At 46.7% G+C, this 144,179-nt stretch overlaps 1 protein-coding gene across 1 annotated transcript in view; it reads right to left on the bottom strand.

The window, feature by feature from the left end:
* Positions 1-143,682: 143,682 nt before the first annotated feature.
* Positions 143,683-144,179, bottom strand: part of LOC123170386 (cilia- and flagella-associated protein 251-like) — a gene marked incomplete at both ends in the record, with an annotated part of 597 nt that continues 100 nt past the window's right edge. Inside the window, one exon of the mRNA XM_044588248.1 lies at positions 143,683-144,179. This exon is cut by the window's right edge and continues 100 nt beyond it. Within this exon, the coding sequence (XP_044444183.1) occupies positions 143,683-144,179 (497 nt within the window).

Consider the following 144,179-nt stretch of genomic DNA (forward strand, 5'->3'; position numbering starts at 1 on the left):
GCCTGGTAATTTTCTGAATCCTAATATGCTAGGTATTCAAGACTAGTAAAAACTTTCTTATGAGTGTGTTGAATACTAAGAGAAGTTTGATGCTTGATGATTGTTTTGAGATATGGAAGTAGTGATATTAAAGTTGTGCTAGTTGAGTAGTTGTGAATTTGAGAAATACTTGTGTTGAAGTTTGCAAGTCCCGTAGCATGCACGTATGGTAAACGTTATGTAACAAATTTGAAACATGAGGTGTTCTTTGAGTGTCTTCCTTATGAGTGGCGGTCGGGGACGAGCGATGGTCTTTTCCTACCAATCTATCCCCCTAGGAGCATGCGCGTAGTGCTTGGTTTTTGATGACTTGTAGATTTTTGCAATAAGTATGTGAGTTCTTTATGACTAATGTTTAGTCCATGGATTATACGCACTCTCACCTTTCCATCATTGCTAGCCTCTTCGGTACCGTGCATTGCCCTTTCTCACATTGAGAGTTGGTGCAAACTTCGCCGGTGCATCCAAACCCCGTGATATGATACGCTCTTTCACACATAAACCTCCTTATATCTTCCTCAAAACAGCCACCATACCTACCTATTATGGCATTTCCATAGCCATTCCGAGATATATTGCCATGCAACTTTCCACCGTTCCGTTTATCATGACACGTTCATCATTGTCATGTTGCTTTGCATGATCATGTAGTTGACATAGTATTTGTGGCAAAGCCACCATTCATAATTCTTTCATACATGTCACTCTTGGTTCATTGCATATCCCGGTACACCGCCGGAGGCATTCATATAGAGTCATACTTTGTTCTAGTATCGAGTTGTAAGCATTGAGTTGTAAATAAATAGAAGTGTGATGATCATCATTTTCTAGAGCATTGTCCCAAGTGAGGAATAAAAAAATAAAAAAAGGGAGAAAGGCCATAAAAAAAGAAGAAGGCCCAAAAAAATGAGATAAAAAGAGAGAAGGGACAATGTTACTATCCTTTTTACCACACTTGTGCTTCAAGGTAGCACCATAATCTTCATGTTAGAGAGTCTATTGTTTTGTCACTTTCATACACTAGTGGGAATTTTTCATTATAGAACTTGGCTTGTATATTCCAACAATGGGCTTCCTCAAATGCCCTAGGTCTTCATGAGCAAGCAAGTTGGATGCACACCCACTTAGTTTCTTTTGTTGAGCTTTCATATATTTATAGCTCTGCATCCGTTGCATGGCAATCCCTACTCCTTGCATTAACATCAATCAATGGGCATCTCCATAGCTCATTGATTAGCCTCGTTGATGTGAGACTTTCTCCTTTTTTGTCTTCTTTACATAACCCCCATCATCATATTCTATTCCACCCATAGTGCTATATCCATGGCTCACGCTCATGTATTGCATGAAGGTTGAAAAAGTTTGAGATTACTAAAGTATGAAACAATTGCTTGGCTTGTCATCGGGGTTGTGCATGATGAGAGCATTCTTGTGTGACGAAAATGGAGCATGAGTAAACTATATGATTTTGTAGGGATGAACTTTCTTTGGCCATGTTATTTTGAAAGGACATAATTGCTTAGTTAGTATGCTTTCGGATCTGAATATGAGGACCTGAACTAAGTGGGTGTGCATCCAACTTGCTTGCTCATGAAGACCTCGGGCATTTGAGGAAGCCCATCATCGGAATATACAAGCCAAGTTCTATAATGAAAATTCCCACTAGTATATAAAAGTGATAACTCAAGAGACTCTCTATATGAAGAACATGGTGCTACTTTGAAGCACAAGTGTGCTAAAAGGATAGTAACATTGCCCCTTTTTCTTTTTTTTGGGCATCTCTTTTTTTGGCCTTTCTCTTTTTTTTTCTTCGTCCGGAGTCTCATCCCGACTTGTGGGGGAATCATAGTCTCCATCATCCTTTCCTCACTGGGACAATGCTCTAATAATGATGATCATCACACTTTTATTTACTTACAACTCGATGCTAGAACAAAGGTATGACTCTATATGAATGCCTCCGGCGGTGTACCGGGATGTGCAATGATCTAGCGTAGCAATGACACATCATGCTAGCTATCTTACGATCATGCAAAGCAATATGACAATAAATGCTCAAGTCATGTATATGATGATGATGGAAGTTGCATGGCAATATATCTCGAAATGGCTATGGAAATGCCGTGATAGGTAGGTATGGTGGCTGTTTTGAGGAAGATATAATGAGGATTATGTGTGATAGAGCGTATCGTATCACGGGGTTTGGATGTACCGGCGAAGTTTGCACCAACTCTTGAGGTGAGAAAGGGCAATGCACGGTACCGAAGAGGCTAGCAATGATGGAAGGGTGAGAGTGCGTATAATCCATGGACTCACATTAGTCCTAAAGAACTCATATACTTATTGCAAAAGTTTATTAGCCCTCGAAGCAAAGTACTACTACGCATGCCCCTAGGGGATAGATTGGTAGGAAAAGACCATCGCTCGTCCCCGACCGCCACTCATAAGGAAGACAATCAATAAATACCTCATGCTCCAACTTCGTTACATAACGGTTCACCATACGTGCATGCTACGGGAATCACAAACCTCAATACAAGTATTTCTACTAATCCACAACTACCCACTAGCATGACTCTAATATCACCATCTTTATATCGCAAAACTATTGCAAGGAATCAAACATATCATATTCAGTGATCTACAAGTTTTATGTAGGATTTTATGAATAACCATGTGAATAACCAGTTCCTGTCATCTCTCTAAATAGATATAAGTGAAGCAAGAGAGTTTAATTCTTTCTACAAAAGATATGCCCACGCTCTAACAAATATAAGTGAAGCAAAAGAGCATTCTACAAATGGCGGTTTTCTATGTGGAGAGAAACAGGCAATCCAAACTTCAAATGATATAAGTGAAGCACATGAAGCATTCTATAAAGCCATACTCAAAAGATATAAGTGAAGTGCAAAGAGCATTCTATAAATCAACCAAGGACTATCTCATACCAGCATGGTGCATAAAATAAAAATGAAAACTAAATGCAAAAGACGCTCCAAGATTTGCACATATCGCATGAACGAAACGAATCCGAAAACATACCGATACTTGTTGAAGAAAGAGGGGATGCCTTCTGGGGCATCCCCAAGCTTAGATGCTGGAGTCTCCTTGAATATTTACTTGGGGTGCCTTGGGCATCCCCAAGCTTGAGATCTTGCCTCTCCTTCTTCTCCTCACATCCAGACCTTCTCGATCATCGAACACTTCATCCACACAAAACTTCAACAGAAAACTCGGTAAGATCCGTTATTATAATAAAGCAAATCACTGCTCTAAGTATTGTTGCAAACCAATTCATATTTTGTTTTTGCATTTTATCTACTGTAATATAACTTTTCCATGGCTTAATCCACTGATATAAATCGATAGTTTCATCAAAACAAGCAAACTATGCATCAAAAACAGAATCTATCTAAAACAGAACAGTCTGTAATAATCTGAACATTCACCATACTTCTGATACTTGAAAAATTCTACCAAAATTAGGAAAAATAAAAAATTTATACAAAGACAGTGCAAAAAGAATCAGAACCGTTTGACGTTCCAGTAAAAAATTAAAAATTGCACACTACAGCCAAAGTTTCTGTCCTGCACCGCACAAACCAACAAGCATTGTAAACATCTTAAAGGCAAACCTTGGCACATTATTTTTATTATACAATGGAATTGTACAAGGGGATAATTATTTTTGTTGAAAAGTTTCTGTAATCAAGATCCACAAAGTTTCCGTGAGCATGAACAAAGTTCAAGGCTAGCTCCCACTTCAACAATGCTTGTCTCTCTCACTTTCACTTTCCTTTTTGAAAAAGTTTTAGGTTCCCCTCTTTATTTTTTTGTTTTTAAACTATATGAAATCACACAACAGAAATAAATGACTCTCTAAAACTTCCGGATTGTCTCCCTGGCAGCGCTTTCTTTAAAGCCATTAAGCTAGGCATATAGTGCTCAAGTAGTGAATCCACCCGGATCCCAAGGTATATCAAAGCCAATTTTAATTAGCAATGATTTGGCATTTAGTAGTGTGCACAAGGCAACATATATCAAGCAATGACGAAGTCTAACTCTCTTCCTATGCATCGGCATGTCATAAAAGAACAATTCATGTACACACAGTAAAGGCCAATGCATAGTATAAATAGTTTCTTGCAATTTTACCATGTTGGAAACATAGAGAGGTGGAGATATAGTTCCTCTCTCATAATAATTGCAAGTAGGAGCAACAAGCACATGCATATTATACTCATCAAAATCATCATGTGTAGTAGTAAAAGGCAACCCATCAATATAATCCTTAATAAGCACAAACTTCTCCAATATAGTGTAGTCGGGAGAATTCAAAAAGATAATAGGACTATCATGTGTGGGTGCAATAGCAACAATTTCATGTTTAACATAAGGAACTATAGCAAGTTCATCTCCATAATCATAATTCATATTGGCATCTTGGCCACAAGCATAGCAAGCATCATCAAAAAGGGGTATTTCAAGAGAATCAATGGGATCATAACAATCATCATAGCAATCATCCTTCAGTAAGCACGAAGGGAAATTAAACAATGTATGAGTTGAAGAGTTGCTGTCATTAGAAGGTGGGCATGGGTAGCTAATCTGCTCTTCCTCCTTTTGTTCTTCGCTCTCCTCATCATCTTTTTCATCCAATGAGCTCACAGTTTCATCAATTTCTTCTTCCATAGACTCCTGCAAAATATTAGTCTCTTCTTGGACAGCAGAGGAGTCCTCAATATATGGTTTAACATAGGCAGTAGGAGCATAATTCTCATAACAATATTTAAGTATGGCAAGGTTTTCAGATTTGTAAAGAGTAGCATCATACTTTTCAATCAAAGAAGCAATTTATAAGCACCCTTAAAAGCAACAAATTCTTCAATTTGTTGAACATCATAATAATTATAAACACCCTTAGCATACGAAGATACGATTCCATTATCACTAAACAAACATTGGTAGGGAAGGTGTTTCTTAGGGTCTTCAGAACAACAAGTAAAATCATATATTTCGCATAAATTCCAAGCATAGCATTGCAAACGATGAATTTGATCTAGTAAACGTTTCCCTTTTCAGATATGCGGTGTCGCACATAACAAGAATGCTCATCTAAAGATTTGCCCTCAACTAAGCTAGTTGGGGTTTCAGCACGAGCACATAGGGATCGAAGATTATCCAAGTAAAAAGCTTCAGGAGTGTGATACATTTTGAGTGGTTATTCAACCATTGGTTCAGTAGGTACAACTAATGTTTTTGGTATTTTGCATTTCCTACCCATAACTAGAGATAGAAAACAACTAAGAGCAGCAAATAAAAATTACTTAGTGATAAAGCAAACAAGCACACACGAGAATATTCACCCCATGCTAAGACTCCCCGGCAACGGCGCCAGAAAAAGGTCTTGATAACCCACAAGTATAGGGGATCAATTGTAGCCTCTTTTGATAAGTAAGAGTGTCGAACCCAACGAGGAGCTAAAGGTAGAACAAATATTCCCTCAAGTTCTATCGACCACCGATACAACTCTACGCACGCTTGTCGTTCGCTTTACCTAAAACAAGTATGAAACTAGAAGTACTTTGTAGGTGTTTTTGGATAGGGTTGCAGGATAGTAAAGAGCACGTAAATAAAAAGTAGGGGTTGTTTACATAAAGACACAATAAAGTTAGTATAGCGAGTGTGGAAAAGTGGTGGTAGGAGTTGCGAAATTGTCCCTAAGCAATTGACTACTTTACTAGACCGATAGCAAGTTTTATGTGGGAGACACTACTGGAATCAGCTAATTTGCCATCTGCCAGCTCTTTGCCGTCTGCTAGCTGACGGCAAAGAAGCTCTTTGCCATCAGCTACCCAAAAGCAGACGACAAAGAAATGGCAGACGGCAAAGAAGCTCTTTGCCATCCGCGAGCTCTTTGCCGTCTGCCAGCAGACGGCAAAGAATCTTTGTCGTCCGCTGGCAGACGGCAAAGAGAGAGGTGGCCCCCACCCCCGCCCATTTGGAAAAAACTTAACGGCCCACCTCTTTGCCGTCTGCCAGCAGACGACAAAGAGGCAAAAGGGCGGACGGCAAAGAGAGGCGGACGACAAAGAGAGGCGACGGCAAAGAGGAGATTACCTAACGGCCCGTACCCCCCCCCCCCCCCCCCGCCCGTTACTCTCTGTTCTCTCCTCGCCGACGCGCCCCGCCACCACTTCCCACCCCACCGCCGCCGCCGCCGCCGCCGCCCCCACCACTCGCCGCCGCCCGGTCGCCCCACCACCCCGCCGCCCCACCGGCCCCCCGCCCCGTCGCCACTGCCGCCCGGCGCCGTCGCCCCCGCCGCCCCGCCGCCCCTGCCGCCCTGTCGCCCCACCGCCCTGGCCCCCCGCCGTCCCACCGCCCCGTCGCCCCCCCCCCCCGCCCCGGCCCCCCGGCGCCCCGGCCTCCCCGCGCCCCAGCCCCCCGCTGCCCCGCACCCCATCGCCCGGGCCCGGCCCCCCGCCGCCCAGGCCGCCCCCGCGCCCTGGCCACCTCCTCCACCGCCCCGCCCCCCTCCTCCACCGGCCACCTCCTCCACCGGCCCTGCCCCAGGTGAGCCCCCCTCCTTTTTTCTGTTTTTTCCTTTTAGTTTTAGTTTTAGATTTAGTTTTAGTTTTCGGTTTAGGTTTAGTTTTAGTTTAGTTTTAGGTTTAGATTTAGTTTTTTCCTTTTTTCTGTTTTATTAGTTTTAGGTTTATGTTTAGTTTAGATTTAGTTTTAGTTTTAGTTTTAGTTTTAGTTTTAGATTTAGGTTTAGTTTTAGGTTTAGTTTTAGGTTTAGTTTAGTTTGAGGAAAGAAGAAGAAGAGAAAAAGAGGAGAGGAGGAGAAGAAGAAGAGGAAAAAGGAAAGGAAGAAGAAGAGGAGGAGGAGGAGGAGAAGAAAAAAGAAGAAGAAGAAGAAGAAGAAGAAGAAGAAGAAGAAAAAAGAGGAGAGGAGGAGAAGAAGAAGAGGAAAAAGGAAAGGAGGAAGAAGAAGAAGAAGAGGGAAAAAAAGGAAGAAAAGGAAGAAAAGGAAGAATAGGAAGAAGAAGAAGAAGAAGAAGAAGAAAAGGAAAAAAGAGGGAAAAAACCCGACCCGACACGGCACCCCGACCCCGACACGACACCCCGACCCCTAGACCCCGACCCCGACACCCCGACCCCGACACCCCGACACCGACACGGCACCCCGACCCCGACCCGGCACCCCGACCCGACACCCCGACCCCGAGACCCCGACCCCGACACCGACACGACACCCCGACACCGACACCCTGACACCACACCCACCCTTACCCCGACACCGACACGGCACCCTGACCCCGACCCGACACCCCGACACCGAGACCCCGACCCCGAGCCTGACCCGACACCCCGACCCCGACACGACACGGCACCCCAGACCCCGACCCGGCACCCCGACCCGACACCCGACCCCGACCCCGACCCCGACACCCCGACCCCGAGCCTGACCCGACACCCCGACCCCGACACCGACACGGCACCCCGACCCCGACCCGGCACCCCGACCCGACACCCCGACCCCGAGACCCGACCCCGACCCCGACACGGCACCCCGACACCGACACGACACCCCGACCCCCGACACCTCCCGAAAAGGTGTTCTTTGGCCTTCCAGAAGCCGACGGGGTCATATATTTGTGAATTATTAGTTAGGTCATATATTTTTCGATTTTGTTATGAAAAACATCATATATAATTGTGTTGATCGGGTAGTTTTAAATGTGCAGTTGTTTCATCGCTGCGAGGTTTGGTGTTCGACGACCTCGCCGTGCGTTTGACGAGCTCTGCCCCTTCGTTCGTGGGTGAGCACAAATGACATGTCCTCCTCCCCCATTAATTATTTGATCTATTCCGATGAAACTTGATAGCTAGCTATATATGTGTCTTGAATCATCAGTATGCGTAACCAATATGTGTCTCCCGTTCGAAAGCGTCATAGTTATAAATATGCATGCATTTGCATATTTATAACCTTGATTCTTTCGAATTGTCCAACGCTATCCATGGACAGCCCGAGTATGTTTAGATTGGGTTCGTTTTCCCATATGCTTTGCTCCGGATCCGACGCATAAATTTCGTCAGTGCCTCCCCTGTTGTTCTCCGGGTACACATCCTCTCTGTTTATTGCAGAGACGTGTATCAGGAGAACAGCGGGGAGGTGCTGCCGAAATTTTGCGTAGGATCCGGAGCATAGCATGGGAAAATGAACCCAATCTAAACATACTCGGGTGGGATTAGGACCTATCATTACCTATTAGAGTGTAGGTTGCATGGACGTAATAAAATTGACAAAGTAGATCAACTGATGAATATATACATGGTGAATTATATATATATATATATTTGTTGTGTGTCTAGTAGCTCTGAAAGTCAAGATGAGTGATCGTGCGTGGATGTACACCGGTCACACTGGTCAGAACAAATGGAGCACTGAATGGTTCACAAAAACCAAGGGGTTTGTGCGAGCCGCATTTGCAAATGGCCAGAGGAAAACCTGGTGCCCCTGTTTACGGTGCGGCAATTGGGAAAAGAGGACAGAGGCTGAAATGGGCAAACACCTGCAGAAGAGTGGTTTTACGCCCGATTATACGGTGTGGACATTTCATGGTGAGTCTGCCCAACGTGACCGAGCTGAGGTGGATCGTCGTCGCACCGACGAGCATGGTACCGGGATGGAAAACATGGTGCAAGACTTCGATGATGCTCGGGATTCGGACGAGGAGATGGAGGAATCTGCAAAGGCCTTCAATGAAATGTTGGAGTCTTCAAAACGTCCGCTCCATGAGCACACTGAGCTTTGTCAGTTGGATGCCATCTCACAAGTAATGGCTCTGAAGGCTCAGTTCAACTTGGGCAGAGAATGCTACGATGCAATGATGACAGTATTTGGACGCTTTCTACCCAAAGGCCATGTAATGCCTGCAAACCTGTACCAGTCGGACAAAATCCTCCGTGCACTGAAGATGCCCTATGATAAGATACATGCCTGTGAGAAAGGATGTGTCTTGTTTAGGCTTGACTATGCGGACTTGAACTATTGTCCCATTTGCAAGTCTTCCAGGTATGTTGTGGTAGACAACGGTATGGGTGAGAAGACACAGACCAAAATCCCCGTTAGTGTTCTTCGGTATATGCCAATCGTACCAAGACTTCAACGTCTTTTCATGGTCGAAGAGACGGCCAGACAGATGACATGGCACAAAACGGGCAAAAGAACCGAACTAGATGCAGATGGGAATCTGATGATTGTACACACATCGGATGGTGTTGCGTGGAAAAAGTTTGATGAATTACATGGTGACAAAGCGGCAGATCCGAGGCATCCTCGAGTCGGCATCAGCACGGATGGGTTCAGTGTGTTTGGTATGACGGCAGCCCAATACAGTTGTTGGCCCGTATTTGTCTTTCCACTCAATCTCCCCCCCCGGACAGATTATGCAAAGAAAGAACATTTTCCTGACGTTGATAATTCCAGGGCCCAACTATCCGGGGAAAAATATGAATGTGTACATGCAACCGCTTAAGGACGAATTGCAAGAAGCCTGGGATAATGGGTTCAAGACATACGACGCCTATAGCAAACGGAACTTCATAATGCGTGTCTGGTACATGTACTCGACGCATGACTTGCCGGCGTATGCGCTATTCGTTGGCTGGTGTGTGCATGGAAGGTTCCCGTGCCCCACATGCAAGGGAGCTCTTGAGTTTCGTTGGCTTCAGGCCGGTCGCAAGTTTTCTTGCTTCGACATGCATAGACAGTTCCTGAATCCTCGCCATAAGTTCAGGAAAGACAAGAAGAACTTCATCAGAGGTAGAGTTGTCAAAAACTCTGCACCACCTGCATTGACAGGCCAACAGACCCTGGATCAGTTAAACGCTCTCGAGCCAGATCCAGAGCGTCCAGGGTACTTCAAGGGGTATAATTCTAAGCACGCCTGGACTCACAAAACATGCTTATGGGATCTGCCTTACTTCAAAGACCTCCTTTGCCCACACAACATCGACGTGATGCACACTGAGAAGAATATCGCCGAGGCACTTTTTGGTACATTGTTCGGCATAGATGGGAAGTCAAAGGATAATACTAAGGCTAGAGTCGATCTGGAGGCGCTATGTGATAGGCCGTTACAAAACATGAAAGAACCGAAAGGAAAGCAGAACTGGACGAAGCCAAAGGCATGGTTCAATCTTGGAAGGCCAGCTATGAGGGAAATTATCTTGTGGGTGAAAATGCAGTTGATGTTCCCCGATGGGTATGCAGCGAATCTACAGAGGGGAGCCAGTCTTGATAAATTGAAGATATTTGGTCTCAAGAGTCATGATTGGCACATATGGATTGAGCGGGTAATGCCGGTGATGTTGCGTGGCTTCATCCCTGAGGATGAATGGCTAGTACTGGCAGAACTCAGCTATTTCTTCCGTGTTCTTTGTGCGAAAGAACTATCGCCTGGCGTGCTAGAAGAAATGGAAGAGTTGGCGCCGGAGTTGATCTGCAAGTTAGAGAAGATCTTTCCACCGGGCTTCTTTAATCCAATGCAACATTTGATTTTGCATCTCCCGACCGAGGCAAGATTGGGGGGGCCCGTGCAAAATCGTTGGTGCTACCCAACTGAGAGGATGCAGAAGACGCTTCGACAAAAATGTAAAAATAAACGTAGAATTGAAGCATCGATGGCTGAGGCATTCATCACTGAGGAGGCGGCAAACTTCGTGACAGCACACTACGAAGCCAAAAATCGTCATTTGCATAATCCGAAGCCTCGGTACAATGCTGACGACCCTAAAAAGGGTGGATCCAACCTCAGCCTATTCAAAGGGAATCTCGCACCAGCCAGTGTTTCAAATCCAGTATCTTTGGATAACGAACAATGGCGGACCATTTCGTTGTATATCTTCAACAACCTGATAGAAGTGCGGCCGTACATCGAGTAAGTTCTCGGTACATAGTTTCGCAACTTCTATTTCCTTTGAACTGCTCTTATTCCTGGATATTTCATACAGTCGATACGTCGCCTTATTCTCGTATGGAGCGGTGATCCAAAAGGATTCTGTCGAAGAGTATGAGCTTCTCGCAAAGCAAGGAGGCGGCTATCCCGGTTTCATCTCTTGGTTCAAACAAACGGTAATTTCTATTAGACTTGTAGGCTAATTTGTAGGCGGCTATCCCGGTTTCATTCGCTAATTTGTGCGTAATGCAACAATCCTTTCATATTAAACTTGTAGGCTAATTCAGAGTCTATGGACGCCGAATTGAGACAAGTCGCTAATGGTTTTGACTATAAGGTCCGTTCATTTGACAAATACGACATCAACGGGTATCGCTTTCGTACCTATGGCAAAGAGCTATCTATGGCCGACCGAAAGTCTACAAATTGTTGTGTATCTGCTATCGGCGAAGGAGGTACCGAGTATTATGGGAGAGTTGAAGCAATTTATGAACTTCTATTCTATGGTGAAAACCCACCGAATGTCGTAGTCTTCAAATGTTATTGGTTTCAGCCGAAGGAGACTAGAAGGACTCATGAACATATAGGGCTAGTTGAAATCAACCAAAGCACCCATTTAGATGTTCCTGATGTCTATATTACGGCTCAACAGGCGACCCAAGTATTCTATCTACCGTGGGCCTGCCAAACTAATCCAAATCTGAAAGGTTGGGATGTCGTTTATGAAGTGCCGCCACGTGCTAGACTATCTCCCCCAAAGGAAGAGGATTATGAACCTCACATTAACCCAGACACATATGAAGGAGAATTCTTCCAAGAGACACGTCTTTCCAAAAAGCGTTTCAAGAACCGCTATACTTCACCCCAAAACATTGAAGTAGACAGCGACAGTGAATCCGACATCACCCCAGAGGAGGAACAAGAAGAGCCGGAACAAGAAGAGGTTACTGCTGCGGATGACCTGTCATTGCTTGACCGATTACGTCAAGGTGGCCTTCCACATGTTGATGCCACTGAACCCTATGAGCCCGTCATTGATTATAGTGATGATGATGATTATGCATTTATTGATGATACTGATCGAGATTATTAGTAGTGTCAGGTATTAAATTTTTTATGTTGTACTTGATGATGATACACTTAAGTGATACACATATTATTATTCATGTCGGTCTTTTTTTTATGTTGTACTAATTTCGTTTACTGTTTGTCATGGCAGGTGTTGAAAGATGGTGGGCGCTGGTCGGGAGCGCGCCAAGGCCCCTTCTTCGTCGGCGCGTGGTCTGAGGTCTTCCATTCCAGACGCACCTCTCCGCCGAGCGTTGCTGGACAGTATGGCCACACCGCCGGGCCCTTCTTCGTCGACCGCGGTGCCCAGCAGGGGACGAGGTAGGAAGAGAGGAGGTGGGGCACGTGGTCGCGGGAGAGGAGGTAGGGTGACTGCTACGGCGCCTTCCTCGCCGCCACCCCCAGCTGTTTCACCCGAGCACGTGACTGCTAGGGTGGACTCGTCCGAGGAGGAGGCTACACGGACTCCGGTCCACGAGCCTCCGGTCCACGGGTCTTGGGCCCACGAGCCTCGGGTCGACTGGCCTTCGGCCCACGAGAGTTCGGCCCACGAGACCCCGGAGGAGCACACGTCCGGATGGGGTACCTGGCCGGATCAGCCCGAGGAGCCGAGTGGCCATGCTGATGATGGCGGGGAGCCGACTGATCTTGAGGAGGAGGGGGGCACCGTCTACCAGCGTGGTGCTACACGGCTCCCGTCCGTGCCGGCGACCCGCGAGCAGAGGTGGTTGATTTTCCCTGATGGGGAGAGGTACGTAAGTGCATTTAATATTTTTGTACCTTGTGCATTCACGTTTCTTCAAATAACTAATGCGTTGGCCTTGTCATGCTGCAGGGGTTGGGACCACCATCATAGTGTCCGCCGGCCCAACTCCGTCCTTGGAGTTCTTTGCCGGCAAAACTTCCCGGGGTTTGTCACGTTGCCTGGTGAGGGTCGGCTTCCAGAGCTTGGATTGAGCTGGGAGCACTACGTGGCTGCCCCGGCCCCGCCGGATGAGATTATCGACGGTGTCGTGTGCGACACGAGGGCAGACATGGTGATCAGAAAGTTCTGGGTAATTTCTCCTTTACACATTTAAAAATCTTCAACTAGCTAGTTATTAATTGTACTAATCAATATTGTCTCATTTGATTGCAGACATTCTACAGGTGTGAGGAGGGATACGAGGAGGACGCGGCACATGTTATCGAGAACGTCTGCAAGCGCCTACTCCAGAACTTACGGCACGAGGCTCGGGTGCAGGCTGTTCGAGACTACTACGCCTTGCGTGGTATCAAGAAGACCAAGCCGGCGTGCCGCGATAAGTTCCTGAGTAAGGAGCAGTACATGAAGGTAATTCTTAAGGCCTTCTACTTAAGTTCCTTCATTTAGTAATTCTTAGCCGTAGCGCTCAAGTTTCTATTTGCTAACTTAGGCGCCTCCGAGATGGTGTGCGGATCGGATGGATTGTTGGGAGGTGTTGGTCGATGAGTGGTGCTCAAAAGAATGGCTAGCCCTCCACAACGAGGCCAAGGACAAACGTGCCCAAATGGAAGGTGTGCCACACCATCAAGGCAGCTCCAACTTATATCAGTTCGGGCGCAACTGGGTATGTGGTTTGCTTCATGATTCATGCAATTCATTCATCATGCTAGCTTGAGCCCTTTAATTACTAATTTTCATTGTTTCTCTCTTTCAGGCACGCCACAATAAGGTGGATAAGGTGCCAGAGGTGTACGACCTGTATGCCATGGCCCACACTGCCTCTTTCAAGAAAGTCAAGGCTTTCTCTCAGTCTGACCTCGATGATGCAAACAACTTCACCAACATCTCCTCCCACAACAAGCTCGTGAGATATAGAGATGAGGGGAAGGCGAGGAAAGGGGAGGACTTTAACCCGAGCCAGGGTCCCATTGATCCAGAGCTGGTGATGATATCTGGTGGCGGGAGGTCCCATGGCTCCATAGCCATTGGAGATGGACTTATCCGTTGTCCTAGCACTCTCCCGGAGATCAAGGCGCGCCAGTCGAGCTCCGCTCCTGAGATAAGGCCTCGTGAACGGCCAGTGCAACTCGCCATCAAGGTTAGTGATACGTACTCAGTTATCTTTCTCCATTACATTGTGTGCGCTTCCATCAATGATTACAAATGGTCATGTGAGTGGTGTTGCAGGCTGCTATACAGAGTGAGAGAGATAGAACGGAGAAACTTCTGGCGGAGGCGGCGGAGAGGCAGCGGGAGTTGGAGGAGAGGACGACAAAGATGATGGAGGAGGAGAGGGCACGGAATGACATGCAGGCAAGGGCCATGTACGAGCTCCTTGTGGTAAGTTTCTTCTGCAGATTAGCCAAAACATTCATGTAGTGTTTGTCTCATTACTAACTAGTATGACTGAGTCGTCAAAACCAAATGTGCAGTCTGTGTGCGAGAAGACAGGTCAGACCGCTCCGCCGATGCCAGTGATTGCTCCTGGGACCACGGTGAGTTTTATTTGAATGGACATTACTTGCTAGTCTTAACATTTGAGTGTCATCATGCTAACAAGACATTGGAAATGATCTTTGGTGCAGCGTAACTCCAGACAAGCATCGCACGATCCTTCTCCAGCTACCGACACGAGCCACCCCGCTCCTACACCTCCTGGATCTTGGTAAGTTTATCTAGTGTTTTGCTTAACACATGCATAAAGACCTAGACTTAGCTTTATTTCCTCCAATGCTTACCATAATGACCTAGACTTAGCTTCTTCTCCTCCAAAATGACTTAATAAGCTTACTGACCTCCAAAACCATCCATTTTACCTAAGTTAGCTCTAAAACGATCTGTACTTAGCTTACTTATGTCAAAAATTGCATAATTAGCTTAGTTAGCTCATAGACGATCCATTTTACTTAAGTTAGCTCTAAAATGACCCATTTTACCTAGGTTAGCTTATAAATGATCCAGTTCATCCAAGTTAGCTCAAAAATGACCCATTTTACCTAGATTAGCTCCTAAATGATCCATTTTACCTACGTTAGCTTTAAAATGACCCATTTCAACTAGGTTAACTCCAAAATGACCCATCTTACCTAGGTTATCTCATAAACGATCCATTTCAACTAATTTAGCTCATAAACGATCCATTTCACCAAGTTAGATAAAAAACGATCCATTTCACCTAAATTAGCTCTTAAATGATCCATTTCACCTAAGTTAGCTCAAAAAGATCCATTTCAACTAAATTAGCTCATAAATGATCCATTTCACCTAAGTTAGCTCAAAAACGATCCATTTCAACTAAGTTAGCTCATAAATGATCCATTTCACCTAAGTTAGCTAAAAAACGATCCATTTCACCTTAGTTACCTCAAAAACGATCCATTTGACCTTAGTTAGCTCATAAACGACCCATTTCAACTAAGTTAGCTCATAAATGATCCATTTCACCTTAGCTAGCTCATAAATGACCCATTTCAATAGTTAGCTCATATATGATCCATTTCACGTAAGTTAGCTCATAAATGACATACTCTTCTTGTTCTAGTCTTCTTCTTGTTCTACTCTTCTTGTTCTAGTCTTCTTCTTGTTCTACTCTTCTTGTTCTAGTCTTCTTATTCTAGTCACCTATTTCTAACTTTCTTATTTTTCATTCTGCAGATTTCATTCACTTGACGAAAGCTTGCATAGATGGAGTGCTCCTTATCCCTTTCTCTGTTTCTTTTGTATCGTTGAACTATGCATGTATCGTTGGATGAAACTATTGTAATATATATGGTTGGATGCCTCTATGTTGAACTTGCTATGTATGATGGAACTATGCATGGAACTTGGTAGTTGGATGGAACTATGCATGGAACTTGGTAGTTGGATGGAACATATGTGATGAAGTTATGTGATGGAACTATGTATGATGGAACTATGCATGTTGGATATCTTATATGTTTGCTCTGTAATTGCCTTGTGAAATATACCTATATATGTCATATATATTTTCTGTGAAAATTGTTGGATTTAATAAAAAACAGAAAAAGACCCAATATGCAGGCTCTTTGCCGTCTGCCACCGACGGCAACGGGCTCTTTGCCGTCTGCCGCGGACGGCAAAGAAGCCACGTGGCATCCAGCTGTGCTTCCTAGGAGCTGACCCATTTGGTCAGTTTGCCTACAGTGGCAGACGGCAAAGAGTAAACGAGTTTGCCGTCAGCGGCGGACGGCAAAGGCCTGCCATGTAGTGACGTGTAGATGACATCATACGGCGGACGGCAAAGACAGTAGAAAGTTTGCCGTCCGCTGGCAGACGGAAAAGGCACTAGAAAGTTTGCCGTCCGTGGCGGACGGCAAAGGCCTGCCGTTAGCCACTTAACGGACTGAGAGCACAATTATTGCCGTCCGCCCTCTTTGCCGTCCGCGGCAGACGGCAAAGGGCCTTTGCCGTCAGCCGCCAGGAAGCAGACGGCAAAGTAGCTGTTTACCGTAGCCTACTTTGCCGAAGCCTTTTGTCGTCCGCGGCTGACGGCAAAGGCCTTTGCCGTCCGCCGTTCATGCCTTTGCCGTCCGCCATGGCAGACGGCAAAATAGCCGATTCCTGTAGTGAGAGGCCACTGCTAGCATGTCATCCGTGACTTGGAATTCTATGCACTTATGATTGGAACTATTAGCAAGCATCCGCAACTACTAACGTTCATTAAGGTAAAACTCAACCATAGCATTAAGATATATTGGTCCCCCTTCAATCCTGTATGCATCAATTTCTATGCTAGGTTGAAGCTTCTGTCTCTCTTGCCCTCCAATACATAGTCCTATCAACATACAACTAACCCTATGGTGTGATCCACGCGCACGCTCATATGATGGGCACCATAGGACAACAACATAACCACAAGCAAATTAAATCAATCATAGCAATTCATCAACCACCGATAGGACAACGAAAATCTACTCAGACATCATAGGATAGCAACACATCATTGGATAATAATATGAGGCATAAAGGACCATGTTCAAGTACAGGGTACAGCGGGTTGCGGGAGAGTGGACCGCTGTAGATAGAGGAGGAAGGTGATGGAGATGTTGGTGAAGATGGCGGAGGTGTTGGTGAAGATCGCGGTGATGATGATGGTGGCCACGGCAGCGTTCCGGCGCCACCGGAAGAGAAGGGGAGAGGGGCCCCCTTCTTCTTCTTCTTCCTTGACCTCCTCCCTAGATGGGAGAAGGGTTTCCCCTCAGGTACTTGGCCTCCATGGCATGGGAGGGGCGAGATCCCCTCCGAGATTGGATCTGTCTCTCTGTCTCTCTCTGTTTCTGCGTTCTAGTATTCTACCCTTTCACCGTTTTTATATATCCGAAGATCCGTAACTCCGATTGGATTGAAACCTTTGCCCAGATTTTTCTCTGAAAATTAGCTTTATTGCGGCCAAAGGAGAGCAGCAACCGCCTTATGGGGGGCCCACGAGGGTCAGGGGCGCGCCCAGGGGGGCAGGTGCGCCCCCTACCTCGTGGCCACCTCGGGAACCGTCTCGCGTTGATTCTTCTTCCCATATTCTCCAAATATTCCAAAAATATTCTCCGTCCGTTTTTATCCCGTTTGGACTCTGTTTGATATGGGGTTTCTGCGAAACAAAAATCATGCAATAAACAGGAACTGGCACTGGGCACTGGATCAATATGTTAGTCCCAAAAATAGTATAAAAAGTTGCCAAAAGTGTATGAAAGTTGAATAATATTGGCATGGAACAATAAAAAATTATAGATACGACGGAGACGTATCAGCTAGCCGGATACAACTTGTCTGTTCTAGCAACTATGACCCCTACGCCTGGTTTCCACGCATACCCCGGTCTATCTTGTCGCTCAGGTATTCGGAAACACTCCACACCTTCGGGTACAGAGGTTGAAGCGAAAAGGTCTGCCATGACGATCGTTTTACAATCCGACTAGGGACAAATATGTCAAGGAAAGTACATAGTCACTGCGACTCAAAAATTTCCTCCTCTATGCCATCTAACAGGTTGTCTAACTTACAATCCTGTTGGGAATATTTTGCGGCTACTTTTACCTGGTCATATACCAAACTAACGGGAATTTCCTTTCCGTCCAACCCTAGAGGTCCAACCCGGGCCATATGGTTTGGATCAAGCTTGGTGTACCGTGTCTTCACCATGGCTCAGGCCTCTCGCACACCTTCTTGGCAGGCTGATATCTTCCATAATTGAATACGCTGCCGGGCTCCTTTGAAAAGCTCCACGATCTCCGCCATACTTCCTGGAGGGGAGGCGGATGGCCATAAAGCCTTGGCAACACTCCGCATTGCTTGCCGAACTCGCTCGTGCCTTTGGGAAAGCTCTTGTAGCAGGTCGCCTTGAGATCCGGACATTTCCTCTTCGGGACGGCCATTCAGCATACCTGCAGACATAAATCTGTCAGTTCTGGCCCTCGCCGAATTACAGGGAGACAAGTTCGAAAAGCATACTAAATATGCCGCCTCGTAGCTTTTTATACTCCTTCACGGAGTCGGCTAGCTGGGCTCGCACATCTTTTAGTTCTTCGCCCAGCAGAGTGTTGGAATCCTGCAGCTTATTTTTCTCATCCCTGACCCGTGTCAGCACACGATCGCCCACGGCCAGTTGCCTTTTGGCTTCTTGCGCGACTTGCAGGGCCTCCTTCAGTTGATCTGACGATCCTGCCAGGGCAGATACAAAAAGTATTAATATTGCTGGTACATGATTATATTTTCTCGATGGATGGGAACATTACCAGGCGATGCCTCCTTGGATTTCTCCAGTTCGGCGGTAGCAGCAGCCAGCTGGGTCCGAGATTTTTCCAGCTCTTGAGAGAACAGGTTGTTCTTCTCCGTGAGCACCTGGGTATACAATGATCCTTAAAACAGTTGTATCAACTGCTTCAAGTCTCGGGGGCTACTGGTATATAATTATCAGATTCGTACAAATGTGTACTTACCCGCATATCTTTCAAATGCTGGTATGTGGCTCTAGTAAGCCTGTCTCGAGCAGCTCGGATGTATGCATCAGCCGAGCTGAAGGCGTTGAATGCCTCCTTTGTAAAGCCGGGGTCGCGAAGAGTGTCCCGCCGGCGCCGATGATTCATGGCGCTTTCCACTTCAGAGTTTGTGACGAATACACCATCCGACTCCTCTGCCGAAGGACAATCCGGCATCACTCCCGTATCAGCCCTTGCCTTTAAATTAGGTTCAGGAACCTGACTTGTGGAGGCGCGGCCGGCAAGATCCCCGGACATAGTCCCGCGAACGTTTTTCCTGATAAGACACAGCGGATAATGTCATAGTTTGATGTGAATGCTAGGGGGCATGATCAAAAACCATACCTATTTGTTGAAGGCTCTGCCGTGTTGTCGTTCGTTTTCCTCTGCAAAGATTTGCTTGGCGCGGGCGCTGCTCTCTTAGGAGATGCCTCTGGCGCACGTTGAGGCATCGGGCGCCTCCCCTTTGGAGCACAAAATTGTGCTGTGAGTGGGCGTAATGAGGAAGCTCTCTCAAAGAAGGTGTCTCTTGATCACTTACATGCGAGGCAGGGAGGAGACCAGGATAGTTGGCGGTGATGGCCACTTCCGTGCCGTCATAGCTCGCCTGGTAGAACACCCCATCCTCGAGCTCCACGAATATGTCCGGGTCCTCTTCGAATCCGGGGTCAAGGTCCCGGTTGTGATCCTCTGGATGTGGGGCGGGGCTATGGATCCCTTTGGTAACCTTCCGCCATCCCTCTTACAAATGGATGGGTTAATGTCCATTAAAAGTGACTTAGGGAGAGGATTGAGTAAGTGGTGGGATTAGAACTCACCCAACTAGGAGGATTGTACATGGAAAATCCATCTCGACGTTTAATACGAGTGAACTCCTCTTTCTCCCCTTTGTACAGTTCGGCCAATATTTTGGCCAAAGCGGTGGGGGTATCCGGACCCTTCCAACCACAGCGGGAGGCGTCATCTTCCCCATTATAGTGCCACATGGGAAGCCCCCGTATTGGAGTGGCTGAACCCCTGCACTATGGAAGTCGCCATTACCTCGACTATTGATAATCCGGACTGGGCAAGCGTCTTTATCTTGCCCATCAATTGACAGACTTCCACGCTATCTTCCTCCTCGAGGCTCCGAGGGCGCCAGCTGTGGCGTTTCTTTAACGGAGCGCTTGAAAATTTGGGAAGACCCATTCGGACTGGGTCGGGAAGGGCGACATCCTCAATATAGAACCACTTGGAAGACCACTCTTTGGACGCCTTCTTCGGCCTGCCGGACAGGTATCCGGTCCCGGCGATGCGCCATACCTCGGCTACACCCACTTCGAATATTGATCCCTCTTGGTTACGAGGGACGAGGCAGAATAGTTTCCTCCATAATTCAAAATGGGCCTCACAGCCCAGGAATAGCTCACAAAGAGCAACGTAACCCGCAATGTGCAGGATGGAGGCAGGAGTGAAATTGTGCAGTTGGAGGCCATAATACTCCAGAAGTCCTCGGAGGAATGGGTGGATTGGAAATCCGACGCCCCTTAGCAAGTAGGGAATGAAGCACACTCGTTCCCCTTGGATGGATTGGGGAAATTCTCCGCCTGAGCCCCGTCGTTGAAGGAAGTCAATCCTGCTCGAACGGGGACTAGATCCGTGGGGGGAAGAAATCCCTATGTTTGCAGCTTCACTAGCTGACCGTGGGATATGGAACATCTCTCCCAATCGCCTTTTTTGGAGCCGTGGGGACGGGAGGAAGAACTGGGGAGCGCTAGCCATGTTGGACTGGTTCCTCCTAGCAAGCTCTGAGGATTTTCCGCGTGGTGTGGAACGGATCTGAGATCGAATCTCTTTAAATAGACACTTTTCTTACATGGCCGGGGTGTTGTGTGCAAAAAATACCCTGACCTCTCATATTCGCTCGACATGTGGAAGCTGAAGCCATGGATGCACAGAAGCCGATGGGTATGACATTAAATGGAAGGCCGAATACAACTCTTTGAAGTCATTAGAGGAGGAACCCGCCTTGTAATGTCGAAGACAATCTGTGCGCCGGACACATCGTTATTGAAAGCCTAGTTCGAGGACTACTGAGGGAATCCTGGATTAAGGGGTCCTCGGACGTCCGGCCTGTTGGACATGGGTCGGACTGATGGGCTGTGAAGATACAAGACCGAAGACTCTCACCCGTTGTCCGGATGAGACTCTCCTTGGCGTGGAGGCAAGCTTAGCATTCGGATATGAAGATTCCTTTCTCTGTAACCGACTTTGTACAACCATAGTCCCCTCCGGTGTCTATATAAACCGGAGGGTTTAGTCCATAGGGACAATCATAATCATACAGGCTAGACTTCTAGGGTTTTAGCCATTACGATCTCGTGGTAGATCAACTCTTGTAATACTCATATTCATCAAGATCAATCAAGCAGGAAGTAGGGTATTGCCTCCATAGAGAGGGCCTGAACCTGGTTAAACATCGTGTCCCGTGTCTCCTATTACCATCGACCTTAGACGCACAGTTTGGGACCCCCTACCCGAGATCCGCCGGTTTTGACACCGACACCCCACATAACTAACTAGGCCATGGACGTCGTGAGAGATGTCTACAGGCACCATCGCCATCTTGTCAACCTTGGAGAACCTAACAGAGTAGTATTTCCACTCATAAACATGACGATGAAGACAGTCCGCATTAGATTTGTCGGGAAGCTTTACAAGAACCACACCCTTCGTAATCGAAGGAACAGCTAGGGAATTGTTGTGGTGAAGTACACCCTCGAGAACACGGCTGACAACAATGTTACATGAAAACACTTGTTCACGACACATGGCGACAAGGACACAATAGATGGATAGTTTAGTAGTAGAACTCATCCTCAGGTCTTCCAGTTCACATGGCATGACTTTGAGAACTTCATCTCCACCGCAGACCTAGATCTAAATCAAACAGAAACCAAATATTTTATTACCACCTCCGTTCAGAAATATAAGATGATTTTCGATATTTTAATCCATATAAGACTACATATACGCACATAAATGAGTGAACAAAGACACTAGAACATGTCTTCAAAGGCATGAGAGTAGAGGGATTACTTGCAATATCCATAACACACGTTACTGAGGCTACTATACTCTCTTCAAAGGTATGAGAGCTAAAATCTTGCATTGATGTTCATAAAGTAGTTGAAAGTAATCTATAAGAAATCAGTGCTATGTGCAAAAATCGTATTTTGGTCAAAAGAGCAATTTAGAACCATCATTTGGCACACAAAAATCACATGCAAGATCACCCAGAAAGTTGTACTACTAGTACTAGTACTGCATGTTAGATGAAAAGGCACGATTAAGATTGCCAAAAAGATCGTCAAGAAGAGATATTACCTGGACTGGCTTAACGAGGGATCCTGGAGAGGTGGGCTTGGATAGGGAGATGGCATTGAGGTTGTTTTCGATAGTCTCAGTGGGGTGCTTGCGCTTCTTCGTACCATGAGCCTCGACGATTTTGCCCACAACCATAGACATCACTTCGGCTGGTGCTCCAGGGTCCATCAAGAAACTATCAAATAGAAATAAAAGGAAAGAAACCATAATCACAAACCCAAAATAAGAACTGAGAGGGAGTTATAGGATCAATTGTGGGGTTGCAAGACCGGGCCTTGCCCAGAATCAACACCATTGATGCGCTCACCTTTCCTTCTTTGGGAGAGAAGAACAATGGCAAAAGCGTGTCGGGGTTTTCTTGAAGAAATGAGGAACAAGATGAGGGAGAAGCGAGCTGGGGTTTTCTTCAAAAGAGGAAGCTGAGGGAGAAGAGTGAAATGATGGTTGCTTCGTCCGTCCAACTTACTGCTGGAAAGGTGGGGGTTTTGTGATTTGACGGCTCATTGGGCATTACTACGGCGCTTTGGCCGGGGTAGTCTACCGTGTAGTTGTGCACTCTAGTACTGAGTAATTTAATGCATGGCAAGTGGACCCCGATGCTGGCTGTCCCACATGTCAGCGAAAGTGAGTAGCAAGGTTCCCGACGACCGTCGAGGAGGATCCGCACGGTAGAGTGTGTCCATTGTTTCTGAAAAACAAAAATGATTACAGCGAGCATTTCCACTCTTACGACGGAGGAGTGCAAAACACGGCAGCCACTTGAACACACAGTACTCCTACTACTAGGCATGTGCAGTGGTTCCCAACGACCTTAGACACACAGTACCATAATATTGTTGCTAGTGTAGTAAGATATGACGATAAAAATGATGTTGTGCGCATGTCAACTATGAACAGTAATGTAACATGCCCCTTTTTTGACTATCCGGTCGAGAATGAACGGTGAGATAAAAGTTAACAGAACTAGGTCTAACAACACACAGAGAGTATGGTGCTACAGTACTCCACAAAACATGAACCATATGAAGCACGGATCAGTGTTACGTAGGGTGTATGAAGGGCACATGGGAGCAAAAGTTCCCTTCTCAACCCACTTTTGGGTGTTCGGCAGAGTGCATGAGTCCACACTAGGTTAACACAAATACACTAGGAGCATGTAGAGCATGCATGAAGAGGGGTGCTGAGATGAGCATGTTGTCGGATTCAGGGCTCCGCAGACCCAAGAAAGGTTCGAACTCTAGGGCATGTGCGAAGAACTCAACCTATCCAGCCTACTAGCCCGTCGCCCCACGGCCTAGCTCGATTCACATGAACAAGGAAGAAGATGAACACGGCAGTTTACCCAGGTTCGGGCCACCTTGCGGTGTAAGACCCTACTCCTGCTTCGTGGTGGATTGGCCTCACGAGGGGATGAGGATGAACTAGTCCAAGGGATAAACAACCTCACGAGGTTCGGGGGTGAAGGATTCAGTCGACCCCTTCTACGGTGGTGGCTAATCTATACTTATAGTGGCCTCGGTCCTCTTCCCCCAAAACTTAGGCGAGAAGGGATCCCACAGTGGCCAATTTGAAAGGGGACTGATACGTCTCCAACGTATCTATAATTTATGAAGTATTCATGCCATGTTTACAATAGTTTTATATGATTTTGGTATGATTTGATTAGAACTAACCCGGACTGACGCTGTTTTTAGCAGAACTACCGTGGTGTTGTTTTTGTGTAGAAATAAAAGTTATCGGAATGCAATGAAAATCAACGGAGAATTTTTCTGGAAAATATAAAAAATACTGGAACGAAGAGTTACCGGAGGGGAGGCCCGTGGGCCCCACGAGGGTGGAGGGCGCGCCCCTGTGCCTTGTGGACTTCCCGTGGGGGCCCCTGACTTGTTCTCGATATCAACCTCTCCTATAAATACCCAAACCTCCAGAAAATAACCTAGATCGGAAGTTCCACCGCTGCAAGCCTCTGTAGCCACGAGAAATCAATCTAGGCCCTCTCTGGCACCTTGCCGGAGGGGGCCATCATCACCAGAGGCCATGGAGGAGGATCCCGGAGGGGCCATCATCGCCATGAAGGCCAAGGACCAGAGGGAGAACCTCTCCCCATCCAGGGGGGAGGCCATGAAGGAGGAAGCACAAGGGGGAGAAGCTCTCCTCCTCTCTCTCGGTGGCACCGGAGTGCCATCGGGAGGGGAATGATCACCGCGGTGATCGTCTTCATCAACATCACCATCATCATCACCATCCTCATCTATTTTACGTGGTCCACTCCCCCGCACCCCGTTGTAATCCCTACTTGAACATGGTGCTTTATGCCACATATTATGATCCAATGATGTGTTGCCATCCTATGATGTTTTGAGTAGATATCCTTTGTATTTGGGTTGATTGATGACCTAGATTGGTATGAGTTGTATGTTTTATTTTGGTGCTGTCCTGTTGTGCCCTCTGTGTCGCGAAAGCGTGAGGGATTCCCGCTGTAGGGTGTTGCAATACGTTCATGATTCGCTTATAGTGGGTTGCTTGAGTGACAGAAGCATAAACCCGAGTAAGGGGGTTGTTGCGTATGGGATAAAGGGGACATGATGCTTTAATGCTATGGTTGGGTTTTACCTTAACGATCTTTAGTAGTTGCGGATGCTTGCTAGAGTTCCAATCATAAGTCCATATGATCCAAGAAGAGAAAGTATGTTAGCTTATGCCTGTCCCTCATATGAAATTGCAGTGACGACTGCCAGTCTTGTTAACGATTGCCTAGGATAATTCACGACACCGACCCATCATTATTCCACACTCGCTATTTATAATATTTAGTAATATATTCTAACTTTATGATAACAACACCTACTTTTATATTTCAGCTCTCTGATACCATGCAAAGTTATCCTCTTCATACGCACAACGTAGTTTTATTTCTCGTTTCTAGTTGGAAGCAAACGTTCAGTGTACGTAGAGTCGTATCAGTGGCAGATAGGACTTGAGAGAATATTGATCTTACCTTTAGCTCCTTGTGGGTTCGACACTCCATACTTATCACTTCCACCATTGGGAATTGCTACGATGATTCCCTGCACTTGGGGATTATCAAGCTCTTTTCTGGCGCCGTTGCCGGGGAGCAATAGCGTGGGCTTGATATTCTCGCGTGTGCTTGTTTGCTTTCTTCACTAAGTAGATTTTGTTTTTCCTTTTTGTTTCTGTTTAGTTGTGGGTGAAAAATACAAAAAAAATTAAAAGAATGAAAATACAAAAAATTTGACTTGCCTCTCATGCCTAAAAAGTTTTTCAATAAGAGAAGTGATTGGAAGGTTATGCATTGAAGAAGTGAGGGTCGACCTTGAGCACTTGTGTTCATGCTCATGGAAACAATGCAAAAAAATTCATGGAAGCTTCTCTGAAAATAATTATCCCCTTGTATATATCCATTGTATTATAAAAATAATGTGCGAAGCTTCGCTTTTAGGATGATTAGTTTGCTTGTTTACTTTGTGCTGTACAAAAACAGAAATTTTGGCTGTAGCGCGTGAATTTACATTTTTTTTACTAGAAATTCAAATGGTTCTGAAACTTTTTGCACATTACTTCTATACAATTTTTTTACATTTTCATATTTTTTTTAGAATTTTTGGAGTTGCAGAAGTATACTAAACTTCCAGATTACTACGGACTGTCCTATTTTTGCCAGATTCTATTTTCTATGTGTTGTTCGCTTATTTTGATGAATCTATGGGTACTATCGGGGGGTACGAACCATGGTGAAGTTGGAATACAGTAGATATAGTTCTAATATGAAATTGTAATAAGTTTGCAACAGTACCTAAAGGTAGTGATTTGCTTTATTATACTAACGGATCTCACAAACTTTTTGTTAAAGTTTTCTGTGGATGAAGTGTTCGAAGATCGAGGAGCTATCAATATGAGAAGAATAAAGAGAGGCAAGAGTTCAAGCTTGGGGATTCCCAAGGCACCCCAAGTAAATATTTCAAGGATACGCAAGCATCTAAGCTTGGGGATGCCCCGGTTGGCATCCCATCTTTCTTCTTCAACAATTATCGATATACCTCGGTTTTTGTTTTGTTCACATGATTTGTGTCCTTTGTGTTTTTGTTTTTCCTTTAAGAACCATGCTAGTATGAGATAGACCTTCATTGATTTATAGAATACTTCATGTGCTTCACTTATATCTTTTAAGTATGATCTTATGGAATTGCTCTTTGTGCTTCACTTAAATCTTTTGAGTATGGTTTTATAGAATGCTTCGTGTGCTTCACTTATATATTTTGAGCTTGGATATTGGTTAATCTATATTAATTGTAGAATGCTCCATGAACTTCACTTATATCTTATGGAGTATGAATAATACTATAATCTAAAGTGGGGTTGGAAGAGTGTCAACTTTAGGAATTAGTGATCCCACTATTTTGGAGGGTGTTGAATCTTAGTGTGATATTTATGAAAGTAGATTTGCAAGAGTGTCAACTTTAGTTAGTAATGATTCCACTATTTTGGAAGAGGTTCCAATTGATTATGAGAACAAAGCTGCTATCTATGATGATTATTGTGGTGACATGTATGCTATAAAGAATAATGTTAACCATGAAACTTGTCATCATGATTTTAATTGGATTATGCCTCACATGACCATTATTCTGTTGAGTTTGCTCCCATTATTCCGAATGAGAAGAATTTTGCTTATGTGGAGAGTAGAAAAATTTCTATGCTTGTAGATCATGAAAAGAATGCTTTATGTGATGATTATATTGTTGAATTCATTCATGATGCTACTGAAAATTATTATGAGGGAGGAATATATGCTTGTAAGAGATGCAATAATATCAAGTTTCCTCTCTATGTGCTTAAAGTTTTGAAGTTATACTTGTTTTGCCTTCCTATGCTAGTTGATTCTTATTCCTATAAATTGTGTGCTCACAAAATCCCTAGGCATAGAAAGTGGGTTAGATTTAAATGTGCTAGTCATATTCTTCATGATGCTCTCTTTATATTTCAATTCTTATCTTCTATGTGAGCATCATTGAAATCATCATGACTAGCTAAAAGGCATTAAAGAAACGCGCTTGTTGGGAGACAACCCAATATTTAACCTTACTGTTTTTGTGTGTTTACATGATTAAGCTACTGTAGTAATCATGTTTTATAGCTTTTGTTTCAATAAAGTGCCAAGTAATACCTTTGGGAAGACTTGGGTGAAAGTTAATGTAATCTTGGTGTAAAAAATAGAAACTTTGCGCTCACGAGATTAGCTGACATTTTTTACAGAAGAGTGCTTTTGAGTTGATTATTTTTGCAGAATATTAATAGCCAAATTCCTCGCGTCCACCAATTTATTTCATATTTTTTTGAGTAGCAGAAGTATGGTTGCTGTTCAGATCATTACAGACTGTTCTGTTTCTGACAGATTCTGTTTTCATTGCATAGTTTGCTTGTTTTCTAGTTTATATGGCTTATATTTCTCAATATAAATTGTAGAAATGATATGGTACAGTAGGCATTGTGTGAGAACAATTATGAACCTTGTCTTTGACAGTACCAAAGTGAATGGTTTACTCTTTATCATACTAACCTATCTCACGAAGTTCCGTTAAGTTTTGTGTGATTGAAATTTTCAAGCTTTGAGTGAGATATCGATGTGAGGAGAAGGAGTGGAAAGACCCTAAGCTTGGGGATGCCCAAGGCACCCCAAGGTAATATTCAAGGAAGACTCAAGCCCATAAGCTTGGGGATGCCTCCGAAGGCATCCCCTCTTTCGCCTTCAAAACTATCGGTATACCTTACTCGGAGCTATATTTTTATTCGTCACATGATATGTGTTTTGCTTGGAGCGTGTTTTCATTTTTACTTGATGTTTGAATAAAATCATTGGATCTGAAATCTTGAATGAAAATACTCCCATGGCTAGTTAATTATTTGACTACTCAGTGTTCTTCACTTATATCTTTGTGGTGTAGTTTGTCATTTACTCACGTGCTTCACGTATATCCTATGAGTAAATGGTAGAATGAATTGAATATCATAAATCTGAATTTATATATGTTTCATATGCTTATAACATGGGGAGTAATGACTTCACACATAATAAGTATAGGTAGTAAACTTATTGAAAGTTAGCAAACGCATAATTGGTCACTTGAACAATTCATGAAAGAATGTTGAAGGAAGAGAGATTTCACATATAAATATACTATCTTGGACATCTTTTGTAATTGTGAGCACTCATTAAAATATGACATGCTAAAAAGTTGATGTTGGACAAGGAAGACAACTTAATGGGTTATGTTTTCCTATATCCGAAACGTTATATTGTCTTGGATCATCCAACATGTTGAGCTTGCCTTTCCCTCTCATGCTAGCAAAATTCTTGAACCAAGTAGAGATACTACTTGTGCTTCCAAACATTCCTTAACCCAGTTTTGCGATGAGTGTCCACCATACCTACCTATGGATTGAGTAAGATCCTTCAAGTAAGTTGTCATCGGTGCATGCAATAAAAATTGCTCTCTAAATATGTATGATCTATTAGTGCGAAGAAAATAAGCTTTATGCGAACTTGTGACAGGGAAGAAATAAAAGCGACGGACTGCATAATAAAGGTCTTTATCACAAGCGGCAATATAAAGTGACGTTCTTTTGCATTAAGATTTTGTGCATCCAACCATAAAAGCGCATGACAACCTCTGCTTCCCTCTGCGAAGGGCCTATCTTTTACTTTTATCTTCTACCCTTATACAAGAGTCATGGTGATCATCACCTTTCCTTTTTACACTTTTTTCTTTGCAAGCACTTTGTGTTGGAGCGATCCGGATATATATATCCACTTGGATGTAGGTTTTCATAAATTATTATTGTTGGCATCACCCTTGAGGTAAAAGGCTGGGAGGCAAAACTATAAGCCCCTATCTTTCTTTGTGTCCGATTAAAACTTTGAACCCATAAATATCGCATGAGTGTTAGCAATTATGAAAAATTAAATGATAGTTGAGTACCTGGAGTTTGCTGAATCAAAGCTCTTACATAGACCCTTCCCGAAAATAAGATGAATTGCAATTGTTTGATAACTAAGAGCACGGTTTGTTAGTTTTCAAGAAAGTTTATGATCTATACTTTAACATGTGAATAGCTTGTTACTTGATCATGAGAAGTTTTATGAGTTGAGCTACTGTTATCATACATAATGATGCTAGAAAAAGTGATTGGAACTATCATTGATCAAACTTATGCACTTGCTAGCATTCACACTTCATAAATTATTTCTTTTATCATTTACCTACTCAAGGACGAGCAGGAATTAAGCTTGGGGATGCTGATACGTCTCCAACGTATCTATAATTTATGAAGTATTCATGCCATGTTTACAATAGTTTTATATGATTTTGGTATGATTTGATTAGAACTAACCCGGACTGGAGCTGTTTTCAGCAGAACTACCGTGGTGTTGTTTTTGTGCAGAAATAAAAGTTCTCGGAATGCGGTGACAATCAACGAAGAATTTTTCTGGAAAATATAAAAAATACTGGAACCAAGAGTTACCAGAGGGGAGGCCCGTGGGCCCCATGAGGGTGGAGGGCGCGCCCACCCCCCTGGGCGCGCCCCTGTGCCTCGTGGACTTCTCGTGGGGCCCCTGACTTGTTCTCGACGCCAACGTCTCCTATAAATACCCAAACCTCCAGAAAATAACCTAGATTGGAAGTTCCGCCACCGCAAGCCTCTGTAGCCACGAGAAATCAATCTAGGCCCTCTCTGGCACCCTGCCGGAGGGGGCCATCATCACCAGAGGCCATGGAGGAGGATCCCGGAGGGGCCATCATATCCATGAAGGCCAAGGACCAGAGGGAGAACCTCTCCCCATCCAGGGGGGAGGCCATGAAGGAGGAAGCACAAGGGGGAGAACCTCTCCTCCTCTCTCTCGGTGCCGCCGGAGTGCCATCTGGAGGGGAATCATCACCGCGGTGATCATCTTCATCAACATCACCATCATCACCACCATCCTCATATATTTTATGCGGTCCACTCTCCCGCACCCCGCTGTAATCCCTACTTGAACATGGTGCTTTATGCCACATATTATGATCCAATGATGTGTTGCCATCCTATGATGTTTTGAGTAGATATCCTTTGTCTTTGGGTTGATTGATGATCTAGATTGGTATGAGTTGTATGTTTTATTTTGGTGTTGTCCTATTGTGCCCTCCGTGTCGCGCAAGCGTGAGGGATTCCCGATATAGGGTGTTGCAATACGTTCATGATTCTCTTATAGTGGGCTGCTTGAGTGACAGAAGCATAAACCCGAGTAAGGGGGTTGTTGCGTATGGGATAAAGGGGACTTGATGCTTTAATGCTATGGTTGGGTTTTACCTTAATGATCTTTAGTAGTTGCGGATTCTTGCTAGAGTTCCAATCATAAGTCCATATGATCCAAGAAGAGAAAGTATGTTAGCTTATGCCTCTCCCTCATATGAAATTGCAATGACGACTACCGGTCTTGTTAACGATTGCCTAGGATAATTCCGCACACCAACCCATCATTATTACACACTCGCTATTTATAATATTTAGTAATATATTCTAAATTTATGATAACATCACCTACTTTTATATTTCAGCTCTCCGATACCATGCAAAGTTATCCTCTTCATACCCACAACGTAGTTTTATTTCTCGTTTCTAGTTGGAAGCAAACGTTCGGTGTACGTAGAGTCGTATCAGTGGCGGATAGGACTTGAGAGAATATTGATCTTACCTTTAGCTCCTTGTGGGTTCGACACTCCATACTTATCACTTCCACCATTGGGAATTGCTACGATGATTCCCTGCACTTGGGGATTATCAGGGACAAGTAGTACATCTTATCCTAACGAAAGGTTGTCTTCGCCTGCAAAGCTTCTGGTCATGACGCAGTAGTGGGCTCGGCGATGACATCCGTCCTACCGCACTGGAGGTTTTGGTCTCGTTGCATCAGAATGGAACCTTTGCCAGATTCCTCGGGAACCCATGCCTGTCCTTGCCTCCTTAGCACCAATGAGGAAACTTCCTTCACTGCGCCCGCTGGTGCCCGCCAGCCGTGGTCGTCATGGCCTGCGTCATGGTAGCCTCCTGAGGCTGGGTACCTGCATAGAAATCTCCGCTCCTCGGGAGGTCGCCTGGGGAGGCCACTCCCTCGGGAGGTCTTGGTGTCGTCCGCCTCGCGAGGCTTGGCCCCTCGCGAGGGTCTTGCCTTGGCGGTCTTGTAGATTGGCCATACCAGGCCGTCGATGGAGCCACGCCGTGGGCCGCAGGAAGACAAGTATGGGTACCCTGGTTCCAGAACACCGACTGTAGCCCCCGGGCCCAAGGCGCGCTCAGACTTGGCTTCGAGGCGAAGCCAAGGGGCAAGGGCGAAGCGCCGCGGTCCCCAATCACCTGTGGGCCAGGCTGACGCGTGGCGCTCGACGGGACGTGGGCGTCTCCACTTCCTCACACCACCTCGGCAACTGCCCAGGCTCACAAAATACTGGCGCCCGCTATCATGCCGTCATTGTCGCCCTTTCGCCTTGCTCCAGATCCCGTTTCTCCCAGCCGAGAACATCTCCAGATCCAATCGAGCTTGACCCCTCGTCCTTCTACAACTCCGACGTTAGTGACATCATCGATTGCTCCCAAGAAGCCGCAGCCCACGGTGCACGCTGCAAGCTCTTCCTCCTCTCATGCACATGCACTCAACGCGTCCTCCATCACCAAGTCGGGGCACCTTGTCCTCGTGCTCCCGTATACGGCGAGTGAGGAGAACGAGTGGAAGGAGACCATAGTCTGGGCCAGCTCCGCCAAGCAGCGGATCCCTGGCGTGGACAGTTTACCCCTTCTTCCTCCTTAGCATCTTCACGGGGCTCGTGCCCCCTCTCTCTGAGTTCTTCACCACCGTCCTCGACCATTACTAGGTTCAGTCCCTGCACTTCCAACCTCTCTCCATCCTCCTCCTATCCATCTTTGCCTTCTACTGTGAGGAGTTCATGGGCGTGAAGCCCTCCGTGCCGCTCCTCCGGCACTTCTTCTACCTGTGACTGCATGATCCGACCCATTGCTCTGGCTGTGGTCCTTTGTCGCAGTCCACAAGAGCAACGTGCTCATGAGCACCAGAAAGAAGGTGGAGAACTTCCGGTGCTGGTGGGTCTTCATGGATGCCAAGGGCCTGAACGCGTGGCTGGAACTGCCAACCCAGCTACCGGAGAAGCTCGATAGCTGGGGTCATGAGAAGTTCTCCGACCAACGGGCGGTGCCCTTCCCGAGGAAGATGACCGCAGATATGGATGCCAGGGCGCTGACGGGGGGCATGCTCATGAAGGAGTTCCTGAGGCAGCGCTTGGCTCCGCTCCTGTCGCACACGCACCCTATGTGGGAGCTCCAGGGCACGGAGGACAAAATCAAGCTGCGCCCGGGAAGCCTGACAGGCGAGGAGTTGGACAAGGCCAAGAGCATCCTACTCGAGGGTAAGCCAGGGGACCTCCTAGAGGCCTACATCCCACTGTACTACTGTGCCGACGGGGAGGCGATGGTCGCCGCCATGCCCGTCTTTAATGAACTGGGGCTCGCGTCGCCTAAGCACCCCAACGCCCCGGCGCCGGTGTCCTAAAGCGACAACATCGACAAAGAAGGCAAGGAGGACTCGGAGGCTACCAAGGATGACGTAGCGAAGATCTCTCCCCCGTCACGAGGTGAACTCCTCCATGGCTTCACTGACGACGACGACGACGTCGACGAGACACCAACCGCGAAATCCCCGCGCTCCACCGGAGTCCTCACAAGGTTGGCGGCCACCCCTCGGGCCCTCCGCAGGCCGGGACAAGCGATGCCGAAGAAGAGTGGGGCGGCACCCCCTCAGGGCAACGTCTCTGCCGTGCCAAGCGGCGGCGTCGCCCCGAGGCCGGCCGCAGAACGCCCCACTCACTCCCCGGGCGCGACGAAAGCCGCGCCCAGTAAGAGCGGGGGTGCGCCAGCCTCAGTCAGGAAGAGGGTGTACATCGACCCCGACGAGTAAGTACCTTACCTTGTTTCTGTTTAGCATACATTTGCGTCGTGCTCACGGTGCTGCCGCCCTGATGACCTGGGTGGGCGTCGTGGTGAAGAAGAGGAAGGAAGGGGACCGTAAATCTGGAGGTGCCTCCTCTCGCTGCATCCGTAGCGGCTCCGGCACAGGCGGGGGAGGTTGTCCCCCATATCCTCGCGGCAGAGCAGGCCCCTCAGGACGCGACCGTACCGCCTCGGGAGGAGCTGGTCCCTGCAGGCCAGCAGGCCGCGGAGCTGTCTGCGCCCGTTGCGCCCGAGCAAGGTTCAGAGCCCGTGGCAACCCAAGTCGACCTCGTCAGCACCTACGGAGCCGTGGAGCACCCCACTGCGCTCGCGCCGCCTTCTCCTCCAACCCTTGTGCTTGCGAACTACGATCCCTTGGTGATGGTAGCTGCAACTACGTCGGTATTTCCGCGAAGAGGGAGGGATGATGTAGCACAGCGAAGGTAGGTACTTCCCTCAGTTATGAAACCAAGGTATCAAACCAGTAGGAGAACCAAGCAACACAACGTAAACAACACATGTACACAAACAACAACACCTTGCAACCCGACGAGTTAAAGGGGTTGTCGATCCCTTCCGGGGTACGGCGCCTCTAGATAGGCAAGCGAACGTGAGGTAAATTGTAGTAGATTGATAGATCGAACACCAAATAAAGTAAATAAAGATAAAACGCAGCAAGGTGTTTTTGTATTTTGTTTGGTTTATTACATCTGAATAAAAATGCAAAGGAAAAGTAGATCACAAGGCAAATATATGAGAAAGAAGACCCGGGGGCCGTAGGTTTCACTGGTGGCTTCTCTCGAGAAAAATAGCAAACGGTGGGTAAACAAATTACTGTTGGGGAATTGATAGAACTTCAAATGATTATGACGATATCTAGGAAATGATCATTACATAGGCATCACGTCCAAGATTAGTAGATAGAATCCTGCCTGCATCTACTACTATTACTCCACACATCGACCGCTATCCGGCATGCATCTAGTGTATTAAGTTCATGAAAAAACGGAGTAATGCAATAAGAAGGATGACATGATGTAGACAAGATCCGTTTATCTATATGGCGGTAGATATAGATCTCGTCTTTTTATCCTTAGTAGCAACAATACATACGTGTCGTTTCCCTTTCTTTCACTGGGATCGAGCACCGTAAGATCGAACCTACTACCGGGCACCTCTTCCCATTGCAAGATAAATAGATCAAGTTGGCCAAACAAAACCCAAATACCGGAGAAGAAATACGAGGCTATAAGAGGTCATGCATATAAGAGATCAAAGAAACTCAAATAACTTTCATGGGTATAAAAAGATATAAGTGATCATAAACTCGAAGTTCATCAGATCCCAACAAACACACCGCAAAAGAGTTACATCATATGGATCTCCAAGAGACCATTGTAACATCCCCAGCATCACAATACAGTAATCTCCCCCTAATGAAGGTCATGTCATCATGATCATCATGCCAAAATGCCACTTGTCCAAAATCTGCTTCAAATTCAAATTCAAATTGCATGTCAAATATTTGCTTCTTCTTTCATGCAATTAAAATAGTTCATCCTATGGAAAATAATCCATAGATATTTGTCATGTTGAAGCCAACATTTTTGGAATTCCCAAATTGCCCCTGGGAATTTATTACCTGGTCCAGCAGTATTTAAGATGTCCTTTTCATTTTCTAAAAATGCTTGGACAACTCCCGATGGCCCACAAACTTTTTGTGGCAGTGAAAAATATTGCAATATATTTAAATGGCCAATCTCCGTAATTTTGCAAAGTCATTTGGTGGCTTATTTAATTACAAACAGTGGCTGTTTTAATTGTCAAAAAAGGGGAAAAGGCAAACTAGCAACTGTGCTAATGGGCACTACCTACTACAGTAAACGGCCCAGCCCACTACCAGGGCCTTTCCTTCAATCTCTGTACAGAGGGAACAGAGGCCATGGCGTGGATTCCGCACGCCCGTCCATGCCGCGGATGTCGCTGTGGCGACCATCCCGCGGTCGTGTAGTTGGATAAGAGCATCGTCGCGAGTCTCCTGGCAAACCCTAGAACACTTCCCCCTCTCCTTTCCTCCCTCGTTCGCCTCTCTCTCGATCTGGATCGGAGCCGAGCGTCGCGATCGTCGTGGCTCTGGAATCGCCGCGGCCACCCTCCTCCCCGAGCTGCGCCAAGGTGTCCAGGAGGACCGGCGCCCTCGTTCTCGTCCTTCTCGAGTACCAGGACGAGCCGGACCGCCCCGCAGCTCGCCGACATCATCGTCCTTCCCCGCACACGCTCCTCTGCTTCGCCACCTCCCTGAGTCGCTCCCGAGCCCCTGTTACTACGCCCGTCCACGACCCGAACACACCCGCACACGCCCTGCTCCCCTCAACCGCGCCCCGTCCACTGGTGCCTCCGCCCCATGCCCGCGCGCCAGCCGCCCTGCTGCAGCCGTGCCCACGCACTCCTAGCGCCGCCCGCATTTTGCTCCGGCCGTCCGGTGCCTCCCGCTGCTATACTGCTGCTGCTTTTGTTGCCCTTGGCAACTGTTCCTGTGCCGCTAGCAGCTGCTGTCGCTCCGGCCACCTGATACTGCCACTGTGTTGGTTGCTGCTGCTTGCTCTGCCCACTGCTACTCCACCCGCCACTGCCTGACCGCGCGCTCTTCGCGCCCGGGCCGCGCCCTAGGCTCTCCGGTCGCGTGCCCACCCACGCTAGCCGCCCCTGTCGCTGCCCCGCACCCCGCCGTGCGTGCCCGCCGATCCGCTGAACCGCGCTCCCGCCATAGACGCCTCCGGCCACTCCTTCTCGGCCAAGCCCGAGCCCCCACCCCACGCACGCGCACAACCGCGCCCTCCTGGCCCCTCCCGCGGCCGCGCCCGGCCCGCTTTCCTTCTCGCGTCGCTTCCCCGCTCGCCCCTCGCCTTGCCGTCGCTTCTGCTGCTACTCCTGCAACTGCTGCCGCCGCCGCTCGTAGCCGGCCGCTGGCCGCGCCCGGCCTCTGCCCCGAGCGCGCCGCCTCGCCGAGCCCCGCTGCAGCCTGGCCACCCGCGGCTGCTGCTGCCCACGCACCGCGGCCGCCGTGCGGGGTGCGCTCGCGCGTGTGCGTGCGTGCCCCCGCTTGTGTGGCCAATCAGGGTCACTGCCCTATGGGGCCGGCCCTTAAAAAAATAAAACAGAGGAAAAAAACATGAATGAAGATGATGCACTTACAGGTGGGCCCCCATGAACAGTGTTGTTGACTAATCAACCCCTTTGAGTGGGTCAACTGGGTCCCCCTGGACCCCACTGTCAGCCTCTGTGTACAATCTGTGTACACAGGGCTGGGTACCCATAGCGTTTTAATCTTATTTCCGAATTAAAATTAATTTCAGAATATCTCTAAAGTTTTAGAAAATCATATAAAATAATTCGTAACTCGGATGAAAAAGTTTTGTATATGAAAGTTGCTCAAAAAATCCAATGAATCCGAATACGCGGCCCGTTCATCTGTCACATGCCTCTAACTAGCTGAACATTGGACATTCCCCCTCCGGTCATCTGTCTGACATAGGTCCGGAACCGGGAAAACATTCCCGGTTGATTTCCCCCTTCACCTATATCGTGTAGCCATACGTTAGGCCACACCCGGCACATCATATTGTCATGTTATGCTTTGTAATGCTATGTTTGCTTTATATTTATTGTTTCTTCCCCCTCTTCTCTCCGGTAGACCTCGAGACCGATGCCGCCCGTGTGATCGACTACGTCGACGACGACACTTCTTTCTTTTCAGCAGAGCTTCCAGGCAAGCCCCCCTTTTATCATCCCGATATCGCCCATTCCATTCTCTCCTGCTTGCATTAGATTTTGCTTCTGTTATTGTTTGCTCCTATTCTGATGCATAGCCTGTTTATTGTAACCTGCTGTTGTTACCTACCTGCTTATCCTAAAACTGTTTAGTATAGGCTGGGTAGAGACCCATCAGAGACCCCCACTTTGTCCTGACTGCCCCGCTGGATTATCAGAAGACCCAATCAATGGGATCGAAGACCAGGCCCCGGCACCGCACTTCACTTTCCCCTTGGTGTTAGACACACGATTACTTTGGTTACTATGACTTTACACTAAACCATGTTACTAAAGACGGGTCGGCCCTGAGGGGTACCCACGCGAGCTTAATTGCGAGTGACGAGGAGTCGGGTTGACCTGGAGGGTGCCCGCGAGATAATTACGAGGCGTGGCTGGGCATTCTTAGCCCTTTCCGCAAGTCCTCGAGACGGGGCGACGCGGTCACATCTTTTGTGAGTCTCTGCTTATTACCGCGCGTTCCTAATCCACTACGATTTGGATATTTGATCCAAGGGGCCTCTGGCCTGATAGCATTTACCATCACGTGGGCATAGTATGGGCGTTCTGCGTCGTATACATCAGCCGAAGCTTAATAGACAGCGACTGAGCGGCGCGCGCTGGGTTGGACTGCGTAAGCACCTGCCTTTTTTAAGGAGGTAGCTAGGTCTGCTCACCGGCCGCGTTCACAACATGCAGGAGTTCCCGGGGCGATGGCCCATGACCCCTGGGGGCATAGGTTTAGTCCGGCGTGCTGACCTCTCTATTAAGCCTAGGTCGGGTTGCGGCGTATTGTTTGGCCGAGGCCGGGCATGACCCAGGAAAGTGTGTCCGACCGGAGTTAATCGAGTGTGGTGGGTAAGTTGGTGCACGCCTGCAGGGAAGAAAACATCTATCGATAGCCTGTCCTATGGTAACGGACACTTGGAGTTGTATCCCGATCGATACAACTAGAACTTGGATACTTTTGATGAGAAATGGATAGTATGGCTCTGGGATGCTTTCTCGCAGGGAGTCGAGAAAGGATCTCTGGCCAAGGTTGATAACACTACTACTACTTTACTTTATGCTACTCTTATCTCTTCTGATGTTGCAAGATGCTTGGAGCTGCTTGGGTAAAACTTGCGAAGATGCTCGATGTTCCAGGAGTTGCTCACTGGGACGGCATCTTCGGTCTCCAGGTGGACTACACCGGGCCTGGTGACTCGTATTACCCGATAAGGGCCTTCCCACTTCGGCGTCAACTTTTTGGTATTCTTGGCCAACTGAACGCGCCGAAGAACAAGGTCGCCTTCCTCAAAGATTCAGGCATGAACCTTGCGGCTATGGTAGCGGCGCAAGGCTTGCTGGTAGCGCGCTGCTCTCACAGCCGCATGAAGACGATCTTCCTCAAGGTGCGTCGCGTCATCTTGGCGCAACTGCTCTTGCTCAAGCTCATCATAAGCGAGCACTCGAGGTGACCCGTATATGAGTTCCGTGGGGAGAACTGCTTCTGCCCCGTGGACCAGGGCAAAAGGTGTTTGGCTGGTGGCTCGATTTGGCGTCGTCCTGATCGACCAAAGAATCGCCGGCAATTCATCAAACCAGCGCCTTCCGCTCTTGCGCAGCTTATCAAAAGTCTTTGTCCTTAGGCCTCGCAACACTTCAGCATTTTCCCTCTCCGCTTGGTCGTTGCTCCGTGGGTGTGCCACGGAAGCAAAATAGACCTTGCTGCCGAGGTCTTGAATGTATTGCATGAAGGTGTGGCTCGTGAACTGCGTGCCGTTGTCGGTGATGACTCTGTTTGGCACACCAAAACGGCAGACCAGCCCCTTGAAAAACTTGACAGCTGACTGAGCAGTCACCTTCCTCACTGCTTCCACCTCTGGCCACTTTGTGAACTTGTTGTTTGCAATGTACAAGTACTCAAAGCCCCCCGACAGCACGGGGGAAAGGGCCCAGTATATCGAGCCCCCAGACCGAGAATGGCCAGGAGAGAGGGATTGTTTGAAGGGCTTGGGCTGGTTTATGAAGCTTCTATGAATGGAACTGGCACGCTTCACACTTGGTTACTAGTGCCGTCGCATCCTGGAGGGCGGTGGGCCAGAAGAAACCTTGCCGGAATGCCTTCCCGGCAAGGGCCCTCGACCCTATGTGGGAGCCACATATGCCTCATGTATCTCCGCCAACAGCTCCAGTCCTTCCTCCCGGGGGATGCACTTCGGTTTCACACTGTTCGGCCTTCTTCGGTACAGGACGTCATCGACGAACTGGTACAGGGCAGACCGACCAGCTACTTTCTCCGCTTCTTCCTGCTCCTTAGGAAGCTCCCCTGTTTGGAGGAATTGGACGGTATGATGCGCCCATGCCGGAGCCTGGGGCTCGACGGCAAGGACCAAAGGCATCTCTTCCGCCCTGGGAGCAGTTGTCTCTACAGCCAGGGCTTGACGCCCTGCCGGAGCCAGTTTCTCTTGGGCAGGCTCAGCGTCCGCGGCAGCACCCTTGCCGGCAGCCCCAGGGGGCTCGGTAGGAAAGTACTTGCCGGGACCTGGTTTCCTCCGCTTGTTCTTCCCCGCTGATGGTTCAACGGATGGTTGAGTTAACCAGAGCAAAAAGGTACCTGGTACCACAGGTAGCTTGAATGCGGCACGCTTTGACAGGTAATCAGCGATGTCGTTCTCCGCTCGGGGGACATGCTCCGCCTGTATACCGTCAAAGCGTTCCTCCAGCTTCCTCACCTCATCTACGTAAGCTTCCATCAATGGGCTCTGATAGTCCTTGTTAACCTGCCTGATAACGAGTTGTGAGTCACCCCTAATGATGAGCTTCTTAACCCCGAGGTCTGCCGCGATCCTGAGACCGGCAAGCAATCCCTCGTACTCAGAAGTGTTGTTGGTGGACATCTCCCTAGGGAAGTTCATCTGGATCACGTACTTGAGGTGTTCTCCGGTGGGTGCGACGAGCAGCACACCGGCACCGGCGCCTTGCAGCAAGAAAGCCCCATCAAAGTACATGATCCAGTCGCGGTCTGGTTCCTCGCCGGGGAGAGTGGTCTCCTGGATTTCTTTGTCAGGCGTCGAGGTCCATTCTGCGATGAACTCCGCCAAGACTCTGCTCTGAATTGTCGAGGTACTTTCAAACTTTAAACCGAAGCTTGACAGCTCCAAGGCCCATTCCACAATCCTTCCGGTTGCGTCTGGGTTGTGCAGTATCCGTTGCAACGGGAGGTGGGTGACGACAGTGATCTCGTGGGCTTGGAAGTAGTGACGCAGCTTCCTCAAGGCCATAAGGAGGCTGAAGAGCAATTTTTGCACGCCGGAATACCTCGACCTAGCCCCCTGCAAGAGGGAGCTGGCAAAGTAAATCGGGTGCTGCATCATCTTCTTCTTCGGCACCACCTCACTCGACTGCGTGGGCACTGCCTTGGTGGCACCAGACTCTGCCGGGGGCCGTGCCTTGTTGGCACCAGGCCCTGCCGGGGGAATCTTTGGCTTGCCATCCGCTGGTTCTGCCGCCATTGCTGCCTCCTCGTCGACCTCCCTCTGTGCCACCAGTGCAGCGCTGACCACTTGATTCGTTGCCGCCAGATACAGCAGCAACGGCTCTTGTGGTTTAGGCGCAACCAGTATTGGCGTGGAGGAAAGGTATTTCTTCAGATCCTGCAGTGCTGCCTCGGCTTCTGGGGTCCACTCTATTGGGCCTGCCTTCTTCAAGATTTTGAAGAAGGGAAGGGCGCGCTCGGCGGACTTGGAGATGAATTAGGACTTGGAGATGAATCGGCTCATTGCGGCAATGCAGCCGGTGAGCCGACGCACATCCTTGATCCGCTTGGGTGCCTCGATCTGCTCAATAGCCTTGATCTTGTCTAGGTTTGCCTCGATCCCGCGCTGTGGCACAAAGAACCCAAGAAGCTTGCCGGACGGAACACCGAAGACACACTTCTCAGGGTTCAGCTTGAGGTTGATCTTGCGCAGGTTAGCAAATGTCTCTTCCAGATCTCGCACAAGAGTTGGCCTGTCCTTCGTTTTGACCACTATGTCATCCATGTAGGCGTCCATATTTCTATGGAGCTGAGGTTCAAAACCAATTTGGACTGCTCTTGCGAACGTCGAGCCAGCACTCTTCAACCCGAAAGGCATCCGTAAAAAGAAATACGTACCAGATCAGGTTCAGGCCGGCCCCGCCGTCAACCAACATCTTGTTCACTCTGAGGTTGCGTATCGTTGGTGAGACCAACAATGGCAAACACCCGACCGCGGTAGTGCGGTCAGGGTGGTCCTCGGCGTCAAAGATGAGGGGCATGCTGGACCACTTCAGTGGCTTCTGAGCATCGAACGACGGCTCTGCTGCTGTAATCTCACGCGCCCACTGCTTGAGCTGGCGACGAGAGGTATGCAGCAAGGCACCGCCATCAACGCACATGGCCTCCGTAGCCTTCTGGAACCCTTGCTCACCAGACTCGTCGTCCTCGTCGTGATCATCGTCTTCTTGTTTCTTGTCGCGGCCCCGGGCGGGCCTCTCTTGCTGGTTGTCCTTGCCGGGGCAGCCTCCTTGGCCGCCACGCTTCTTGCCGGACCCCTCCGCACCGTCCTGGTCCTTCTCCTTGTCCCGCCTCTCGTACTCAGCCTTTTGCTTCTCAGCAAGCAGCTCGACTTGTCGGCAGTTCTGGAGGTCATGGCCCTTGGTGCGGTGGATCTTGCAGTATTGCTTGCCGGAGCTTCCTGGCTTGTCGGTAGCCGCCAAGGCCCGGCAGGCGGCGCACCCGGCAATCACCTTCTAGGGGACGTATGCCCTGACCTTCTTGCTAGCACCGGTATCGTCAGATCCCTCAACGGCGAGCACGGCCTTGCCTTTGCGTTTCCTGTTGCGACGCCGACCCTTCTTCATCGGGGTGGCGGCGTTTTCATTGGTAGAGTCGGTTTCCGTGCCGGCATCTTCGCCGGGGTACTTCCTTCCCTCTTCAACCCGGGCACACCTATCGGCCAGAACGTAGAGCTCGGCCACATCCTTAACCTTGGTCATCGCCAACTCCTCGCGCATCTTGCGATTGCGCACGTTCTGGTGGAACGCGCTAATCACAGCGGCGGGATGAACGTCGGGGATGTTGTATTGCACCCAGCTGAATCTCTGGATGTACTTGCGCAGGGTCTCCCCTTCCTTCTGGGGTATGATATGCATATCACGGGCCTGGCCATGAGCTTGGTGGCCCCCTGTGAAGGCGCCAACGAACTCATGGCACAGATCCGACCAAGAAGAAATGGAATCCACCGGCAAGTGCATCAACCAAGACATCACATTGGGCTTGAGCGCCAGCGGGAAATAGTTGGCTAGCACCTTGTCGTCGCGAGCTCCAGCAGCCTGCATCGCAATGGTGTAGATGCTGAGGAACTTGGACGGATGGGTCTTCCCAGTGTACTTCTCGCCGATGTCGGCCTTGAACGTGCGGTGGGACGGCCACTGGAACTGCCGCAGCTCACGTGTAAAGGCTGGGCAGCCCACCTCGTAAGGTAGGCCGCCGGAGCCCCCCGGTGCTGGGTGTTCCATAGCGGGTCCCGACCGCTTGTCCGACTGGCGGTGCATTTCGCGCCGGTGCTCGATGGTGGTTCGAGCGTCTTCGTGAGCTTGCTCCCGGAGGACCTGGAGCTGGTCGCGGAGGGTCTGCGGGTTGGAAGACGCCATGGAGATGTTATCACAAGCGTCGTCGTGACGGGCCGACGCTCGCGGCGGCTGGCGAGCAGGAGGAGAGTGCACCGTGGCCGCAGCTCCCCCGGTCCTCCCAGCGCCAGCATGTGGTGGCTCGGTGGGGCACCGACCCGAGGGCCCCGCTGGTCACGGATCATCTTTGTTGGCGATGGCGACGAGGCTCCGGATGGTGGCCCTCCACTCGTCGAGCTTCTCAGCAGGAGGAGGGAAATCGAGGAGCAGCTGCGCGCGCGCCAAAGCTTTCGCTGGTGTGGGCGGCGGCGACAGCTGCGTGGATCGCGGCGCGCTTCGACTTCTAACTATGTTAGAAGGAGCTCCGTCACGACCCAGCAGCTACGTGCCATTTCCGCCAGCGCTTCGGCGAGCGTGCTGAACCCCTTCATCTTGCGGGTGATGCACAGGGCTCTTCCCACGGCGGTGCCCAGGGTCACCAACATGGTGACGCTGCTCGACGTGCACACCATGGGACGAGCGTGCGGTGGTCGCCGGTGTGGGCGTCTTGGAGGTCACTGTGCCGCCCGGAGGTGGCACAACGACACCCCTGGAGGGCCTCGTGCCGCCTGCGGGGGGCCCGGCTCAGTCTTTGGATCTGGCGGCGTGCGGCCGGTCGTCTGGCGTGCGAATGACGCTGCTCGCCTGGCTCTGACTGCCTGGGCGATGCTGGTGCTCGCGAACCGCGGCCCGGGTCCTGTCCGCGACCGGTCCACTGCTTGTCCGCACCGGCATGGGCCGTTCGGCTCCCAACGAGCCGATCGCCATGGTCGTCTTCTTCTTAGGAGCCCTGGCGACGAGGACTGCTAGGCTAACTACTAGACTAGGTTCTCACAATTGCGTCCCCTACCTGGCGCACCAAAGATGTCAGTGTGGAACGACACCTATGGGATCACAAGAATCCCTACTACGGTTGCCGGGGCGCAGGGTTGCGAGGAGAGCAGGGCCTCCTTTTATAGTTGAAAGGGGCAGCCACAGTGACACACAGGAGGTGGAAGGCGTACAGTGCCCTGAGCTTATCGCTCGTATTACAGGACAAGACGCATTTAATGCGTAGCTTAGGTGTCCTCTCGCTTTATCGGGGACGGGAGCGAGGCCCATCCCGTCCGTCGCCGCTCCTCCTTGCTTCGACACGCGCCTCTGCCAGTGATGCGTGCGGCGCCATGTAGGCAGGCAGGCAGCTGAGGTGGCGCGGTGGAGGATCCTTCACGAAGATCTGCATGGCGCCACGCAGGCGCTCGATGAGTTGGCCTGGGGAGTTGCATGTTGCCACGCAGGTGCCCGCCCAGCTGGTTGGGATGGCAGCTGCATGTGAATGGCGGTGGAAGCTTGGTTCGCGCGGGCCTGGCGGTGGCCCTGCTGGCGTTCTTGGTGAGGACCTTGCCGGGTGGCCCGGCAAGGGTCTTGCCGTGTGGCCCGGCAAGGGTCTTGCCGTGGCGCGCTATCGTCCCCGGCAAGGGCTTTGCCAAGGGTCTGGTGGCCTTCCTCGGCAAGGATCTTGCCGAGGATCGTCGTCTTCTAATCCTCATCTGATCTTGAATGTGTCTTCACAAAAATCTGCATGCCACCAGAGAGGTGCCTTCCCGAGCCCTGGCCCCACGTGGATGATGGCGTTGGGGACCGTGGGCTCAAGGGTGGCTCGCTCTATTGGTGTGGGGCGAGCTGCCCCGGCAAGGGTCTTGCCGGGGCTGCTGAGGCCCTTGCCGGGGGGAACCTACTTTGTCCCTCTGCTCTTTGAGGTCTTGGTCTTGGCGTCGCTCTGATCATCTTGGGCTTCGGTCTTACCTTGGCTCACCCACCTGTTCTGCTTAGCGTGATCGTAGGCGCGGCTCCGACTGCCCGCGCACAGGTATAGGGGTACAAAAACACACCCCTCTTTTCGTACACCGACAGGCTGGATGAATATTTCGTCGACTCCCCTAGGGTTCTGGTATTTTTGGGGTATTTATAGAGCAAAGAGGCGGTACGGGGGTACCCGAGGTGGGCACAACCACTGGCGCGCCCTGGTGGGTTGTCCCCTCCTCTGGACTCCCCCCAGGTGCAACCAAGGCCCACCTGCTTCCTTTTGGCCCATAAAAAATCATCGTGAAGTTTCGTGGCATTTGGACTCCGTTTGATACTGATTTCCTGCGATGTAAAAAAACATGGAAAAAACAGCAATTGGCACTTGGCACTATGTCAATAGGTTAGTACCAAAAAATGATATAAAATGACTATAAAGTGATTATAAAACATCCTAGATGGATAATAAAACAGCATGGAACAATCAAAAATTATAGATACGTTGGAGACGTATCACTTGGTCAGGCCCGGGGCCCTGGACGAGGCCTATGTTGCGCTTGGTCGTCTCTGGCGGACCTTCAAGATGCCGACAGATGCTTCGTGAGGGAGCGCCTGGGCTTATCTCGGGGTGGGCCCAGGCCAACTCCGCCATTGAGAAGGCCTGGACCCAGGCTGAAGCCGCCAACACCGAGAGCAGGAACGAGGCCGCCGACGCCAGGACATCTCGCAACACAGTGCAGGCTGAGGCTGCGTCCGCCGTGAAGCACTGCAGGGAGGCAGAGGAGAACTTGAAGGCCCTTCGGGAGGAGCAAGACGCGGCTACGTCGCGGCTCCGCCAATAGGAGGAGGGCCTCGAGCCCCGTGAGGCGAAGCTCGCCGACCGAGATGCCAAGCTGGCCGACCACCAACCAGGCGATGGAGCGGGACCGCCTAGCGAAACTGAAGGCGGAATTGGACGAGGCCCAGGTGTCCCATGCCCGGCATGTCTCCGAAGCAACAGCCGGCTAGAGGTCAGGGAGAAGGCCCTCGTCGCCACCGAGCAGAAGGCGGCCACGGACCGCGAGACCTTCCTTTCCCTCGAGCTCGGGTCCCGCAAGGCGTTGCGTTCCATCTGCGGGGGAGGATACGAAGAGCCGCTGGTGACCCCTAAAGACGGCCTTGCAGGGCTCCTCCCCATGGTTGCCGAAGCGCTCAAGGGTGCCGCCGCTGTGGTGCACTCCTTCCTGGAGGTGAAGTGTCGCTCGCTTTTCACCGCGGCCGCGACGCGCGTCTTCAACCATGTCTACCTCCAGGACCCAAGCTTTGACCTCGGTGCGCTGATCCACTCAGTAGCTCACGAGTCCCGCGCCGCTGCTGCGGAGGCCGTGAAGGATCACGTAGACGCCCTGCTCAAGAAGTTCCTCTGCGTCCCCGACCCCGAGGCTCCAGCAGCGGAGGTTGGGGTGGCGGTGACGACGGGCTTCCAGCGGCCAGGGGGAGCGGTGGCGACGGCCAAGGCGGTGGTGCCGCTTCCTCCAAACTTTATTCCTGCAATCATTTACTGTGCCTCGTGGAGGCGTAAACCTTCTGCTTGAATTTGTGAAACACTTCGTGTTTTGTAATAACTACTAGAACTCCGCGATTTCCTTTCCGTGCTTGGTTTCCTTCATGTTTGCCTTAGCGTTCTTCATCAGCAGGGCTTAGCCCCGTGCATACCTCGACCGCCGTTGGGCCGTCCGAATCACCAGGACGAGAACAAGGGGCGAGGGGCTATCTGACTAGTGAGGCCCCTGAGTCGCGATGCTCAGGGGTCCCCCTTGACGTACGGACAGCCTCAATGTTCTGCGTCGGCAGGGCCCTGCCCCGCGCATACCCCGTCCGACGTTGGGGCGTCCGGATCTCCAGGACGAGACCGAGGGGTGAGGGGCTACGTGACCAATGAGGCCCCTGAGTCGTGATGCTCAAGGGCCCCCCTTGACGTACTGTAGCGACCAGACCTCAAACAGTCTGTGCTGCTGTGCACCAGTGTCATCCCTGGATCAGTAATGCTGACACGCACAGTACAAATGGAGGATTTATAACAGAGTAGCAATCACACACTTATTACAACAAATATCTCAAAAGAGAATAAGTATGATAAATATGGCTTAAGGCCATCTATTAACGATAACAGCGGAAGGCTTGGAAGATAAGTGAGTCCATCAACTCCAACGGCATCACTGAGTATAGGACCACGACCTAAGGCACCTTACTCGTCGTCTGAAAAGTCTGCAACATGAAACGTTGCAGCCCGAAAACGGGTCAGCACATGGAATATGCTGGCAATGTAACACATCGAGAATAATGAACATAATAATGCTATACTACATGCATATATACCTGGTGGAAAGCTCTATGGTTACAGTTTTGCGAAAAGCCAATTTTTCCCTACTGCAAAGGAATAAATTTTATTTAACTATCATGGTGGTTGTTAAACATTGAGAATGGTTGACAGCATTCTCAATCCCAATTAAGTATCATCATTAACCCAACAAGATTAATTAAAGTAACATGATGAGATTCACATGATAATCCAAGTACTAGATACTCAAGTTGTCCATAACCGGGGACACGGCTAACCATGATTAGTTTATACACTCTGCAGAGGTTTGTGCACTTTTCCCACAAGACTCGATCGCCTCCGCTTGGTTCTCGCACTACATGATGTTTGAGAAACGGATGACCGAGACACAGTCTTTCAGAAGTGTTTGCACCTTACGATGTGATAGACCGTACCACCTACATCCCCTACATCTGCTAGTCTACCACTGTAAGAGTTCACACAACTTAATCAACTATGCTAGAGCCCATAATAGCTTGCGGCTGCACACGGAAGTTTCTAGCATGAATAATCTCATGATCCCTTTGAACCTGGGTGGCGGTCCAAAAGAAAAACAGGCAATCCTGGAATACCCAGGTACCTCAATCCACCCAGATGTGAGTTTTAGTTGCCACCTTAAGTAAACCATTAATTAACAATCTCACATCTGTCATGAATACTCTCAAACCCAATCCACGTCTACGAGCATAGCATAGCAATATAATAGCAAACGTAGAAGTAACTCCCAAGGGTTTGATAATAAAACAGGTAATAGGTACTACCTCAACTACTTCCCAATACCCACAATTTAATTAGATCCTAATCATGCAATGTTTGAGGATTGATCTAATGCAATAAAAACTGGGTATGGAAAAGGTATGATCAAAGTGTTACTTGCCTTGCTGATGATCCGCGAAACCTAGAGATTCGAAGTAACAAGCGGCGCACTCCGGGTACTCTATCGCAAACAAACAAGCAAACAATAAGTACTCATCTAATGCACAAGTAAAACTCAAATAAAAGATCCAACCAGAAAGTTCAACTTAAGAACTCCGGTTTGCAAAAAGAATCAAATCGAACGAAGCAACGAAAGTCAAACGGCGAAAGAAACAAGCTTCGTTTACTAATCTGGATCTAGGTCAAATTTTACAGTAGCAAAAACTTGTTTGAGTAGGTTAAACGGAAAGAGAATTTCGAGACGAAACTCTAGGCGCTTGAATCGCCTGATTCCGATAAACGAGCGAAAAGTTAAACGAAAACGAAGATCTGATCAGGAATCGAGATCTGGAAAAATCGCGGAAAATCGATGAAAAAGAAAACTGACGAACAGTTAAACGAACGGACGTTCGTTAACAGCGAAAATCCGACGAACACGTTCGTTAGAACGAACGGGTCAGTGAACGTTCACTAAATAATAAAACCGAAAAAAAATAAACCGATCTGGAAAAAAACGAAAACTAGGGTTTAGAGAAAAAACGAACGGTTTTTTTTAGAAAACCGGCAAGGCGGCGGCGGCTCGGCTACCTCGTCGGGACGGGCTCCGGCGGGGTCGGGCGGGGCTCCGGCGGGGCTCGGCGAGGGCGGCGGGGGCTCAGGGCGGGGCTCGGGGCGGCTCGGGGCGGCGTCGGCGGCGGCGTACGGCGTCGGGGCGGCGAGCTCCTCGGGCGGCGGCGTCGGGCTCCGGCGGCGGCGGCTTGGGGCGGGGACGGGGTGAGAGGGAGGGGCGGCGGCGGGGTATATAAGATGGGGGCTCCCTTGGAGGAGGAGGCGAGGCGGCGTCGGCGAGCGGGACTCGGGCGGCGGCGGCCGTGCTCGCCTCGGTCTCCAGGAGGGAGACGGGCGCGGGATGGGGCCGGCCTGGCTCGGCTGGGCCTCGGCCCGGTCCGGGCGCGGGTTTTTTTTTTAATATTCCGCCAAATCTAAAACAAATCACAGAAAAATAAATAAAAATCCAAAAATGATAAAACAAATTTTCCCCGTCTAATTAAAATAATTAGAACAAGGTGAACATTTTTTTGACCCAAAAATGCAGTTTTTGAAAACGTGCAATTCCTTTAATGCAAGTAAAATTGCAAATAAAATCCGAATAAAATCCAATATATGATTTTAATATTTTTCCTCCAATATTTCAATTGTTTTAGAGAAGTCATATTTTCTCCTCTCATTTATTTAATATGAACTATTTTTCGGAGAGAAAAATAATTAAAACCAAAAATCCTCGTTTTATTATTTGATAAAATCAAATATGAAAAATCGGGAAAATCCCCAACTCTCTCGGAGGGTCCTTGAGTTGCTTAGGATTTATCGAGGATTTGCCAAAATGCAATAAAATATGCTATGCAATGATGATCTAATGTATAACATTCCAAATTGGAAATTTGGGATGTTACAAACCTACCCCCTTAAGATGAATCTCGCCCTCGAGATTCGGGTTGGCTAGAAAATAGGTGAGAGTGGTCCTTCCGTAGATCTTCCTCTCGCTCCCAGGTGGCTTCATCTTCCGTATGGTGACTCCACTGGACTTTGCAAAACTTGATAACCTTAGTGCGGGTAACTCGGCTGGCATACTCAGGAATCTTAACTGGTTTCTCCTCATAGGTCAAATCACTTTCCAGCTGAATCGCTTCCAGTGGCACTGTATCTCTCAGTGGTATCTCAGCCATCTCTGCGTGGCACTTCTTCAACTGGGAAACGTGAAATACATCATGAACTCCTGACAATCCTTCAGGCAATTCCAGCTTGTAGGCAACTTCTCCCATACGTTCCAAAACTCTGTATGGTCCGATAAAACGGGGCGCTAGCTTTCCCTTAACTCCAAAGCGCTTCACTCCTCGAAGTGGTGATACTCGAAGATAAACTCTGTCTCCGACTTCGTGAACTGTCTCCTTACGTTTAGAATCCGCATAACTCTTCTGCCTGGACTGGGCTACCTTGAGCCTATCGCGAATCAACCTCACTTTCTGTTCAGACTCCTTAATCAAATCTGGTCCAAACAATTGACGGTCTCCAACTTCGTCCCATAACAATGGTGTTCTACACCTCCTTCCGTACAAAGCTTCGAAAGGGGCCATCTTCAAACTAGTTTGATAACTGTTGTTGTAAGAAAACTCTGCATATGGCAAATTGTCGTCCCAACTAGATCCATAATCTAGCGCACAAGCTCTCAACATGTCTTCCAAAATCTGATTGACTCTCTCGGTCTGTCCATCTGTCTGTGGGTGAAAGGCTGTACTGAATTCTAGCCTGGTTCCCAAAGTTTCATGTAACTGATTCCAAAACTTCGAGGTAAACTGGGTTCCTCTATCTGATACAATGGTCCTCGGAACTCCATGCAAACATACGATCCTGGTCATGTATATCTTTGCCAACTTAGCACTGGTGTAAGTGGTCTTCACTGGAATGAAATGAGCTACTTTCGTCAAACGGTCGACTACAACCCATATTGAGTCATAGCCTGAACGAGTCCTGGGCAATCCCGTGATAAAATCCATGCCTATTTTATCCCACTTCCATTCGGGTATCGGCAATGGTTGTAGCAATCCTGCTGGCTTCTGATGTTCTGCCTTCACTCTCTGACATACATCACAAACTGCTACATACTCCGCAATATCCTTCTTCATTCCGGTCCACCAGAAAGTATCCTTCAAATCCAAATACATCTTGGTATTTCCTGGGTGAATCGAATACGGTGAATCATGGGCCTCTTGCAAAATCAACTTCCTGATCTCCGGATCATTGGGCACATAAACGCGGTCCTCAAACCATAAGGTATCGTGCTCATCCTCACGAAATCCCTTGGCTTTTCCTTTGCTCATCTTTTCCTTTATCTCGTCAATTTCCTTGTCTGTCTTCTGAGCTTCTCTGATCTTTTCCATCAAGGTAGACTGAATCTCCAATGTCGCTAAATAGCCTCTTGGGAACTATCTCCAAACATAGCTCGCGAAGATCCTCGGCTAACTCCTGAGGTAACTCTCCTGTCATGAGGGTGTTGACATGGCTCTTGCGGCTCAACGCATCTGCTACTACGTTAGCCTTCCCTGGGTGATAATGCAATCTCATATCATAGTCCTTAATAAGCTCCAACCATCTCCTCTGCCTGAGATTCAACTCCTTCTGCATGAAAATGTACTTCAAACTCTTGTGATCCATGTACACCTCACAATGGTTTCCGATGAGAAAATGTCTCCATGTATTCAATGCATGCACTACGGCTGCTAATTCCAAATCATGCGTGGCATAATTCTTCTCATGGGGTTTAAGTTGTCGTGAAGCATATGACACAACTCTTCCTTCCTGCATAAGCACTGCTCCAAGTCCTCGACGAGAAGCGTCGCAATAAACTTCATAATCCTTGTGTTGATCTGGTAGAATCAACACTGGTGATGTAACCAATCGTTTCTTCAACTCTTGGAAACTAGCTTCACATTCCTCAGTCCAATTGAATTTGGTGTCCTTCTTTAATAGCTCAGTCATGGGTTTTGCAATCTTCGAGAAATTTTCGATGAATCTCCGGTAGTATCCTGCAAGTCCAAGGAAACTCCGGATCTCTCCAACTAACGTGGGTGATTCCCAACTTGTTACTGTGTCAACTTTGGCGGGGTCTACTGCTATTCCTTCTCCGGATATAACATGTCCGAGGAATCCAACTTCCTTCAGCCAAAATTCACATTTGCTGAACTTGGCGTATAACTGATGTTCTCTGAGCTTCTCAAGTACCAAACGCAAATGCTCCTTATGCTCTTCTTCATTCTTGGAATAGACTAAAATATCGTCAATGAACACCACGACGAACTTATCCAAAAACTCCATAAACACCTTGTTCATCAGGTTCATGAAATAGGCAGGTGCGTTAGTCAGACCAAATGACATAACGGTATACTCATATAGCCCATACCTGGTGGCAAAAGCCGTCTTAGGTATATCCTGCTCTCGAATCTTTAACTGATGGTATCCTGATCGTAGATCGATCTTGGAAAATACCTTAGCTCCTTGTAAGCGGTCAAACAAATCATTGATCATCGGCAGTGGGTACTTGTTTTTGATGGTCACTTCATTCAATCCACGGTAATCAACAACCATCCTCAACGATCCATCTTTCTTCTCCACTAGAAGTACGGGCGATCCCCAAGGTGACGAACTTGGGCGAATATAGCCTTTATCCAATAACTCCTTAATCTGCTTCTTAATTTCCTCCAAATCTTTTGCGGGCATCCTGTACGGTCTCTTAGATATTGGCCCTGTGCCTGGCAAAAGTTCAATCAGAAACTCAATGTCTCTATCCGGTGGCATGCCTGGCAACTCTTCTGGAAATACATCCGGGTAATCCTTCACCACTGGCACTTCCTCCTGTACAACTCCTGATAAGGAATTCACTTGAGTCCTCTTTGGCACATGCCGGGATACATACTTGATCCTTCTTCCTTCTGGGGTGGTAAGCATAATCGACTTACTGGCACAATCGATGTTCCCTCCATACTTTGATAACCAATCCATGCCTAATATCACATCCAATCCTTGCGATTCCAATATTATTAGGTCTGAGGGAAACACGTAGTTACCAATCCTTAATGGTAACCGATCACACCATAAACTAGCCATATACTCTGCTCCTGGCGAGGTTACTAACATGGGTGACCTAAGGGCTTGGGTTGGCAGTTTATACTTATCCACAAATCCCCTTGATATGTATGAATGCGATGCACCAGTATCAAAAAGAACGAGTGCAGTAAATGACTTAACCATAAACTTACCTATTACTGCATCAGGCTGTGCTTCAACCTCTTCCACGCTCACGTGGTTCACATGTCCTTTATTGAAAGGGTTCGGCTTCTTCCCAGAGCTTCCATTTCCATTACCATTCTGGGCTTCAGGACATTCATTGGCATAATGTCCAGTCTTCTGGCACTTAAAGCAAGTGACTTGGCTCAGGTCCCTCTTAGCTGGGGTTGAAGGGTTGGTACGGTTCTGTCCGTTGCTTCCTCCGTTCCCATTACCATTCTTGGAGCCATTATGGTTGTGCGAACTACCTCCTCCATGGGTATGCTGAAACTGTCCTCCCGATTTCGGGGTAAAACGTGGCTTCTGCTGAGCTCCAGAATTGTACTTCCCTTGTCCATACTTCCTCTTACGGTTTTCAATCTGCTGCTGCTTCCCTTCAATCATGAGTGCTCTATCTACCAACTCCTGGTAGTTGTTGAAGGTTGCTACCATTAGCTGCATGCTCAGCTCATCATTCAATCCTTCGAGAAACTTCTCCTGCTTGGCTGCATCCGTAGCAACGTCATCTGGTGCATAACGTGCTAACTTACTGAAATCCTCCACATACTGGCCTACGGTGCGTCCTCCTTGGCGTAGGTTGCGAAACTCACGCTTCTTCATAGCCATAGCTCCTGCTGAAACATGGGCTGTACGGAAAGCTTGCTGAAACTGGTCCCATGTGACAGTGTCAATAGGGTGTGTGGCTGTGTAATTCTCCCACCATGATGCTGCGGGTCCATCAAGCTGATGTGCGGCAAAACGCACTCTTTCCGCATCTGTGCATCCTGCAGTGGCCAACTCCCTTCCAACTTTGCGGAGCCAATCATCTGCAACAATCGGCTCGGTGCTGCTGGAAAACACCGGCGGATTTAGCCTCAGGAAACGGGCTAAGTGATCAACAGGTGGTGGTGGTGGGTTGTTTGTTGTTGTTGCCTTGGTTCTGTACTAACACTTGCATCAGGGCATTCTGTTGCTGAATCAACTGTGTGATCTCCGGTGGGAAAACAAATCCGGTGTCGCGTCTCGGAGGCATCTGATAGGTTATAGAAAAGATGAGAGTTTAGAATAGAATGAGGTCTAGTGAGAAAACACTACCCATATGCTCATGAGTCAAACACAATCAATATCACTCAATCAATTCAAACATGGCATACAATCGATCTAACTAGCGTTACAGAAGTGCTTGAACTATACTATATAAATGAGGGAAATACTACTACTGATATGGTGGTCTACTAGAAATTCTGATCAGTTGAAGACTCCATGATATCTGCTCCAGCTTCATCAACAAAGTCATCTTCACTGGGGTCCGAGTCGGTGTCGTCGATGATGATGTAGTTATCCGGGCAAGCGCATTCATCATCTTCTGCTTTTGGCACTGGATTTCCCATGAATACTCCAATCTTCTTCTCCAGGTCGTCATTCTTCCCTACTAGCGCGACGATTTCCTCCAAATAATCCTCGCGTGTAGCCTTGAGTTCTTCCTCCAGCTCCTTGATCTTCGTCAATGCCTTCTTCAGATCTATCTTGTCTGAGCACATCTGGTTCTCCTGGCGACGAATGTGTTGGTTTTGCTCCTGGATGAAAGCTGCAATTGATCCATCCTTCTTGGTGCTGATCATCTCCCATTGCTCGTCTCGGCGTCCACAAATCTGATAAATAGTATCCTTAAGCTCCCTGTGGTAGACTTCTCCAATGCGTCCCATAGCGATGTGGGCTGCCATGCTCTTCCCTAAACTCCAGGTTGGTGCTTCAAAAGACAACTTTATAGGCTCAGTGACTGGCGCAATCGTCCTTCCTGGAACTTGAACTTGAATCTTCCAGCTCTCCTCTTCAGGTAATGTGGCGTTGTAGGTTCCGGTGATGCTTGGTATTCCTATGTTCAAGTACTTAGTGACTTCCTTCAAGTGACGTCCAAAAGGCGTATCTTCATCTGGTTGCATGAACTTGCTCCTTGCATCCGCCATTCCTAAAAGAGTAGAAAGTGGAGAGGGGTCAGAAATGAGAAGAGAGAAGTGTTCTAGGGTTTAAGCTTAGTGGTCGTGTCCTATAGTCAGCGTGTGCTCTGATACCACCTTTGTAGCGACCAGACCTCAAACAGTCTGTGCTGCTGTGCACCAGTGTCATCCCTGGATCAGTAATGCTGACACGCACAGTACAAATGGAGGATTTATAACAGAGTAGCAATCACACACTTATTACATCGAATATCTCAAAAGAGAATAAGTATGATAAATATGGCTTAAGGCCATCTAAATACGATAACAGCGGAAGGCTTGGAAGATAAGTGAGTCCATCAACTCCAACGGCATCACTGAGTATAAGACCACGACCTAAGGCACCTTACTCGTCGTCTGAAAAGTCTGCAACATGAAACGTTGCAGCCCGAAAACGGGTCAGCACATGGAATATGCTGGCAATGTAACACATAGAGAATAATGAACATAATAATGCTATACTACATGCATATATGGCTGGTGGAAAGCTCTATGGTTACAGTTTTGCGAAAAGCCAATTTTTCCCTACTGCAAAGGAATAAATTTTATTTAACTATCATGGTGGTTGTTAAACATTGAGAATGGTTGACAGCATTCTCAATCCCAATTAAGTATCATCATTAACCCAACAAGATTAATTAAAGTAACATGATGAGATTCACATGATAATCCAAGTACTAGATACTCAAGTTGTCCATAACCGGGGACACGGCTAACCATGATTAGTTTATACACTCTGCAGAGGTTTGTGCACTTTTCCCACAAGACTCGATCGCCTCCGCTTGGTTCTCGCACTACATGATGTTTGAGAAACGGATGACCGAGACACAGTCTTTCAGAAGTGTTTGCACCTTACGATGTGATAGACCGTACCACCTACATCCCCTACATCTGCTAGTCTACCACTGTAAGAGTTCACACAACTTAATCAACTATGCTAGAGCCCATAATAGCTTGCGGCTGCACACGGAAGTTTCTAGCATGAATAATCTCATGATCCCTTTGAACCTGGGTGGCGGTCCAAAAGAAAAACAGGCAATCCTGGAATACCCAGGTACCTCAATCCACCCAGATGTGAGTTTTAGTTGCCACCTTAAGTAAACCATTAATTAACAATCTCACATCTGTCATGAATACTCTCAAACCCAATCCACGTCTACGGGCATAGCATGGCAATATAATAGCAAACGTAGAAGTAACTCCCAAGGGTTTGATAATAAAACAGGTAATAGGTACTACCTCAACTACTTCCCAATACCCACAATTTAATTAGATCCTAATCATGCAATGTTTGAGGATTGATCTAATGCAATAAAAACTGGGTATGGAAAAGGTATGATCAAAGTGTTACTTGCCTTGCTGATGATCCGCGAAACCTAGAGGTTCGAAGTAACAAGCGGCGCACTCCGGGTACTCTATCGCAAACAAACAAACAAACAATAAGTACTCATCTAATGCACAAGTAAAACTCAAATAAAAGATCCAACCAGAAAGTTCAACTTAAGAACTCCGGTTTGCAGAAAGAATCAAATCGAACGAAGCAACGAAAGTCAAACGGCGAAAGAAACAAGCTTCGTTTACTAATCTGAATCTAGGTCAAATTTTACAGTAGCAAAAACTTGTTTGAGTAGGTTAAACGGAAAGAGAATTTTGAGACGAAACTCTAGGCGCTTGAATCGCCTGATTCCGATAAACGAGCGAAAAGTTAAACGAAAACGAAGATCTGATCAGGAATCGAGATCTGGAAAAATCGCGGAAAATCGATGAAAAAGAAAACTGACGAACAGTTAAACGAACGGACGTTCGTTAACAGCGAAAATCCGACGAACACGTTCGTTAAAGCGAACGGGTCGGTGAACGTTCACTAAATAATAAAACCGAAAAAAATAAACCGATCTGAAAAAACGAAAACTAGGGTTTAAAATAAAAACGAACGGTTTTTTTAGAAAACCGGCAAGGCGGCAGCGGCTCGGCTACCTCGTCGGGACGGGCTCCGGCGGGCTCCGGCGGGCTCCGGCGGGGCTCGGTGAGGGCGGTGGGGCTCGGGGCGGCGAGGGGCGGCGTCAGCATCGGCGTACGGCGGCGGGGCGGCGAGCTCCTCGGGCGGCGGCGGCTTGGGGCGGGGACGGGGTGAGAGGGAGGGGCGGCGGCGGGGTATATAAGAGGGGGGGCTGCCTTGGAGGAGGGGGCGAGGCGGCGTCGGCGAGCGGGACTCGGGCGGCGGCGGCCGTGCTCGCCTCGGTCTCCAGGAGGGAGACGGGCGCGGGATGGGCCGGCCTGGGTCGGCTGGGCCTCGGCCCGGTCGGGCGCGGTTTTTTTTTAATATTCTGCCGAATCTAAAAAATCGCAGAAAAATAAATAAAAATCCAAAAATGATAAAACAAATTTTCCCCGTCTAATTAAAATAATTAGAACAAGGTGAACATTTTTTGACCCAAAAATGCAATTTTTGAAAATGTGCAATTTTTTTAATGCAAGTAAAATTGCAAATAAAATCCGAATAAAATCCAATATATGATTTTAATATTTTTCCTCCAATATTTCAATTGTTTTAGAGAAGTCATATTTTCTCCTCTCATTTATTTAATGTGAAATATTTTTCGGAGAGAAAAATAATTAAAACCAAAAATCCTCGTTTTATTATTTGATAAAATCAAATATGAAAAATCGGGAAAATCCCCAACTCTCTCGGAGGGTCCTTGAGTTGCTTAGGATTTATCGAGGATTTGCCAAAATGCAATAAAATATGCTATGCAATGATGATCTAATGTATAACATTCCAAATTGGACCCTCATGAAGGAAAAGCGAGCAGTCGTCCAAGCTAATCCGGAGTCCTCCGTACCTTTGCTCACCAGCTTTCACCTAGGGGGGAGCGCAAGAAGACCAGGTGCATGTACCTAGTAGGGTGTCGTATACCAGGCATGGCCCGAGCACAACCCCCGTTTCCAGCCCCCTCGCGCGATCCTCTCGAGGGGAAAGCTATGGGGTGTTACCAGACGAAGAGCCGAGAGGCTGCCTTAGGTCGGTGCGGCCACGAAGGCACCCTCAGTTGTTTATTCACCGGTGCGGAGCATGGTGCTTCCACTTTGGCGTGGGCATAGCCTCTCCTCGACTGTGTCATCTGCCAGCGCGGAGCATGGGGCCTCCACTAGTGCGTGGGCATAGTCGCTCCTTGACCGTGTCGTCTGCCAGCGTGGAGCATGAGGCTTCCACTGGTGCGTGGGTGGGAGTTCCCTCTGGGGGGGAGACTCCGGGGTGTGTACAGCCCCGTTCGTACGTGTGGCTAGGACGACAGAACTGGAGGAGGTGTATTTGGGCACTCGCGAGCCAGCGGGGGACTCACGAGGCCCTACCTCAAGGCAGGTTGCGCCTGATTTTTGCGGCACGGGGCACGTGTAAGACACCTATGGGGCGATGGGGGGTCCTGCGCCGAATGCCCCTCCGGAGGTTATTGCATGAGAAGACCGGACACCAATGACCCAGGAGGTGATGTGTATGGGGCCGCCCAGCCAGACAGAGCTCAGCCATTGGTTTTATTGATGCTGCAGGGATGGACCCAAGCACACACGTCGTGCCAAGTCTTCTCATGCAACGATCCCATGGAAAAACAGCCGGCGCACGGCTCCCGCTGTGGCAAAGTGCCGAGCCGTGGTTGTACGAACCAGGCCGCGTGCCCTTACTTGCCCACACACATTAGCTCATGCGAGAACAAGGCACCAAGGACCACGGGAGGTGACGTGCACGGGGGCTAGCCCGCGGGACAGAGCTCGGTCGCTAGGATTTATCAACGCTGCATGGACGAACCCGAGCACAGACGCCGTGCCAGTCCTTAATCATGAGGCGGTCACGGGCGAGTTTGCAAGGGCGCGGCAACATCGTAGTGACGAAGCACCGGACATGCAGTTGAAATACTTAGGAAATTCATGAAGGCAAGGCCAGTTCTAATACATGCGCAAAAACGATAGAGCTGCGGGGCCGGGCCCTAGCAGCCTAAGGATAATGCAGCCCGAGGGGCGCCCTCAGTCGAACAAACCAAAAAGTCACCTAGCACCATCGTCGTCGAAGGGTTGGGGTAGCTAAAGATGCGTGCTGCAGAGATCGTTCCTCATGAGCCAACCGGCTCCTGAGGCCCGGGAGGCTCTGGAGGTCCGGAGGGCTCGTGAGGGTCTGGCGCCTCCTCCGTCAGGATTGCCTGGCGCCTTGCCTCGCGGGCCACCAAGGCTCCCTGCATGAAGCGCTGGTACGAGGCGGCCACGTTCAGCAGGCCGAACAGCATGCAGACGTAGCTGCAGGGGTAGCCCCCGCTCCGGTCAACACAGGATGGCCGGAAGAGGCCCTACGAAGCAGCCCTGTTCAGACCTGGGATGTTGACGCAAACCATGTAGCTTGCCACCCATGTCAGGGGCCGCGGCTGCACCCGGTGGTGTGGGGCGACGCTCGCGACGCATGGATCGCACCTCCTGAAGCTCCTCGATTGCCTCGATGATGAACTCCTGAGCGCCTTGCGCCTTGCTCACGGGGGCGCGTGTCGAAGCACGCCTCCACGTGGTGCCTGAACGCCTCCCTCGCAACGCTGGTCAGGTTAGAGGCCCTCCAGATGAGAGCCCGCGAGCCCGTCCTGAGGGGGGCGCCAGGCGTGCCTTCCTATGCGAGAGGGAAAGGCGCCCCAGCAGAGGGCACATGGCCAGGGGCACCACCGGTAGGCGCCACAGCTTCCTGACAGCCCTTGAGGAGGAGTTGCTTCTTCAACTTGGGGACGACCTCAAGAGGTAGGACGGCACCCTCTTGATCAGAGTTCTCGACCGCCACAGCCTGATAGGCGCACTTGAGGGAGCACACCGCATCCTTTTCGTCGCAGGCAACCGTGATGATACCGCCACTCCCTAGCATCCTGAGGAAATTGTAGCCATGGTGAGTTGCTGCCATGAACTTGGTGAGGGCGGATACCCGAGGACGGCATTGTAAGGGAGGCCGATGTGGGCGACGTCGAAGTCCATGAGCTCGTTGTGCTAGTTGTCGTGCTTGCCGAAGGTGACAGTGAGGTGGATCTACCCTATGGGAACAGTGGAGCCATCGGTCACCGCTGAGAAAGACTTGGTAGGCAGAAGCTGGTCATAGGGCACTTAGAGCGTCTCAAATGTCTCGACGGAATGAACATTGAGCCCTGCTCCTCCATCGATGAGGGTTTTGGTGACGAGGACATTGCTGATGGTTGGCGTGCAGAGCATCGGGAGCGCGCCAGCGGCGGCTGAGCACTTGAGTTGGTCCATGGAGTCGAATGTGATGGCGTGCTTGGAACACCTGAGGGGACACGATGCCTCAAGCTTGGGTAGGGCCACATTCACCTCCCAAGCCAACTGCTTGAAGATGCAATGGGAGGCGGGAGCCTGAGCGCCACCTAGGATGCAGGCGATCGCATGAGGATCTTGGAAGCCCCCAGCTCCATCATCTTGGCGGTTGTCGTCGTTTCTCCATGGCAGTAGCGGCAGTGGAGGGAGGCTGGCATTGCCCTGAGGACGGTCCTCACGAGGCTGGTCTCGCTAGGGGCCATCATGAGGCTGGCCCTGCCAGCAGTCCTCACGGGGTTGGTCGCGCCAGTCCTGGCCGGGGTCGCAGTTGTCCCAGCGGCCTCCACCACAGCCTCCTCCGCGGCCGTAGCCGCGATCGCTGCGCTCGGGGCGGAAGCCGAGATGCCTGTCGTGGATTGACCTGAGCTCCTGGCAGTCGTTGGTGTTGTGGCTGTGGACATTGTGGAAGACGCAGAACGGGCGATTGCCCCTGGAGGGCTCATCGTGGTCACGGCCACGCTTCATCTCGGGCTCCGCAGCCAGCACGGCGGGGGCCTTACACTTCACTTCCTTAGCCTTGGCCTTCTTGTCTTCATGATCGACCTCTGGAAGCTCCAGGAGGGAGAGGCGACCTTCCTCTACCCTCGCGCACCTGGTTGCCATGTTGAACATCTCTAGAGCCGAACACAAGTCCTCGTGTATGGCGAGCTCCTCCTTCATCCTGACATCCTAGACGCCATCAGAGAACGCCGAGATAATGACCTCGTCCGACACCTTCGGGATCTTGAGGCGAACGTTCGTGAAGCGTTGTATGTACTTGTGCAAGGTCTCGCCTGGCTGCTGCTTACGTGTCGCAGGTCGCCTGCTGCTGGAGCGTGGTCGCGAGTGCCCTGGAAGTTAGCGATGAAGCGCTCGCGGAGCTTGTCTGAGGAGGAGATCGACCCCACCGGGAGGTTCAGGAGCCAAGAACATGCACCATCCTTGAGGGCCATGGGGAACCCGTTCGCCATGACCTTGTCGCTGCTATTCGCCGCCTCGATGCTCAGCTCATAGAGCTGTAGGAATTTCGCGGGGTCAGGAGTGCCGTCGTAGCGTGGAGGTAGATCCGACTTGAACTTGCCGGGCCAAACGACGCGGCACAGCTTCGGGGTGAAAGCACGGCAGCCTGCCGCACTCACGGGTGCCGGTCCCATTGGGGGAGCTTGATCCTGGCGCCTGCGCGCCACTGCCCCTGGTGGCACGCGGTCTTGACGTGGTGGCGCTGGAAGCGCGTGCGCTTCTCCTTGGGGCCGCTGCACCACCTGGCAGCTTTCTTCATTGCGCGCCGGCGCCCTGCGCGGCGGTTATGTTGGGGTGCCTCACGCCTGGGCTCGAGGTCCGCGCCGTGCATAGGAGGAGGAGGAGGGGCGCGCCGTGAGCCACGTCGCTCGCCAGGGACGGGGCGAACGGGACGGTGCAGGGGCTTCGCCGGTGGCGTTGATGAGCTCGGCGATCCGACCGAGCCAGTCGTCGTAGAGGTCGTTGGCCAGACGGTAACGCAGAAGCTCACGCGCCATGAGCAGCGCAGCCTGCACGTTTGCCAGCCCACGATGAGCGTGGGAAGACGACGCCGTGGCTGGAGTGGGTGATGGAGTTGCGGTACGGTCGTCACGCCGCACGGACGGTGGCAGCGACGAATCCTGCTATTCGCGAGCAGCAGGGTCAGTGGTGGCGTTAGCCACTGGGGAGGCGGAGCAGTGAGGAGCATCATTGCCCACGGGTGCTGTCTCAGCGACACAAGCGGCCTGGCGCTCGGCACGAACATGGCGAGTGTCGGCCATAGGAGCGATAAAACGGCGATGGAGCGAACGGTGGAAGAGAGGCTTCGAAACGCCCCTACCTCGCATGCCAAATGTCGGATTCAAGGCTCCGTAGGCCCAAGAAAGGTCCGAACTCTGGGGCGTGTGTGAGGAACTCAACCTATCCAGCCTACCAGCCCGTCACCCCATGACCTAGCTCCGTTCACATGAACAAGGAAGAAGATGAACACGACAGTTTACCCAGGTTCGGGCCACCTTGCGGTGTAAGACCCTACTCCTGCTTTGTGGTGGATTGGCCTCACGAGGGGCTGAGGATGAACTAGTACAAGGAATGAACAACCCCCGAGGTTCAGGGGTGAGGGATTAAGTCGACCCCTTCTACGGGGGTGGTTAATCTATACTTATAGTGGCCTCGGTCCTCTTCCCCCAAAACGTAGGCGGGAAGGGATCCCATAGTGGCCAATTTGAAAGGGGACAAGTAGTACATCTTATCCCGACGAAAGGTTGTCTTCGCCTACAAAGCTTCTGGTCGTGACGCAGTAGGGGGCTCGGCGATGACATCCGTCCGACCACGCTGGCGGTTTTGGTCTCATTGCATCGGAATGGAAACCTTTGCCAGATTCCTCGGGAACCCACTGTCGGTGTCAAAACCGGCGGATCTCGGGTAGGGGGTCCCGAACTGTGTGTCTAAGGTTGATGGTAACAGGAGACGGGGGACACGATGTTTACCCAGGTTCGGGCCCTCTCTATGGAGGTAATACCCTACTTCCTACTTGATTGATCTTGATGAATATGAGTATTACAAGAGTTGATCTACCTCGAGATCGTAACGGCTAGAACCTAGAAGTCTAGCCTGTATGACTATGATTGTGATCGTCCCCATGGACTAAGCCCTCCGGTTTATATAGACACCGGAGGGGACTAGGGTTATACAAAGGCGGTTACAGAGGAAGGAATCTTCATATCCGGATGCCAAGCTTGCCTTCTACGCCAAGGAGAGTCCCATCCGGACACATGTGAGAGTCTTCGGTCTTGTATCTTCACAGCCCATCAGTCCGGCCCAAGTCCAACAGGCCGGACGCCTGACGACCCCTTAGTTCAGGACTCCCTCAGTAGCCCCTGAACCAGGCTTTCAATGACGATGTGTCCGCCGCGCAGATTATCTTCGGCATTACAAGGCGGGTTCCTCCTCCGATGACTTCAAAGAGCTGTATTCGGCCTTTCATTTAATGTCATACCCTTCGACTTCTGTGCATCCATAGCTTCAATCTCCACGTGTTGAGCGAATACGAGAGGTCAGGGTATTTTTTTGCATATAACACCCCAGCCATGTAAGAAGGGTCTATTTAAAGGGGTTGGATCTCAGATCCGTTCCACATTACGCGAAAAATCCTCAGAGCTTGCCAGGAGAGATCACTCCAACATGGCTAGCACTCCCAGTTCTTCTTCCCGTCCCCACGGCCCTGAAAAAGGCGATTGGGAGAGATGTTCTGTTGTAGCGACCAGACCTCAAATGGTCTGTGCTGCTGTGCACCAGTGTCATCCCTGGATCAGTAATGCTGACACGCACAGTACAAATGGAGGATTTATAATAGAGTAGCAATCACACACTTATTACATCGAATATCTCCAAAGAGATTAAGTATGATAAACATGGCTTAAGGCCATCTAATAACGATAACAGCGGAAGACTTGGAAGATAAGTGAGTCCATCAACTCCAGCGGCATCACTGAGTATAAGACCACGACCTAAGGCACCTTACTCGTCGTCTGAAAAGTCTGCAACATGAAACGTTGCAGCCCGAAAACGGGTCAGCACATAGGATATGCTGGCAATGTAACACATAGAGAATAATGAACAATAACAATGCTATACTACATGCATATATGGCTGGTGGAAAGCTCTATGGTTACAGTTTTGCGAAAAGCCAATTTTATCCTACTTCAAAGGAATAAATTTTATTTAACTATCATGGTGGTTGTGAAACATTGAGATGGTTGACAGCATCTCAATCCCAATTAAATGTCATCAATAACCCAACAAAATTAATTAGAAGTAACATAGTGATGAGATTCACATGATAATCCAAGTACTAGATACTCAAGTTGTCCATAACCGGGGACACGGCTAACCATGATTAGTTTGTACACTCTGCAGAGGTTTGTGCACTTTTCCCCACAAGACTCGATCGCCTCCGCTTGATTCTCGCACTACATGATGTTTGAGAAACGGATGACCGAGACACAGTCTTTCAGAAGTGTTTGCACCTTACGTATGGGTAGACAGTTACACCTACTTTCCCCTACATCTGCTAGTCTACCACTGTAAGAGTTCACACAACTTAGTCAACTATGCTAGAGCCCATAATAGCTTGCGGCTGCACACGGAAGTTTCTAGCATGAATAATCTTATGATCCCTTTGAACCTGGGTGGCGGTCCAAAAGAAAAACAGGCAATCCTGGAATACCCAGGTACCTCAATCCACCCAGATGTGAGTTTTAGTTGCCACCTTAAGTAAACCATTAATTAACAATCTCACATCTGTCATGAAAATCTCTCAAACCCAATCCACGTCTACGAGCATAGCATGGCAATAATAATAGCAAACGTAGAAGTAACTCCCAAGGGTTTGATAATAAACAGGGCAATAGGTACTACCACATCTACTTCCCAAAACCCACAATTTAATTAGATCCTAATCATGCAAGTGTTTGAGGAAAACAGATCTAATGCAATAAAAACTGGGTATGGAAGGAATATGATCAAAGTGTTACTTGCCTTGCTGATGATCCGCAAAACCTAGCGATTCGAAGTAACAAGCGGCACACTCCGGGTACTCTATCGCAAACAAACAAGCATACAATCAGTACTCATCTAATGCACAGGTAAAACTCGAATGAAAGATCCAACCAGAAAGTTCAACTTAAGAACTCCGGTTTGCAAAAAGAATCAACTCGAAAGAAGCAACGAAAGTCAAACGGCGAAAGAAAATAGCTTCGTTTACTAATCTGGATCTAGGTCAAATTTTACTGTAGCAAAAACTTGTTTGAGTAGGTTAAACGGAAAGAGAATTTCGAGACGAAACTCTAGGCGCTTGAATCGCCTGATTCCGATAAACGAGCGAGAAGTTAAACAGAAACGAAGATTCGATCAGAAATCGAATCTGAGAAAAATAGCGGAAAATCCGACGAAAAAGAAAAACGGATGAACGGTTAAAGAACGGACGTTCGTTAACAGAGAAAAACCGACGAACGCTCGCAAAATAATAAAACCGAAAAAAAACGATCTAGGGTTTTTTTAAACGAAGGTTTTTTAACAAAAACCGGCAACGACGAACGGGGCAGCGAGGCAGTACCTCGTCGGGCGGCTCCGGCGAGTGCTCCTGGCGGGGCTCCGGGCGAGGGGCGGCGAGGGCAGCGAGGTGCGGGGCTCGGGGGGGCGCGAGGGGCGGCGAGGGGCGGCGGCTCCGGCGACGAACGCGGCGGCGGCGGCTCGGGCTTCCGGCGGCGGCGGCGAGGCGAGTGCGGGCGGCGGCGGCGACTTGATGAGAGGAGAGAGAGAGGGGGGGTATAAATAGGAAGGGGGGTAGCAGCTTGGGGGAGGGGGCAAGGTGCGGCAGTGGGGCTTCCCGTGTCCGCCATGGACACGACGACGGCGGCGTCGTGCTGGGAGAGGAGTGGGGCGCGCGTGGGCCGGCGGCCTGGGCTCGGCCCAGCGGGCGCGCACGTCCTTTTTTAAAAAATAAGTACCGTGGAAAATAATTCACAGAAAAATAAATAAAATTCAGAAAAATATAAAATAAATTTTCCCCGTCTAGTTAGAAAATCTAGAATAGGGTGAACATTTTTTTAACACAAAATAAATATTTTGAAAACATGCAATATTTTTAATGCAATAAAAATTGCAAATAAAATCCAAATAAATTCCAATAAATGATTTTAACATTTTTCCTCCAGTATTTCAATTGTTTTGGAGAAGTCATATTTTCTCCTCTCATTTATTTTGTTTAATGAAATATTTTTCCGGAGAGAAAATAATTAAAACCAAAATCCTCGTCTTATTATTTGATGAAAATCAAATATGAAAATTCGAGAAAATCCCCAACTCTCTCCGAGGGTCCTTGAGTTGCTTAGGATTTATCGAGGATTTTATCAAAATGCAATAAAATATGATATGCAATGATGATCTATGTATAACATACCAAATTGAAAATTTGGGATGTTACAAACCTACCCCCCTTAAGATGAATCTCGCCCTCGAGATTCGGGTTGGCTAGAAAACAGGTGGGAGTGGTCTTTCCGTAGATCTTCCTCTCGCTCCCAGGTGGCTTCATCCTCCGTGTGGTGACTCCACTGGACTTTGCAAAACTTGATAACCTTGCTGCGGGTAACTCGGCTGGCATACTCAAGAATCTTAACTGGCTTCTCCTCATAAGTCAAATCACTTTCCAGCTGAATCGCTTCCAGTGGCACAGTATCTCTCAGTGGTATCTCAGCCATCTCTGCGTGGCACTTCTTCAACTGCGAAACGTGAAATACATCATGAACTCCAGACAATCCTTCGGGCAATTCCAGCTTGTAGGCAACCTCTCCCATACGTTCCAAAACTCTGTATGGTCCGATAAAACGGGGTGCTAACTTTCCCTTAACTCCAAAGCGCTTCACTCCTCGAAGGGGTGATACTCGAAGATATACTCGGTCTCCGACTTCGTGAACTGTCTCTTTTCGTTTAGAATCAGCATAACTCTTCTGCCTGGACTGGGCTACCTTGAGCCTATCGCGAATCAACCTCACTTTCTGTTCAGACTCCTTAATCAAATCTGGTCCAAACAACTGACGGTCTCCAACTTCGTCCCATAACAACGGCGTTCTACACCTCCTTCCGTACAAAGCTTCGAAAGGGGCCATCTTCAAACTGGTTTGATAACTGTTGTTATAAGAAAACTCCGCATATGGCAAATTGTCGTCCCAACTAGATCCATAATCTAGTGCACATGCTCTCAACATGTCCTCCAAAATCTGGTTGACTCTCTCGGTCTGTCCATCTGTCTGTGGGTGAAATGCTGTACTAAATTCCAGCCTGGTTCCCAATGTTTCATGTAACTGCTTCCAAAACTTCGAGGTAAATTGGGTTCCTCTGTCTGATACAATGGTCCTCGGAACTCCATGCAAACATACGATCCTGGTCATGTATATCTTTGCCAACTTAGCACTGGTGTAAGTGGTCTTTACTGGAATGAAATGAGCCACTTTCGTCAATCGGTCAACTACAACCCATATTGAGTCATAGCCTGAACGAGTCCTGGGTAATCCTGTGATAAAATCCATGCCTATTTTATCCCACTTCCATTCGGGTATCGGCAATGGTTGTAGCAATCCTGCTGGCTTCTGATGCTCTGCCTTCACTCTCTGACATACATCACAAACTGCTACATACTCTGCAATATCCTTCTTCATTCCGGTCCACCAGAAAGTATTCTTCAAATCCAAATACATCTTGGTATTCCCTGGGTGAATCGAGTACGGTGAATCATGGGCTTCTTGCAAAATCAACTTCCTGATCTCCGGATCATTTGGCACATATACGCGGTCCTCGAACCATAAGGTATCGTGCTCATCCTCACGAAATCCCTTGGCTTTTCCTGTGCTCATCTTCTCCTTTATCTCTTCAATCTCCTTGTCTGTCTTCTGAGCTTCTCTGATCCTTTCCATCAAGGTAGACTGAATCTCCAATGTCGCTAAATAGCCTCTTGGGACTATCTCCAAACATAGCTCGCGAAGGTCCTCGGCTAACTCCTGAGGTAACTCTCCTGTCATGAGGGTGTTGATATGACTCTTGCGGCTCAACGCGTCTGCTACTACGTTAGCCTTTCCAGGGTGATAATGCAATCTCATATCATAATCCTTAATGAGCTCCAACCATCTCCTCTGTCTGAGATTTAACTCCTTCTGCGTGAAAATGTACTTCAAACTCTTGTGATCCGTGTACACCTCACAATGGTTTCCGATGAGAAAATGTCTCCATGTCTTCAATGCATGCACCACGGCTGCTAACTCCAAATCATGCGTAGCATAATTCTTCTCATGGGGTTTAAGTTGTCGTGAAGCATATGACACAACTCTTCCTTCCTGCATGAGCACTGCTCCAAGTCCTCGACGAGAAGCGTCGCAATAAACTTCATAATCCTTGCGTTGATCTGGCAGAATCAACACTGGTGATGTAACCAATCGTTTCTTCAACTCTTGGAAACTAGCTTCACATTCCTCAGTCCAATTGAATTTGGTATCTTTCTTCAATAGCTCAGTCATGGGCTTAGCAATCTTCGAGAAATTCTCGATGAATCTCCGGTAGTATCCTGCAAGTCCAAGAAAACTCCGGATTTCTCCAACTGTCGTGGGTGATTCCCAACTTGTCACTGTGTCAACCTTGGCAGGGTCTACTGCTATTCCTTCTCCAGAAATAACATGTCCAAGGAATCCAACTTCCTTCAGCCAAAACTCACATTTGCTGAACTTGGCGTATAATTGATGTTCTCTGAGCTTCTCAAGTACCAATCGTAAATGCTCCTCATGCTCTTCCTCATCCTTGGAAAAGATTAAAATATCATCAATGAATACCACGACGAACTTATCCAAAAACTCCATAAACACTTTGTTCATCAGGTTCATGAAATAGGCAGGTGCGTTAGTCAGACCAAATGACATAACGGTATACTCATACAATCCATATCTGGTGGTAAATGCCGTCTTGGGTATATCCTGCTCTCGAATCTTTAACTGATGGTATCCTGATCGTAGATCGATCTTGGAAAATACTTTAGCTCCTTGTAAACGGTCAAACAAATCATTGATCATCGGCAGTGGGTACTTGTTTTTGATGGTCACTTCATTCAATCCTCGGTAATCAACAACCATCCTCAGCGATCCATCTTTCTTCTCCACTAGAAGTACTGGTGATCCCCAAGGTGACGAACTTGGGCGAATATAGCCTTTATCCAGTAACTCCTTGATCTGCTTCTTAATTTCCTCCAAATCCTTTGCGGGCATCCTGTATGGTCTCTTAGATATTGGCCCTGTGCCTGGCAAAAGTTCAATCAAGAACTCAATGTCTCTATCTGGTGGCATGCCTGGCAACTCTTCTGGAAATACATCCGGATAATCCTTCACCACTGGTACTTCCTCCTGTACAACTCCTGATAAGGAATTTACTTGAGTCCTCTTCGGCATATGTCGGGATACATACTTGATCCTTTTCCCTTCCGGGGTGGTAAGCAAAATTGTCTTGCTGGCACAATCGATGTTTCCTCCATACAACGATAGCCAATCCATTCCCAAAATCACATCCAAACCTTGCGATTCCAAAACAATGAGGTCTGAGGGGAAAACATGCCTACCAATGGCCAATGGTATCTGAAAACATCCTTGGGTGGCCATATACTCTGCTCCTGGCGAGGTTACTAACATAGGGGTTCTGAGAACTTTGGTGGACATCTTAAACTTATTCACGAATCCCCTTGATATGTATGAATGCGATGCACCAGTATCGAAAAGAACGGTTGCAGTAAATGACTTAACCAAAAAATTACCTATTACTGCATCAGGCTGAGCTTCAACCTCCTCCACGCTCACGTGGTTCACATGTCCTTTGTTGAACGGGTTCGGCTCAGGTCCCTCTTGGCTGGGGTAGATGGGTTGGTGCGGTTCTGTCCGTTGCTTCCTCCATTCCCATTACCAGTTTTAGAGCCATTATGGTTGTGCGAACTACCTCCTCCATGGGTATGCTGAAACTGTCCTCCCGGCTTCGGGGTAAATCGAGGCTTCTGCTGAGCTCCTGAGTTATACTTCCATTGTCCATACTTCCTCTTACGGTTTTCAATCTGCTGTTGCTTCCCTTCAATCATGAGAGCTCTATCTACCAGCTCCTGGTAGTTGTTGAAGGTTGCTACCATCAACTGCATACTTAGCTCATCATTCAGTCCTTCCAAAAACTTCTCCTGCTTGGCTGCATCTGTAGCAACGTCATCTGGTGCATAACGTGCTAACTTACTGAATTCCTCCACATACTACCCTACAGTGCGTCCTCCTTGGCGTAGGTTGCGAAACTCACGCTTCTTCATAGCCATAGCTCCTGCTGAAACATGTGCTGTACGGAAAGCTTGCTGAAACTGGTCCCATGTGACAGTGTCAATAGGGTGTGTGGCTGTATAATTCTCCCACCATGATGTTGCGGGTCCATCAAGCTGATGTGCGGCAAAACGCACTCTTTCCGCATCTGTGCATCCTGCAGTGGTCAACTCCCTTCCAACTTTGCGGAGCCAATCATCTGCAACAATCGGCTCGGTGCTACTGGAAAACACCGGCGGGTTTAGCCTTAAGAAACGGGCTAAGTGATCAACAGGTGGTGGTGGCGGTGGGTTGTTGTTGTTGTTGTTGTTGCCTTGGTTCTGCACTAACACTTGCATCAGGGCATTCTGTTGCTGAATCAACTGGGTGATCTCTGGCGGGAAAACAAATCCGGTGTCGCGTCTCGGAGGCATCTGATAGGTTTAGAAAAGATGAGAGTTAAGAATAGAATGAGGTCTAGAGAGAAAACACTACCCATATGCTCATGAGACAAATTCAATCAATATCACTCAATCAATTCAAACAAGGCAAAACAATCGATCTAACTAGCGTTTACAAAGTGCTTGAACTATTCTATTAAATGGGGGAAAACTACTACTGATATGGTGGTCTACTAGAAATTCTGATCCGTTGAAGACTCCATGATGTCTGCTCCAGCTTCGTCAACCCAGTCATCTTCACTTGGTTCCGAGTCAGTGTCGTCGATGATGATGTAGTTATCCGGACAAGTGCATTCGTCGACTTCTGCTTTTGGCACTGGATTTCCCATGAATACTCCAATCTTCTTCTCCAGGTCGTCATTCTTCCCTACTAGTGCGTTGATTTCCTCCAAATAATCTTCGCGTGTAGCCTTGAGTTCTTCTTGGAGTTCCTTGATCTTCGTTAATGCCTTCTTCAGTTCTTCCTTGTCCGTGCACATCTGGTTCTCCTGGCGACGAATATGTTGGTTCTGCTCCTGGATGAAAGCTGCAATTGATCCATCCTTCTTGGTTCTGATCATCTCCCATTGCGCGTCTCGGCGTCCACAAATTTGGTAAATTGTATCCTTAAGCTCCTGGTGGTAGACTTCTCCAATGCGTCCCATGGCGATGTGTGCGGCCATGCTCTTCCCTAAACTCCAAGTTGGTGCTTCGAAAACCAATCTTATGGTCAGTAACTGCACAATCCTTCCTGGAATGATAACTTGAATCTTCCAGCTCTCCTCTTCGGGTAATGTGGCGTTGTAGGTTCCGGTGATGCTTGGTATTCCTATGTTCAAGTACTTGGTGACTTCCTTCAAGTGTCGACCAAACGGCGTGTCTTCATCTGGTTGCATGAACTTGCTCCTTGCATTCGCCATTCCTAAAAGAGTAGAAAGTGGAGAGGGGTCAGAAATGAGAAGAGAGAAACTTTCTAGGGCTTAAGCTTAGTGGTCGTGTCCTACAGTCAGCGTGTGCTCTGATACCAACTTTGTAGCGACCAGACCTCAAATGGTCTGTGCTGCTGTGCACCAGTGTCATCCCTGGATCAGTAATGCTGACACGCACAGTACAAATGGAGGATTTATAACAGAGTAGCAATCACACACTTATTACATCGAATATCTCCAAAGAGATTAAGTATGATAAACATGGCTTAAGGCCATCTAATAACGATAACAGCGGAAGACTTGGAAGATAAGTGAGTCCATCAACTCCAGCGGCATCACTGAGTATAAGACCACGACCTAAGGCACCTTACTCGTCGTCTGAAAAGTCTGCAACATGAAACGTTGCAGCCCGAAAACGGGTCAGCACATAGGATATGCTGGCAATGTAACACATAGAGAATAATGAACAATAACAATGCTATACTACATGCATATATGGCTGGTGGAAAGCTCTATGGTTACAGTTTTGCGAAAAGCCAATTTTATCCTACTTCAAAGGAATAAATTTTATTTAACTATCATGGTGGTTGTGAAACATTGAGATGGTTGACAGCATCTCAATCCCAATTAAATGTCATCAATAACCCAACAAAATTAATTAGAAGTAACATAGTGATGAGATTCACATGATAATCCAAGTACTAGATACTCAAGTTGTCCATAACCGGGGACACGGCTAACCATGATTAGTTTGTACACTCTGCAGAGGTTTGTGCACTTTTCCCCACAAGACTCGATCGCCTCCGCTTGATTCTCGCACTACATGATGTTTGAGAAACGGATGACCGAGACACAGTCTTTCAGAAGTGTTTGCACCTTACGTATGGGTAGACAGTTACACCTACTTTCCCCTACATCTGCTAGTCTACCACTGTAAGAGTTCACACAACTTAGTCAACTATGCTAGAGCCCATAATAGCTTGCGGCTGCACACGGAAGTTTCTAGCATGAATAATCTTATGATCCCTTTGAACCTGGGTGGCGGTCCAAAAGAAAAACAGGCAATCCTGGAATACCCAGGTACCTCAATCCACCCAGATGTGAGTTTTAGTTGCCACCTTAAGTAAACCATTAATTAACAATCTCACATCTGTCATGAAAATCTCTCAAACCCAATCCACGTCTACGAGCATAGCATGGCAATAATAATAGCAAACGTAGAAGTAACTCCCAAGGGTTTGATAATAAACAGGGCAATAGGTACTACCACATCTACTTCCCAAAACCCACAATTTAATTAGATCCTAATCATGCAAGTGTTTGAGGAAAACAGATCTAATGCAATAAAAACTGGGTATGGAAGGAATATGATCAAAGTGTTACTTGCCTTGCTGATGATCCGCAAAACCTAGCGATTCGAAGTAACAAGCGGCACACTCCGGGTACTCTATCGCAAACAAACAAGCATACAATCAGTACTCATCTAATGCACAGGTAAAACTCGAATGAAAGATCCAACCAGAAAGTTCAACTTAAGAACTCCGGTTTGCAAAAAGAATCAACTCGAAAGAAGCAACGAAAGTCAAACGGCGAAAGAAAATAGCTTCGTTTACTAATCTGGATCTAGGTCAAATTTTACTGTAGCAAAAACTTGTTTGAGTAGGTTAAACGGAAAGAGAATTTCGAGACGAAACTCTAGGCGCTTGAATCGCCTGATTCCGATAAACGAGCGAGAAGTTAAACAGAAACGAAGATTCGATCAGAAATCGAATCTGAGAAAAATAGCGGAAAATCCGACGAAAAAGAAAAACGGATGAACGGTTAAAGAACGGACGTTCGTTAACAGAGAAAAACCGACGAACGCTCGCAAAATAATAAAACCAAAAAAAAACCGATCTAGGGTTTTTTTAAATGAAGGGTTTTTTTAACAAAAACCGGCAACGACGAACGGGGCAGCGAGGCAGTACCTCGTCGGGGCGGCTCCGGCGAGGGCTCCTGGCGGGGCTCCGGGCGAGGGGCGGCGAGGGCGGCGAGGTGCCGGGCTCGGGGGGGGGGGAGGGGCGGCGGCTCCGGCGACGAACGCGGCGGCGGCGGCTCGGGCTTCCGGCGGCGGCGGCGAGGCGAGTGCGGGCGGCGGCGGCGACTTGATGAGAGGAGAGAGAGAGGGGGGGGTATAAATAGGAAGGGGGGTAGCAGCTTGGGGGAGGGGGCAAGGTGCGGCGGCGGGGCTTCCCGTGTCCGCCATGGACACGGCGACGGCGGCGTCGTGCGGGGAGAGGAGAGGGGCGCGGGTGGGCCGGCGGCCTGGGCTCGGCCCAGCGGGCGCGCGCGTCCCTTTTTTTTAAATAAGTACCGCGGAAAATAATTCACAGAAAAATAAATGAAAATCAGAAAAATATAAAATAAATTTTCCCCGTCTAGTTAGAAAATCTAGAATGGGGTAAACATTTTTTAATACAAAATAAATATTTTGAAAACATGCAATATTTTTAATGCAATAAAAATTGCAAATAAAATCCAAATAAATTCCAATAAATGATTTTAACATTTTTCCTCCAGTATTTCAATTGTTTTGGAGAAGTCATATTTTCTCCTCTCATTTATTTTGTTTAATGAAATATTTTTCCGGAGAGAAAATAATTAAAACCAAAATCCTCGTCTTATTATTTGATGAAAATCAAATATGAAAATTCGAGAAAATCCCCAACTGTCTCCGAGGGTCCTTGAGTTGCTTAGGATTTATCGAGGATTTTTATCAAAATGCAAATAAAATATGATATGCAATGATGATCTATGTATAACATACCAAATTGAAAATTTGGGATGTTACATCTGTGTCCCACGGTCAGCTAGTGAAGGTGCAAACACAGGGATTTCTTCCCCCCGCGGATCTAGTCCCCATTCGAGCAGGATTGACTTCCTTCAACGGCGGGGCTCAGGCTAAGAATTTCCCCAATCCATCGAGGGGGGAACGAGTGTGCTTTGTTCCCTACCTGCTAAGAGGTGTCGGATTTCCAATCCGTCTGTTCCTCCGAGGACTTCTGGAGTATTATGGCCTCCAACTTCACAATTTGACTCCTGCCTCCATCCTGCACATCGCGGGTTACATTGCTCTTTGTGAGCTATTCCTGGGCTGTGAGGCCCATTTTGAATTATGGAGGAAATTATTTTGCCTTGTCCCTCGTAACCAAGAGGGATCAATATTCGAAGTGGGCGGAGCCGAGGTATGGCGCATCGTCGGGACCGGATACCTGTCCGGCACGCCGAAGAAGGCGTCTGAAGAGTGGACTTCCGAGTGGTTCTATATTGAGGACGTCGCCCTTCCTGACCCAGTCCGAATGGGTCTGCCCAAATTTTCAAGTGCTCCGTTGAAGAAATGCCACAGTTGGCGCCCTCGGAGCCTCGAGAAGGAAGACAGCGCGAAAGTCCGTCAATTGATGGGCAAGATAAAGACGCTCGCCCAGTCCGGATTATCAGTAGTCGAGGTAATGGCGACTTCCATAGCGCGGGGGGTTCAGCCACTCCAATAAAGATGGCTTCCCATGTGGCACTATAATGGGTAAGATGACGCCTCCCGCTGTGGTCGGAAGGGTCCGGACACCCCCGCCGCTTTGGCCGAAATATTGGCCGAACTATTCAAAGGGGAGAAATAGGAATTCACTCGTATCAAGCGCCGGGATGGATTTTCCATGTATAATCCACCTAGCCGGGTGAGTTCCAATCCCACTACTCTACTCAATCTACTCCCTGAGTCAATTTTAATGAACGTTAATCTGTCCATTTGTAACAGGAATGGCGAAAGATCACCAAGGGGCTCCGCAGCCCCACCCCATAGCCAGAGGACCACAACCGGGACCTTGACCCCGGATTCGAAGAGGATCCGGACATATTCGTGGAGCTCGAGAATGGCGTGTTTCATACATCTCTGTCGTATCTACTTTTCCAAACACTTTTGCCCTTGTTTTGGACTCTAACTTGCATGATTTGAATGGAACTAACCCCGACTGACGCTGTTTTGAGCAGAATTGCCATGGTGTTATTTATGTGCAGAAACAAAAGTTCTCGGAATGACCTGAAACTTCACGGAGATTATTTTTGGAAATAATAAAAAATACTGGCGAAAGAATCAAGGCCGGGGGGCCACACCTTTTCCATGAGGGTGGGGGGCGCGCCCCCTGCCTCGTGGGCCCCCTGGAGCTCACCGACCTCAGCTCCAACTCCATATATTCGTGTTTGGCGAGAAAAAAATCAGAGAGAAAGATTCATCGCTTTTACGATACGGAGCCGTCGCCAAGCCCTAAACTCTCTCGGGAGGGCTGATCTGGAGTCCGTTCGGGGCTCCGGAGAGGGGAATCCGTCGCCATCGTCATCATCAACCATCCTCCATCACCAATTTCATGATGCTCACCGCCGTGCGTGAGTAATTCCATCGTAGGCTTGCTGGACGGTGATGGGTTGGATGAGATTTATCATGTAATCGAGTTAGTTTTGTTAGGGTTTGATCCCTAGTATCCACTATGTTCTGAGATTGATGTTGTTATGACTTTGCTATGCTTAATGCTTGTCACTAGGGCCCGAGTGCCATGATTTCAGATCTGAACCTATTATGTTTTCATGAATATATGTGAGTTCTTGATCCTATCTTGCAAGTCTATAGTCACCTACTATGTGTTATGATCCGGCAACCCCGAAGTGACAATAATCGGGACCACTCCCGGTGATGACCATAGTTTGAGGAGTTCATGTATTCACTATGTGTTAATGCTTTGGTCCGGTACTCTATTAAAAGGAGGCCTTAATATCCCTTAGTTTCCGCTAGGACCCCGCTGCCACGGGAGGGTAGGACAAAAGATGTCATGCAAGTTCTTTTCCATAAGCACGTATGACTATATTCGGAATACATGCCTACATTACATTGATGAATTGGAGCTAGTTCTGTGTCACCCTATGTTATGACTGTTACATGATGAACCGCATCCGGCATAATTCTCCATCACCGATCCAATGCCTACGAGCTTTTCACATATTGTTCTTCGCTTATTTACTTTTCCGTTGCTACTGTTACAATCACTACAAAACCCAAAAATATTACTTTTGCTACCGTTACCGTTACTTCCATACTACTTTGCTACTAAATACTTTGCTGCAGATACTAAGTTATCCAGGTGTGGTTGAATTGACAACTCAACTGCTAATACTTGAGAATATTCTTTGGCTCCCCTTGTGTCGAATCAATAAATTTGGGTTGAATACTCTACCCTCGAAAACTGTTGCGATCCCCTATACTTGTGGGTTATCAAGACTATTTTCTGGCGCCGTTGCCGGGGAGCATAGCTCTATTCTTTGAGTCACTTGGGATTTATATCTGCTGGTCACTATGAAGAACTTGAAAGACGCGAAAACAAAAATTTATCCCTCAACTACGAGGGGAGGTAAGGAACTGCCATCTAGCTCTGCACTTGATTCACCTTCTGTTTTGAGTAAGCTTGCGACACCTAAACCTGCTTCTGCTATTAATTCTGATATGTCGCATGTTATTGATGATGCCACTTCTGCTATGCATGATACTTATGATGAAACTACTTCTATGCTTGATACTACTGTGCCACTTGGTGAATTTCTTGATGAACAACTTGCTAGGGCTAGAGAGAATGAAATTATTGAAACTGATAATATTGATGAAAGTGATGATGAAGATTCTCCCCCTAGATATGAATTGCCTGTTGTGCCTGAGGGCTATGTTATGGATGAAGAAACTGCTAGAGACTTTCTTGCTTGCAATGATAGAAGTGATCTTAAGAAATTATTAGCTAAGCTGAAACAAAAAACTCTGAATGCTAGAATGAAATATGATCCTGCTTATGCTACTTCACCTATCTTTGTTACTGATAAGGATTATGAATTCTCTGTTGACCCTGATATAATTACTTTGGTTGAATCTGATCCTTTTATGGCTATGAATCTGAAACTGTTGTGGCACATCTTACTAAATTAAATGATATAGCCACCCTGTTCACTAATGATGAGAAAACTCGCTACTATTATATCCTTAAAATATTTCCGTTCTCATTAAAGGGTGATGCTAAGATATGGTTTAATTCTCTTGATCCTGGTTGTGCGCGTAGTCCCCAGGATATGATTTATTACTTCTCTGCTAAATATTTCCCCGCTCATAAGAAACAAGCTGCTTTAAGGGAAATATATAATTTTGTGCAAATTGAAGAAGAGAGTCTCCCACAAGCTTGGGGGAGGCTTCTCCAATTACTTAATGCTTTGCCTGATCATCCTCTAAGAAAAATGAAATACTTGATATCTTTTATAATGGACTAACCGATGCTTCCAGAGACCACCTGGATAGTTGTGCTGGTTCTGTTTTCAGGGAAAGAACACCAGATGAAGCTGAAATTCTATTGAATAATATGTTGACAAATGAAAATAATTGGACACTTCCTGAACCAACTCCGAAGAAAAGGGGTGTTCTATTTCTCAGTCCTGAAGATATGCAAGAGGCAAAGAAATCTATGAAAGAAAAAGGTATAAAAGCTGAAGATGTTAAGAATTTACCTCCTGTTGAAGAAATACATGGTCTTAATTTACCGCATGTTGAAGAAATACATGATTTTAATCCATTACCTATTGAAGAAGTACACAGTCTTGATAACCCGACACAGGTAGTAAAGGTAAATTCTTGCTATAGATTTGATGAAGGTGATATTCCTCGTTATAAGTCTGCTAGCCAATGCTTAGATGAGTTTGATAATTTTATTGTCAAACAAGAAAACTTCAATGCTTATGTTGGTAGACAATTGAAACACAATGCTTATATGCTTGAACACTTGAGTGATTATATGTCTAGAGTTAAAGGTGAACTTAAACTCATTAGTAAACATGCTTCTATGGTTACCACTCAAGTAGAACAAGTACTTAAGGCTCAGAATGATTTGCTCAATGAATTGAATAGTAAGAATAATGATTTTGCTGTTAGAGTGGCTACTAGAACTGGTAAAATGACTCAGGAATCTCTGTATCCTGAAGGCCATCCTAAGAGAATTGAGCAGGATTCTCAGAGAAATAATATTGATGCACCTAGTCCTTCTAAAAAGAAGAAAAAGAAAAATGATAGGACTTTGCATGCTTCTAGTGAACCTGTTGTAGACACACCTGAGAATCCCAATGATATTTCTATTTCTGATGCTGAAACACAATCTGGTAATGAACATGAACCTAGTGATAATGTTAATGATAATGTTCATGTTGATGCTCAACCTAGCAATGATAATGATGTAGAAATTGAACCTGCTGTTGATCTTGATAACCCACAATCAAAGAATCAACGTTATGATAAGAGAGACTTTGTTGCTAGGAAACACGGTAAGGAAAGAGAGCCATGGGTTCAGAAACCCATGCCTTTTCCTCCCAAACCATCCAAGAAAAAGGATGATGAGGATTTTGAGCGCTTTGCTGAAATGATTAGACCTATCTTCTTGCGTATGCGTTTGACTGATATGCTCAAAATGAATCCTTATGCTAAGTATATGAAAGAAATTGTTACTAATAAAAGAAAGATACCGGAAGCTGAAATTTCCACCATGCTTGCTAATTATACTTTTAAGGGTGGAATACCAAAGAAACTTAGGAGATCCAGGAGTACCCACTATACCATGCTCCATTAAAAGAAACTATGTTAAAACTGCTTTATGTGATCTTGGAGCCGGTGTTAGTGTTATGCCTCTCTCTTTATATCGTAGACTTGATTTGAATAAGTTGACACCTACTGAAATATCTTTGCAAATGGCTGATAAATCAACTGCTATACCTGTCGGTATTTGTGAGGATGTGCCTGTTGTGGTTGCAAACGTTACTATTTTAACGGACTTTGTTATTCTTGATATTCCCGAGGACGATAGTATGTCTATTATTCTTGGAAGACCCTTTTTGAATACTGCAGGGGCTGTTATTGATTGCAACAAAGGCAATGTCACTTTTCATGTTAATGGTAATGAGCATACGGTACACTTTCCGAGGAAACAACCTCAAGTTCACAGTATCAATTCTATTGGAAAAATTCCATCGATTATTTTTGGAGGTTTTGAATTTCCTCTTCCTACTGTCAAGAAGAAATATGATATTCTTATTATTGGGGATGTGCATATCCCCGTTGAGGTAACATAGTGTTATTCGAAATTTCTCCGGTTTCATGTTATTCGGAATGAGTTTGTTAACAAGACTGATCAACCTTGTTAGTGGATTCCTTTTGATGAGCATGAGATGGATGAAGTTAGAAAGCACAACCTTCTGTACCCTCCTTTTACTTTCTGTTATTTAGTTGAAATAAAGTAAAAATAGTATTTTCTGTCTGTTTTCTGAATTATCCGTGCAATAAAAAATACCCCGAAAATAAAAGTTCTCCAAATGCCCCGAAATTGAAATATGATTTTTTCTGGAATATTTGAGAATATCTGGCACTGAGAACACATCAGGGGGAGCAAGCACCTGGCCACGAGGGTCCAGGGCGCGCCCACCCCCTGGGCGCGCCCCCTGCCTCGTGGGCCCATGGTGGCTCCCCTCCACTTATTCCAGCCACCACACACTCCTTCTTCCTCCCAAAAAAATCACCAACCAGCTCAAGCACGAGTTCTAGCTCATTTTGCTGCGATTTTCGATCTCCTTGCTCAAAGCACCTCTCACAAAACTGCTTTGGGGGATTGTTCCTTGGTATGTGACTCCTCCAATGGTCCAATTAGTTTTTGTTCTAGTGCTTTACTCATTGCAAATTTGTGCTGCCTAGGTGACCATGTTCTTGAGCTTGCATGTCAAATTTGTTTGGTCCCAAGTAGTTCTAATGCATGATATAGGCTCTAGGCATTTGTGGGAGTAGTTACTATCAATTTTGTTGAGTTTGGTTCACTTTTATTTGAAGTTACTAAAATTTTCAGAAAATGATGAAGAGATTTTTGAGGGGCTCTTCGAGCCGACGCTCAAAGGATAAACAAAGTGAAGAAGAAGAGAGGCCCAAATATAATCTGCCTCGCACCGCGGAGGTTCGGCCGTGTGAATGGCCTTGCGATGATTTCTTGAGAGCAGCCGGGATTTATGATGATTTTTATGAATTGGCTGAGAATGCAGGCCTCACCGACTTCCTCCGCGACCAACGCGAACAGTATCTCTTACTCACCAATACCTTTGTGCAAAATTTTCATTTCCATTCTAGGAGGTCACCACCTACGGTGGATTTTTATTTATATGATGAGTATAAGGAGATGACCCTTCGTGAATTCTGTGAGGTTTGCAAGTTACCTTTTCCGGGTTTCATAGAGGAACCACATCGTAATGATGTGGAGGGGTTTATTGATACAATTGCTGTAGGGGAAACGAGGAAGGTTTCCGACGCACGAATCACTAGCATGCATTTTCCTGTTCTACGTACTTTGCTATATTTGCTAGTAGGTGCTTAATTGGTCGCGGAAACTGTGGAAACTTGAGTGTCCCTGATATTATTATTTTGTGCCATGCCTTGTTTCGTGATGATACATTTAGTATGGGCGCTATTGTTGCAAAGCGGTTAAATCTTAACAGTACTAAGGGCCCCATCTTGGGAGGCATCTTCGCCTCGCGCCTCGCTGCATACTATAACATACCTATTAGGCACTATGAGAAAGAACAAAAATTGATGCCTACTATTTTTCTAGACTATAAGAGTATGGTAGCGCATGATTTTGTTGTTAAGAATAGGGAAAGGGCGCTTAAATACAAACTGTTGTTTGATAAGAATCACCCTGAGACTATTACCTTGCCTGCTCCTTCCTTGTTTGATTTATCTGCAGGCCAGTATCTCGTTCCGCTGACGGCCATCCACGCCTACTGGAACCCTACAGAGCCAGAGCCGGAACCACAATTTGATCCTCCACGACAGTCTAATTACCAGTGGGATCCGGAGGCGATTGCCAACCAGTGGCAATCCGAGGCTTCTTCACAGTACGACCCCAATTATAACTATGGATATATGCCAGGCCAGCCTTGGCAATAGACCAACTTAGGCCAAAATCCTAAGCTTGGGGGAGTACGTATCTCTCACCGACATTACATTTATGTTTACACATTCATTGCTAGATGTCGGTGCTCATACTTTTTCACTGTAATATCCATGCTAGTTTATTTTCTTTTTATGCTTTCTTCTTCTGTGTTTGAAAAACCTTAAGAAAACAAAAAAATTAGTTGTAGTGTTTAGCTAGCTTACTTTCTTGCTGTAGTAGTAATAATTAAAAGAAAACCCAAAAATATTTCCCGTTCTTCTTTTGCTTGTTGGGAGCTTTCCCGTGTAAATAGTTTTATTTCTATTCTTTTCTTTGGGGGTCGATAGGAGAAGACCATAATAAAATTGTTGAAGTGGCTCTTATATGCATTCTTGTTGATTTAACCAAGAGCCCATATTGCCTTGTCTTCTCCTGTTTATTGAATGCTCGCAGATTCCAGCTTAGTCCAATGCACGTGCACTATTATTATTATTCACATCGTTCGGTCGTGCAAGTGAAAGGCAATTATGACGATATATGATGGACTGATTGAGATGAGAGAAGCTGGTATGAACTCGACCTCTCTTGTTTTTGTAAATATGATTAGTTCATCGTTCCTGATTCAGCCTATTATGAATAAACATGTTTGCAATGACAATTAGAGATTATAGTTGCTTATGCCATGCTTAATTAGCTAGGAGTTTATAATGGTTTACCTTGCGTGCCAACATGCTATTAAAATGGTTGTGATGTGGTATGATAGGGTGGTATCCTCCTTTGAATGATTCAAGTGACTTGACTTGGCACATGTTCACGCATGTAGTTGAAACAAATCAACATAGCCTTCACGATATTTATGTTCATGGTGGATTATATCCTACTCATGCTTGCACTCAATGTTTATTAATTTTAATGCATGTTCATGACTGTTGTCGCTCTCTAGTTGGTCGCTTCCCAGTCTTTTGCTAGCCTTCACTTGTACTAAGCGGGAATACTGCTTGTGCATCCAATCCCTTAAACCCCAAAGTTATGCCATATGAGTCCACTATACCTTCCTATATGCGGTATCTACCTGCCGTTCCAAGTAAATTTGTATGTGCCAAACTCTAAACCTTCAAATGAAATTCTGTTTTGTATGCTCGAATAGCTCATGTATCAACTAGGGTTGTCCGTATCTTCCATGTTAGGCGGGTTATTCTCAAGAGGAGTGGACTCCGCTCCTCACTCACGAGAAAATGGCTGGTCACCGGGATGCCCAGTCCCATGCTTTATGCAAATCAAATCAAAATAATTGCAAACAAAACTCCCCCGGGACTGTTGTTAGTTGGAGGCACTCGTTGTTTCGAGCAAGCCATGGATTGATGCTTGTTGGTGGAGGGGGAGTATAAACTTTACCATTCTGTTTGGGAACCGCCTATAATGTGTGTAGCATGGAAGATATCGCCATCTCTTGGTTGTTATGTTGACAATGAAAGTATGCCGCTCAAAATATTATTTATCTCTGCTTTAAAATCGAGCTTTGGCACCTCTACAAATCCTTGCTTCCCTTTGCGAAGGGCCTATCTATTTACTTCTATGTTGAGTCATCACCCTGTTATTAAAAAGCACCAGCTGGAGAGCACCGCTGTCATTTGCATCCATTACTATTAATTTATATTGGGTATGACTATGACTGGATCTCTTTTACCATGAATTACAATGTTTAGTCAGTCCTTGGTCTTTAAAGGTGCTCTGCATTTATGTTTTGCGGTCTCAGAAAGGGCTAGCGAGATACCATCTTGTTATATCATATCATGATTGTTTTGAGAAAGTGTTGTCATCCGAGATTTATTATTATTGCTCGCTAGTTGATTATGCCATTGATATGAGTAAACATGAGACCTAAGTGTTATTGTGAATATGGTTAGTTCATAATCTTTGCTGAAAACTTGAATGCTGGCTTTACATATTTACAACAACAAGAGCAAACAGAGTTTGTAAAAGTTTTTCTTTATCACTTTCAGTTTGTCAATTGAATTGCTTGAGGATAAACAAAGGTGTAAGCTTGGGGGAGTTGATACGTCTCCGTCGTATCTACTTTTCCAAACACTTTTGCCCTTGTTTTGGACTCTAACTTGCATGATTTGAATGGAACTAACCTGGACTGATGCTGTTTTGAGCAGAATTGCCATGGTGTTATTTATGTGCAGAAACAAAAGTTCTCGGAATGACCTGAAACTTCACGAAGATTATTTTTGGAAATAACAAAAAATACTGGCGAAAGAATCAAGGCCAGGGGGCCCACACCCTGTCCACGAGGGTGGGAGGCGCGCCTGGCCCCCTAGGGCGCGCCCCCCTGGCTCGTGGGCCCCCTGGAGCTCCACCGACCTCAACTCCAACTCCATATATTCGTGTTCGGGGAGAAAAAAATCAGAGAGAAAGATTCATCATGTTTTACGATACGGAGCCTCCGCCAAGCCCTAAACTCTCTCGGGAGGGCTGATCTAGAGTCTGTTCGGGGATCCGGAGAGGGGAATCCGTCGCCATCATCATCATCAACCATCCTCCATCACCAATTACGTGATGCTCACCGCCGTGCGTGAGTAATTCCATCGTAGGCTTGCGGGACGGTGATGGGTTGGATGAGATTTATCATGTAATCGAGTTAGTTTTGTTAGGGTTTGATCCCTAGTATCCACTATGTTCTGAGATTGATGTTGCTATGACTTTGCTATGATTAATGCTTGTCACTAGGGCCCAAGTGCCATGATTTCAGATCTGAACCTATTATGTTTTCATGAATATATGTGAGTTCTTGATCCTATCTTGCAAGTCTATAGTCACCTACTATGTGTTATGATCCGGCAACCCCGAAGTGACAATAATCGGGACCACTCCCGGTGATGACCATAGCTTGAGGAGTTCATGTATTCACTATGTGTTAATGCTTTGGTCTGGTACTCTATTAAAAGGAGGCCTTAATAACCCTTAGTTTCCGCTAGGACCCCGCTGCCACGGGTGGGTAGGACAAAAGATGTCATGCAAGTTCTTTTCCATAAGCACGTATGACTATATTCGGAATACATGCCTACATTACATTATTGAATTGGAGCTAGTTCTGTGTCACCCTATGTTATGACTGTTACATGATGAACCGCATCCGGCATAATTCTCCATCACCGATCCAATGCCTACGAGCTTTTCACATATTGTTCTTCGCTTATTTACTTTACCGTTGCTACTGTTACAATCACTACAAAACCCAAAAATATTACTTTTGCTACCGTTAGCGTTACTTCCATACTACTTTGCTACTATATACTTTGCTGCAGATACTAAGTTATCCAGGTGTGGTTGAATTTACAACTCAACTGCTAATACTTGAGAATATTCTTTGGCTCCCCTTGTGTCGAATCAATAAATTTGGGTTGAATACTCTACCCTCGAAAACTGTTGCGATCCCCTATACTTGTGGGTTATCAGTGTTCTACCAGGCGAGCTACGGCACGGACGTGGCCATCACCGCCGACTACCCCGGTCTTCTCCCTGCCTCACACATAAGTAATGAGGAGATATCTCCTCCGAAAGAGCTTCCTCATTCTACCTCACCCACCGCACTGTCTCATGCTCCAAAGGGGAGGCGTCCGGCACGCCATGCCACACTAGGGGCAACTCCAAAGAGAGCGGCGCCCACGCCGGGCAAGTCTTCGAAGAGGAAGGAAAACGAAGACACAACCGAGCCTTCATGAAAGAGGTATGGCTTTGTAAATATGCTCCTTGGCAGTCACATCCAACTATGACATTATCCGCTTGTGCCTTATCAAGAAAAGCATTCGCCGGACTATGTCTAGGGGTCCTGTCGATCACACTCCCAACCGCCAAGTTCCAGACCCTGCCGTAAAGACGGGGGCTGATACAGGAGTGACGCCGGATTGTCCTTTGGCAGAGGACTCGGATGATGTATCCGTCACAAACTCGGAAGTGGAGAGCGCCATGAATCATCGGCGCCGGAGGGCCGTTCTACGCGACCCTGGCTTTATGAAAGAGGCATTCAATGCCTTTAGCTCGGCTGATGCATACATCCGAGCTGCTCGAGACGGGCTTACCAGAGCCACAGACCAGTATTTAAAAGATATACGGGTAAGTTTACGTTGTCCAAATATTATATACCAGTAGCCCCCGAGACTTGAAACAGTTGATATAACTGATTTAAGGATCATTGTACAACCAGGTGCTTACGGAGAAGAACAACCTGTTGTCTCAAGAACTAGAAAAGTGTCGGACCGAGCTAAATGCCGCTACCGGTGAACTGGAAAAATTCAAGAAGACATCGCCTGGTAATATTCCCCTCCATCGAGAGAATATAATTATATACCAATAATGCTAATATTGTTTCATATCTCATGAGCGTTAGATAAACTGAAGGAGGCACTGGAAGTCGTGCAAGCGGGTGAACAAGAAGCCAAAAGGCAACGGGCCACGGGCGAACGTGTACTGACACGGGTCAGGGAGGAGAAAAACAAACTCCAGGATACCAATACCCAGCTGGGCGAAGAGCTAAAAGATGTGCAGGCCCAGCTGGCTGACTCCGGGAAGGAAAATAAGAGGCTGCGAGGCGGCATATTTAGTAAGTGTTCAAACTTTCCTTCGTGTAATTCAGCGAGGAAAGGAAATGACAGAGTTACGTCCATAGGTATGCTGACTGGCCGTCCCGAGGAGGAGATGTCTGGATCTTCGGGCGATCTGCTACAAGAGCTGTCGCAAATGCATGAGCGAGCTCGGCAGGCGATGCGAAGTGTTGCCAAGGCCTTATGGCCATCCGCCTCCCCTCTAGGAAGTATGGAGGAGCTGGTACAGCTATTCAAGGGAGCGCGGCGGCATTTCCGGTTATGGAAGATATCGGCCTGTCGGGAAGGTGCGTGAGAGGCCTGGGCCATGGTGAAAACACGGTATACCAAGCTTGATCCAAATCATATGGCCCGGGTCAGACCTCTAGGGTCAGATGGGAAAGAAATTCCTGTTAATTTGGTATATGACCAAGTAGAAGTAGCCGCCAAATATTCCCAACAGGATTGTAAGTTAGACAGCCTGTTAGACGGTATAGAGGAGGATATTTTTTAGTCCAAGTGACTATGTACTTTCCTTGACATATTTGTCCCTAGCCGGATTGTAAAACGATTGTCATGGCAGACCTTTTCGCTTCGACCTCTGGACCCGAAGGTGCAGAGTGTTTCCGAATACCCAAGCGGCAAAATAAACCGGGGTATGCATGGAAACCAGGCGTAGGGGTCATAGTTGCTTGAACAGACAAGTTGTATCTGGCTAGCTATGTTATATTACATTGTGATTGTAAGAAACATCTTCTAGAGAGAATAGTTCCGTTAAGGGTTCCTTTCCCTGGGTGTACATGCGTTAATGTGCATGTCCGAACTGTGATTGAAAAATCGCAGTATACGTAACATCTGGGGGTTCATAGTGGAATGAATGTAAAAACATCCTTAGTCTGCTGACCGAATATTCCCTTAAGAACGCTAGCTTTCGGCTTCACCCAGTCTGAGGTACACATCCGGATGACCCGGCAGTAACAATCGCAGAGGTGCTCCCTTTATGCCCTAGCCGAACTAACGGGAACGTAGGGCATAAGCACAGGAGCCAGCCAACCCAGCTTGGCCAAAACTTAAGTCATATCTATGCATATAATGGCGAAGAAAAGGTACATATGAGGAAAAACGCATATGTGATGAGCTTGATGCTCGGAAAATAACAATAATAAGCTTCTGTGCCAGAAGCCCCCAAGTATAATGGACGTACATATTTGAGGATGTGGACGTCATGGGTGCAAGGTTTTAGCGAAAAGAAAAAAGAAAAAGCGAAAAGAGAGGAAAAATAATGAAACAATAGGGAGAAGGAGACGAACAAAGAGTTCGACGCTAGGCATAGAATCTTCGGAGTCTGGCCGCGTTCCAGGGGTTCGGCTCTAGGCGATTGTCTGATGCATCACGCAGGTGGTACGCTCCTCCAGTGAGAACTTCGTCAATGATGAAGGGACTCTCCCACTTGGGCTTGAGTTTGTCCTTTTTCTTATCCGGTAGGCGTAGAACGAGTTTGCCAACATTATAAGTCTTGGCCCGTACTTCTCTGCTTTGATATCTGCGGGCCTGCTGTAGATAAAATGCGGAACGGGCCTTTGCAATGTCGCGCTCCTCCTCCAGGGCATCTAAGCTGTCCTGCCGATCAAGCTCGGCCTCTCTCTCTTCGTACATGCGCACTTGAGGTGAGTCATGAATAATGTCGCAGGGTAACACAGCCTCTGCGTCGTACACCATGAAGAAAGGTGTATATCCGGTAGTGCGATTGGCCGTGGTCGCAGCCCCCAGAGTACGGAGTCGAGCTCCTCCACCCAGTGCTTGTCTGATTCTTTCAAAGACCGCACTAGTCTGGGCTTAATGCCGCTCATAATAAGACCATTTGCTTGTTCGACTTGACCATTTGTTTGCGGGTGATAAACGGAGGAGTAATCGAGCTTAATACCCAGATTAGCACACGAGGTTTTCACCTCATCGGCTGTGAAATTGGAGCCGTTATCGGTGATGATGCTGTGTGGAACACCATAACGGTGCACAACACCGGATATGAAGTCTATCACTGGTCCATCTTCGGCCGTTTTAACTGGTTTGGCCTCTATCCACTTAGTGAATTTATCCACCATGACCAACAGATATTTTTTCTTATGGCTTCCTCCTTTGAGGGGTCCGACCATGTCAAGCCCCTAGACCGCGAAAGGCAAGTAATGGGGATTGTTTGTAGAGCGGTAGGTGGCATATGGCTTTGGTTGGCGAAAAGATGGCATCCGACGCAGTGTTGGACAAGGTCCTGTGCATCTGCTCGGGCCGTCGGCCAATAGAAACCTGTACGGAAGGCCTTGCTTACAAGGGCACGAGCCGCGGCATGGTGACCACCGAGACCGGAATGAATTTTAGCCAATAGCTGCCACCCCTCTTCCTCGGAGATACATCTTTGGAGTACTCCGGTAGCACTTATCTTGTAGAGTTCTCCGTTGTGAACTTTGTAGGATTTCGAGCGTCGAACAATGCGGCGAGCCTCATTTTGACCCTCAGGGAGTTCTCGCCTATTAAGGTAGGCCAAGAAGGGTTTGGTCCATGGAGCAATGACTGCCATGATAAGATGGGCCGACAGTGTTATTTTGGTGGCTGAGCCCCCGATGATATCGGTGTGTTCAGAATCTGAGGTTATGATCGGATCCGGACTGGTGTTGCCGCTCTCCCCTTGCCACGGCACGGATGGCTTGAAAAGCCTTTCCAGAAAGATATTAGGTGGGACGGGGTCGCGCTTGGCGCCGATGCGAGCAAGGACATCCGCCGCTTGATTACTTTCTCGAGCCACATGATGAAACTCGAGTCCCTTGAACCGAGCCGACATTTTGAGAACGGCGTTACAATAAGCCGCCATCTTCAGATCTTTCGCTCCGAAATCTCCATTTATTTGAGATATTGCGAGGTTTGAATCCCCGCGCACTTCCAGGCATTGTATGCCCATGGAAACAGCCATTCGAAGACCATGCAATAAGGCCTCCTATTCGGCTGCATTGTTGGAGTCTGTGTATAGTATTTGGAGTACGTACTAAACCGCATCTCCAGTGGGGGATGTTAAGGCAACGCCCGCCCCTAATCCCGCCAGCATTTTGGAACCATCGAAGTGCATAACCCAGTTGGAATATGTGCCGTACTCTTTAGGGAGTTCGACCTCTGTCCATTCGGCGACGAAGTCAGCCAGTACTTGGGACTTAATGGCTCGGCGCGGTTTGTATGTTATGTCCAATGGAAGGAGCTCAATGGCCCACTTGGCAATCCGGCCCGTGGCATCGCAGTTGTTTATTATGTCATTGAGGGGTACTTTGGAGGCCACCGTGATTGAGCACTCTTGAAAGTAGTGTCGTAGCTTCCGGGATGCCATGAAGACCGCGTATGCTATTTTTTGGTAATGAGGGTACCGGGATTTGCATGGTGTGAGGACAATGGATACGTAGTATACCGGTTTCTAGAGCGGGAACTTGTGTCCGTCCTGCTCTCGCTCGACAACGAGCACGGCACTCACCACCTGGTGTGTTGCCGATATGTATAATAACATGGGTTCGCCGAAGTTCGGCGCGTCCAGGATTGGGTTGCTCGCTAAAAGGGCCTTTATTTCTTCCAGTTCGGCCGTTGCCGCATCCGTCCACTCAAAGTGGTCAGTGCATCGGAGAAGGCGATAGAGTGGCAATGCTTTTTCTCCTAATTTGGAGATAAAGCGGCTTAAAGCTGCCACGCATCCTGCTAGTTTTTGCAGCTGTTTAAGGTCTGTTGGTGTAGCCAATTGTGACAAAGCTCGGATTTTGGCTGGATTTGCCTCAATTCCTCAATTGGAGACGATGAAGCCCAGCAGTTTTCCAGCGGGAACGCCGAAAACACACTTTTCCGGATTGAGCTTGATGTCAATCTATGAAGGTTGTCAAATGTGAGACGTAGATCGCTTATCAATGACTCAACATGCCTAGTTTTGATGACGATGCCATCTACGTATGCTTCAACTGTCTTGCTGATCTGTTTCTCCAGGCATGTTTGGATCATGTGTTGGTAGGTGGCCCCGGCGTTTTTGAGCCCGAAGGGCATAGTGTTGAAGCATAATGACCCATATGGCGTAATGAATGTCGTTGTGGCTTGGTCGGATTCCTTCATTTTGATTTGATGGTATCCGGAATATGCATCGAGGAAACACAGTGAGTCGTGTCCTGTGGTAGCATCGATAATCTAGTCGATGCGGGGAGAGGGAAGCGATCCTTAGGGCAGGCCTTATTAAGGTCTTTGAAATCGACGCACAGGCGCCAGGATTTATCCTTCTTTGGCACCATCACCAGGTTTAATAGCCAGTCCGGGTGTTTTATTTCTCTAATGAATCCGGCCTCGATTAACTTGGCTAGCTCCTCTCCCATAGCTTGTCGTTTGGGTTCAGAAAAACGCCGCAGTGTTTGCTTGACCCGTTTATATCCCTTAATATTGAGGCTGTGTTCGGCCAGCTTGCATGGGATTCCTGGCATATCAGAAGGGTGCCAAGCGAATATGTCCCAGTTCTCACGCGGGAACTCTCGTAGCGCGGCGTCGACCGTTGGGTCAAGTTGTGCCCCGATGGATGCCGTCTTCTTGGGGTCCATCGGGTGGACTTGAAATTTAACTATTTCGTCTGCTGGTTTAAAGGAGGTGGATTTGGGTCGCTTGTCCAGGATTATGTCATCCCTATCCACAGTGGAGCGCAGCGCGGTTAGCTCTTCGGCCGCGAGGGCTTCAGACAATGCCTCGAGGGCCAGGGATGTAGTTTTATTTTCGGCGTGGAGTGCTATGTCCGGATCACTGGCAAGAGTGATGATACCGCTGGGCCCTGGCATCTTGAGCTTCATGTACCCGTAATGAGGTATAGCTTGGAAGCGTGTAAATGCATCTCGCCCCAATAGGGCGTGGTATCCGCTGTTGAAAGGGGCCACTTGGAAAGTTATCTCTTCGGACCGATAATTCTTTGGCGCATATCTGGGTGGGTGGGTGGGTGAATTTAAATCCGAGCCCTGACCCAATTGGGGATCCAGAGTTTGGGAAATCTCCGAACTTAACGATTCGGGCTCCGGGATATCTGCCGATTTTTCTGGCCCATCATCCGATTCTAGGTTCGGAGGACAGGGCACAACGCTCGGCGGGCAGGTATCTAGCTCTTCGAGCTCAGAAATCCGGACATAGTTCATCGTCAATATAGAGGAAGCGTTGTCGTTCTGCTCCTCTACTACATCTATCTGATGGGTGATCGGCGGAGATTTGATTTCTCTCCGATCTGGTTTAAGCCCAATCTGCTCGTAGTCTGTAGCGACCCCCAAAGCGGCGATGCGATCTAGGAGTTCGTTCAAAGATGACAACTCCGTCGGATCCATCCATTCAGAGTATTCGGAGCTAACACGGAGGTGGTTTTCGATGACCCGAGAAGTCATCGTTTGCTTAACGGCCGTAGGGGCGGTCATGGTAAAGCCGCCTAGCCAGAGGGTTTGGCCTGAGGCCAGGGCACCTCCGGAGGTGATACTGTCCTTGATAACAAGGCGAGCCATCAATCATGTCTTTGACATCACAGCGGAACTCTCAATGAAAGCACCAATGTCGGTGTCAAAACCGGCGGATCTCGGGTAGGGGGTCCCGAACTGTGCTTCTAAGGTTGATGGTAACAGGAGACGGGGGACACGATGTTTACCCAGGTTCGGGCCCTCTCTATGGAGGTAATATCCTACTTCCTGCTTGATTGACCTTGATGAATATGAGTATTACAAGAGTTGATCTACCTCGAGATCGTAATGGCTAGAACCCTAGAAGTCTAGCCTGTATGACTATGATTATGATCGTCCCCACGGACTAAGCCCTCCGGTTTATATAGACACCGGAGGGGACTAGGGTTATACAAAGTCGGTTACAGAGGAAGGAATCTTCATATCCGGACGCCAAGCTTGCCTTCTACGCCAAGGAGAGTCCCATCCGGACACAGGTGAGAGTCTTCGGTCTTGTATCTTCACGGCACATCAGTCCGGCCCATGTCCAACAGGCCGGACGCCCGAGGACCCCTTAGTCCAGGACTCCCTCACCCACGCCTGTCCTTGCCTCCTTAGCACCAATGAGGAAACTTCCTTCTCTGCGCCCGCTGGTGCCCGCCTGCCGTGGTCGTCATGGCTTGCGTCATGGTAGCCTCCTGAGGCTGGGTACCTGCATAGAAATCTCCGCTCCTCGGGAGGCCATTGATTTAGGGGTTATATGGAGAATCTGTTATAACTTGCAATTTTGTCTTGGTGAATGCCATTGATTTAGGGGTTATATGGAGATGCTTGGTAATCATGTTTTGCCATGTTTAACCTGTACTTGAATGCCATGCTTTTGCTTGCTATGTTTTTGCACTGTAGCATCATTGTTCCATGCCTTCAATATGTCAACATGTTATTTCTGCTCACATGTATGCTCTGTTTTTCACTAAGTCTTAATTTGTGTAATAAAGTTGTTTTTTGCATTGATCATATTGGTTTAATCTTGATGCCTATGAACCTGAACTTTGATGTTATTTGAAGCATGTTACCTGTTCTTCAAGTGCATGTAATGGTTGTGTCAATCTTATTCTTGTAGCATGTTGTTTTGATGCTTGCTATATGCCTAGTCGCTGTTTTGGACATCTTGTCCTTTAAACTTGTTTCATGCATGTGTATGTGTTGAACCATGGCTCTGTTTGGAGCATGCTCCATATGAACTTGCTTGGTGTGTGTAGTTTCAGCATGTCATGTTGCATGATTGATTTGAGTATGTGTGCTTGATGTTTGAATGCATTTTGCATCAATGCCATGTTTAACTTGTTTTGCTCATATCTTCTAGGCCGTAGCTTCGAATTAAATGAACTTTATATGTAACTTGACTAGAAAGACGCGTAGATCATCATGGTGTAATTTAACTTGCTGTTTAACAACTTCAACATAATGTGCTATTCAGATCTGGACCAATTTCGAAATTTGCATATGAGGGCTTACCGGAATTGTTACATGTTGTTTCTGGCCTCATTTGAACTTGCTTTGATGTGGTGTTCTTGTATGCATCCTCTCTTGCCATGAGTAGCATCATGTAGCCTTGTCATGCATCATACTTGGTTGAGCATCATGTCATGTTTATGTGTTGTGTGTTTACCATGTTGTTTGCTTCTTTCTGGTTGTGCTTCCTCTCGATAGTTCCTGTTTCGTTGCGATCGTGAGGACTCGTTCGACTACGCTTGGTTCATCTATGTTGGTTCGTCTTCTTCATGGACTCGATCTTCTTCCTAGTGGGATTTCAGGCAAGATGACCGTCACCTTGGATCTCACTACTATCTTTGCTATGCTAGTAGTCTCGATGCTATCGCTATGTCGCGCTACCTACCACTTGTTTATCAAGCCTCCCAATATGCGATGAAACAGTCTCTAACCTTTTCCACCATCCCAACAAACTTTTGTTTGGCTATGTTACCGCTTTGCTCAGCCCCTCTTATAGCGTTGCTAGTTGCAGGTGCAGTTGCAGGTTGTTCCATGTTGGGACATGGGTTTCATGGATATCTTGGGATATCACTATATCTCTTATTTAATTAATGCACCTATATACTTGGTAATGGGTGGAAGGCTCGGCCTTTTGCCTGGTGTTTTGTTCCACTCATGCCGCCCTAGTTTCTGTCATACCGGTGTTATGTTCCTTGATTTTGCGTTCCTAACACGGTTGGGGTTTATGGGGCCCCCTTGACAGTTCGCTTTGAATAAAACTCTTCCAACAAGGCCCAACTTTGGTTTTAACATTTGCTCAACATAATAAACCTGATAATTAATTAATTGGCATAGGGGGTCGCGTCCCTGAGGATTCTTTTCAACATAATACGGGGGGCTAGTGCTGATGATGTTGGTCCCAAAACAGAGCCACTTGCGGTGCCACCCCTTCACCTAGGTTGGCGTACGTAGTGTTCATCCGGTCGTGGCCTGCGACGAGATACGCACGGCTACTATCGTGGTTTTGTCACAGCAGATGTCCTTAGTGTCAGGACTTAGTCGCGAGGCCAACGCATCTATGTGGTAGCTTGAGAGGGGTTGAGTGAGATGAGAGACGCAGGGCGGATCAACACACAAGACAAGGGTTTAGACAGCTTCGGGCCCCAGGAAACATCATCCGGTAATAGCCCTACATGCTGTTTGTGGCTAGGTCTCATTATCATCACGAGGTAGTCGCCGTAAACCGGCTCTTGTGTCTAGCCCTAGAGATTGTTTCTTTTTGCTTGTCCCTCTTTGGGGAGCCCTGCCCCTCCTTATATATGTTGAAGGGGCGGGCTATATGTGGAATCCTATTAGGATTAGGACTAGTCTATCTCTAATACAAACCGGATACAAGTCCAGGTCTTAACTCCTTGTAAAACTAATTTTCCTCACGCCTTTCCTCTTAAACCGGCCCACCATAGTATGAACCGGCCTTCATGAACCGCCCGTTGGGCCACCGGGTCTTGTCGCTCCTCTGACCCGCCTGCCTGATTACCAATGAATCGTAAACCGCCAGGTCCAAACGGGTCGCCAGTGAATCGTTAAGTCTCAGTCGGGTCTCAAGTAAACCGCCAAGTCCGGCCGGGTTATACTTCCGGCCGGTTTACGCCGCGGGGTATATCCCCGACATTAGCCCCCAGTTTAATTTGGATTTATCCATGTTAAACTGATCCTGTAAAATAAACACAAGAACAAATTGACAGATTACGCTTTGGGTTAAAAATTCTTGTAAACCGGCATCTGATGATCCTTAAGTCCTTGTCATTTCCTCCTTCTAGAAAATCCAGGTTAACAAGCCAGCTTCATACTCAGCTTCATACTCAATTTGCTGACATTGGTTTCTCATAGAGAAATATTGTGAAGAATAATCCACTTGAGTCGGCTTCCAAAGCGCCGGTTTAAGAAATATTGCTTTTGAAATACTCATCTGATATTCAACCGATTTGAAGATGTAGAAACTTGCCGGTTTATCATTGCCAACACTGCCGGGTTATAAAAACTGATAATTCCGGGTTATGATTGTTGCCAACGCCGGTTCATGATTGTTGCAGACACCGGGTCATAATGATTGGTGATGCCGGGTCAATCTGGTTTGCTCAAAACTGAAAATCGGAAGATATTTCTCCCTTATATCCATATTACTTGTAGCCCCCAAGTCTTGAACAGAAAAAAGTGATGATTTGAGACTTGTTTCCATATAATTATTGCCACTTTGAAGAAATCCATTTTGTTCATCTCTAGTAAAAACTGAATACTCCATATATGTTGTAGCCCCCAAGTACCGGGTTGTCATGCTTGCAGCAACCTGGGACTTGTAATTGCTTATAAAAACTTCAATCAGTGTAGCCCCCAAGGGCCGGGTCATTATGCAATAATGAGCAGGGACTTTGTAAATATAATCATGTAGACTTGAGCAGTGATGTGTAGCCCCCAAGGGCCAGCTCATTAAGGTAATACTGAACTGGGGCTTGATATATACTTCAATGAAAATACATCTTATAATGTAGCCTCCATCGTAGGGCTTGAATTTTTACAGGAGCAATTGGTAGCCCCCAAGGGCCGGCTCATTATGATGTGATGAGTCAGGTCTTCAATAAGGCCAATAAAAATGACTTTGCATTAGCCCCCAAGTGTCATGGTGCATGCTTGCAGCGACATGAGACTTGCATATTTGATATAATCTCAATTTAAATAATGTAGCCCCCAAGTGTCGGGTCGTAAGCCTGCAGCGACTCGGGACTATTTCCTCCATTGTAGAATAAATCATATCAATTGATAAAATAATAGCCATTGCGCTGAAGCGACTTTGAAAACCTCAATCATAATACTGTTTATTGATAACCATAATAAAAATCCAGCCATATTGCCTATTAAAGATTTGAACTTATACCCAATGATTTATGAGTGCATGATTCCAATGGCCAATCCAAATATATACTGGCGACTTATAGTCCAAAGCCAGGCCGGGTTAACAAACACCGGATAATTTCTCATCATACACTGGCGACTTATCGTCTTAAAGCCAGGCCGGGTTAATAAACACCGGTGATTTATAATTATGCTTTATTCAACCTGTTTCTGCATACAACAAGTTTAAAGTGTCCTGGCGGTTTACCGCCGGACGGGTCATAATGCCCAACATATAACCTGGGTTGATAACCAAGGCTGCACTTAAGAATAATCAAATATGAAATATATCATACCTGTGACATTAAATCACATCATTGGTTGGCCAACTATATTGTAGTAAAGGTGATAACCCCAATCTTGAGTACTGATAACTTCTTCCATATTGTGCCGGTTGATAAAACTGTGCCGGGTTGTGATAAACACCGGATTAACCATATATAATACTGGCGACTTATAGTCGAAACCAGACCGGGTTAATAAACACCGGATTATAATTGATCATGTACTGACAACTTGTAGTTGAAAGCCTAACCGGGTTGATAAACACCGGTTTGAAAACATCACCAATCTTACCAAAAGAAAGAGAAACTTAGCAAAAGGCAAATAAAACCGTTGTAGTCGAGGCTTTTCACGGGCTGCCAGGCCCTAAACTCGACAGAAAAAAATCTCCAAACAACATTGTGAGCTGTGCTCAGTGGGTGCCTATGTTTGAGCTGTTGTTTTACAACACTCTCTTTGGCCCCGGATTGATGTGGCTTTGAGCCGATCAAGAGGTGTGACTGTGGTTCGGATACGACCAAGCCCCCAAGTGATGTTGTGGCATTATGCCGATCAAGAGGTGTAGCTATGGTTCGGGTACGACCAAGCCCCCAAGTGATGCTGTGGCATTACGCCGATCAAGAGGTGTAGCTATGGTTCGGGTACGACCAAGCCCCCAAGTGATGTTGTGGCATTGCGCCGATTAAGAGGTGTAGCTATGGTTCGGATACGACCAAGCCCCCAAGTGATGCTGTGGCATTACGCCGATCAAGAGGTGTAGCTATGGTTCGGGTACGACCAAGCCCCCAAGTGATGCTGTGGCATTGCGCCGATCAAGAGGTGTAGCTATGGTTTGGATACGACCAAGCCCCCAAGTGATGCTGTGGCATTACGCCGATCAAGAGGTGTAGCTATGGTTCGGGTATGACCAAGCCCCCAAGCGATGCCGTGGCATTGCGCCGATCAAGAGGTGTAGCTATGGTTCGGATACGACCAAGCCCCAAGTGATCAATAATATGATAAGCCAATAAGGAATGATACCCATGTTTGAACCGCGCCTCATGGCAGCAGGTCCTCTTTGGCACCCTTTAACTTTTTGCAAGAGATAAATTCTTCTTGAACCGGGATTTTGAACCGGATATTGAGAGCTTCAAAGCTTTGTGGGAGATATCTTTCCCTTGAACCGGATTTTAAACCGGAATCTTCATTTTCAGCCGGAAATTTTCTGACTGCCTTTAAACTCGAACTTGCGAGAAGTTAATTCCTTTTTGAACCGGACATTGTTAAACCGGATTTGAGCGCTTCAGAGCTTTGTGGGAGAATAGATTTCCCTTGAACCGTATTGTAAACCGGATATTGAGAGCTTGAGTGAGACTGACTTCCCTTGAGCCAGATTTTAAACCGGAATCCTTTCTGATGACCTGGAACTTCTTCATTGAGCCGGGATTTTGTAACTGTCATATACTTTCTAAGCCGGAAATTTTCTGACGGTCTTTAAATTTTCATCAATATAACAGTAGCCATCGGGACCGTGTTATCTGTCCCTCCATCGTCCTGGGGTTCTTAAATTTGCTGAAACTGGCAAGATTTGCTGAATCATGTCATCATAGCCCCCGAGTCTCAAAGGTGACTCGAGGAGTTGGCTTGAGATTCTCCATATTTTGACCGTGATATAAACCGGCATAACTTATATATCATTGGTGTTGATAGCACGATGTGAATCCACAGAAGGTTGAGGTGACTGCGACGGGTTGTAAATGATCCCGTATGAGCCGTGTCAGCAACTCGGCCAATGGTTCCTTCCAACTGGTGATTCGAAGTTAACCAAACTGTAGTGGTGGCGACTTGTGCGCCTGCCCATTGAACCACCCAGTGCAGACGGCGGTTGAGAGTATATGATAATTTGCCTCCATTTTGTTGAAAGAAAACCGGGCTACCCAAGCTGTGACTTGCTCATACTCAATAAACAGCTCATGCAGACAGGTGCGACCCAGTGTGTTGAGGTAGACCAGGCCGCGAGAGACGGACGACAAAGACGACCGCGGCTTCAGAGGCGGCACAGACACATGAGTCGGCCGCGGCGTTGTAAACCGGCGAGTTAGCCACATTATATTGATGTAAACCGGTCTGCAAAATGGTGGTTTGCACATATATTCATCGATCTTGATGGCATGGTAAGATACTAGCACCTTATAATGGTGGCGCGAGTTATATATCCATGACACAACCATAGCTTCTGCAGTGAATAATTGTCCTGCATAAACAATATTGCAGACCAAGGCAAAGATAAACTAATCTTTGACAAAAAATAATATGTGCTAATAAAATATTTTTTAGATGGACATCACCTGATGTGTTTAGGCCGAAAAATAATCCGCCATGAAGTTGATGATCACTAGGTGAAACTGAAATCCCTCACGGGTGAATCGGCCGCGGGAGCAGACAGATAAATCAGCCACGACGTTTGTAAGCCGGTGCGGACGAGCAAGTTGTCCTCCGCGTTGTAAGCCGGCGCGGACGCGTGAACCGGCGGCGAAGGCAGACGGGCAAGTTGTCCGTGGCGTTTTAAGATGGTGCGGACGGGCGAGTCGGCCTGCGCGTTGATGTAAACCGGGCCGTTGGGGCGACGGCTGTATATAACAACACTATAGAGCAGAATGGTTGTTTTCAAAAAATTAATAAGTGCTGATAAAAATAAACTGGATGGATATCACCTGGACCGGAGCAAGGCGTGGACGCTCCCGCGAGTCATTTGAAATAAGTCCGCCGCAGCGGCAGGTTGGAGAGGCGCGGCCGAACCGGCGACTTAATATAACCCTAGCGGCTCAAAGCGGCAAGGGCGGCTCAACGCGGCTCCGGCGGGTTGATATAGATTAAGCTGCACGGGCGGCGACTCAACATCTGGGGTCGGCGGCTCAATGCGATGGTGACAGAGGTGAAGACGGCGACGGCGGCGGTTGTTCAGGGCAGTTCTTGGCAGAGGTAGCGTTCGAGCGGCGGTTCAACGCGACCGCAGCAGGCTCAGCGTGATGCGGCCTTGAGCGGTCGTCGGGCGAACCGACCCGGAGACGGCCGCAACAGAGGTGAGGAGAGGTGAGGGCGATGGCAGCAAGGAGAATCATGACCAGGGAATCCCGATGGTGGCTCGATGCAGCTGCTGGTGAGGAGGCCCGCGGCCGGGCGAGTCATGGTGGTGACTCGGCGAAGGTGAATCCAGAACAGAGGGCGCGCGTGGCACGGAACTTGGTGATTCCCGCTCGGAGTCGTGCAGGCGCGACCACGAGGAGAAAGAACGCAATCGACGAGGCACGGAGGCGCATGAGCTAGAGGCCGGGACAGAGACGCGCAGGCCAGAGGCCCGCGGCCGGAGGCGGCTTTGCACAGGCAGGCTTAGAAGTGCTGCGGCAGAGACGTCTGGGCCGAAACCGGCAGTCGCGGCGCAGATGCCCGATCGTGGAGCCCAAGTTCAAAGAGTACTACTAATCCCATCAAGAATATCTGCGTACATACATGCCTTACTTTTCCTTTGATTGATCCTTCACGTGAGGCCACGGTAGCAAGTACTACTCCACGGTTGAATTGTTTATTAGCAAGTACTACTCCTTCACGTGGACTGTAGCTTTTTCCTTCCTTAATCCTTGAATTAATCTTCTAGCAGATTCCTTATAGCCATTGGAGTCGACCAAATAAGACCGGTTCGGCTTCAGATAATTTTGGAACAAATCAACTTTGTCTTGATGTGATGTACGTACGCGGCGGTGGCAATTCGGCGAATCTTCGAAAATAATCACAACTCGGCGGATCGCAAAAAACGGCCGGCTGATGCATATCCTTCAAACTGATTCTTTCTTCATCCGAAAAATTTGCAAACTTCTCGAACCTTAGAAGAGATCCCTTCAAGAACTCAACACCACCGTGCGCAGGCCCCATGGTGGGCGCCAACTGTCGTGGTTTTGTCACGGCAGATGTCCTTAGTGTCAGGACTTAGTCGCGAGGCCAACGCATCTATGTGGTAGCTTGAGAGGGTTGAGTGACACGAGAGATGCAGGGCGGATGAACACACAAGACAAGGGTTTAGACAGCTTCGGGCCCCGAGAAACATCATCCGGTAATAGCCCTACATGCTGTTTGTGGCTAGGTCTCATTATCATCACGAGGGAGTCGCCGTAAACCGGCTCTTTTGTCTAGCCCTAGAGATTGTTTCTTTTTGCTTGTCCCTCTTTGGGGAGCCCTGCCCCTCCTTATATATGTTGAAGGGGTGGGCTATATGTGGAGTCCTATTAGGATTAGGACTAGTCTATCTCTAATACAAACCGGATACAAGTCCAGGTCTTAACTCCTTGTAAAACAAATATTCCTCACACCTTTCCTCTTAAACCGGCCCACCATAGTACGAACCGGCCTTCATGAACCGCCCGTTGGGCCACCGGGTCTTTTCGCTCCTCTGACCCGCCTGCCAGATTACCAATGAATCGTAAACCGCCAGGTCCAAACGGGTCGCCAGTGAATCGTTAAGTCTCAGCCGGGTCTCAAGTAAACCGCCAAGTCCGGCCGGGTTATACTTCCGGCCGGTTTACGCCGCGGGGTATATCCCCGATAGCTACTATCAGGGTGTCGGCACGCCGGGAGGTCTTGCTGGACTTGTTTTACCATTGTCGAAATATCTTGTGAACCGGGAATCCGAGCCTGATCGAGTGGTTCTGGGAGGAGGATTTTCCTCCATTGATCGCCAGAGCTTGTCATGGGCTAAGTTGGGACACCCCTACAGGGTTTAAACTTTCGAGAGCCGTGCCCGCAGTTATGTGGCAGACGGGGATTTTTAATATCCGGTTGTACTGGACTTGAACCAAACTCAAATAAAATACACCAACCGCGTGTGTAACCGTGACCGTCTCTTTTCAATTCGAGAAGAGAACACAGTGGGGTTATGTTTGAACACAAGTAGTTCAGGATCATTTCTTGATCATTACTAGTTTGTGACTGTTTGCGTAGTTTTTCTTCTTATTCTTGTATTCGTAAGTTAGCCATCATACAATGCTTAGTCGTGTGTTGCAATCTCACCACTTATCCTTTCCATACCCATTAAGCTTTGCTAGTCTTGATACCCATGGTAATGGGATTGCTCAGTCCTCGTGGCTCACAGATTACTACAACAACAATTGCAGGTACATGTAATGCGATGACCATGACGTGAGAGTTATGTTTACTTGTTTTGGAGTTCTACTTCTGCTTCTCCTTCGTTCAGGGGATAGGTTCCTGGTCGGCAGCCTGGGCTAGCAGGGTGGATGTCGTTTGAGTTTCTATTTGTGTTTCATCCGTAGTCGGATGTTGTTCTTATGTATGATGTTTGATGTATTCTTGTGGCATTGGTATGCCTTTGTATGTACCCCCAGCTATTATGTAATGGTACGATGTAATGATATCCACCTTGCAAAAGCGTTTCAATATGCGTTGGCGCCCGCCTGCCGTGATCGTCATGGCTTGCGTCATGGTAGCCTCTTGAGGCTGGGTACCTGCATAGAAATTTCCGCTTCTCGGGAGGCCACTCCCTCGGGAGGTCTTGGTGTCGTCCGCCTCGCGAGGCTTGTCCCCTCGCGAGGGTCTTGCCTTGGCGGTCTTGTAGATGGGCCATACCAGGCCGTTGATGGAGCGACGCCGTGGGCCGCAGGCAGGCAAGTCTGGGTACCCTGGTTTCCAGAACGCCGACACATGCATGAAGAGGAAACAACTATATTGAGATGAGAATGCAACCAAACACACCCGCACGCTTTGTGCTAGCGTGACTGATCTGCACCGTCTGAGTTTGATCCAACGGTCATGTTGCACCAGGACATGCCCATGCAGAGGAAGCCTAAACACCACCGAAGTCCCTCTACTTCTCGAGGGGCGCGACGTTGGTGATGTAGGGTGCCACCGCCTGTAGAGCCCGCTCCTGATCGATGGGAGCCAGCTCATCAAAGACGGCGTCCAATGGCACGAATGGATTCCGGTGACGAAGCCCTAAGAGGATTCGCCTGGCGACGGCCGCTCGCAACCCCTCCCTGTCCAGCTCCGCCCCCACCATCACGCGGAGATGGCTCAGCTCCTCGGAGTATAGGTGAAGAAGGAGACCAGGCCAGGAAGCCGCAGCTTGTTGAAGTCGATGGGGTGGTCGAACGGGTTTAGTCCGATGGCCGGCATGGTCGTGCTGGCATGACGGTAGTCATCGTGCAGCCGCAACACATGCGTAGCAACATGGTCCAGCAAGTAGTTGAGGCGATCCTGGACCTCGTGACGATCGGCTCGCTCGCGCTCCAGCCGGCTCGCCTGACCGCCTATCATATCTCCCGCTTTCTGCAGCAACACCGCCGATGCCTCGAGCATCTTTGTGGTGGACGCCTGTCGCTTTTGAAGCTTCGTGAACTCCCGCACATAAAGGAGGAGCATGGCACTCCTCTCCTCCTTGAGCTCATGGAGCTCCACGTCCTTGGCCCTGAGCTCCGCATCCTTGGCCCTGAGCTCTGCATCCTTGGCCTGGTGCTCCTATGTCAGGCGCCTCACCTCAGACTTCGTGATCTGGTGCGCTGCCATGGGACCAGGTAGAAGCAATGGGGAGAGGAAGCAAAGTGGGCGAAATGACTAAAAGGCAATGCAATCTACGGGAAGGCGGAGGGAGCCAGCCGAGGAGCGGGGTGAATCTTTTGGTTTTCACCATGGAAAACACCAGTCGATGACTTTTCACATTAGAGTCATCATGACTAATTGCTATCGCGCCTGCTCCCGTCAATCAAAAAAATAAAAATCCTGCCGTGCATGTTGCACCCAAAGACCAAAGCAACGCCGCGGTGTATATTTAAACTTACCTGCCGGCAAGGAGAGAAAAAAAGGGGTGAAAAAAATGTGGTTGTGGCCTAGCTAATCGGTTGCACTAGCCCAACTAGCTAGCCATCGTGCTTCACTGATGTACTCAGCGGGAAAGGTGGGCTTTTTTTATTTGATGACTCATTTACTTGCTTCGGCGCTATGACCGAGGAGGACCCAAAAAACACGCGGTAGGGCGTCCCACGTCTCGGCAAGGAAGGAAATATGCGTGCACCACTCGGGAGGACCCAGAAACCTCGTGGTAGGGTGTGCCATGTCTCAGCACGGAGGAAAAATGTGCGTGTAAAAATATACTGTATCAGAGGTACTACCTATGGTTTGACCTCGGGACCCAGCCAGTCGGTCGAAAACACCCCACTAGCCACACAGCTTCATCATGCTAACATGGCAGGGAGGATAGGTGTGGTTAGCTCCGTCTCGACCAGCCACAACGTCTCTTGTTCTAGGCGATTCTTCTATATTCCAAGCATTTTTTTAGTTATAATAACACCACGGCAAGCTCGCGCCACTCTTCGTGTGTGCCTGTGCATCAAAAGGTTACTAGATGGAGAGGAGAGAGAGATCGCGGACATGGACCCACCAGTAAGTGAGTCAATGGTCATGCATGTATTGACGAGCCACTGCCTCTACTCTACTCAATGTAATACTGTATAAATTCAAGTTATGCGACAAAGCCAACAACCGTTGCTATTTCAGGTTATCGACTTACACTTTGTAGTCCAAGTTGCCAGTTCGAATCTCGTCTTTCAGATTTGTTAGTTTTAGGTCCAAATTTGATCAATGACAAGTGGTACCCCCGTGTGTTGTTCCGGTATTTCAGTGTAGGATGGTTTTTTTGCACAAACACTTTGCGCGGTTTGACAAGTTACGACACCAGTTACACGTATTTTGCAAGTTTAGGAACAAAAATGACAGCGGCATAGAATATCACATCCACCCCGCAGCTTAGATGCTATGGTGATACGATATTTTACGTCGTTGGATGTGAGATCCAATGGCTTGGGAGTAGTCTTTGTAATTATGCGCAATTTCCAAACTCTCCAAGGTTTTTTTGCAAATAAAACATTTAGGCCTCGTGTGTGTCGCTGCACCATGGATCCAACGGCTCCCAGTAGCTCATATTAGGTGCTCCCCGCAGCTTAATTAGCCGCTACGATGATACGAGCATCTAGGTCGTATGATCTGTGATCAGATGCAACATGCATAGTACTTGTACTTTCTGCGAGTCTGAGTAACTTGGGGGTTTGTGCTTGTGAGCAGTGCCTGAACTCTTTGGGGGTTTTTCTGCGAGTCCGAGTAACTTGAGTAAGAATATCATGTGCATCTGAGTAGTCTTTGTGCTTGTGCTTGTAAGCAGTGCCTGAACTCTTTGGGGGTTTTTCTGCGAGTCTGAGTAACTTGAGTAAGAATATCAAGCACAAAGGTGTGGGGGCACATGATATTCTCTCGGGGAGGGGGGGTGTGCACAACCCATCAGTGTTTGGGAGGGTGGGGACAAATGTAAGGTTCAAAAAATATAATCTAAACAATCCTAAACAGAGCTTTGCAATTTTATCTAAGGTCGAGGGGTTAACCCCTGATAATCTACATAGCTCCGGCTATGCAAGAGGTGTAGTGCGAGCGTCTATGTGTGAGAGAGACGACGCGAAAAAGCGAGGTCAATCAAGTCATTTATAGAGGGAGAGATCGAGGGAGTGTGGCCTAGCGTACACTCGATGTTAAAGACGATACACCGAGATATCGTGTGACGAAGTGGTGGTGAGGGTTGGAGGGAGATAGTTACCGAGAGAGTGGCCTAGATAGAGTTTGTGTGTGCGTGCACGGTGAAGGTGTTTTACAAAGGCAACACATGTGTCTTGAGAGAGAGGGAGCATTTTTCATGGAGGGCATGATGAGGTTGTGCGTGAGAAAATACATTTGTTGAGAGTGTGAGGGCGGGAATGACATAAATGGAGATCGAAACATGAAGAGCAGTAATGAGCGTGCGTGTGTCGAATACCAATAGCTCTATTAACAAAGAAATGAACATCAATCGATACATGAAGTATGTGTGTGGGGGGGGGTCGATGGAGAGACCTAAACACAACATTTGCATGTATGTAGTACTAGACTTAATATCCATGTTTCAGTTTACTGTGCATTTTAAATATTGAATTGACGACCATGCATGCCTTACCTTTTACTCTCCTAAATATTTGTCTTTTTAGATATTTCAAACGGACTGCCACATACGGATGTATATAGACATATTTTAGAGTGTAGATTTACTCATTTTTCTCTGTATGTAGTCACTTGTTGAAATCTCTAAAGGACAAATGTTTAGGAACATAGGGAGTATTTTTGAATTCGTGTCATACATGCATGGTCTAGAAAATAGACGCACTATACTTACTGGATTGTTGTTGTATTCGTGTGTGTGTGTGTGTGTGTATGTGTGGTCATATGCTTGATACATACAAAGTTTTCTCACCACTTTAAAAAAAATTCTGCAATGAAAAACTTACTGGGGATACCATGAAATGTGAAATCCACGTTGAGATCACTATATCACAAACTCTCTCTAATTCAAGAACTCGCAATAAATCAATTACCGTGCCTTTTGGAATGACCAGTAATTTGCAAGAAAAATATGGGCATTGTAATACATATAGATTCGTTCGGAAATTTAAAAGATCCTTTTGTATTCTCGAATGGTAGCACCAGACGGCGTACTACCAGACCCGGGCTCATGTTGATCCTCAAAAATAACCAGGCTCGTGTCCTTCTGGTGGCGTGCGTGGTACGCACATTAGCCAACCCCAACCACTCGAGCATCCACTCGAGCCTCCGCATTTCGAGTCAAAATATCTGGCGGCCAGAATTCCAGCCCTAGGAAATTCCCCTCATGTCCCCGGTCCATAATGACTACCGATGAACAATGGAGGAATGCTTTAGTAACTACCACGTTACCTACCTTGCCGACACGGTTCAATTCCCTCGGTCGCCGCTACCCAAGGTCACCCGTCAACTCATTTGCCTAGTACTAATAGGAGTACTACACCAGGATGAGCACATAATTGAGCCATGTTTGTTCGTGCCAAGTACTAGAGTTACTATACCAGGCAATGCACTAATACAGAGGGATTATCTTTTTACTCTCCATATATAACTTGTCTGAAGTCTAACTAAGCAAAATGTTTGACCAAATCCTTTCTTAAGAAATATTAACATCTACAACAGTAAAAGATGTATTGCTTGAAAATTTATTTCATGGTGCAGGTTATGATATTGTTTCGAATACTGGATTTTAAATTTTAGAAAATCCAAAATTGACCTGAAATTCATGAAACTGAGCATGGTCTCGTGATATGGCACAAATATGATGTCGTAGTTTTTTTGTTCAATTTGAGACAAGCTGCTTATGAAAAGTTGCACAAATGAAGAGCCAAGGTAGTTTGAAACAAAGACCTGTCACATTAACGCGAACGGTTTCACTATTCAGACCGTGGATGTTTATGTGCCGCCAAGAGTCCCGCTTCATCGGCAGGTGACGTCCGAGCAAGCGTGTGAGTCGACGGGAGGCGTGCAAGCAGACCGTTGCGCCGGCTGACCGGGAGGCGTGCGAGCAGGCTGCTGCACAGGCTCACCGGGAGGCGAGGCCTTTGATCAGGCTCCGCCGCTCACCTTCGTCCCAACTGCCCCCACTTTTAATGGCGCTAGCGCCGCAGTTTAAAATCACCCCCGCACTACCAGGTATCGCTACAATCTTCTCTCTTCCTCTCCGATTCTCCTGTCGTCTACCTCCAACCAGCCTGGCCTAACCTTAGGCCATGCCGCATCATGATGGGCTGCGCTTAGTCTTCCAGTTTCCTGAGGAAGACACCCAGCTGGAGTCTCAAGAACATAAGGCGCTTTGGGACAAGCTTGAACTGGCCTTGCGGGAAGATGCCACGCCTGTCCCCGCTCCCGTTCCAGCTCCCGGCGCCCCAACTGCGCCAGTTCCCATCCCCGTCGCATTGATGGGTTGGGAGCCGCACATTGTCGCCGAGATTGATGCCACGGGGTTCCATGAGGTCCCCGCCGACTTTCACGCACCTGTGCACCTGCCAGCGCATGCGCCTGCGCATGCACTGACGCGCGCGCCCGTGCCGGTGCCCACGCACCTGCCAGCGCATGCGCCTGCGCGTGCACTGACGCGCGCACCCCGTGTCAGTGCCCGTGCACATGAATGTCTTCGTCACGCCGTTGCCAGCGCTTGTCCCCGCGCGGGTGCTAGTGCCCCCCTCAGCGGCATGGGTCGCCGCCATCGACCGCTTCCTTGCACCAACACCAGTCGCCTCCTCCCGCCAGTTCACTCACTTCTGGAGACCGAAGTCCAGAACATTCTGGCCTTCCTTGAAGATAGGGCCAACGTCCAGGTGTACGCCAACAACAGCGCAAGACGCCGCCGTCGCCGTCGGTCAGTGGCTCGAGAACACACAGAGCACGACAGAGGAGCCGCTTCCCACCACAAGATGCCCCCATCGCCGCCGCGTAATCTAAATTTGCCATGGAAAACGTTCGGATCGCCATGCTTAAAATCCAAATGTTTGGGATTTATCATTTCCCTTTATTTTAGTTCGATCGTTGTATGAATGTAAATCGGAGTCAGACTGAATGAAATCTATGGTTTGATCGATTGAATGTTCTGCTAGAGCCGTATCAAATTAAATATAAAACTTCATCAAGCCACATGTATTCCTTCTCATCGCAAACATTTCATATTAAATACCATGTCAACTCCAAATATATTTTTAGGGAAGTCAATTCCAAATACTTGTAGGGCGCGACCAGGCCCCTTGTTCGAGCACTAGGCGATACATCTATTTATCCACGCATTTAATTATTATGGAGTAGTAGATAAATAGTACTACAACTAGCCTAACTTGTCCGTCACGGTCACTCTTCTTCCTAAACTTGTTACATGTATAATACTAGTAGTATGTGAAACTGGTGCCGTAACTTGTGAACGCGTCCAGATATGGTCAATGGCAACACCGCCCGTGCGTTCTTCGTGTTTGCCCGTGTGTCTAAACGTAGAAGGGGAGGAGAGAGAGAGACAGAGAGAGAGAGAGAGAGAGAGAGAGAGAAAGCAGACATGGAACCCATCAGTAAGTGAAAGTGAATAGTACGTGCTAACGAGCCGGTCTCACCAATGTACTAAAATTAATATTATCCATTAAATAGGCTGTGGTAATATAAAAACATTATATGAACTAAGGGGGTACAACAAACATTGCCACCATGTTGCCTATTGACGTGCGGCTTGAAGGCCCTAATCGCATGTTCGATCCTCGTCATTATTTATTTTTAATTTATATATGGGTCCAAATTTGTTCCATGACAGGTGGGCCCATCGGTGTGTAGTCTATAGCACTTTAATTTTTGGGTCAAAATTTGTTCCATTACAGGTGGACTATCGGTGTGTAGTTTGTAGCTTATTTGGAATAATTAAAGAGAACAACAGAGTTTTTTGCAAAAATACCATGGTTCGACGTGGAAGGTGAGAAAGGACGTGCGAGAGAGCGGTGACCGAGCCAGAGGGAAATCAATTGGGGGAGGTGCAGGGGCTGCAACGGTGTTTGGAGTAGTTGTGGGACGAATGCTACGAAAATATAATCTAAACCCATCGGAATAAATGCCTTCAAAAATTAATCCAAGGTTAGAGTCCCCTTCGCAATGTAAATCGCTCTGGCTCTGCGAGGGATGGAGAGTAGCTTCAATGTGTGGAAGATACGGCGTGAGAAAGCGAGGTCAATCTAGACATGGATAGATAGACAAAGTGAGTGTGGTCTGACATTCGTTGAAAAGATATATATATATATATATATATATATATATATATATATATATATATATATATGATGAGTCTATTATGATAACATCCTTAAGACCCTTATTCTGCTAACACCCGCGATCTGACCCACCCTAACCGCGGCAAAAAGCCACCCCCTCCCCCCAATCCAAATCCCCACCTACCCTCACCTTCTACCATGTCCGCCGATACCGCCCCCGCGCACCTTCTGTCGTTCTGCCCCGCCCCCGTCCACCTTCTGTCGCGCAGCCAGAGCACCACCCAGGCCACCGCCATGCCCCGCCCAACCCTCCGCCACCTTCTTCCAACACCCGGCGCTGGAGCCCACTCCCAGGTCGCTGTCGCGCCGCCCTCCCGCACTGCCAGGGCTCCCCGAGCCACCTTCCTCTCGACTGCAATCAGCCCCACCACCTTCTCTCCGCCGCCGGCTGCCGCGAGCCAGCACCGCCTCGCCACCAACCTCTCCGCTCGCGGCCACCGTCGCTCAGCCGACTCCATCTTTGTGAGCGGCCTCGGCAAGCCAGCGCAACCCCTCCACCTTCCTCTCCGTGCCTGGCCACCGTGAGCCGGCGCCGCCCCGCCATCTTCTTCTCCGCGCCCGACCTCCATGAAGTGCGACCCCGACCACATCTTCACCGGCCAGGCGACGGGATCGAGGAGCACGCCTCCGCCTTCCTCCCCCGTCCCCATCCCGGACCCCTCCTCTCGCGCCGCCCCTTCCTTCAGTTGGTTGCAATGGCCATCGCTTCATCCCCGCAGCTCGCCTCCGCCCCTCTGTGCAGTTCGCCAGCGCTCCCGGCCGCTCTCCAGCGACAGATCGGCAGTCCCCGACCACCGGACGACGGATGGCATGTTCCACCGGTGAGAGGCCTCTCAACCCCTCAGGCACATCTCAGAAGCGCACCCCCAGCAGTCCATCCGCCCGGCGGACGACGGCCTGCACTCCACAATCCCTCCCGCGTGTGCAGTCCGCTACGCACGCCCGTACATTTTTTTTGCCATTTTTCTCTTTTGTAGTTCATGTAAAATATGTACTGTATTTGGGGATATTCCCTTTTGCTCCTACGTGCATATGCACCCATATGCTGTATTTGCAAATAAACAAAGCCATGCAGTTCTCATCTTGTTTTTTATTTGCTTCCCTGTTCCTTTCTTGTTGTGCAGTTTCGACGAGCAGGAAGAGATGCGGTTCGGTCGCTACACCCGTGTAGTTTGGCTGGCATTCGAGGTGGTGCTCACTGTGCAATGGAATTTTTGGTGTGTTTCACATTTTGTTTTTTGCAGTTCGACGGGGGCGCCGGCGCCTTGCTGTTCACTGCCTCCGGGCGCGAGCAGTGCAGTTTGCTCTCGCTGCAGGTTAGTTGGGTCGTCGGTGCAGTACGCAGGGGCGTGAGAGGATGATAAGCATGCATTTACTTGGCGCGTGAGAGTTTGGTTGGAACGTGAGAGGTCGACGGGCGTGCAGTTCCCTAGCGCTTGGGAGTTAGGTTTCGGCCGTCCGCCGCTGCAGTCCGGATGCACGCGGCATGCATTTTGCTTGGTCTGGGGAGGAGGTTCTCCTGCTGCCCCATGCAGTTCCTTTTGAGTAAAAACATGCATTGCTTAGGTGCAGAGACCATTGCCTTTCATTTTCATCTGTATTTTTTTAGAAAATGGCTATGCATTGTGGAGTGCAGTTATGTACTGGGTATGTGTAAAAATGATTAGATTGGATAAAGGGAATAGTGAATATGATTCACTAATGTGAGCGTGGTTGTTTGTAAATATTTCCTTTTAAAGCAGTCCACTTAGCCCATCGACGGGTTGTGCGTCTTTTTGTTGGGAAAAAAGTTAAGTGGAATGCGGTTCAGTTAACTCTATTTTGCAGGGGAAGCCGAAAAACAAAGTGCACTGCACATGTTTGTTGAGCCTAAAAAAGGTGAATTGCACATCTAGGTTTTAGAATAAAGGTGCAGTGCACTGGTCTCAACTGGTAATACATTTTTTTGCTTTTGCAGTTCACTGCTCACGTTTGGGGAGCTCACTATATTTTTCTTTTCGTTTTTTGGGTGTTCATACAAAAACTAAAGATTTAGTTTGTAATTATTGAGGAGATTTGATGTATTATTTCATTTGTCTGAAGACTTGTGGTTAGCTGTGTAAAAAAGAAAAGGAAAACCCACGATGAAGCCCTTCTCTTGATTACGTCACGTGGTGTAGACTCGTTAAAAAGAAAAATGTTATAAAATGAAAAAAAATGTAGTACACTAGTCTTCAGAGTGGTTCACTACTCTTGACACTGTAGTCCACTCCCACTAACAAGGATGTATGCGGGTTGAAAAAATCTAGTGCATATAGCCAACGACGGATGCAGTGTGGTTTTCCATCTGAAGCAGTGCGGTCGGCCGTATGATGTTGTTCATCCCGTAAGTGCAAAAAAATTATTACGGAAGCGAAAAAAAGTAATGCAGTTCACTTCTTGATAGTGTTGTGGTTCATTTACACCCGATGTGAAGTGCACTCCACTTTCTTGTCCTTGAAAAAATTATGTTTGAATAAAAGAAACCATGCAGTTCTCTTACCCGTTTGATACAGTGCGGTTTTTCGTCCGATGCAGTGCGGTTTTCAGTCGGATGAAGTACGCACGTCGACTTGGGTGTCGCGAAAAACAGAGTGTCCGCATTTCTGTAAATTCGAAATTCCTCTTAAACCTTAAAGAACTAGAGAGAGTGTTCTACATGAAAAAGTTGTGCCGCGTCGATATCTTTCCAACGGCGTATCGTTTGTATCATTCCGACCAGCGGTTTGTAAAAATTTCGCGAAAAAGGCCGCTGCCACTCGTCGTCCGCCGCATGATTTCAAAATTAACTTAAAATCGTAAGGAATCTCAAAAACATTTCAACATTTGAAAGTTGCGCCTCGTCCATAGCTTTTCAACGGTACATTACAAGCCTCGTTCGACAAACGGTTATAAAACTGGAGCGAAAAGAGTACCGAAAAATTGAAAAAAAAATTGAAAAACAGAATTCCGCGATTTAGTAAATTTGAAACTGCTGTTAAACCGTAATGAATTAGAGAAACAAATAGATATGAAAAAGATGCGCCTCGACGATATCTTTCCAACGGTGTCTCATTTGCTTCATTTCGACGAGCGGTTTAGAAAAAAACGCGAAAAAGCGCTCGCTGCCACTCATTGTGGGCCGCACCATTTTCAAAACTGCTCTTAAACCCCGAGGAATCTCAAAAATTGTTCGACATGGTGAAGTAGCGCCTAATCCATAGCTTTTGAACGGTATATTACACGCCTTGTTCTGACAAACGGTTAAAAACTAGAGCAAAAAAGGTACCGAAAAAACACAGTGTGCAGTTTTTTGCGACGGGAAGTTCACTCGCGTGAGTACTGCAGCACACTTGGTTCAAACAATCACGTGCACTTGCGTTAAGCGTGCAGTGCGGAAGTGTTATCAGAATACTTATTCTGCTAATATTAGCAGAATAGACCGGCTGTATATATATGGCAAATTGGGCTCAAACATGGAGATATATCGTTTGTGTCTGAGAAAGAGCGAGGTCAATCAAGACATACATAAAGAGAGAGAGAGAGAGATTGAGCGAGCGTGGGCCGCCATGAGGTCGAAATAGTGGGGGCGGCTTGGATGGACTGACCTAGATAAACAATCTGCATGAGAGAGTATAGAGTGTGTCGATCGAGGCCTGAACGGGGAGATATATCATTTGCGTGAGAGAGAAAGCGAGGTTAATCGAGACTTAGATAGAGAGAGAGAGATTGAGCGAGTGTGGGCCACCATGTAGAAGAAAGAGTGAGGCAGTCTCAAGAGAGTGACCTAGATATATAGCCAATGTGCGTGCGTGCGCACGAGAGGGGGGTCTAGATAGGTAATGCATGTATCTAGCGAGAGATGGTGGGATGGAGAGAGAGCTCAGCATGGAGTGCACTAGCGCGTGTGTGAGAGAGATACATTTGGTAACAGAGTGGAAAAATGGGGTTGTGTAGTTGAGAGAGTTGGAGATCGAAACATGGAGAGAAAGAATGATTTTTATACGTGTGTCATAAACCAATAGCTTTGTAAGGTGGTTAGGAGAGGAAGATTGATCGATACAAGAAGTATGTAGCGTGTGTGCCGGTGGGGCGTGGGGCTAAAAACAACATTTGAATGTAGATAGTACTAGACTTAATATCGACGTTTCAATTTAGTGTACATTGTAAGATTTGAATTGAGGACCATGCATATGGCTTCCGTAATTATTTCGAGTTCGTGCCATACTAGTTTTGGAAAAGTTGACATTGACTCGATTGTTGTGGTATTTTGTAGGTCATATGTTTGAATCCATCCAAAGTTTTCTCACTACCATGGTGTTCATCTTATACATATGAATTTGTATTAAAAAAGTAGCGTAGATACCGTGACATGCGAAATCCATGTTAGAATTGGAGATCGCTATGTGACACACACTCTAATTCAAATAACTCCTCATTAATTAATTTATAGTATCTCATTTCGAATGACTAATTATTTGCAAGGAAAACACGGGCATGGTAACACATAAAGATTCGTTTACAAATGAAAGAAGATTCGTTTGCATTCTCAAATATAGGCGCAGCAGCCAGACCAGGGTCGTGTCGTGGTGGTCGCGTGTGTCATACGGACGCTAGCACCCAGCCACCCACCCCTCCCTCCCCCCCCCCCAAAGAACGACGACCAAAAAAAGTTCGTGCTTCCATGTTTCGGATTGAAATATCTGGCGGTCCCAATTCCAGCCCTGCAAAATCTCCCTTCTCCAACATCACCTTCCGCGCCCAGAGCGCTTAAATCCCTAATTTGCCCCCAACCCAAGCGAAGTTCGAATCGCCCCTCGTATCATCTCTTTCCCCACCTCTGTGCCGGATGACGAAGACGAAGACGACGGTCGTGCTTCACCACCGCACTGGAGCTACCTCATCTACGCCCTTGTCCGCCGACAAAGTCGGCCGCCGCAACCGACATGCCTCACAGACACCGACTTCCACCGCATCAGGTGCACTTCACCGATGTCGTCTCCCTCCTCACCGGGACTACTTCACCGAGCACAATGTCGCACCTCCACCCCCGAGGCCGTTGGGGCTTCACCAACTGCCTCGTCCATCGCATCATAGCACTCCGCTGCCGCTCAAGATCTGCATCCGTGCACGGCTAGCCAATGCCAGCGCATCACCCTCAACGGTTCTGAAGTGACCCGCACTCTAGCTAGGCGAGCATGCCCAAACGCCGGACCGGACTAGGTATCCACATATCACTCCCTTGTGCACTGTTTTGATTATGTTTGGATATCCTTTTACTGCTCTCTTAGCTTACACGCCTATGCAACTCTGACTTTAACTCTTATTTCTTCTGGAGATATCATCTGCAACAAGAAAAACCATTTTTTAGCGAAGCATGACGGCGCTACGGGATCTGGTACACATCTTGCACACCGGTATAACCTTGTAAGTACATTTCCTCTGGTACAATAGCAAGGTCAATTCCTCTCATTTGATCAACCATTCATCGTGTAAAAATGCAGAGGGGGATGCAAGGAGCACAAGGCCTGCACATCGAAGCAAGTGGTAACATGGACTTGTACATGGAACATCCCAAGCACAAGCAAAGCTGAAGTGAGCCTGTACAATGACCTAGCATAAGTCCCTGCATTTCATTTAATTCGTACTGGCCCGCGTGTATGATTTGTGTGAAGTGGCGGATCCACGAATTCAAATTACCAGGGGCGAAAATTTATCAAAAATACGAAGGCACTTGCACTCCGGAAATCAACATAACTTGATAAATGTGAAGCTACATGCACTTTGAAAAATAGCTAATGATCCAAAGTAGTTCCAGATTATAAAATATTAAATGTAAGCACCAAAAAACACAAAATGCAACATGGTGTACAAGGACTACTAACATGGACGGTACCTGCTTGAATTATTCGTTCTCTGGATGAAAATATCCAAGTGTAATTGCACCTATAACCAGTGCACAAACTGCATATCAATATATCTATCATGCACAAGTATGCTAATAGTTTCAAACAACTGGCTAGAAAAGTATTTATGTTACGTTGTCATGATATGGGTACTTTCTGGTAGATGGCCTCGACGTTTCCTCAAGCCATGAAAATGTACTATAATTTGCTTGTCATCAATTCCTGCAAATCTCTATCTCTCTCTCAACATAACAGATCATCATTAGACAGTAAATCCTTGAATGGGAGCTTGCAAAATGCTTGCATTAGATCCCTCATTAGACACTATATGTTCATCACCAGGAGCATGTAAAATGTTTGCATCAAATCCTTCATTAGCAGTCTGTTCATCACCAGGAGAATGTTTGCACCAGAAACTTGATTAGACACATCAGGTTTAGTCAGTTCAGTATTGATTGGGGGAGTTATAAAATAAGAAGAAATTGGTTTGATTTTCTTATAGATTCCCTACATACAAGCAGTTTTACAACATCGTCAGGTTTAACTATTGGCCAGAAATTGAACAGTTGAATTAGATATAATCAGGGATGTGATGTACCTGCTCGTTGCGCATGTTGCTCTTACAAGCTGCGACTGTCCGTTTGCGCAAGCTCGATGCCATGCCTGTGCTGCCGCCGCTGCCTCCCACGCAGGCTACACCCAGGGTTGGATCTTCATCTTCTTGTCCTTCCATTCGCTTGAAGCCCGGCGACCGGTGTCCAACGAGGGCGCGAGGAAATGCTGTGTCGGTCTGTCCAGCGGTGGCTAGGTTAGGAGCGAACCAGACTGGATGCTGGAGGGAACGAATAGGGGATTTTTCCTGCTGTCGATTGATATGGGAGGCGCTCGTTTGGGCCGCGAGCCTGCTATAGGGCCTGCCTTGCACTTACATTATTGGCCCATCCAAATTGAAACGTTTTTCTTCATTTTTCACATTGCCTGGTCATGTGCTGGGACAGACAAAACTAGCCTGTGCCAACCTGGACGACTCAAACTAGGTGCACACTTTCCAAACACCCGAGGCAACCGCCCATACCAGCCCCTACAGTGGCGTCGCCCCTTTTTGCGTGTATGATTGGGGTAGTGAAAATTATTCCAGTGGCACTTTTGATATACCCACAGAATGGTTGAATTGCTTGTTCTATGTATTGAGTTCGCCAATAATGTGAAGGATGCCAACCTTTTCATCCTATTGTAGATTGCTTAGATCTCGATATGTGTGGCACCCCGATCCAAATGGAGCAGGGGGCCTTCGCACGTCAGCCCATGATAACACCTGACGCACTACAGGTACATGATACAGCATTCCAAGTACAAAAATATTCATCAATTACATGACATAGAGCAGTACATGATTGATGAATACAATGTGTGGCATAGCTCTAAGGCTATCTAAATGGCGACGGAAGTCTTGGTTTGGCGGCTCGACGACTCTGGCTGGGCTCCACAACTCACAGGACTGGCAAGGTTACGGCCTAGCGTGACAAGTCTCCTCCTGCAATCTGGCCACGTGCAAGGCCAGGTGAGTACTTTGAATGTACTCGCAAGACAACCAAATACATAGCGTCCAAACAAGCAGATGACAAAGCAAGTACCATGCGCATACAAGAATTTACCTCATAACAATGACTAAGCATGGCATGATATTAACAAGGAACATGGATCAAACTAAACATTAACATATCACAACACATTTTAGCACGACAACAACATAACATGGCATATCATAGCAATTCATCACATAGAATGGCATAGCATAGATGCATCTACAAGACATGGATATATGCATGAAACTATGCTCGAAAGTAAACTACCATTTACCTCCCGTGAAGAATTACAGTATTATCCTGATTCATCAATCACTTACTCTGCCACTGCCCCACGGGGCCAAGTCATGACTCACCGAGATCTCATCTCGTGATCATGCTCGAAACAACTCCGTGACTTCTCGCGACTATCTCAAAGTCTGATTCACCACATTCTTTATATCACATTCTTAATCACGTATTCATTATATTAGATTTGTCCTCCATTTCGACCAAGACCCGATAGTGTGACCTAGTACGAACTTGTGCCCATGTCCGAGGACGCGCTATCGATAGATTATACACACTCTGCAGAGGTTAGCACATTGTACCCACACCACAGAACCCATGGCCTCGTACTCCCATTTGGGTGGACCAACGGCATTCTGACAAAACCAATCTATTGCCATCACACTCTCCCAGCCACTCTGACAAACTCCCCTTTGGGCTAAGTCATGGGCGGCCCCAATGTCAACTCATGACATCCGCCACCTACTGTTGGGGAACGTAGTAATTTCAAATAAATTCTACGCACACGCAAGATCATGGTGATGCATAGCAACGAGAGGGGAGAGTGTTGTCCACGTACCCTCGTAGACCGATAGCGGAAGCGTTTAACACAACGCGGTTGATGTAGTCGTACGTCTTCACGATCCAACCGATCAAGTACCGAACGCACGGCACCTCCGAGTTCAGCACACGTTCAGCTCGATGACGTCCCTCGAACTCCGATCCAACCGAGTGTTGAGGGAGAGTTTCGTCAGCACAATGGCGTGGTGACAATGTTGATGTTCTACCGACGCAGGGCTTCGCCTAAGCACCGCTACGATTTTATTGAGGTGTAATATGGTGGAGGGGGGCACCGCACACGGCTAAGAGATCAATGATCAATTGTGTGTCTAGAGGTGCCCCCCTGCCCCCGTATATAAAGGAGCAAGGGGGGGTTCGGCCGGCCTAAGGGAGAGGCGCGCCAGGAGGAGTCCTACTCCTACCGGGAGTAGGACTCCCCCCTTTCCATGTTGGACTCAGAGAGGAAGGGGGAAAAGGTGGAGGGGAGGAAGGAAGGGGGGGCGCCGCCCCCCTCTCCTTGTCCTATTTGGACTGGGGGAGGGGCGCGCGGCCCTGCCCTGGCCTCCTCTCCTCTCTTCCACCTAGGCCCACTAAGGCCCATTAAGTTACCGGGGGGTTCCGGTAACCTCCCGGTACTCCGGAAAAATCCCGATTTCACCCGGAACACTTCCGATGTCCAAACATAGGCTTCCAATATATCAATCTTTATGTCTCGACCATTTCGAGACTCCTCGTCATGTCCGTGTTCACATCCGGGACTCCAAACAACCTTCGGTACATCAAAACATATAAACTCATAATATAACTGTCATCGTAACGTTTAGCGTGCGGACCCTACGGGTTCGAGAACTATGTAGACATGACCGAGACACCTCTCCGGTCAATAACCAATAGCGGAACCTGGATGCTCATATTGGTTCCTACATATTCTACGAAGATCTTTATCGGTCAGACCGCATAACAACATACGTTGTTCCCTTTGTCATCGGTATGTTACTTGCCCGAGATTCGATCGTCGGTATCTCGATACCTAGTTCAATCTCGTTACCGGCAAGTCTCTTTACTCGTTCCGTAATACATCATCCCGCAACTAACTCATTAGTCACAATGCTTGCAAGGCTTATAGTGATGTGTATTACTGAGTGGGCCCAGAGATACCTCTCCGACAATCGGAGTGACAAATCCTAATCTCGAAATACGCCAACCCAACAAGTACCTTTGGAGACACCTGTAGAGCACCTTTATAATCACCCAGTTACGTTGTGACGTTTGGTAGCACACAAAGTGTTCCTCCGGTAAACGGGAGTTGCATAATCTCATAGTCATAGGAACATGTATAAGTCATGAAGAAAGCAATAGCAACATACTAAACGATCGAGTGCTAAGCTAACGGAATGGGTCAAGTCAATCACATCATTCTCCTAATGATGTGATCCCGTTAATCAAATGACAACTCATGTCTATGGCTAGGAAACATAACCATCTTTGATCAACGAGCTAGTCAAGTAGAGGCATACTAGTGACACTCTGTTTGTCTATGTATTCACACATGTATTATGTTTCCGGTTAATACAATTCTAGCATGAATAATAAACATTTATCATGATATAAGGAAATAAATAATACTTTATTATTGCCTCTAGGGCATATTTCCTTCAGTCTCCCACTTGCACTAGAGTCAATAATCTAGATTACACAGTAATGATTCTTACACCCATGGAGTCTTGGTGCTGATCATGTTTTGCTCGTGGAAGAGGCTTAGTCAACGGGTCTGCAACATTCAGATCCGTATGTATCTTGCAAATTTCTATGTCTCCCACCTGGACTAAATCCCGGATGGAATTGAAGCGTCTTTTGATGTGCTTGGTTCTTTTGTGAAATCTGGATTCCTTTGCTAAGGCAATTGCACCAGTATTGTCACAAAAGATTTTCATTGGACCCGATGCACTAGGTATGACACCTAGATCGGATATGAACTCCTTCATCCAGACTCCTTCATTTGCTGCTTCCGAAGCAGCTATGTACTCCGCTTCACACGTAGATCCCGCCACGACACTTTGCTTAGAACTGCACCAACTGACAGCTCCACCGTTCAATGTAAACACGTATCCGGTTTGCGATTTAGAATCGTCCGGATCAGTGTCAAAGCTTGCATCAACGTAACCATTTACGATGAGCTCTTTGTCACCTCCATAAACGAGAAACATATCCTTAGTCCTTTTCAGGTATTTCAGGATGTTCTTGACCGCTGTCCAGTGATCCACTCCTGGATTACTTTGGTACCTCCCTGCTAAACTTATAGCAAGGCACACATCAGGTCTGGTACACAGCATTGCATACATGATAGAGCCTATGGCTGAAGCATAGGGAACATCTTTCATCTTCTCTCTATCTTCTGCAGTGGTCGGGCATTGAGTCTTACTCAATCTCACACCTTGTAGTACAGGCAAGAACCCTTTCTTTGCTTGATCCATTTTGAACTTCTTCAAAACTTTGTCAAGGTATGTGCTTTGTGAAAGTCCAATTAAGCGTCTTGATCTATCTCTATAGATCTTGATGCCTAATATATATGCAGCTTCACCGAGGTCTTTCATTGAAAAACTCTTATTCAAGTATCCCTTTATGCTATCCAGAAATTCTATATCATTTCCAATCAGCAATATGTCATCCACATATAATATCAGAAATGCTACTGAGCTCCCACTCACTTTCTTGTAAATACAGGCTTCTCCAAAAGTCTGTATAAAACCAAATGCTTTGATCACACTATCAAAGCGTTTATTCCAACTCCGAGAGGCTTGCACCAGTCCATAAATGGATCGCTGGAGCTTGCACACTTTGTTAGCTCCCTTTGGATCGACAAAACCTTCCGGTTGCATCATATACAACTCTTCTTCCAGAAATCCATTCAGGAATGCAGTTTTGACATCCATTTGCCAAATTTCATAATCATAAAATGCGGCAATTGCTAACATGATTCGGACAGACTTGAACATCGCTACGGGTGAGAAAGTCTCATCGTAGTCAATCCCTTGAACTTGTCGAAAACCTTTCGCAACAAGTCGAGCTTTATAGACAGTAACATTACCGTCAGCGTCAGTCTTCTTCTTGAAGATCCATTTATTTTCAATGGCTTGCCGATCATCGGGCAAGTCAACCAAAGTCCATACTTTGTTCTCATACATGGATCCCATCTCGGATTTCATGGCTTCAAGCCATTTTGCGGAATCTGGGCTCACCATCGCTTCTTCATAGTTCGTAGGTTCGTCATGGTCTAGTAACATAACCTCCAGAATAGGATTACCGTACCACTCTGGTGCGGATCTTAATCTGGTTGACCTACGAGGTTCAGTAATAACTTGATCTGAAGTTTCATGATCATTATCATTAACTTCCCCACTAATTGGTGTAGGTGTCGCAGAAACTGGTTTCTGTGATGATCTACTTTCCAATAAGGGAGCAGGTACAGTTACCTCATCAAGTTCTACTTTCCTCCCACTCACTTCTTTCGAGAGAAACTCCTTCTCTAGAAAGGATCCATTCTTAGCAACGAATGTCTTGCCTTCGGATCTGTGATAGAAGGTGTACCCAACAGTCTCCTTTGGGTATCCTATGAAGACACATTTCTCCGATTTAGGTTCGAGCTTATCAGGTTGAAGTTTCTTCACATAAGCATCGCAACCCCAAACTTTAAGAAACGACAACTTTGGTTTCTTGCCAAACCATAGTTCATAAGGCGTCGTCTCAACGGATTTCGATGGTGCCCTATTTAGAGTGAATGCAGCCGTCTCTAAAGCATAACCCCAAAACGATAGCGGTAAATCAGTAAGAGACATCATAGATCGCACCATATCTAGTAAAGTACGATTACGACGTTCGGACACACCATTACGTTGTGGTGTTCCGGGTGGCGTGAGTTGCGAAACTATTCCGCATTGTTTCAAATGTAGGCCAAACTCGTAACTCAAATATTCTCCTCCACGATCTGATCGTAGAAACTTTATTTTCTTGTTACGATGATTTTCAACTTTGCTCTGAAATTCTTTGAACTTTTCAAATGTTTCAGACTTATGTTTCATTAAGTAGATATACCCATATATGCTCAAATCATCTGTGAAGGTGAGAAAATAACGATATCCGCCACGAGCCTCAATATTCATCGGACCACATGCATCTATATGTATGATTTCCAACAAATCAGTTGCTCTCTCCATAGTTCCGGAGAACGGTGTTTTAGTCATCTTGCCCATGATACACGGTTCGCAAGTACCAAGTGATTCATAATCAAGTGATTCCAAAAGTCCATCATTGTGGAGTTTCTTCATGCACTTTACACCGATATGACCTAAACGGCAGTGCCACAAATAAGTTGCACTATCATTATCAACTCTGCATCTTTTGGCTTCGACATTATGAATATGCGTGTCACTACTACCGAGATTCATTAAAAATAGACCACTCTTCAAGGGTGCATGACCATAAAAGATATTACTCATATAAATAGAACAACCATTATTTTTTGATTTAAATGAATAACCGTCTCGCATCAAACAAGATCCTGATATAATGTTCATGCTCAACGCTGGCACCAAATAACAATTATTTAGGTCTAATACTAATCCCGAAGGTAGATGTAGAGGTAGCGTGCCGACGGCGATCACATCGACTTTGGAACCGTTTCCCACGCGCATCGTCACCTCGTCCTTGGCCAGTGTTCGCTTAATCCGTAGTCCCTGTTTCGAGTTGCAAATATTAGCAACAGAACCAGTATCAAATACCCAGGTGCTACTGCGAGCTCTGGTAAGGTACACATCAATAACATGTATATCACATATACCTTTGTTCACCTTGCCATCCTTCTTATCCGCCAAATACTTGGGGCAGTTCCGCTTCCAGTGACCAGTCTGCTTGCAGTAGAAGCACTCAGTCTCAGGCTTAGGTCCAGATTTGGGTTTCTTCTCCTGAACAGCAACTTGCTTGCTGTTCTTCTTGAAGTTCCCCTTCTTCTTCCCTTTGCCCTTTTTCTTGAAACTAGTGGTCTTATTGACCATCAACACTTGATGCTCCTTTTTGATTTCTACCTCCGCTGCCTTTAGCATTGCGAAGAGCTCGGGAATTGTCTTATTCATCCCTTGCATGTTATAGTTCATCACGAAGCTCTTGTAGCTTGGTGGCAGTGATTGAAGAATTCTGTCAATGACGCTATCATCCGGAAGATTAACTCCCAGTTGAATCAAGTGATTATTATACCCAGACATTTTGAGTATATGCTCACTGACAGAACTATTCTCTTCCATCTTGCAGCTGTAGAACTTATTGGAGACTTCATATCTCTCAATCCGGGCATTTGCTTGAAATATTAACTTCAACTCCTGGAACATCTCATATGCTCCATGATGTTCAAAACGTCGTTGAAGACCCGGTTCTAAGCCGTAAAGCATGGCACACTGAACTATCGAGTAGTCATCAGCTTTGCTCTGCCAGACGTTCATAACTTCTGGTGTTGCTCTTGCAGCAGGCCTGGCACCCAGCGGTGCTTCCAGGACGTAATTCTTCTGTGCAGCAATGAGGATAATCCTCAAGTTACGGACCCAGTCCGTGTAATTGCTACCATCATCTTTCAACTTTGCTTTCTCAAGGAATGCATTAAAATTCAACGGAACAACAGCACGGGCCATCTATCTACAATTAACATAGACAAGCAAGATACTATCAGGTACTAAGTTCATGATAAATTTAAGTTCTATTAATCATATTACTTAAGAACTCCCACTTAGACAGACATCCCTCTAATCATCTAAGTGATTACGTGATCCAAATCAACTAAACCATAACCGATCATCACGTGAAATGGAGTAGTTTTCAATGGTGAACATCACTATGTTGATCATATCTACTATATGATTCACGCTCGACCTTTCGGTCTCAGTGTTCCGAGGCCATATCTGCATATGCTAGGCTCGTCAAGTTTAACATGAGTATTCTGCGTGTGCAAAACTGGCTCGCACCCGTTGTAGATGGACGTAGAGCTTATCACACCCGATCATCACGTGGTGTCTGGGCACGACGAACTTTGGCAACGGTGCATACTCAGGGAGAACACTTTTATCTTGAAATTTTAGTGAGAGATCATCTTATAATGCTACCGTCAATCAAAGCAAGATAAGATGCATAAAAGATAAACATCACATGCAATCAATATAAGTGATATGATATGGCCATCATCATCTTGTGCTTGTGATCTCCATCTCCGAAGCACCGTCATGATCACCATCGTCAACGGCGCGACACCTTGATCTGCATCGTAGCATCGTTGTCGTCTCGCCAACTATTGCTTTTACGACTATCGCTACCTCTTAGTGATAAAGTAAAACAATTACATGGCGATTGCATTGCATACAATAAAGCGACAACCATATGGCTCCTGCCAGTTGCCGATAACTCGGTTACAAAACATGATCATCTCATACAATAAAATATAGCATCACGTCTTGACCATATCACATCACAACATGCCCTGCAAAAACAAGTTAGACGTCCTCTACTTTGTTGTTGCAAGTTTTACGTGGCTGCTACGGGCTTAGCAAGAACCGTTCTTACCTACGCATCAAAACCACAACGATAGTTTGTCAAGTTGGTGCTGTTTTAACCTCCGCAAGGACCGGGCGTAGCCATACTCGGTTCAATTAAAGTGAGAGAGACAGACACCCGCCAGTCACCTTTAAGCAACGAGTGCTCGCAACGGTGAAACCAGTCTCGCGTAAGCGTACGCGTAATGTCGGTCCGGGCCGCTTCATCTCACAATACCGCCGAACCAAAGTATGACATGCTGGTAAGCAGTATGACTTATATCGCCCACAACTCACTTGTGTTCTACTCGTGCATAACATCAACGCATAAAACCAGGCTCAGATGCCACTGTTGGGGAACGTAGTAATTTCAAAAAAATTCTACGCACACGCAAGATCATGGTGATGCATAGCAACGAGAGGGGAGAGTGTTGTCCACGTACCCTCGTAGACCGATAGCGGAAGTGTTTAACACAACGCGGTTGATGTATTCGTACGTCTTCACGATCCAACCGATCAAGTACCGAACGCACGACACCTCCGAGTTCAGCACACGTTCAGCTTGATGACGTCCCTCAAACTCCGATCCAGCCGAGTGTTGAGGGAGAGTTTCGTCACCACGATGGCGTGGTGACAATGTTGATGTTCTACCGACGCACGGCTTCGCCTAAGCACCGCTACGATTTTATCGAGGTGTAATATGGTGGAGGGGGGCACCGCACACGGCTAAGAGATCAATGATCAATTGTGTGTCTAGAGGTGCCCCCTGCCCCCATATATAAAGGAGCAAGGGGGGTTCGGCCGGCCTAAGGGAGAGGCGCGCCAGGAGGAGTCCTACTCCTACCGGGAGTAGGACTCCCCTCCTTCCATGTTGGACTAGGAGAGGAAGGGGGAAAAGGTGGAGGGGAGGAAGGAAGGGGGGGCGCCGCCCCCCTCTCCTTGTCCTATTCGGACTGGGGGGGAGGGGCGCGCGGCCCTGCCCTGGCCTCCTCTCCTCTCTTCCACATAGGCCCACTAAGGCCCATTAAGTTACCGGGGGGTTCCGGTAACCTCCCGGTACTCCGAAAAAATCCCGATTTCACCCGGAACACTTCCGATGTCCAAACATAGGCTTCCAATATATCAATCTTTATGTCTCGACCATTTCGAGACTCCTCGTCATGTCCGTGATCACATCCGGGACTCCGAACAACCTTCGGTACATCAAAACATATAAACTCATAATATAACTGTCATCGTAACGTTAAGCGTGCGGACCCTACGGGTTCGAGAACTATGTTGACATGACCGAGACACCTCTCCGGTCAATAACCAATAGCGGAACCTGGATGCTCATATTGGTTCCTACATATTCTACGAAGATCTTTATCGGTCAGACCGCATAACAACATACGTTGTTCCCTTTGTCATCGGTATGTTACTTGCCCGAGATTCGATCGTCGGTATCTCGATACCTAGTTCAATCTCGTTACCGGCAAGTCTCTTTACTCGTTCCGTAATACATCATCCCGCAACTAACTCATTAGTCATAATGCTTGCAAGGCTTATAGTGATGTGTATTACTGAGTGGGCCTAGAGATACCTCTCCGACAATCTGAGTGACAAATCCTAATCTCGAAATACGCCAACCCAACAAGTACCTTTGGAGACACCTGTAGAGCACCTTTATAATCACCCAGTTACATTGTGACGTTTGGTAGCACACAAAGTGTTCCTCTGGTAAACGGGAGTTGCATAATCTCATAGTCATAGGAACATGTATAAGTCATGAAGAAAGCAATAGCAACATACTAAACGATCGAGTGTTAAGCTAACGGAATGGGTCAAGTCAATCACATCATTCTCCTAATGATGTGATCCCGTTAATCAAATGACAACTCATGTCTATGGCTAGGAAACATAACCATCTTTGATCAACGAGCTAGTCAAGTAGAGGCATACTAGTGACACTCTGTTTGTCTATGTATTCACACATGTATTATGTTTCCGGTTAATACAATTCTAGCATGAATAATAAACATTTATCATGATATAAGGAAATAAATAATAGCTTTATTATTGCCTCTAGGGCATATTTCCTTCACCTACGTGGCCGGCCACCGTCGTGGCAAAACAAAACGGTCCCAAACGGGGACATGAGCTCAAAACCAAACACGGGCACACAAGGCTTATGTCTGCCGACTTGATCAGGGTAGCACGTGCCCATAACCTTCCCTCGTTGGAGGCACCGGCGAGAAGCATGACAATAGATCGCATTAAGGCCTTCCCATGAAGGCAAATGTGGCTGCACTGAAGAAGCTCGATTTTGTGGCACTATGACTCGATCCCATCGATGACGGTGGAGGTTTGTTATTATTAAGTCATGTTATTATCTTCTTCATCAGCATCAACATGCAAGCATGATTAACATGGATGCAACAATGAGCATGAAACATACAAATGCATGAACAAAATACTAAGCTTCTCGAGTGAACAACTATAGCATATGGAACATGGCAATACAAGGTACTAGCATATCAACGGTGTACCAAAATCATTATAGCATTTATATCAATGGCGTGAAACTAAAATAGAGCAGTGACATGACCTTATCAATAACAACGTCCTAGCTAGCATGGCAAAAGATAACCTGAAAGCGCAAGCACGCATGGCAAACACTACAAGCATAACGAAAATAACTGCAGACAAAACTGATAAGAAACTACTACAACTACACACAAACAGGGTGCAAGCAAAGTCAACATACAAGTTCGGGGCTCATGATAAGAGGTTGGCTTGCCTGGGGTCGACGAATACTCCGGTAAGGAATGTAATCACCTCACGGAAAAATTTGCCGAAGAAGGGTTCTCTCTAAAAGGGGCTGGACATAGGACATGGGCAAAATGGGTATTTTTAGAATGTGCAAACATTATGAAAATAATACCAGCAGAAAAGGCTCAACGAACAGAGAACATGAGCGCTGGAATCACCATAATCGGAGCTACGGTTGAAAAGTTGTGGCCATTCGTTCGTTAGGCAGAAACCGAATAAAAATCTGTCCATTTCTGCTGCTAACGGGTGAACGTTCACAAAGTAGCAGTTTCAGAGCGGCCGGCTGAAAACAGAAGGCGTATTTGCCCGAATACTCTTTCATCGCACAGAGATGGCTTCGGGGGGAAGGCGCTTCCCCCCACTTATCCGACGTGGCCAGCTGGGCCACGCCCTTCTGTCGCCCGCGCCTCCTTCTCTCTCCTCATCTTGTTCTCCTTTCTCCTCCTCCTCTGTTCCCCGATGCGACGGTGAGGGCACTGGCTCCGGTGCGGCCACGGCGCTCCAGCAAGCTACAGGTCCAGGAGATGGCGTGGAAGAGGCCGCCAACGATCACCGCATCCGGGGAAGGGTAGCGCGGGCGCCGGTGGTGGCTGGAAGTGCGGCGACGCGCGGAGACAGAGGGTGGCGGGGTCAGGCGATTGGGCGGCTTCGGTGGGGGAAATGGACGGGCGGTGGGCCGGGGACGGTCGCCGGAGAGTGGCGCATCCATCCATGGGTTGCACGGGGCGCGGGGGAGCTCGGGTGAGGGAGTAGGCGGCGGAGCAGAGGGGGAAGCTCGCCATAAATCTGAGCGCTCCGGTGAGGGATACGGCTGGTCCAAGGCAGGCGAGGACTAGAGATAGAGGGGAGGGGTGGAGAGGATTGGCTAGCTCGGGGAGGCCCGGGCTCTGGCTATTTATAGCCGAGGCGAGGAATATCCGAGCCGAGCTCCGCCGGCGAGTCCGGCCAAAGCTCTGGCGGCCACTGAGGTCACGGGGAGGAGCAGGAACATGACGAGGGGGAGCGGACGAGCTGCAGAGGTTCACGGAGACGAGCAGCACCCAGGGTCACGAGGAGGAAGAAGACAGAGGAGGAAGACGACGGCGCACACAGGCGCGTACTGTGCGGCGGCGGGGATGGCTCGTCGGAGAGAAATCAGGAGCTGGAGAGGGGTCCAGGGAGAAAACGACGTCGAGGGGTAACTGTTGGACATGCCCGGACAATCGAGGGCTGGCCAGAGCAGGCCTGCCGGCGACTACTGGAGCTAGACCACCGATTTGGCCGGCTACACCTGTGGTCACCACGTAAACTTGGCATCGACACTCGTTCTGGATGCCCCGTTTATGCCTGGCGAGTCGATCACTCCCCCACTAGAGGTTTCGAGCAAAGATACAACACACGGGGCTCACGGTGAGACTGTACGTTGCTCATGTCTAAAACAACAGCAACCTGTTTGATATAAATATTGGGCAGTGCACAGCTTCATTAGGCACGGGATTTGGGTAACTGTTGTCATCTACTAAGGTGACCAGTGTGCCAAAATATCAGCCCAAAACGATGAGGCTAGATGGTACTTCATGTGCAACCTGCCCAGCTGACCAGAAATGCAAATGAGGGTGCTGGGAAAAAATGGCTAAGTGGAATGAGCTAATTTTTGGTGGAGGGTGATGATATAATCATTAGAGACTGCTCGAAAAGTTTCAGCTCATTTTGATCATCCATGAGGGTACTTCCTTCACAGAGAAGCAATCTGAACAGAAACTTGAGAAAATTGCAGGAGAAGATTGGTTGATGGGTTGCGCTGATTTTTGGTATCCATGGGTGCTTTATCAATGTTAATCACACCCTGAAAAATTCCAGCTCAAAAAGATCAAGGGGTCAAGCACTTCCTTTGCAAAAATTTCAGACATGACAGAAACTTGCATTGGATCATGTGCTCAAATTATGGACTGTGAAGCATGGATTTGGATGGAAATGGTGAATATACAGCAAGGACAAGCTCCAAAAATTATTTGGGAATTTTCCTTGCTACCAAATGGTAGTTCCTTTAGAATGTGGCAGAAATGCAATATTGGCCTAAAATAAGAAAAGACAATTTTCCTTAATTAAATATGGCTAATATTTTTAGGAGATCTCAATATGGTCATAAAGAATATCTCCACAAGTTTTCAGGAGCGTTGGAGTCAGATAGATATTTTCCTGGATTTAATTCCTTTAAACAGCAGAAAAAGGAATTAATTTGAAATGAAAAATATTGCAAATGACTTGCCAATATTTTTGCGTATCCAGGGTTTATAGGTGTAGGAGGATCTCTGGGAATATTTGGAAGATCAACATATCAAGAGAAGTGATGGCTCCTTTGTAATCACAAAGGACATGTCCAAATTCAAAATTTTGGAATTTGAATTATGAGAGAGTTTGAGATGGTGCAAATGAAGTCTTGCCCACTAACAAAGACATGAGCAAGATTTTGAGCATTTGAAGATGACAAGAAGTATCAGAGTCATCCAGCAAACTCAGGAGAAAGATTTGAAAATAATTGCCAGGAAGGATTAACAGCACACAAATTGATAAGCCAATTTTGGGGCTGTTACAAACCTTCCCCCCTTAAAAGAATCTCGTCCTCGAGATTCCTAGGTTACAGCAAAAATGAAATGATAGCCACTCCGGGGAAAAACCTCTGGGTTAATATTTAACCCTTCGGTCAGATACATGCGAGTTGGGGTACCAATAATTGGTACACCCAGCGAGAGATAAGGGAAAAACATGGTTATCTCCACGGCTAAGGGCACTCGAGATCAAATTCTCGAAATATGCTGGATGCACCCCAATGAATAGTGGTTTCACCTGCTAACACGTGGGTCCAGGGCCCACTGGCAGCCTCCTACTTCTACCTCCAGCTTGTTGCTTCTCCTTCGCGGCTGCTCCGCGTGCGGCTTGGCACAACGTGCATCTAGCTCCTAGGGCGATGAGGATCCTAGTACCATAGTGCGCGGCGTGCACGGTGCCAGTGCAGAGAGCACTCACGTCGTGGGCCAGCATCGTGTTGGCACTGCTCGCGGATTCACCTCCTGGACGCCGGTGATCGAGCGACGAGCGGTTCTCCTGGACCTCACTCACCGTACACCGGGGTTGGGCTACAAAAGAAGGCAACACGGCTCTCCTCCAACACACAAACACAATGCCGCTCTACTACCTCTTTGGTTCGTGCGAGATCGAGCGAAGCTCCTTCGGCGAGGAAGTGCTCTTGGTGGCGCTGCGGTTGTTCCTCGCCGCGCTGCTGGGCATGCTGATCGGCTCGTTGATCATCTTGCAGATACTCATCAAGAATGATCGAACTAGAGGCAACGTGCGACCAGATGCGGTGGCTTGAGATGCGGGAGATGGTGGTGCACTGGGTGGTCCTCCGCCATGCTTGATCCTCCGTCGCTTCCCGCCGGTGGAGTAATCGCGTGCTGCGGTGGGAGCAGTGGTGTTGACTTGCCTGTGCCACGCAAGGCACTGTCGGTGGTGGTGATGGGGTCCAGATGCAGGTGAGGTGGCTGCACCAACTCAGGAATCACACTGGGGTACGGGGAAAATTTCGTGGATAGCTCCACAAAAAGTAGGTGTCGAGGTAGAATCGGAGTCAAAATCTCTATTGTGGTAGATGTACTGGATCGAGCGAAATAAAGTTGGGAGTGTTCCTCTGAAAATGCAATTGGGGTTACAGAAAAAGAATTAGGGACGAGGAATTACCAGACGGAAATGCCTCTGTGGGGCTCTGGATCTGGAAATCTGGCACATGGGGTATGCACAGATAGAGATGGATAGGTGACTTTGCATTCCCCCAAGTACTGCCCAAATGTACTCGTGGCTGAACCGGGTATGCATGCAGTATGCATGCAGTATGCAGTACAATCTAAACTAACATGCAGACAGATGCAACAAATATCCAAAGGAAAAACACATCAGACAAATCATACTAAGGTGTTTTAATGCTAGTGGGTATACGTACTCCTGGTACACTACTGGAATTAGCTTATTTGCTGTCTGCCAACTCTTTGCCGTCCGCTGGCTGACGACAAAGAAGGTCTTTGCCGTCAGCCACACGAAAACGGACGGCAAACATGTGGCTGATGGCAAACAAGGTCTTTGCCATCAGCCAATTTTTTGTCGTCCGCTCGCTGACGGTAAAGAATCTTTGTTGTCCGCTAGCAGATGGCAAAGAGGTGGGTGGGTCTAGTTATTGTTTAACCAACTCAAGCCCACCGGCCCCACCTCTTTGCCGTCCGCAAGCGGACGACAAAGAATCTTTGCCGACCATTGGCTGACGGCAAAGAGGCGGGTACGTTAACGGCGGTCCCGCCCCCGTCGTCTGTCTCTTCTTTCCACTCTCTCATTCCCTCCCCACCCACACCCGCGCCGCCGCCGCTGCTACCTCTTGAGCACTGCGTTGGTTTTTCCCTTGAAGAGGAAAGGGTGATGCAGTAAAGTAGCGTAAGTATTTCCCTCAGTTTTGAGAACCAAGGTATCAATCCAGTAGGAGACCACGCTCAAGTCGCTCGCACCTACACAAACAAATAAGAACCTCGCAACCAACGCGATAAAGGGGTTGTCAATCCCTTAACGGTCACTTACGAGAGTGAGATCTGATAGATATGATAAGATAATATTTTTGGTATTTTTATGATAAAGAGAAATAAAGATGCAATGTAAAATAAAAGGCAATAAAAATAACTAAGTGTTGGAAGATTAATATGATGGAAAATAGACCCGGGGCCATAGGTTTCACTAGTGGCTTCTCTCAAGAGCATAAGTATTACGGTGGGTGAAGAAATTACTGTCGAGCAATTGATAGAATTGAGCATAGTTATGAGAATATCTAGGTATGATCATGTATATAGGCATCACGTCCGTGACAAGTAGACCGACTCCTGCTTGCATCTACTACTATTACTCCACACATCGACCGCTATCCAACATGCATCTAGAGTATTAAGTTCATAAGAATAGAGTAACGCTTTAAGCAAGATGACATTATGTAGAGGGATAAACTCATGCAATATGATATAAACCCCATCTTGTTATCCTCGATGGCAACAATACAATACGTGCCTTGCTGCCCCTGCTGTCACTGGGAAAGGACACCGCAAGATTGAACCCAAAACTAAGCACTTCTCCCATTGCAAGAAAGATCAATCTAGTAGGCCAAACCAAACTGATAATTCGAAGAGACTTGCAAAGATAACCAATCATACATAAAAGAATTCAGAGAAGATTCAAATATTGTTCATAGATAAACTTGATCATAAACCCACAATTCATCGGTCCCGACAAACACACCGCAAAAGAAGATTACATCGAATAGATCTCCACAAGAATCGTGGAGAACTTTGTATTGAGATCCAAAGAGAGAGAAGAAGCCATCTAGCTAATAACTATGGACCCGAAGGTCTGAGGTAAACTACTCACACATCATCGGAGAGGCTATGGTGTTGTTGTAGAAGCCCTCCGTGATCAACGCCCCCTCCGGCAGGACGCCGGAAAAGGCCCCAACATGGGATCTCACGGGTACAGAAGGTTGCGGCGGTGGAATTAGGTTTTCGTGGATACTTCTGTTGGTTTGGGGGTACGTAGGTATATATAGGAAGAAGAAGTACGTCGGTGGAGCAACGTGGGCCCCACAAGGGTGGAGGGCGCGCCTGGGGGGGGGGGGTAGGCGTGCCCCCTGCCTCGTGCTCTCCTCGTTGCTTTCTTTACGTGGACTCCAAGTCCTGTGGATCACGTTTGTTAAGAAAATCACGTTCCCGAAGGTTTCATTCCGTTTGGACTCCGTTTGATATTCTTTTTCTGCGAAACACTGAAATAGGCAAAAAACAGCAATTTGGGCTGGGCCTCCGGTTAATAGGTTAGTCCCAAAAATAATATAGAAATGTATAATAAAGCCCATTAAACATTCAAAACAGAATATAATATAGCATGGAAGAATCAAAAATTATAGATACGTTGGAGACGTATCAAGCATCCCCAAGCTTAATTCTTGCTCGTCCTCGAGTAGGTAAATGATAAAAACAGAATTTTTGATGTGGAATGCTACTTGGCATAATTTTCAATGTAATTCTCTTAATTGCGGTATGAATCTTCAGATCTGAAAGATTCGAGAGAAAAGTTTAATATTGGCATAAATATAATAATACTTCAAGCATACTAACTAAGCAATTATGTCTTCTTAAAATAACATGGCCAAAGAAAGTTATCCCTACAAAATCATATAGTCTGGCTCTGCTCTATCTTCATCACACAAAATATTAAAATCATGCACAACCCCGATGACAAGCCAAGCAATTGTTTCATACTTTTGATGTTCTCAAACTTTTTCAGTCTTTACGCAATACATGAGCGTGAGCCATGGACATAGCACTATATGTGGAATAGAATGGTGGTTGTGGAGAAGACAAAAAGGGAGAAGATAGTCTCACATCAACTAGGCGTATCAACGGGCTATGGAGATGCCCATCAATAGATATCAATGTGAGTGAGTAGGGATTGCCATGCAACGGATGCACTAGAGCTATAAGTATATGAAAGCTCAACAAAAGAAACTATGTGAGTGTGCATCCAAATCGCTTGCTCACGAAGGCCTAGGGCATTTTGAGGAAGCCCATCATTGGAATATACAAGCCAAGTTCTATAATGAAAATTTCCCACTAGTATATGAAAGTGACAACATAAGAGACTCTCTATCATGAAGATCATGGTGCTACTTTCTTCCTCAAAAAAAAGATCATGGTGCTACTTTGAAGCACAAGTGTGGTAAAAAGGATAGTAGCATTGTCCCTTCTCTCTTTTTCTCTCATTTTTTTCTTTGGCCTTTTCTCCCCCTTTTTTTATGGCCTTTTTTTAGTCCGGAGTCTCATCCCGACTTATGGGGGAATTAATCATAGTCTCCATCATCCTTTCCTCACTTGGGACAATGCTCTAATAATGATGATCATCGCACTTTTATTTTCTTACAACTCAAGAATTACAACTCAATACCTAGAACAACAATATGACTATATGTGAATGCCTCCGGCGGAATACCGGGATATGCAATGAATCAAGAGTGACATGTATGAAAGAATTATGAACGCCTTGCCACAAATACGATGTCAACTACATGATCATGCAAAGCAATATGACAATGATGGAGCGTGTCATAATAAACGGAACGGTGGTAAGTTGCATGGCAATATATCTCGGAATGGCTATGGAAATGCCATGATAGGCAGGTATGGTCGATGTTTTGAGGAAGGCATATGGTGGGTTTATGATACCGGCGAAAGGTGCGCGGTATTAGAGAGGCTAGCAATGGTGGGAGGATGAGAGTGCGTATAATCCATGGACTCAACATTAGTCATAAAAAACTCATATACTTGTTGCAAAAATCTATTAGTTATCGAAACAAAGTATTACACGCATGCTCCTAGGGGGATAGATTGGTAGGAAAATACCATCGCTCGTCCCCGACCGCCACTCATAAGGAAGACCATCAATAAATAAATCATACTCCGACTTCATCACATAACGGTTCACCAGACGTGCATGCTACGGGAATCACCAACTTTAACACAAGTATTTCTCAAATTCAAATCTACTCAACTAGCATGACTCTAATATTACCATCTTCATATCTCAAAACAATTATCAAGCATCAAACTTCTCATAGTATTCAACACACTCATAAGATTTTTTTTACTAATCTTGAATGCCTATCATAATTAAAGCAAATTACCACACTGTTTTGTAGGACTCTCAAAATAATCTAAGTGAAGCATGAGAGAACAATAGTTTCTATAAAACAAATCCACCACCGTGCTCTAAAAGATATAAGTGAAGCACTAGAGCAAAAACTATATAGCTCAAAAGATATAAGTGAAGCACATAGAGTATTCTTATCAAATTACGAATCAAGTGTCTCTCTCTCAAAAGGTGTGTACAGCAAAGATGATTGTGGCAAACTAACAAATAAAGACTCAAATAATACAAGATGCTCCAAGCAAAACACATATCATGTGGTGAATAAAAATATAGCTCCAAGTAAATTTACTGATGGATGAGGACGAAAGAGGGGATGCCTTCCGGGGCATCCCCAAGATTTGGCTTTTAGGTGTCCTATCTTGGGGTGCCATGGGAATCCCCAATCTTAGGCTCTTGCCACTCCTTGTTCCATACTCCATCAAACCTTTACCCAAAACTTGAAAACTTCATAACACAAAACTTAACAGAAAATCTCGTGAGCTCCGTTAGCGAAAGAAAACAAAACACCACTTCAAGGTACTGTAATGAACTCATTCTTTATTTATATTGGTGTTAAACCTACTGTATTACAACTTCTCTATGTTTTATAAACTATTTTACTAGCCATAGATTCAAAATAAGCAAACAACACACGAAAAACAGAATCTGTAAAAAAACAGAACAGTCTGTAGTAATCTGTAACTAACGCAAACTTCTGGAACTCTAAAACTTCAGCCAAAATAGGAAGACCTAAATAATTTGTTTATTGATCTGCTGCAATTGGAATCAATATTTTATCACGTTTTGGTAATTTTTAACAATTGTTTTCGTGAACAGAAAGTTTCTGGAATTTTCAGCAAGATCAAATAACTATCATCCAAGAAGATCCTATAGGTTTAACTTGGCACAAACACTAATTAAAACATAAAAACAAATCTAACCAGAGGCTAGATCAAATATTTATTCCTAAACAGAAGCAAAAAGCAAAAAACTTAAAATAAAATTGGGTTGCCTCCCAACAAGCGCTATCGTTTAACGCCCCTAGCTAGGCATAAAATCAAGGATAGATCTAGGTATTGCCATAATAATAAGATAGATCACGAAAACTCATTTCATATTCTCTACGTTCAGCAGCAAGTTTTCTTTAAGGAAAGCAAAAGTAATCAAAAGGGCTAAATTTAATGGGACAGAAGTACCCAAGATCAACCTTTGGAGGTATAGGTTCCTCCTTTGGCCCTTCATATTGCACAACCAATTCATCATTATAAGCGTTCTTTTGACAAAATTTCGTAACCCTATACTCGAGAGAGTATCCTAGCTCATTATTTCGAATAGCAAAATCATTATTAAGTTCAGAAATTCTATCAACTAGAACATTAGTAGGAACCCTTTTTCTAAGGTTTTCATTAAAAGCAACATAGTCTAGAGATTGAAAACGCATTATTTCTTCTTGATCAAAGAGGATAGTCTCTATGGGAGGACGGCCATCATCCACCCTATAGTGCGCAAAGATTTCTTGGCCTCTTTTATTATAAATCTGAACTCATGAGCCAAAAAGATAGTAGCAGCACGCTTAACAGAAGAATGCTCAATATTAGAAAATTCTAGGAAAATCCTTTGTATGCAAGGGTGCATGTGCATAAATTGCCTTTCAAGTTCAACTACAAGCATGGCAATAGCGTCCACAAGACTACTAGTTCTATGAAGAATAGAACTACCCATAGAAGGCAAAGCACCGACACAAGTAAAGAAATCTTGAATAACCCCTTTTCCAATAATATTATCACTACCGATTCGGAATTTTTTTGTATGTAAGATAGGGGGTTCTTCAGCAAGAGCATCAGAATTTTCCATGTTATTATTATTGTCCATATCGACAATAATTTCGCCAATTTCAGACATAACGGCAACAAACTCAAGGAACGCGAGAAAAGAAGGAACGAAAAAGGAGAGGGCGAATAAAACGACAAGGGTGAAGTGGGGGAGAGGAAAACGATAGGCGAATGGCAAATAATGTAATGCGAGGGATAAGGGTTTGTGATGGGTACTTGGTATGTCTTGATTTTTGCGTAGACTCCCCGGCAACGGCGCCAGAAATCCTTCTTGCTACCTCTTGAGCACTGCGTTGGTTTTTCCCTTGAAGAGGAAAGGGTGATGCAGTAAAGTAGCGTAAGTATTTCCCTCAGTTTTGAGAACCAAGGTATCAATCCAGTAGGAGACCACGCTCAAGTCGCTCGCACATACACAAACAAATAAGAACCTCGCAACCAACACGATAAAGGGGTTGTCAATCCCTTCATGGTCACTTACGAGAGTGAGATCTGATAGATATGATAAGATAATATTTTTGGTATTTTTATGATAAAGAGAAATAAAGATGCAATGTAAAATAAAAGGCAATAAAAATAACTAAGTGTTGGAAGATTAATATGATGGAAAATAGACCCCGGGGCCATAGGTTTCACTAGTGGCTTCTCTCAAGAGCATAAGTATTACGGTGGGTGAAGAAATTACTGTCGAGCAATTGATAGAATTGAGCATAGTTATGGGAATATCTAGGTATGATCATGTATATAGGCATCACGTCCGTGACAAGTAGACCGACTCCTGCCTGCATCTACTACTATTACTCCACACATCGACCGCTATCCAACATGCATCTAGAGTATTAAGTTCATAAGAACAGAGTAACACTTTAAGCAAGATGACATGATGTAGAGGGATAAACTCATGCAATATGATATAAACCCCATCTTGTTATCCTCGATGGCAACAATACAATACGTGCCTTGCTGCCCCTGCTGTCACTGGGAAAGGACACCGCAAGATTGAACCCAAAGCTAAGCACTTCTCCCATTGCAAGAAAGATCAATCTAGTAGGCCAAACCAAACTGATAATTCGAAGAGACTTGTAAAGATAACCAATCATACATAAAAGAATTCAGAGAAGATTCAAATATTGTTCATAAATAAACTTGATCATAAACCCACAATTCATCGGTCCCGACAAACACACCGCAAAAGAAGATTACATCGAATAGATCTCCACAAGAATCATGGAGAACTTTGTATTGAGATCCAAAGAGAGAGAAGAAGCCATCTAGCTAATAACTATGGACCCGAAGGTCTGAGGTAAACTACTCACACATCATCGGAGAGGCTATGATGTTGATGTAGAAGCCCTCCGTGATCAATGCCCCCTCCGGCAGGATGCCGGAAAAGGCCCCAAGATGGGATCTCACGAGTACAGAAGGTTGCGGCGGTGGAATTAGGTTTTCGTGGATGCTTCTGTTGGTTTGGGGGTACGTAGGTATATATAGGAGGAAGAAGTATGTCGGTGGAGCAACATGGGCCCCACGAGGGTGGAGGGCGCGCCTGGGGGGGGTAGGCATGCCCCCCTGCCTCGTGCTCTCCTCGTTGCTTTCTTGACGTGGACTCCAAGTCCTCTGGATCACGTTTGTTCCAAAAATCATGTTCCCGGAGGTTTCATTCCGTTTGGATTCCGTTTGATATTCTTTTTCTGTGAAACACTGAAATAGGCAAAAAACTGCAATTTGGGCTGGGCCTCCGGTTAATAGGTTAGTCCCATAAATAATATAAAAGTGTATAATAAAGCCCATTAAACATCCAAAACAGAATATAATATAGCATGGATCAATAAAAAATTATAGATACGTTGGAGACGTATCAGCCGCCGACCCCGTCTTCCGTAGCCGGCCGCCCCGCACCCCTCCCCTGCGGCGCCTCGACCTCCACCGCACCCCCGCAAGCTTGTGAAGTACGGAGATGAGGGGAAGACGAGGAAAGGGGAGGACTTTAACCCAAGCCAGGATCCTTTTGATACATAGCTGGTGATGATATCTTGTGGCGGGAGGCCCCATGGCTCTCAAGCCATTGGTGATGGACTGATACGTTGTCCTAGGACTCTCCCGCAGATCAAGAAGCACCTGAGTAGCTCTGATCCTGAGATAACGCCTCGTGCACGGCCTGCGGAGCTCGCCATGGCGGTTAGTTATACGCACTCTCTCACCTTTCCTCCATTACATTGTGTGTGTGTTCGTCAATGATTACAATGCTAACGAGGAGTGGTGTGTTGCAGGTAGTGGTTTAGAAAGAGAGACTGAAGACCCAGACGCTTTTGGAGGAGGCAAAAAGGGAGGCGCGGAGAGGGAGAGGGAGATGGAGGAGAGGACGGCTAAGCTGTTGGAGGAGGAGAGGAACCGGAACGACAGCGCTAACCGGGCCCGATACGAGCTCATCGTGGTACGTTTCTCGTGCATATAAGCCCAATCATGCACGTAATGTTCGCATTACTATCTAATATGACTGACTCGTGAGAACCAAATGTGCAGACCATGTGCGAGAAAAACGGTCAGGCCCCTCCGCCGATGCCCGAGATTGCTCCAGCGACCACGGCGAGTTTGATTTGAATGGTCGTTAGTTACTACTATTCACATTTCAGTTTGCGAACTTGCTAACGAGACATTATTGGAAACGATCTTTGGTGCAGCATGGCTCCCGACAAGCATCGACCACTCCTTCTGCCAATGCCGGAACCCCGACCGGTCCTTCACCTCCGTCTGCCACTGGCACAGCCCCGACCATTCCTACACCTCCGTGATAACGGTATTTTTCTTCTTATTTAGCCTGTTTAGTCCATTTTTGAAATAATTGAGCCTATATAGTCCACAAATGACATAATAAGATGAAGAAAATCAAGGAAGAGGAAGGAAAGAAGGAATAGGAAGAAAAGAAGAAGAAGAAGAATGAAGAAGTGTCTTCTTCTTCTTCTTCTTCTTCTTCTTCTTCGTTCTTCTTCTTCTTCTTCTTCTTCTAGTCTTCTTCTAGTCTTCTTCTTCTTCTTCTTCTTCTTCTTCTAGTCTTCTTCTTCTAGTCTTCTTCTTCTTATTCTTCTTCTTCTTCTTCTTCTAGTCTTCTTCTTCTTCTTCCAGTCTTCTTCTTCTTCTTCTTCTTCTAGCCTTCTTCTTCTTCTTCTTCTTCTTCTTCTTCTCTTCTTCTTCTTCTTCTTCTTCTTCTTCTTCTTCTTCTTCTTCTTCTTCTTCTTCTTCTTCTTCTTCTATCTAGTCTTCTTCTTCTTCTTCTTCTTCTTCTTCTTCTTCTTCTTCTTCTTCTTCTCTTCTTCTTCTTCTTCTTCTTCTTCTTCTTCTTCTTCTTCTTCTTCTTCTTCTTCTTCTTCTTCTTCTTCTTCTTCTTCTTCTTCTTCTTCTAGTCTTCTTCTTCTTCGTCTTCTTCTTCTTCTTCTTCTTCTTCTTCTTCTTCTTCTTCTTCTTCTTCTTCTTCTAGTCTTCTTCTAGTCTTCTTCTTCTAGTCTTCTTCTTCTTCTTCTTCTTCTTCTTCTTCTTCTTCTTCTTCTTCTTCTTCTTCTTCTTCTTCTAGTCTTCTTCTTCTTCTTCTTCTTCTTCTTCTTCTTCTTCTTCTAGCCTTCTTCTTCTTCTTCTCTTCTTCTTCTTCTTCTTCTTCTTCTTCTTCTTCTTCTTCTTCTTCTTCTTCTTCTTCTTCTTCTTCTTCTTCTTCTTCTTCTTCTTCTTCTTCTTCTTCTTCTTCTTCTTCTTCTTCTTCTTCTTCTTCTTCTTCTTCTTCTTCTTCTTCTTCTTCTTCTTCTTCTTCTTCTTCTTCTTCTTCTTCTTCTTCTTCTTCTTCTTCTTCTTCTTCTTCTTCTTCTTCTTCTTCTTCTTCTTCTTCTTCTTCTTCTTCTTCTTCTTCTTCTTCTTCTTCTTCTTCTTCTTCTTCTTCTTCTTCTTCTTCTTCTTCTTCTTCTTCTTCTTCTTCTTCTTCTTCTTCTTCTTCTTCTTCTTCTCTTCTTCTTCTTCTTCTTCTTCTTCTTCTTCTTCTTCTTCTTCTTCTTCTTCTTCTTCTTCTTCTTCTTCTTCTTCTTCTTCTTCTTCTTCTTCTTCTTCTTCTTCTTCTTCTTCTTCTTCTTCTTCTTCTTCTTCTTCTTCTTCTTCTTCTTCTTCTTCTTCTTCTTCTTCTTCTTCTTCTTCTTCTTCTTCTTCTTCTTCTTCTTCTTCTTCTTCTTCTTCTTCTTCTTCTTCTTCTTCTTCTTCTTCTTCTTCTTCTTCTTCTTCTTCTTCTTCTTCTTCTTCTTCTTCTTCTTCTTCTTCTTCTTCTTCTTCTTCTTCTTCTTCTTCTTCTTCTTCTTCTCTTCTTCTTCTTCTTCTTCTTCTTCTTCTTCTTCTTCTTCTTCTTCTTCTTCTTCTTCTTCTTCTTCTTCTTCTTCTTCTTCTTCTTCTTCTTCTTCTTCTTCTTCTTCTTCTTCTTCTTCTTCTTCTTCTTCTTCTTCTTCTTCTTCTTCTTCTTCTTCTTCTTCTTCTTCTTCTTCTTCTTCTTCTTCTTCTTCTTCTTCTTCTTCTTCTTCTTCTTCTTCTTCTTCTTCTTCTTCTTCTTCTTCTTCTTCTTCTTCTTCTTCTTCTTCTTCTTCTTCTTCTTCTTCTTCTTCTTCTTCTTCTTCTTCTTCTTCTTCTTCTTCTTCTTCTTCTTCTTCTTCTTCTTCTTCTTCTTCTTCTTCTTCTTCTTCTTCTTCTTCTTCTTCTTCTTCTTCTTCTTCTTCTTCTTCTTCTTCTTCTTCTTCTTCTTCTTCTTCTTCTTCTTCTTCTTCTTCTTCTTCTTCTTCTTCTTCTTCTTCTTCTTCTTCTTCTTCTTCTTCTTCTTCTTCTTCTTCTTCTTCTTCTTCTTCTTCTTCTTCTTCTTCTTCTTCTTCTTCTTCTTCTTCTTCTTCTTCTTCTTCTTCTTCTTCTTCTTCTTCTTCTTCTTCTTCTTCTTCTTCTTCTTCTTCTTCTTCTTCTTCTTCTTCTTCTTCTTCTTCTTCTTCTTCTTCTTCTTCTTCTTCTTCTTCTTCTTCTTCTTCTTCTTCTTCTTCTTCTTCTTCTTCTTCTTCTTCTTCTTCTTCTTCTTCTTCTTCTTCTTCTTCTTCTTCTTCTTCTTCTTCTTCTTCTTCTTCTTCTTCTTCTTCTTCTTCTTTCTTCTTCTTCTTCTTCTTCTTCTTCTTCTTCTTCTTCTTCTTCTTCTTCTTCTTCTTCTTCTTCTTCTTCTTCTTCTTCTTCTTCTTCTTCTTCTTCTTCTTCTTCTTCTTCTTCTTCTTCTTCTTCTTCTTCTTCTTCTTCTTCTTCTTCTTCTTCTTCTTCTTCTTCTTCTTCTTCTTCTTCTTCTTCTTCTTCTTCTTCTTCTTCTTCTTCTTCTTCTTCTTCTTCTTCTTCTTCTTCTTCTTCTTCTTCTTCTTCTTCTTCTTCTTCTTCTTCTTCTTCTTCTTCTTCTTCTTCTTCTTCTTCTTCTTCTTCTTCTTCTTCTTCTTCTTCTTCTTCTTCTTCTTCTTCTTCTTCTTCTTCTTCTTCTTCTTCTTCTTCTTCTTCTTCTTCTTCTTCTTCTTCTTCTTCTTCTTCTTCTTCTTCTTCTTCTTCTTCTTCTTCTTCTTCTTCTTCTTCTTCTTCTTCTTCTTCTTCTTCTTCTTCTTCTTCTTCTTCTTTCTTCTTCTTCTTCTTCTTCTTCTTCTTCTTCTTCTTCTTCTTCTTCTTCTTCTTCTTCTTCTTCTTCTTCTTCTTCTTCTTCTTCTTCTTCTTCTTCTTCTTCTTCTTCTTCTTCTTCTTCTTCTTCTTCTTCTTCTTCTTCTTCTTCTTCTTCTTCTTCTTCTTCTTCTTCTTCTTCTTCTTCTTCTTCTTCTTCTTCTTCTTCTTCTTCTTCTTCTTCTTCTTCTTCTTCTTCTTCTTCTTCTTCTTCTTCTTCTTCTTCTTCTTCTTCTTCTTCTTCTTCTTCTTCTTCTTCTTCTTCTTCTTCTTCTTCTTCTTCTTCTTCTTCTTCTTCTTCTTTCTTCTTCTTCTTCTTCTTCTTCTTCTTCTTCTTCTTCTTCTTCTTCTTCTTCTTCTTCTTCTTCTTCTTCTTCTTCTTCTTCTTCTTCTTCTTCTTCTTCTTCTTCTTCTTCTTCTTCTTCTTCTTCTTCTTCTTCTTCTTCTTCTTCTTCTTCTTCTTCTTCTTCTTCTTCTTCTTCTTCTTCTTCTTCTTCTTCTTCTTCTTCTTCTTCTTCTTCTTCTTCTTCTTCTTCTTCTTCTTCTTCTTCTTCTTCTTCTTCTTCTTCTTCTTCTTCTTCTTCTTCTTCTTCTTCTTCTTCTTCTTCTTCTTCTTCTTCTTCTTCTTCTTCTTCTTCTTCTTCTTCTTCTTCTTCTTCTTCTTCTTCTTCTTCTTCTTCTTCTTCTTCTTCTTCTTCTTCTTCTTCTTCTTCTTCTTCTTCTTCTTCTTCTTCTTCTTCTTCTTCTTCTTCTTCTTCTTCTTCTTCTTCTTCTTCTTCTTCTTCTTCTTCTTCTTCTTCTTCTTCTTCTTCTTCTTCTTCTTCTTCTTCTTCTTCTTCTTCTTCTTCTTCTTCTTCTTCTTCTTCTTCTTCTTCTTCTTCTTCTTCTTCTTCTTCTTCTTCTTCTTCTTCTTCTTCTTCTTCTTCTTCTTCTTCTTCTTCTTCTTCTTCTTCTTCTTCTTCTTCTTCTTCTTCTTCTTCTTCTTCTTCTTCTTCTTCTTCTTCTTCTTCTTCTTCTTCTTCTTCTTCTTCTTCTTCTTCTTCTTCTTCTTCTTCTTCTTCTTCTTCTTCTTCTTCTTCTTCTTCTTCTTCTTCTTCTTCTTCTTCTTCTTCTTCTTCTTCTTCTTCTTCTTCTTCTTCTTCTTCTTCTTCTTCTTCTTCTTCTTCTTCTTCTTCTTCTTCTTCTTCTTCTTCTTCTTCTTCTTCTTCTTCTTCTTCTTCTTCTTCTTCTTCTTCTTTCTTCTTCTTCTTCTTCTTCTTCTTCTTCTTCTTCTTCTTCTTCTTCTTCTTCTTCTTCTTCTTCTTCTTCTTCTTCTTCTTCTTCTTCTTCTTCTTCTTCTTCTTCTTCTTCTTCTTCTTCTTCTTCTTCTTCTTCTTCTTCTTCTTCTTCTTCTTCTTCTTCTTCTTCTTCTTCTTCTTCTTCTTCTTCTTCTTCTTCTTCTTCTTCTTCTTCTTCTTCTTCTTCTTCTTCTTCTTCTTCTTCTTCTTCTTCTTCTTCTTCTTCTTCTTCTTCTTCTTCTTCTTCTTCTTCTTCTTCTTCTTCTTCTTCTTCTTCTTCTTCTTCTTCTTCTTCTTCTTCTTCTTCTTCTTCTTCTTCTTCTTCTTCTTCTTCTTCTTCTTCTTCTTCTTCTTCTTCTTCTTCTTCTTCTTCTTCTTCTTCTTCTTCTTCTTCTTCTTCTTCTTCTTCTTCTTCTTCTTCTTCTTCTTCTTCTTCTTCTTCTTCTTCTTCTTCTTCTTCTTCTTCTTCTTCTTCTTCTTCTTCTTCTTCTTCTTCTTCTTCTTCTTCTTCTTCTTCTTCTTCTTCTTCTTCTTCTTCTTCTTCTTCTTCTTCTTCTTCTTCTTCTTCTTCTTCTTCTTCTTCTTCTTCTTCTTCTTCTTCTTCTTCTTCTTCTTCTTCTTCTTCTTCTTCTTCTTCTTCTTCTTCTTCTTCTTCTTCTTCTTCTTCTTCTTCTTCTTCTTCTTCTTCTTCTTCTTCTTCTTCTTCTTCTTCTTCTTCTTCTTCTTCTTCTTCTTCTTCTTCTTCTTCTTCTTCTTCTTCTTCTTCTTCTTCTTCTTCTTCTTCTTCTTCTTCTTCTTCTTCTTCTTCTTCTTCTTCTTCTTCTTCTTCTTCTTCTTCTTCTTCTTCTTCTTCTTCTTCTTCTTCTTCTTCTTCTTCTTCTTCTTCTTCTTCTTCTTCTTCTTCTTCTTCTTCTTCTTCTTCTTCTTCTTCTTCTTCTTCTTCTTCTTCTTCTTCTTCTTCTTCTTCTTCTTCTTCTTCTTCTTCTTCTTCTTCTTCTTCTTCTTCTTCTTCTTCTTCTTCTTCTTCTTCTTCTTCTTCTTCTTCTTCTTCTTCTTCTTCTTCTTCTTCTT

The sequence above is a fragment of the Triticum aestivum genome, chromosome 7D, assembly GCF_018294505.1.
Source record: "Triticum aestivum cultivar Chinese Spring chromosome 7D, IWGSC CS RefSeq v2.1, whole genome shotgun sequence".
In the NCBI taxonomy this organism is placed as follows: Eukaryota; Viridiplantae; Streptophyta; class Magnoliopsida; order Poales; family Poaceae; genus Triticum; species Triticum aestivum.